The sequence below is a fragment of the Apteryx rowi genome, unplaced genomic scaffold (genome assembly GCF_003343035.1).
Source record: "Apteryx rowi isolate R43461 unplaced genomic scaffold, aptRow1 scaffold_73, whole genome shotgun sequence".
Classification (NCBI taxonomy): Eukaryota; Metazoa; Chordata; class Aves; order Apterygiformes; family Apterygidae; genus Apteryx; species Apteryx rowi.
In genome coordinates, this window is record NW_020451016.1 from 2,697,154 (window position 1) to 2,841,332 (window position 144,179).

At 40.4% G+C, this 144,179-nt stretch overlaps 1 protein-coding gene across 2 annotated transcripts; it reads right to left on the reverse strand.

Moving 5' to 3' along the window:
- Positions 1-3,834: 3,834 nt before the first annotated feature.
- TEAD1 (TEA domain transcription factor 1) lies at positions 3,835-103,993 on the reverse strand. 2 transcript variants are annotated; one of them, XM_026087741.1, is made up of 12 exons: positions 103,746-103,993; positions 47,355-47,419; positions 44,365-44,427; positions 35,414-35,425; positions 34,093-34,227; positions 33,853-33,899; positions 32,888-32,949; positions 30,740-30,864; positions 17,835-18,008; positions 7,288-7,428; positions 5,577-5,729; positions 3,835-4,524 (listed from the first exon to the last, which is right to left on the reverse strand). In XM_026087741.1, exons 1-12 carry the CDS (start codon positions 103,891-103,893, stop codon positions 4,411-4,413), a joined length of 1,239 nt encoding a protein of 412 aa, XP_025943526.1. In that variant the 5' UTR covers positions 103,894-103,993; the 3' UTR covers positions 3,835-4,410. The 2 variants fall into 2 exon arrangements, with proteins under 2 accessions (XP_025943526.1, XP_025943527.1); XM_026087742.1 differs by lacking the exon at positions 35,414-35,425 and having other exon boundaries at positions 103,746-103,908.
- Between the last annotated feature and the right edge of the window lie 40,186 nt (positions 103,994-144,179).

The following is a 144,179-nucleotide window of genomic DNA, read 5'->3' on the forward strand; positions in this document are numbered from 1 at the left end:
ACTGGCCGGTTACTTACATTCAACGTTAATGTACACCCTTCATTATTAAAAAAAGCCTAAACCGTGGAGTTTGTAATGGAAGAAGCTACTGCCAAACTTGATGAGCTGTAGCTGCAGCAGAAAGGGAAAGTGAGAAACAAGCATTATATCTGTGATTCCTTCAAAATAGTGGTGCAGCACCTATATAAATGATTTTGGAATTCAAGTAAGTAAAACTACATTTGTTAGTAGTAATTTTTAACAGCCCCAAATGGTACCATTATACTTATTTTAATATTTTAGTTAGACAGAAGTATAGTTTATCACAAATATTGACTAGAACAGTTGAAATGTTTCATATTAATTGAAAATACATGCTCTACTTGTGGGGCGAAATCGTCTTTGCCCTACCTCAATCTCATTGAGTTCAACGGGATTACTTGTGTGATAGAAGTACGTGAGATTTAGACCTTGAAGGAATAACAAAAATAATATTTTAGAGACAGGGAACTTGAATTATCACAATATTTACCACACAGTGTCACAATATTTCTCTATATAAAAAGTTAAACTTAGTTTTCATCAAATACTTTAAAAATCAAGTTAAAATCGTATTCACAACTATATAATCCCTCTGACAGCTTTTGGTTTTGCTGATATTTGTTCTTTCTAACATCTTTTTCTTAAAATCTTGCTCCTCTTCCCATCATTTTTAGTTGTAGTATTGAGTATGGCCCCCGTTCACAGAAGGTTTCAAATACAGACACATTTTTAAGAGGAGCTAACTTTCTTCTACCGAGGTATCACCTGGGAGAAAACCAAAACAAAACAACCCTGTGTTTTGAATAGTGCTGACCAGAGTTTCTCTAACAGCACCTTTATCTGCAATGCTCACACTTAACATTTCAGTACTTATTAAAAACACACAATTGCATTTACCCTAATTATCGTCTGTTCTCCGTTTTCACCTTAAATTTTATGCATCTGATTTTCAGCATGCATGACTTTGTAAACAAAACTTTATATAAACAAAAAAATCTTCACAGATAATGAAATATTATTAGAGGAGAACAATAAAGTCACATTTGTCCACTGTCTGAAAATCTGCAGTATATGGATCTCACATTATGCAGATGCACAAGCAGATGAAGAGAATATAAATGTGAATCATTTTCATTTTTATATCATAAACACATCAGTTGCTGGTTTGCAATGCTGTCAGAAATGGCAAACAGTAGATTATTCTCCAGCATTTTGCAGTTTCATCATTAGCAAAACTACATTGCTATAAATGGTGCTCTTTTGTGAATGGAGGCCTGTAGTTTCAACTTATTCCAATAAACCAAAGGCATTACGGTGATAACTAAGTATTTTTGGTCTCTCTACAAATTGTCATTATTATGGCAGCACTTTTCTAAGCTGGAATTTCAAACCAAAGGCACTTTCATGCTAGAGTGCAGAAGAGTCACAATTAGTTAATTATTTGGTCATGAAATTTAAAAAGGCAGCATTATTAATACAATTCACTTTTCACGGAAAACTATGAATCTGTAACCTTTCCTTTTGGTATAGACATTTAACTGCGTAGTAATGGGACTGACTTGTACTGAAGGTTGGTTTAGACCAAGCAGTCAAAGAGCTTTTCTATGGGAAAAATACATGTATTTTAAAAATGGAACCAATTAATAAAACAAGATATAAAATTTATGTTAAGAGGCTAAAGATACTTCTAATATAATGCTAAGGCACTGCATATTGTAATGCTTTGGCAGCTCTCAATTAAAAGGTTCCTAAAAAGTAACAGTAACAAGCTAAATTCTTCCAGCTTACAAAAGAGCTCACAGTTTACAGGCAGCCTGTTGGACTATACACCCCACACTGAACATTTGAAAGATTTAAGGCTTTTAAGAATTAACATATACAGGGTATGGATCATTTACAAAAGTGTAAAGAAAAGACGATGGAAGTAGTTTTCCTAATATTACATATGTGAACACCAATAAACATTGTGACTTTTTATACCCTATAGTTATGACATACGTAGTGTGCCAGATTCTGTTAAAAAAACTGTACCTGGTTTTGCAAATTGACCTACATTCTTTATATGCCTTAAAAAGTTTGCTTGTTATAAAAAAAAAAAAACACCAAAACCACAATTCAAACCCTAAATAAAAGACAACTTTAGAAAGAAATAAAACAAAAAAAAGTAGTTTTTGACTGGTAACACCAAGTGCTTAGAATAAAGGGCTACCGTTAGGCTGTTACAATGCAGTGCTTTTCCTGATGTGATTGTTAGTGTTAAAAATGAGTGTTAAAAGAGACCTTACCATGGACATATTTTTCTGTTTTTTGAGTTCACAGAATATAAACTGAAAGATCATCAGCCCTAATATCCACAAACAAATAACAGCTAGACATCACAGCAATCATCCACCTACTAGACTTAGATTGGAGGCAGGCTAAAGAATTTAAGTGGTCTCCCTTCCCCTTGTAGCTGTTTGTATCTTCCTCTAAATGTGAGTTCTTACCAGTGTTAAGCATTAACATGATCTGATGCAGCCATACAGCAACCCTCTACCTCTGCTAGGAAATATTCTAATCTAGATAATTCAACAATAGGCAATTCTAACACAGGGGACTATGTAGAAATACAGCATCCCAAAAATTAAGATGGACTTTTTTGACGTCTACAACACTGCCTGGGAGTGAATTCTAGACTTTAATTGCGCATGGGCGCATATTGGTAAAGGGCAATAAGGAGGGCATCCGCCAAATGTTAACTTCTTTGATTCACGACTGCAAGAGACCCTCCCAAGAACACTCTTTGTGGATATCTCATGACTGATCTTTAACGTGTCTTGGTTGGCCAAGTGGTCCGCAATCCTTTCAGACAAATGTTTTGCATGAGAACRCGCTGCTGGCTGAACACCTGTTTAGACAACTGGTGCTTGGGGAATTGACAGGCCAGTGCTGCGTGTACAGCGGAAGGAGAGAAGCTGAGTAACACTAACTGGCCTAGCCAGGAAGAATGAGAATACTTAGCTCACATATGCGTACCTCAGATTCACTCACACCCACATCCACATTTTGAGTCCTTACAGTATTAAAATATCTCCAGCTGTGCTTCAGTTCCTGGAGTCCTCCTGATTTATCAGAAGGATGAATACTACCACATCTGCATACAAAAAGACATCAGACCCCACGTGATACAAATATGTAGCCCTAGAAGGCCTTCGCCAGTACCAAGTGTGTCAGCTTTGCAAGAACTGGAGAGAACTCAGGCGAGGTGTAAGAGCACCATGAATAAAGAGGAAAAGGAGGAAAAAAACCTTCCACTTTCCAATTGTTTTTGCCTGATGTTGGGTGTGACTTTCTAGCATCTCAGAGATATTAGAGCCGTTGATCCTTTCAGAGGCATATGCATTCTTCTCTCGAACACGTTTGTGGTTTGCTTTCAGCTTACATGTTACAGTGCTGTCACAATGTCGGTTGTTGCCATTCATTTGTTAATTTCAGAGTTGCAAGTTTTTCACTCATTAGAAAACATAATTGTCCATATAAAATATAACTGCGCACACAAGACTACATATAATGCGAGTCTAAATCTTCAGTATTTACCTACTTATTGCAAAATGAACCATCTTTTTCATTAAATAATCAAATTTTCATATTAGTACAATACAATTTATATTCTTTTAAAATACACTAGCTATGTTAGGGATAAGGGATGATGTTTTCTTTCTCTGCAATATCTGTTTGAACGTTTAATGGATTAGAAGATTAGTTTTAGCATTGAGAAAAAAATACAAAATTTGCCTAATTTTAGGACCTGTCTGTTTCTATCAGGCATTTCTTAAGGCTATATTTTTCATTTGGTTTCAAACAGAAAAATGTTTCATTTTAAAAAATAATTTAGTGAATTACATTCATCCGTATCTTCCACCCTAATTAGTTACAAAGATAATTCTATAAAGATTATTAACTTTGTGTACTCATTTACAGTTATAGCTAAAGATTCATTTCAATTTCACTTGCATCGTAAAACAAGTATTTTATGTTGGGAAAAAAAACAAAATAAATTCTTATAAATGCTGTCAGTTTTTCCCCATGGCAAATGCTCTGTCATACATTTTTCTATCAGAATTAAAAATAGGCCTCCACAGACAGAGGCATTAGGTTCTTAAATACAGTCTTCCCAAAGAACTGTGGTTTACAAATTTGAAGAACACTTAGTTTTAGAAATAATTTTTACAACTGTACCAGAATTTCACAGCTACAATTATATATGAACACATTAAAAATGACTTCACTAAAACAGGATTTAGAAAAATGTGGGTGAAAGTTGGGCCAGAGGCACTGCCACTTAGTGTTGAGGTTTACAGTCTGTGTTTTGATAAAGAAGTGAAATGAAGTGTATATATAAATAACTGCTCAGTCTTTTACAAGCCTGTAGATATGATGCTGTGCTCCATGTTCACTGTTCGACACTTCAAATACACAAGCCATGCAGAGTAGGGTTTCTTGTGTATCCCTGTTTGTTACCACCTATTTGAGGGGAAGGAAAAGGTAGACAGCATATTACAAACTACCAGAGCAAAGCAAGAAATGACTGGTTTAATTTAGGCAATGTTTAGGTGTGGCTGTTTGAAATGATCTCTCTCTCTCATTCTCTCTCTCTGTGGCAATTTAAGGGCAACTGTGCCCTCCGTGACTGTGCACTCGCAGGGTGCGCTCTGTGGCTCGGCTCTGGGGCAGTAGCTCCCAGCTGGGCGCACTACGGTCTGTCCCACCCTGCTTGTTTGACCAGGAGCCATGGGAGCGTGGCCACAGGCACCGTGGGCCTCAAACTACACAAGAGTTGAGCCCTGCCTCAGCAAAGGGCAGCCAGTGCTGCCTTGTCACCTTGCGGTCGTGTGCCCCAGGGCAGCTGAGCTGCCTGCAGCCCCTTCCCACACGTACTGCAGTGCTCCCTGCTCCCTGCCCTACCACCTCCCTCTGCCTCCAAACCTTACGCCTGCCCGAATGCTATGGTGGCAGCAGCATCTTAAGGCTGTAAGCGTTTGGCTGGGTGCCACAGCAAAGCCAGAGTGAAAAAGCTGGATAGCTGGATGAAATTGGCTTAAACGCTACTGTGTGGACCATTCTTCATGCTTTAGATCACCTGCTGGGTGTATCGTCTCCATTACTGCATGCTTTCCCTGGCCCAAGAACTAATTAACACCACTGACGTTTGCAGTATTATAAGTGGCATTTCACTCAGAACTCATTAGATGATGGATTGGATGGTTCAAAGTTACTGCCTTAGGCTCGCTACACACACCAAATAGAGACTTGCATTAAAAAAAAAATAAGAGAAGTAAGCTGAATTTCTGGAAAGTAACACAGACATTTGTTTGTGTTCTCACCCAGCTTTATCCTTTTCATCCTTAGTTTCTATAGTGCGTAATTCCAAGAATATTACTGTGAAGTCACTGGTATGATATTTTTAGTAAGTAGTGTGACTAAGGGATTCAGAAACTGCTTCTAAATATTGTGAGTTAAGCAAGCCATGTAAAGCCTGAGCGTATTTTAGAAGTAGAAAATAAAAGATTCCATACCAATAAAATTGTAAAATTTTCCAACACACTGTTCATCATGTATTTCTCTGGTAAATGCTTCAGCTTGTGTATGAAGTTGATCATATATTCACACATTGGAGAGCGGTTTATTCTGTACACAAATCGGCCATTCTCAAACCTTGCATATTCAGTCTGAAAAAAAATATTTAGACTAAGACACTTTAGAATGATTTTAGGGAATGCTAAATCTGGCAGTTTTCTTTCTTTGCGTAGACAGAACAAAGAGAAAGCAGGTCTGAAGCCCTGACAGGTCTCCTTCTGTAGCCTTACTTAGGAACACGCCCCCCACTCACCCCTACCTACTAACTCCCTGCCTAACCTATACAGTGCCTTGCTAAAAATTCAAAAGCCTTTATTTGTCAAAAGGTATAATATCACTACTTGTTTTCTAGTTTGTGATTAAAAAACTGCGAAGGTGAGGATTATGCAAAGGTAAGTTCAAATCAAGTAACAATGAATTAAGTTGAAAAGTTAGTGATAAGATTAGTAGTTTCAAGGGAACTGGCTGCAGAGGAGACAGCAGAAATAAGCTTATATATTTGTGTGAGTGTGTGTGTGCATATATAAACGCAGCTATATATGCTATATTATTATAGGCAATTTATAAATTACAGAAAGATGAAAGACTACAGTTGGAAGAAACCTAGACTGGTGTAGACTGCAGTGGCTCACAAGGACTGAAGGAGGAGAAGGGTGTGATTTCCTGGACTTCTGCTGTCCAGATACCAATTGCTCAGATGATCTCCTCAGTAGCTTGTGGGATTTCTTGGCTTTATCTAAGCTTGGAATAATGAAAACGATGGAAAACTTTTTTATGGTCACAGTGCACAAGAACTATGTTTACTATAAGGAGGATATGCAAAGTGACCAAGACATCTACAAATACTTAATGTACAGCTGTAGGCTAAAAGTGCCTGTACAAAAACTGTGCTACAGATAACACATGTGGGTGTGGGGCTCATTACACAAAGGACAAGTGTAATAGCTGCAGTATCACATATTCCAGTTCATACACAGCACATTCCAATTCATACAGTTCTGGGCTAAGAGCAAAAAGGCTAAAAAAAAAAAAGGCCCTTGTATGTTAAAAAATACACATCTTTGTATCCAAAAGCTGCTGGCAACTGTGGAAAGTGTGCATTTCTGTGCATAAAATGAGTGTGGGGAGAAAAGAAACAGAGCACACCATCCATATCTTTCTTTAAAATGTTAAAAGAAGTTTAGATGATAGGGGGTAGTTTACCACCTTAGTATGGTTCCAGACAGGCTACATGGCTAGCCAAATGACTGGAAATGAAAGCAAAGCATTTTTGCTTCAGCACCGTTCTGCCAGGTGTTGGAGGAAGCTGCAGGCTCCCCGGAAGGTAGGTGCCTCTGCTAACAGGGGTTGCCAGCAGAAGCATGGAAGTGGGGCTCTAAAGCAACAGGTAGCCAGCATTTTACTGTCGGTAGGGTCACCAGACACACGGTGACTTAAAACTAACCCAAATGCTGCTGGGAAGGAAAATATTCCTTCAGGAAGGATTACAGGAGGGAAGGAAAAGACAGCTAAGAGCAAAGTAAAGAGATGAGAGCCTAAGTAAAATCAAAGGGAACCAGAGAATCACTATCCATTTCACAGTGCCACTGGTGCAGCAGAAGTGCCCAGTCCAGAGTTAACAGAGGGACTCGAACTGATCACAACACTCACCTCTACTTTTTCTACTACTTGCTTTCCAAATGAGCAGACTTTGGTGGAACAGGTGATTGTCATATTTTCTGAGCTCTCATACTGACTAGTGACTCCATAAAACGCTCCTGTATCATCTTGAATGTTGCAGTTTAAATCAGCCTGTTGGGAAAAGATAACAGATGTTGAAGATTGTATTTTTCATTTGACTGTCAGTGGGATAAGTTGTAATTAGCTCACCAGTCTTTTCAGAAATAACGCAGAGGAAGAGAGAGGGAGTTTTATAGTGGTAGCAATGGCAGTGGAAAAAGTCTCAAAGAAAATACCTGCATTAATGTTGCAGTAAAAATTTTAGGGAAGTGACAGTTTCTTCAAACTTGAAGCAACAAAAGGCAACACACTATTTGTCTTTGCTACATGTGGAGTTCCTGCCTGGCAGATAGATGATGAACTCACTGGAGGGAAGGGAATGATTATTTGCCTCCAGCATCGACTCCTCTAGAGGGAAGTTGCCCTGATACCTTGAATAGAACAGAGCCACCCTGCTCCTGAGGGGCCCATATTTCATTTTCTTCTTTTTCTTTCTGAAAACAATGAAATCATCACTACAAAGGAAGACAGCTGTGCGACACAGGAATCAATCACTGATAAAAGACTGTTAAGCCATATGGCCCTGATTCAGCAAAATAGTCTAACTTCACTAAGCTTATGACACAACTCACAGGCTTCACATTAGCTGTGTGCTTACTGAGCTGGGGCCTACTGGACCAGTAAAATATTTTGGAAAGTATTCCATTTTTTTGAATAGTTCTTCACAGTCTGAATCCAGCTGCCTTTGATACCTGGCACCACAGATTAAGATTTGCTGGACTGAGTGAGGTACAGTGCTACCTTTAATTATTTATATCCAAATCCAAGTCCTGAGCACAGCGTGATTTGTTTGGTAGCAAAGCAACAACACAGGTTGCAGGCTGAATTCTGCCTCCCCAGGCCTGCAGCAGCAGTGAAGCTTTTCTGCCACCGAGTTCCTTGTAATCATGAATCCATTTTCAAAAGCCCTCAATTAAAAGAGCTCTGATATGGATATAGCTGGTCTAATGGCTATCCACAGCTGGATTTTTTGACTTTGGCATTAACTCTGGCAAGATTTTCCTTTTTTTGTGGAAATAACGGATCAACTACTGTAATGTAATATCCAAGAATCATCTGAATTCTTTACTTTTAGATGAGCATTTTAACAGGGAAATGCATCTTAGCAGGTGTTTCATTTGCAATTCTAGCTCTGTTTGTTCTTATTGCTAATACAGAGATGTAACATAACAAGAAATTTTCACAAATATCTTTTTTACATGGAGACTTTTTTAAAGCCCAGTTTACAGGTATGCTTATTTAATAGCTATTGTGGAACATTTATAATCCTGATTTCACTGTATATCAGGTCATTTGTAACTACTATTTAATTTTTACCTAGGCAACAACTCATTAATTCTACTTAGTGTCTACAACCCATTTTTGTAGCACTATGTTTTCAGGCAATATGCTGAGAATAGCACACACTGAGCTAGTCTGTGGTATGGAGAAGTCATAGGTCTGATATTACTTCAGGCTGGCTTTGGTAAATTAATCAGTGGAAAAGTCTCCTGAGGCTTACACACAGTAACGCAAACAGTCCTGTAGTCGCATATTTTGCATAACAGAAAGAAATCCTATTGCTATTACACCTTGTTTCTTGCACGTTTTGCATGAGGTCAATAGTTAATGTTTAATGTACATTTAAAGCAGTGTGTTCACAGTGACCTGTAAGAAATCGTTCTGAGCTAATAGCAAATAAGCAATTTGCCATCACAGCCAGTTTGCAATTACATCTGAACTTGAAAAACAGTAGCAGCCATCAGCCATGCCACAGCTGCTCCAGCGGAATTTCTGAAGAATAGGTATTTCTGATAAAACAACTATATTGTTGTGAATGATAGTAATAATCTCTTTAAAATTGGTTATTTCTGCTGCTACCACAATTACAGTTTTATTGTCAAAGTATTTTCTCTTTCAGATAAGGGCAAAATAAATTAAGAAATCATTACTAAAATGCTCCTTACAATTTCATATTGTCAAAAGGGTCAGCTGCATAGACCTTTCACTTCAAGCTGCAAAAACAACAGTTTAGAGATTAAAAAAAAAAAAAAGGAATAATTTTGTATCTGCTGCTTTCTGATTTTGAAGCCCACTGAAAAAATTCAGTTGTCAATATGCGACACTTTTAATCCGGAAAATTAACACACGTGGCCATCTGGCGCCCTGTTGAGCACTCCTGCAGCTCTTCCAACTCTTGCTGAAATCAACGGGAGCCCTGTGTACACAAAAGACACAGGCTGGAGCCCTGATGTTTGAATGAGGAACACTTGAAATTATCACTCAACTGTCATGATTTGAGTACTCTTAAGAAATGTTGCAAAAAGCCCCTGCTGGCAAAACAGGTATGAATTATTTCTATTTGCTCTTTGATTTTTTTTGAGTCCGGGGTACAAAAAAGGTGTTTTCAATGAAGGAAACAGTTGTGGGTTTTTTTGTTTTTGTTTTTTTTTGCCTAAACAAGAATTTTTAGGGTCAACTAACTGCAAACTGCTGAGAGCTGAAGCTTTAAGACTCCTCCTAAAATTATAACATGGACATCATAAAAATCATAAACGTTGGCAACAGCAAATACTCTTAAATGAATGTGTGACCAACACCTCTCCTAATAGTGCAAGAATGTTGTCTGTTCTTCCACACCAAAATAAACTTTGTCCCTCAACCTGGGTTCAAATTCTTTCATTGAAGGCTGAGTACATGAACACCATGAAGAAGTGCGTATCTGTCACGTGGAGGAAGTTGTCTTAATCAGGAATTGAACAGATTTGTTCCATGTTGAAAACCCCTCTTAAGGAAAGAAAGAAAATCATTTATGGTAAAATACAAAATTTTGGGCAAATGATAAATGATGATGATGAAAGACTTGTAAAATATATTGCTATGGCTTACATAGTAAGGGATTCATTCAAACACAGCTGAAGGCAAAGCTGTATCTCTAGAACTAAAGTGGGTCACAGAATTTGGGGGCTTTTTTCTTCCTGAAAGATAATGACTCTACCAAAAAATGGGGCTGCGCTATAAATAGGCACTTCTGTGGCTACGAGAGTTGTAGCTGCAAATTTGAGCAGGAATAAGGTGATGTGTACCTCTGTATTCCGTTTTAGCAGGCCTGTTGCTACAATATTGACTCCAGTTTTTGTGTCTACACTTTAGAAGCGATGTTGGAAAATTGGAAGGGGTTCAGAAAAGAGTTACAAGAATGATTTCAGGTCTGGAAAACATCCTTTGTAGTGAATGACTAATGAAACTCCACCTACTTAGTTTTTCCAAGCGAAGTTTTTCCACGACTTTGTCATAGCCTGCAAGTTGCTACATGGAGAAGAGTCTTCTGATAGATTAAATCTCGCAGGAAAGGATGTAAAAGAAAGCTAAAGCTAGGCCAGAGCTAAAGGAGAAACAAGGTAGAAGCTGATAACTCTGATGATAATGAAATGCAGGAATAATTTTGAAACGTGGTAGAGTCCCCACCACTTGGGGTCTTTTTCAGCCAAGCTTAATATCTAACCAACAGGAATGCTCCAGTTCAAGTAGGCTTATTGTCTGTATGCAAGAGGTTCACTGCTTGTATTACACAAGAAGCAAGACTAGATAAATATAATAATTCCAAAATTGAAATCTATGAATTTATCTTACTAACCTTAGTTAACCCTCTACTTACAATTTTCTTTTTCGCTGAGCCCTTTGAAAAAATGACAACATCAAGCTTCTGGTGTGCTGTGCTTGCGGTCTCTCACACTAAGCAACTCTGTCTCATTATTTCCTTGATACTCTCCATCTGTCTGTATCTATCTGTTCTCTCTCATTTTAGATGTAGAGTGTTAAGCCTCACTGGGCTGGAAACCATTTTTCCTTCTGTGCATACAGCTTCTAGTACAACTATGCTCTGATCCATAGCTCCAGGAATGAAGGTTGGTAGGCACTACTGTAGCATATACAGATAAGTAACTTTTCAAATGATGACATGATCACATTTGATGCGCAACAGTCCATTTTCTCATTGAATTTTAAAATACAAGATCAGTACAATCTAGGAAAAAAACCCAAACCTATAAAACACAAATGGAATTACATTTTTTTTTATGTGTGGGGAGGGATTTCAGAAGTAAAACTCTAGCCTTGCTTCATTTCTAGGAGCTGAGCTATATATGAGCTGAATGCATTTGGAGAAGGGGGAGCCGCTCAGTTTTCTGGCACCCTTTCTCAGGTGATTAATTCATTAATACAGCATAGCTTGTCAATGTGTAGCACTGAAAATGTTCCATATCAAGAATATCAAGTGTTTGACATGATGCATGAAGAAGCCTCTGCCAGTGTGCCAGAGCGAGCACCAAAACCGAACAAAGCGGCGGGGGGGCACAAGTGCTCTCAGTCTCCATGTTAGAGGCAGCAGGGTACGGGTGGCAGGGGGACACACAGGGGAGCCTGCTTGTGTTGTAACAGCTTGGGTTAACAAAAAAGCAACACTAGCAAAAATTGCAAAGAAGGGCCTAAATTCTTCCTGCTACTTAGAAGGAAAACAGCACCTGTGGGAAACAGCGTGGGATTTGGGGAGGGCCAGGATAATTTACACTAGCACTCAGTAGTTAACATTAAGCACATAAGGTCATTTGTTAACAACATACAGGTTTTTAACTACTGCTGACTGCAGGGAGGTGTGTTACTCATCTGACCACATCATGCCTCCCCTCCTCCTCTCCAAAGAGTGATCAAAGAGCAGAGATTCCAAATTGTGAAGCAATTTTTTCCAACGGGAGCATCTGGATCGCTGGCACAGTGCACCGATCGTTACGCTGCAGCTTTGGAATTGCTTGCAGGGCTGCCACATGGTTAGGCCTGTGATGGACAGGCCAAGCTGCTCTGCCGGCCCAGCTGCTCTGCCCCTTGACTCATTAGCGATTCTGCAGCACTCATGCCCCAGCAGCAATTTGGGACTGCGGCCGCCTCAAGCACCGCACGAGTTCCCTGTGCTGACAGGGTTCAGGGGGCTGGGGGGACAGAGGGGAAGAAAATGGACGCCTGCTTTCGTCCATATCTAATTTGTTTTGCATACATTTGCATGCTGGCCATAGATCCATTCACATTACAGAGCCCGTTTGTGAATTGCAGATCATTTGCCAGTCAAAGCTGGCAGGCGTTTGCGTGTGCGTGCGTGCGTGTTGGGGGGGGGGGGAGGAAACCAAGATTCTATATTGTGTAATATAAATTACACATAAAAATAGAAAAAAAAAAAGGCAGTAGCCACAATTGTGCGTGTGCATGACTGAAGAGCACAAAGAATTGATGCACCTTTTAAGACTGCTGTAGGCACATGGGGATAAATTCAGAAAGGGGGGGGTGGGAGGAGACCACAGGCACAAGCCATTTCTGAACACTGATTACATGGGTAAATTGTTTGTTCCAGTGTATCACAAAGAGAAGGAGAATTATTTTTCATGCCACAGCTGTTTTGAATAAGAATAGGAATAAACTTAACCATCCTCCTCATGTTACTTACCACTAATTATGGCATATATTTACATCTATAAAACAGTGAAATTTGGGGGGACATAATTTAATGTCCCTTTATTGTGTAGATTCCTTTATTTCCATTCCACATTTGAATTTCAAAAATGTTTAGGACTTCAAAGCATCTTTAAACGCTTGCCCTAATTATAATACGCATTACTTTCTAAAACTCCTAGTTTGCATTGCAGATTCCTGCAAATGGAGGCATTCATTTTAAACATCAATTAATATCATCCACGCATCTTCAGATGAGTTTTGGTCTCTGTTTCAGAGTTGCACTGAGCTCTGACTAAGCTTTCATCAGTTTGAAGAATATTTCAAGCTATTGCAAACATTTAAAATTAAGCCAGTGGATCAGATCAGTAGAAAGCCAGAAAGCCCAATATTAGTTTATATCAACTGTTTTTTTCCTGTGTCACTAGTTAGTTAGAAAACATCCCTCCTCCTTTCAGATTTATTTGCTTCCCATGCCTGTTCCTGTAGCAGCAGCAGAAGTCAGAGTTCAGACTTGGCACAGAGCTTTTGTAGGTGCTGGATACATAATATACAGCTAAATTATTGACAGTTCTATGACGCCAGTACTAAGGATCCCAACAGAGGCTCGGAGCCCACTGTGCGAATACAGACTGTTATGTAAAGAAGTTATGCAAAAAGAGAATCCTTGTCTCAAAATTCACAATCAAAGATCAAGGCAAAACACGCGAGAGAAATAATTAGCTAAAACAGACAAATTTGGTCTAGACTGTGTTTGTTAGAGCCATGTCTGCACTGATGAATTAATGTTAAAGGTGATCTTTCTTACAGTAAAAATTGGTTGCTAGATTAACTAGTACTAGGCAGGAGTAAGTTTTAAAAATGGCAAAGACAGGGCTAGAAAAAGGAGATACAGTCACAATTTTGCCTTCCTAGAGCAGTTCCCTTGCCAGAGTCAAATGTATGTTATAATAAGGGTAGAGTCAAAATGAAGGTATTTATTTATTGGCAATGGGGCTGAGAGATACTGGATTCAGAAGGCAGGTAGAGTAAAGGAGACAGCTGTACCTTGCACTTCATGCAGGAGAAAAGAGAGCCAGAGGAGGCACAGATTGCTGGGAAAGCAGGGGTGGGAGGTGTGTGTGTGTGGGGGGGGGGGGGGGGGGGGTGGCAAGAAGAGACTTTTTCTTTTACACCTCCTGCACAGATAGGTAGGAAGAGGCCAGGAAGTGTGACATCCAGATGTGTCACCAGGATTGAGGCCAGAAGCTTATCTATACACAGCATCAGGCTGCATTTCACAGGAGATAAAATCCATATGAACCAATAAACGTCTGCAAAGCAAAACAACACATTGCTGTGTACTCAATACCTGTAATGCTTTGCAAAGTCAACTCCAGTTACCAAATGTCTTCTTGCAACATTTCAGACCCTGCCTTCCCCCTTTTTTTGTAATCAAATCTTACAACGTTATCACAGGGAAAACCAAGAGGAAGCGATTCTGCTGAGAAGCCTCAAGTAAACCTAAATGGGAAAGAGCAAGAGGAATATTCTCTCCAACTACCAGCGCTAAGCTGCTTGCTGCCCTAGTCATTCTCAGTGTGAATGCTCCTCTCTGGGCTTCCTGTTCCCCATCCTTCCTTTTAGCACTAGATTTAATGACTAAATGAAATATCCTTTTTGCCGCCTACAGGGACATGCCAACTTTTCTTTAAATCCTTTTACCGTCTTGCCATCACTTCTGGCATCAAATTCTCACCTTCACTTTCAGGGTGCCACATGCTGCAGCACCTGCCTGCATTTCTGCTGTGGTTTCCTTCTACTCCTCTTGTTCATAGCCGCTGGTTTTCTTTTGTTGATTCTCCTTGCAGTGCTTTCTCACCTGTACTCCTTTGCCCAACACAAATTGGTATTCCTCTTTTACTCATGTTACAATCCCATTGCAGCAAAACTTGGACTGTCACTGGACACTAACTGCTCAGGTATACTCAGTAGGTTATAGTGCTGAGCAAACTATTGGTGGTTACATGATAATGAAGAAGATAAGGTAGAAGACAACAGAAACAATGGAAAATGGGAAATAGCTAAACAAAGGGTGAGAGAGAATATTGTAAATAAGCAAGAATCATACTACATGGACAGAACCTGGGAAAAGTTGTTATTTTAGAGTAGGTGGAGATAGAGAATGTATACTGATTCAGAAGCAGAAACTGAATTTAAAAGAAAAGAACAAGACTACAAAATCTAGTCTGTTTTTACATGAATAAACCCAAAGTTTCTAAAGACGTCAAAAAGGCAGTCAACAACCTTTGCTAGCTTTACACTGGTAATGTATGACTGTTTTAGAACAGTTTCTAAAGGCTCTCCATAAAAATGGCAACAGTGCCTTTTTTTTTTTTTCTCTCTCTCTCTGAAGAAATGTCCTATTAGTGTGAAAAAAATTAAGTAAAGGACAGTGAGCTGTCAATTTAGGATCTAATTGTCATAACACAGCCATCTTCTGCTTTCCCTATATATATGTTTCTAGCTGGGGGGCAATGGTGTGAAGTTTATTCTTAGAGGCGCATTCATCATGACTCTTCTTACACACACAACATTGCCCCTGGCACCCTCCCTCTGCCTTTGCTCAACCTATGAGAGAGAAAATCTGCTAACCTACTACAAGGTCATGGCTCAGGAAGGCATTTTCACCACCATTTTTAATGTCTAATTCAGAAGGATGTTAGCACTATATGTTTTTTAATCTCTCAGTTATCGCAGACACAAAATTGCATTAAAAGACCATTAAGTCTGCAAGGCACAGTGAAGTTAGGAGATGTTGTATTTAAGTTGTTTACACAGCTTTATGCATCCTGAATGTGGAACGGCATTATGCTAGTCTTTTTAGTTACATGACTGCACACTCACCCATTGAACAGCTATTCAATATTTCTCTTTGTCTTCATCAGTGTGGTCCAGTCCTTGGCTCCTGTGCACTACTCAAAACCCGCGCTGAACATAGAATTACTATTTTTATAAAGGTTTTCTTCCTGGCCTTATCTTGACTTTTTACAAATGTCATTGAGTTTGTTTTCTCAATGACCACCTGAGGTGAAGGGATGGTTATCATACCCGTGTTACAGATGGGGAACTGAGATGAGAGGGTTAAAGGTGTGCACTGCTTGTAGGGGATCAATCAGAGAAGCCTGGTAATTAAGTTTTCAAAGTCATGAGTATAACACAGACCTTAATGTTCCAAAGAAGATCTCTACTGGCTTTAGATACATCTTTGATGCTACATCTTTCAGCACATCTGAAAATCAGTTTCCACATGCAGAAAAAGCAGAACATACACATACGTCAATGACCATCGCACTAATTGCTGCTGCTGTGTAGGCATTCTCTGTGTGAATTAAGAACAAGCGGGTAAAGTGATGTTCATTTTGCTAGTGGGTTTCACAAATACTTACTACGCAAGGTACATTGGTGAGATGAGGGTCCTAGAGTTCAAGCCTAAGGTTTACAAGGAAATGTACTTAGTGGTCACAGACCCTTACCTCTAAGCTGTATTCCTCCACAGCTAGATTTCTTCTGCCCTTATGCTTGTCCCAGTCCCACCTCTCGCGTACTCTCCCTACTGTGTGCCTTCATCCCTACGTTCCGCCACAGGCTCCTCATCCCAAATTCGCCCTCCCTCTTTCTGACTCTGTTCCTATCTGCCTTCTGTTTGCAGTTCTCTGCTACCTCCTGTTCCTGGCCTCTTTGCTCAGCCAGCCCTCACATGTTTGGTCTACAACTCCCATTCCCAGTTTTAAGCCCTAGGAATTTTCCAGTGGATTTCTTCTGCAGTCTAGCACTGCTCCTGCTCAGTGGTTTATCCCTTCTAAACACAAATTTGAAGAAAAGAGTCTCCTTCATTCTTTCTTCCCATATCTGGTGCTACAGAAGCTTTTGGTAAGACACAAAGTCTGGGATATGTAAAAGATGGAGAGTATTTTGGGCCAAGCGGGTAAACTTTAATTGAAAATGACAAACACCAGAAAACCTAATAATAAGCAGTAATTCCAGATCAACCTTTTCTGTAATTAGACCCTGAATATGCCCCTTTCATTGTGGCTTTGAAAGACAAGTATTGGAAAAACATTTAAAATATTCAGATGATAACTGTTGGGATGAAACCCAAATGCATGAGTAGAAAAAGCATCACTGTAAGCATAAGATCTAGCCAGGAGATTTGATGGTCCTTTCGGATGAACCTATAGTATCACCAACTTGAGGTTTTATAAATGCAACAAAGGAGACCCGATGTAGTAATGAAATTCATCAAAACTAGATCAACATATTTTTCAACATCTCAGCCTTCCACTCAAATTTTTTTTCACAACTCATATGAGCAGGTTTAACTTTTGGAGCACAGTCACATAGCTGGCTACCAAACAGGCAAGGGGAAAGCAGATGTGTTCCAGCAACCAAAACTGTTAAGGAAAATCCTGGAACCCTCCCAAGCTCGCAATCTTACTACAGACCACGCGGTTCAAATATAACTTGGTACCTGCTGTGTAAACGTGGGCTGATGTCAGGACTGATATTTGTATTATTTGCATTCAGCAAGGGTCGAACATTTGAAACACAAAAAAATACTTAAAATTCTCCATTTAAGCGACTTCTCCTGTTTTTCCTCAGACCGCTAGATGGCAGTTCACCATTTACAAACAAGGACTCCCATTACCTGTTTGCTCCTGACAAGCAGCTGTGTAAAAGGCAGCTCTGGCACGCGTCTGCCCTTGGATGTTGTCTGCAATACAGACTTGGCATGAAACTGTCAGCAAGAGTGGCTTTGGGCTAGCGTACTGCTTGAAGGATATACAGGTTTGCACTTTTAAACGACGCAAGAAGACATATCCATGAGTACGCTAAAGGATGCTAAATACTAAACATAGGCCTTACTGAAAGAGAGTTTCTACATCTCACATCTTACTCACCCAGAATTTTACGAGGAAGAAAGCGTTTTGTGGCCCCTTCCCAAACAATTCCTTTAGACCGCCCTTCTTTTCAGGAAATTTGTCATAAATCTGACGAATGTCCACCGATTCAAGCAATGGGTCACTGTAAGAATGGTTAGCATGTCCAATGTGTACGAAGAGGTGTTTATTGTACTGCAAGGAAAAAAAAACAGGAAAATCAGTGCTGTACAGAAAGAGCAGAAGTTTATTAAGCCATAGGTCTGTGTGTTCCTGCTGAGGGTAGCCTGCTTTGATGGATTAAACGACTCGCACATTACTCCTGGGACCATGATTATCTGTACCGTGAGTTTCACGAACAACTTCAGTGATTGTGGCATAGCCCCTTGTGAACAAGGGTCAACATCATAAAACCAGTGTTCCCACTGCAAACCACAAAATACGGTCATCTTCAAGAGATTAATTTACACTCAAAGACCCAGTGGCAGCAAGGTGCTGAAGAGCCCTTTGCAGAACATAAGAAGATCAATATGGTCAAGAGGAAAGCCTATTTCTGCCTCTTTAAACCATGCCTTTAAATGTCCCTTATCCTCAGAGTCTGAATTTCTGCCAGTGCCAAAGACCCTGCACCCATACACTTCCTGTTTAAAAAAAAACAACCCACTCTAGCATATATGCTAATGCCACTTAACTACAAGAGATGGAATGGATTTTCCTTTAATCCCTAGAATTGCAATAGCTAGAATTCATTTACTCTGTGTTGCTGTTACTATAGGAGTGTTCTTTACTGCATGTCCTCCAATGTTTTGACCCATGTAATATTAAAGAAACAAATTTTTACCAATTCCCTTGGGAGCTAGTTTCACTGATGACCATCTCTCTCTGCCAAAATGTGTTCAGCTTCAGTTTCTCTATTTCTTAACTTCATCCCATCACACCTAATTATAATCACTGGAATCACCTAAGCAATCCCTTTCCTTTCTGGGGTGAAATCCAAGGCCCAGGGAAGTCCATGGCAGCCCCCTACCAAGTTCAATGTGGTCTTTTATGGGCTGCCGTTTCTCCAAGACGAGAGCACCTTTCAGCACCTAAAATTACAATGTAAGGGCAAACTGCAGAGAACTTCCGCTAGTCAGTCAGCAGCTCACAGCATCATGTGGGCAGACAGAAGGAGCTTGATAGTGGCATGCTTAAACATTTGGGTTTTTAACGATGCAGATCACAAAACATTTTACTATCAATCATCTCAATTAAAGGAAAACTGATATGCAGTCAATGAACATAGAAAACCCAGTCATATTGAACAGATGCTGTATATAAGGGCAATTCCCAACTGGTAAGCACAAATAAAATATTTAAAACCCCAAAGCAGACCTTGTTTAAGCTATTTTGTTTACAATATACCTGCAGAATGAACAAATTGAAATGACAGATCTAAATTAATTGGACACCCACTCAGAGCCTTCCTTTGGTGTAAGTGGAGTCTTCCCTAACAGATGTCCAAAACTCTGGGGAAAAAAGAATGGACTGGCTAGATTTCTGTACTTAGGAAATTAAATTGAAATCTATTTAAAAACATCTAGCACAGTGAAATCTGAATTTAGGATCAGAGAACGCTCATCTGTGTACGTGGCCAAAAATGAGTGTATGTATGATGTTCTCTATTCTTCACAGTTTTTTTTTTTAATTCTTCTGAAAGAAGGAAAGTTTAACACTTTGATACAATGTTTGCGCAAAAAAGTCTTAAGCTCAATTCGTATAATATGTGAGCAGCAGTTACACAGTTTTTCCTTGGAGCCTTCTGAAAACCTTATCTAAGTGAACTGCATAGGCTTCCTAGCTTACTAGGAACTGCCAGGAGCCCAAGACAGTGATTCTCAGAAACCTGCTCATGTTAGGTCTTGCAGCTAGCCAGGAGTGAGATGCAGGGTGCCTGGGCTGAGTCACCTAACGGGGCCATAGACAGAAGCCTGTTTGCAGTCATGCAGACATCTCTATTTATCAAGGAGAATGATGAGAATTCCCCTCTTGGAGGTAAGCACTTAAAAAATTTAAAAAATTCTGAAAAATTAAATTGAAACCTTTTCCTTTCCCCAACACTCCCATATCCTGCCTAGAAGTGCCCAGCAGTTGTGTTGTCCCCAGGGACTGGTGATGCTCCAAAGCAGCGCTCTGCTCTTCCTGTGTCAGAGCAAGGGCTTCAGAAAACATCCCCCCCATTAGCTACCAGGTTATCATTTATTCTGGGGTTCTTTTCTCTCATTCTTTCCTGCTGGAGTTGTTTCAGTTCATACAAATAAATAACCACATTTTTATTGGAATAGAACTGACATCTCAGCTTCTCCTATGCCTAGGAAACATCTTCCCTCCAAAGGGGGTCTCTTCCCTGGGCCCAAAGGTCACTGCAGAGTGAAGGAGGAGGGAGAGCTGTATTTTAAGAGTTTGGTGAGAGCAAATTCCCAAGACAAATTCACGTGTTGCACCTTATTTCACAAACCAGGAAAATGTACAAATTSCTCAGAATTCAAACTTCAGTTAAATCGTGTTTTAGGAACATGGAGCAGATCAGGAAGTCTTTATGCTGCTTAAATATAAAAGTAAAGTTAAAGGCAGCTGTAAAGCTATTACAGTTGTCTGCAGAGCTTGCCAAAGTACCAGATGCTGCTGCAGCAAAATTTCCAACAGGGTACAGTAGGACAGATGGTATGACATCACCTGACAACATTCTTCGGACGGAAATGTTTATTTTGATATTGCAGCGTGTCATTATTTTCTCCTTATGTTGCTGTAATTCCTATACTAAGTAGAATCATTACTAATCTAATTAGATATGGCATATTTCTACAAACTAATAAATGATAATGTAATAAATATTGGGAGCAGGATAAATGGATACTGAAATGTTCCCATAGTTTTTATATAAACACGCTTCATGACAAAACTGTATGTATAGATAAAAGCAACAAAGCTAAGCTGCACRCCTATATTTTTGAGCTCATTATTGCCTGAAAAGCTTAAAAACATCCTCATTATAGTCAGAATTCACTGTTAATTTAGACTGAGTATTCCAGAGTCATTGAGATACATTAGGCACTGAGGAATTTACTCTTGCCACAGTATTTAAGGGATTTGCATCTGGCATGGGAGCAATAGCATGCTTTAGATGCTGTAAACCACCATAGGTCAAATCCTGTATTTTCTGAGAATAAAAACTACATTAAAATGTATGCAGAACATTCTCAGCTACTTGTTCTTCAGCATCTGCATTTATGTGACATGCCCTGGAGATGGCTGCCTCTTACTGAGCTCCTTTCCTTAAAAAATTCTAACTATCTGAAGAATGCAGTAAAGCCATGAAAAATGACTGTTGTCAAATAGTACCATGAGAAAAATTATAATCCACTTAGGAATTTAAAAGAACCAAGACAAATTGCCAATGGCAGGGGATGCTAGCATTTAAGCTGGAGCAGAACAAAGACAAATCACCTACATTTGTTTTATCAGCTAGCATATATATTCATAACAGCTCCTCACAAATTTTGTGCTGATATTCTAAGGCAGCTTATATTCATGGCCTTTCCGGTCCCTGACACGCAGGGTCGCAAACCGCTGCCATTCTCCCTGCTGCATCCCTGTGCTTCTCCACACCGATGAAGTTAACACCAGATCTCCAGCTTGGCAAACTATCCTGTACAAGACCAAGTTTTTTATTAGATGGCAGTGGCCAAGGTGCTGGTTGCCACGCGGCTAACTTTCCGGCACTCTTGGAGCCAGGGCACGGGCTGGGCTGAGCCGCGCTGGGCGCGAACGGGCCTGGTGGCCGAGCCGGAGGAGGTGCACCTGCAGCGGAGCCGCCGGCCCGCTCCCACCTTCCTCTGTGCCACACCTGCTCCGCACAGCATGGGCCGCTGCCCCGCTTGGCCTATTAAAAATACCTTGCTAGTGAGGCTACTTCCTGAGATCTGCAGGTTCCTGCAAATTTCAAGTATAACAAACGCGAGGGTGAGGCCATCTATATCTTTACTTGCAGCAACAAATCCCTATAAGAAAATGCCATCATCAGAAGCTGGCAACTTGAAATGATCGTTGTCTTGTGTGCCCCCAAAAATCCCACCATCCAAAGGAGAAGTACACTAAAAAGGCTCTGTTGCATGTCTGCTAACTGCCCTGAGACGGAGGGAGAGCCTCTGCGTTTGGACCGGATATTCTGTACCAGCATTCACCAGGGGCTAACACGCAGCTCAGATGGAAAGGGCAAGTGCAAGGCTAGGGCCAAACCTGAATTTTGCCTGAAACAAGGGAGAGAAAACAGCACTGCTCAAGTGCCTGGCTTCTGAAGACATGCACTGTGCAGTGATTCCCACTGTACCTCCCAGATCGGTCTAATCCATCATTTTAAAGTGTTAGGGTAGTGACTGCACTTCTGGAGGAAAAGGGAACCAAGTGGGATGGACTGATTAAAAAACAAGCACTAATATATCAGCTGTCTGTATGCAACTGCAACCTGTAACCTACCCAGCCTCAGCTCTGCTGTCTCACTATATCTTATAAATCTGACACTCTTTAATTTCCTGCTGATGTACAAAAATAACTTGCTCTGCCAACAATTTGTCTTATTTCTACCAAAATACTAGTAACTGAATATTTCATTCCAGTTGCTTTTGCCCTCCACTGAAACAGATCAGGAGTTATAACATGTTAATGCTATAACCGGAGTCTGTAGCAATTCCTGTTATTAAGGTTGTTTAACACTTCCACGTAAAAAGTTAATTCGACTTTTTTGTGCATGCGTGTTACCATACAACCGCTTAAGTCTCCCTGGTTTGTCAAGGACCTCTGCCCATTCATCTCCTGCCCGGATCTGCTCGGGGACTGAATCAGGAAGGAGCAGTAAAAGGAGACCTTCAGCCACTTCACGGCTGCAGAAACTGGGAGGTAGGTCAAGGAGGAGCAGAAGCTGCAGAAGAGGCATGGCAGTCTCTGGCTGAAGCAGATCAGTCTTGCCCAGTACTTCCCAGCCACTGCCATGGGAGTCCCAGTGTGAACCTGGGACTTGCCAGCTGGGCAAGCTTCTCTGCCAATGTTGTCATCATTATGTACTGCAACAGTGACGACGCATCCTTCAACTCTGCTCTGCCTGATTTGAGACCTTGGGTCCCAAATCCAGAAGTGCTGAATGCTCAGATGGGAAAATTATGCCTGAATATATGAAGCTCTCAATAATGCTAAGTATTTTGAAAAATCAGGCTTATAACAACTCAAAGGGGACCCTCAAAAATCAATGGCCCATTCATTTCTTTGCACCTGAATTTCTTGGTTTGTAAAATGTGAGTAATAATGCCCTTTCATTGAAAAAATGGATGCATTAATACATATGTGAAATGCAAGTGGGGGAAATTAATAATTCTGTTTGGAGGAGAGTTTAGACAGTGCACAGTAAACAGGGCATGGGGCCACACATTTCAACAGCAGAAGAAAACAAACTACTGAATAGCTGCTCATCAATCAAGGGCCATCTACATGCACTGAATGAAGCAGGAAAAAATAAATATGCAAGTATGTAATTAAGGACTGCATCACAGAGCAAACACATGAGGACACTTCCTAACTTCTTCTGAAAGCTTGACTTTGCAGCCCAACTGCTATTCTGGGCGATTTTGGGGTGGGGGTGGGGGTAGGGGGAGAAACAGGCAGGAGACTGTGGTGAAACAGGGACTGAATCCCCTGGAAGGACTTGCAGCAAGGCACCAACCACGACCTTGCAGGCCAAGGCCAAATTGAGAGCCGGGCCCGAGGGTGCCAGCCCCCCGTTCATGGCACGGGCAGGGCAGAGGGATGCTGGAGCGCGCGGGGGAAGGCGCAGTCATTGCCCACCGTGCTGCTGTGCTCTGCAGGCCCTGCCGTGCCCCCTCCTCCCAGGCCTGAGCCGGTGTCCTCGCCCCGGGCCCTCTCGGCAGGGAAGGGCAAAGCGCTCTGCAGCCTCAGGGGCGGCAGGGGGCCTCCCCCCTGCAGCCAGCCACCGCTTCCACCGCACCCTGAGCCGGGGCCCTCTCAACTGGCCCCCGCCAGCTACTTTACAGCTGTGCAGGGAAGCACCGCTAATCCCAGCAGCACTCCCCTGACAACTGTAATTTAACAGCAAGAAGAGCTACCTCTCCGAGCCAGGCTAGGTGGGGTAAGCAGGCAAACTGGTGGCCCCGCTAGCTGCCCAGGCTGGCTGTCTCACAGATCGCTCCTGCCACAGCGCCGCATCCGCCCCAGCACGGGCCTCCCTGCCCCTAACGCAGAGGGCTCCGCAGCCCGCTCCCGGCATTAGCCTTTGGCACCATGGGGTGCAACTGTGCTCGCTCCCTCGTTCCCTCCCTCCTGCTTTCATGTATTCCTTGCCAGACCTGCTGCCCTGCAGGAGCCAATGTAGCTAAAGCTCTTGTGGTTATTTTCATTTCCTGGGCTTTGCCGGGGGACCAGCTAAGACCTTGGCAGAGCTGTGCGCGTACAGCTCCCCAGCCACCTGCGGCTGGGAGGCCGGCAGAGGGAGCTAACAACACTACTTGGGGGTTGGATTTTTGTTTAGTCATGCAAAAATAGCACTTACTATTTTGCTGGGGATTTTTCAACAGCAGTGATGAATTTTGAGAAAAGGGAGAGAGCGTGTGTGAAGGCAACACCAAGCAAGCACGTGTGTGGCAAGATCCAGGCAGCCTTTGCAGCTGTTCGCAGCACTTAGTGTGGGCCAACTTCACGGAATAAATCATGCTCTGTTGCTCTACCCGCTGCACCACGTTTTCAGCCCGGGGCCCTCGCTCGAAGCACCAGTGCCCTGGCGCTTCAGCAGGGTTCAGAGCTGGCCCAGACGCCCGCTGCTCTCCCCAGGGCCCCGTGGGGATGGAGCGAGCGCAGAGGGCTGCTCTGATGCGCTGCTCTCAGGGCCGGAGCCTGAATCCATACTAAACCCCCTCAAAGTGGGTTCTTGGCAGTTTTAACTAGAGACACCTGGATATGAACATTTTTCAGAATCTAACATGCACTTCCCAGTGCCAGTGCAGAGCTCCCCAGGCACTGCAAACGACATGACTCCTACCTTTTGTTAAACTTTGTCTGATTTTAGATTAAAACGACCTAAAATCCCGAGTCTACCACGGCAAGACATATTCACCTAAATGTGGCTTTACTTCCTCTTCTTTTCACATAACAAATATGCTAAACAAGCACTTCTTTGTGACTAAAATGCTGAACTACTTTTTATACTGTTTATAGGGAATACAGAAAGGATAAACAATGCTTTTAACAATGCAAATTGTTCAAAGACGGAGTGGGTTTTTTTGAGAAGATCTCATTTATTTTTCATCACTTAGGTGGTTTGATTAACTTTGGTGAATTTTACTGCATTTGGCTAATGATGGCAGGCTGTTTTTATGGCCCTTTCGCAATTGCTTTCACTTTCTGGTTCTCAGGCACAATTCTCTCTGGGCTCACAAAGCCCTTTTACAACAACAATAAAACCTGAATTAAAACATAAAGAATATTTTATTTCTTCACCACTTTTTAAAATGCATTTTGAAATTTGGACCTAACACAATCTGACAGTTTGGATAGGTGGGTTAATACCAAAAATGCCTATCAATCAGGCACGTTCTTTATAGTGCTAAGACATTTTAGATGTAAAGCGGTCTGAAGTGCTTGCTGTTGAAATGAATGCAGCAGCAAGAGTGAGAAACCTTGAAGAGGGACAGAAGAAAGGGCTTTTTTTGTTGGGTGGTGATATTTTTTTCCTTGCTGGGAAGCAGGCTTGAATATATTTAGGAGAACTTGGAATTATTATCATTTCAATGTTAGAGCCTTTGAATTTTATAGCTATTTGTGTAACGGACAATTGTTTAGATCTCTTCTAATCTGCTTGCGTACTCAGTTTATATTTGTTGGGGAACATGGGATTATTTGGTTTAAGCATTTGCCCTGAACTTCCACAGAGCCACTACAGTGAAAATGGAAAGCCCCCCATTAAATAAATCCTCTCTTGAAAGCAACAGATTGGCAAATAAATTTGTTAATGTAGTGAGAATATAGTTACACAGGGTTGGCAGTAATTAAAGGTAACTAAAAAGAACTCTGGTGTTTGGATGTATGAGGGCAGATTCTGTGCACCATTTAGGAACTGTATTTGAGCACGAAGTGCCATACAAGGAATATAGAGCTTGACATTTGAAATTGCATTGATTTTCATGTAAAAGGAGGAGAAATTTTGCTCATCCTTAAATACAGAATCACTATTCCAAGATGTTGCAACTAACTTTGGCATCTTATGTCTTCCAGACTATCTTCTGCCATACAGAGTTACAGTGAAGCTTGCTTTTTGTTTCCTTTCTATAACTTTTTCTTTTGTAAATCTAACAATTTTGTGACTAGGCAAGGGAAAAAAAGTCAACAGCCCTCAACAAGTGACAGGACTCTACTGAGCACATTTCCGACCCACCAGAATGCCCACTCTAAATTAACATAACTGCCTGACATTGAGGGGCTTTTGTACTTTTAAACTCCAATTGCCATTGGAAGAACCCCAGAAATGCTTAATGCCCCACTCCTACAATGAATTCTCTGTAGGTGGACCTTTATGCCCATGCACAGCCCCATTCAAGTCGCTGGGAGTCAGCATGGGCAGACAGACCTAAATTTCTAATTGCTGTACAGGAATATAGACTGCAAGGGGCCTCCTAGGGTCATCGAGTCCTGGCCCCAGGTGCCACATCAAATAATCCTTTTTCAATAAACTTCCACGTTCCATTTTAAAGTAGAATTGCTTTATTTGCCCCCACTACTATGAGGCTTTCTAGCCTGGTTTTGTTTTTTGTGGGGGGAAGGGGGAGAGAAGGTTGCCTTTTTAAAAATAAATGTTGGAAATGCATTCCATCAAAATGATACTCGTGACATTTTCTGTGAAAAGTCAAAAGCATCATGAACATATATCTATCTCTTGCAGAAGATGTGTGCAAACTCTTACAAGATTCTTATTTAGAAGCTTATATGTATATTCATTTATAAGGTCAGCAAAGGCACAAAGGAGTACAGGATAAATTGCAACCACAGTACATGACTTAATATGCACATTGCACAGAACACTCATCTTGCCTTGCTTGCTGATTTTGGTATTTAAAAAGGAATTTAAAAAAATCCTTTCTATACCATGCAAACTGTATCTGCAATAAGATGTTGTGCTAACACAAAGAAAGATGTATAAAACCATAGGCAGAATTTGTGTTTTCTGAAACAGTGCTAAGTGAGGCTGGGGGTAGGCTGGTATCACTGAGGAGTGGATTTGGCGGCAGCTGGAAAAGTCRTTGAGGGAAGTCAGAGGTGGCCGAAGGGCAGGTGCCCCACTAGAGGCAGCACCTGCGCAGACAGCCGGGCTCCAAAGCCTCTGCCCACCCCTCAAGCAAAGACGCTTCCGTATTTAGCCATGGGAAGCAGCCACACAGTCTTGGGTTTATTTCTATGCCCTTGTTTAGGATCACACCCAAATAATCAAACTTACACAATTTGATCTAAACAATCAAATTGGAAAGAAAAAACATGGGGTATCCAGACGCCAGGAAATAACAAATGGTCACCAGCTCCTGTGTATTTACCACAGCTACAGAGTGAATTTGAAGAAGGTGCTATAGGGAACTGCCATCAGGGAGYGAGATCGGCACTCTGATTTAGCCCTGAACCGCCTGTAGCACGCACAACGTGTCCTACCTGCCTGGCTGAGTCCTGCCCGCTCCCCACCGCTTTCCTCTCTCCTCACTCTCCTCTCCCAGGCAGGAGAGGGGAAACGCCTGCCGTTTGGGGTGCAGCTGCCAGCTTTTAGCAGCGCAATCCCCTGGCTGTACCCCATCCCCGCCTCACACCTGGGATTGATACATGATAGGGAATTTACTTTTCTTTGTGCCTTATTTTTGCAACATTCCAGCATGTAAGTAACTAGGTTTTTAAAAAATAAGTATGGGTAGTTTCACACTCTTGCCTCTCTAGTAAACCTCTAGCATAAATGCATTGCACTTAAAAGGTGGGTTTTTCAGCAGCACATTTGCAAGCTAGGACAGGCTCCTGTGGGCCTCACTGTGCACCTCAGGAATTCCAGAAAATATTAGTTTATTCCAAAAAAGGCTTTACAGTATTTACATGGCTGTCCTGCGTAACCATGTTTCTATTCAGCTCTCCATTCTTTCTTTGCAACAGAAGTGGATGTGTTGCATTCCCCAGAGAGTCTGCACCTGCCTGAAAAATGAGAGCCCCAGCACGTCTCCTGAGCCTTAGGCCCACACATCGCATCTGAGTACAGCAGGCTCCAAGCCGAGCCACTGCACGTCAGAGGGGGAATACTCAGAACGTGGGACCTTAGCTGCCTTCAGTTGCCAAAGCAGCATCTTTTAGTCATTTTCAGTCAGTCAGCCATGTTGCAAATCTGCTCCCTTCCCTCAGCTAGTTTTATATCATGGATACCAGTGGTGTGACTGGCCATCACACACTATGTGGTGAAAGCACATGTGGTTTGAGAGATTTCACTTCGAAGGACAGACATAAAAGTTACTTAGCCACTGAACTGCTTCGTTCACTCTCTTTTGTATAAACGCATGCAGATACACAGAAGCCCTACGCTGTATAAACCCATGGGTTTTGCAGATGAGGTTGCATTATAAAAACCTATGCAAAAAGGATAACTAGGTGGTATAGTTAGGTGCTGGCAAAACAGTAAATCAAAATACACTTAACTGCCACTTCATTCACACACAACACAATAATGCTGAGCGTTACATGATCACATGCTGTTTTCCCGATAACCTCAAGGCACACATGTAACTTCCCTGTGTGCAGCAACCCGTATATGGCAGAGCCCATAAATCAGCAGGACACATTACATGGGGTCACTGAACCAGCGGCTCTAAAGCTGCGTATCTATAAGGCCGCCTGAGGAGAAAACTTGGGTGTTGCCTTTCTGGATCAGAAATACAAACTACTGTTTGGATGAACCTGTGGTTGGGGGTGGAGAAAGTATTCTAGCTGTGACTTAGTCTAGATGGCACTAAGATAGTGCTGGCAGGCCGGGGGAAGGGGGGTGGGAGTACTGCTTGTGCTTCTGCTGATAATGCCCATGATAGCGTGGCTGCTGCTTGCACCAGTGGTGTGCCACTGGGGAGCACAGGGAGGTCTGGGAGTGAGTCAGGGACGGTGCTGCCCGCTCAGGGGAAGAAAACACATGTATGAGTCATGCAYGATGTATAAGCGACCTGAGAAACTATTGTGCACATGCCCACTGCGCTAAGGACCAGAGACTATGGGGAAGCCCTTGCGCTATGGGTTCTGTAATCCTTACGGGGGTACTCCCTCGATACGGTAATTCTTACACAATAGGTGAAGCTAGAAAACTGTTAGAATAAACACAGAGTGGGAGTAGGACCACTGAACCTCAAGCAAGTCACTCAACTTATGTGTGACTGGGGTGGCAGTCTGCCTCAAAAACGTCCAGCCAGAGCCAGAGCCAGGACTGCAAAGGGAGACTCTGGAAATCAGGGTCCTGGGGATGTGACCAGCATGGCAGGTGGCTGCATGAAGCCCGTACAATATCAACAGCCATGTAATTAGTGAGATAAGCGTTGCCAAACACCTCTTCCCTCAAAGTTAATTCAACCTGGCAATATGCAACATTTAGCAACCCAACACATGGCCACATATTTAGTATACGAATAGCTGAGATATACTATATTTTCATTGTGATGTTTCTCTGCCAGAAGGATTCCTCTGTTGTAAGGTTTCTGGGCTATGTCTCTGATCTCCATTATGCAGGGTAAACACTCCCTGGATAACACCCCTGGCCAGAGCCCATAAATACTATGGTTTCCAATACTGAATTATAAATAGCATGTGATAGCTTTTCTCTGCTCCAAGCTACTGCATTTTACCAGAAATCTGAACAAGAAAGGCCTGTCTGTATCACCCATTCGTAACAGTATTTGCTTTCCAGAAATTATCTCAATAAAAATTCTCAGGTTCAAGCTGAAAGAAGCTTTTTTTGACTTTTTGTGACGCAGTAGAAACAGTACTACGCTGCTAACAAATGTCCAGGGTAAATACACGATGATTAATATCAAAGTTCAAGGCTAAATGGAGTAAATAAAATATTACAGCCAACTTCATAAGTTTCCCTGAAGGTACAATATCCAGACTGAAGTTTTTTTCAGTCTGAACAGAACCAAAACTCTCCCCCCCCCGCAAAAAAAAAAAAAAAAAAAAATCCAAACCTTGGATTGGAAGACGCAATGATTGGACATTTAGGTAACTAACCTCAACTTGTTCAAATTTATAATCACATTGGGAAAGGGGTGGGTTATCCTCAAGTTGTGTGCAATAAAAAGACACATTTGTTTAATTGTTTGTATCCTTCCCTACCACCACCAAAAAAAGAAAAGATACAGAGAAATGGTACGTGCTTGCATGTTTGGAAGGCATGAACCAAAATGGACTATCCCTGATACCTACAGCAAATCCCAAAGGTCAGAGTTTAAAACGGTGCCCAAGAACACGAATAATTTTTATGCAAGCCCTTACTGCTGTTTCTGTTATGAAACAAATTAAGTTTTAACTTAAAGAACTTCATTGAATCATTGTGAAAAATATGATGCAATTTGGTACTACTGCTAAACTAGGTCAACAGTGAGGGGATGTGGCATCGTGAACCATGCTTGCTTTCAGAGAGGCCAGCATTACTGCCTCTCACTTCAGCAAAAGGGAAAAAACAGAGCACAAAAGGAAGAAAATTACACTGAGCAGTAGTGAACATAGAAATACCACATGTATTCCATCCAAATTTAACCCTGGAAAGTATACGCAAGAGAGTGGGGAGCAATGGAAAAAGCAGAAAATTAGCGGACATGAAGGGTAACACTTACTGATTCGGGATCCCGCTGCTGTTCAAGGAAAGCTGAAAATTCCACCAGTCTGAGCTTGGTTGTGCCAATCGATCGACCCTGCCAAGCAGGGACTGAGGGAGCTGGAGCTGATGTAGGCTCAAATCCTAAAACAGAAGGAATTATTTTCATGAAGTTGTTGATAGTTTCTACATTTACATTTTCTAGATTAAATATAACTGGGAATCACTCATGTTGCCTTTGATCATTGATATTAGTTTTAGCAAATTATAAATTCAGAATGAGTTAAAATGGGAAAAACACAAAATAACATGTAGAAAAAAGGTCCCAACCCAGTAAGAAGGAATTTGGATGAGCTAAGAACAGTGCAAATAAAAGATCTACTTCTTTGCTTCCTTGTGGTCATAAGTCACTGCAGAATTTTTGTTTAAATTATATATTAGATTATAGAATTTTATAGAGACTTCACACAGACTTACAGCTGACCCTTTCTTGGAAACAGGCAGCAAGATACAGAGAAGATATTACTGCCTTGGGAGTCAAGAGAACGGGCTTCCATTTCTGGCTACTAATGTGCCACATGTTACAAGTAAATCACCTCTCTTTTTGCCTATTTCTTCTGCCACTCTCAATTCTTCTTTCATATTTAGAGTATAAGCTTTTCAAGGCAGGGACTGTCTCTTACTATGTATTTGCACATTGGGGCTTTGACTTCTTTTGGAGCTTTTAGGCATCATTGTATTACAGATAATAATAAATAATTACTGTAGAGAGCTGAATCATACCCTAAAGAGAAAAAAAAAAGCTTTTAAATTGATAATAAAGAGGGAATGACATGATCTAGAGAGAGAAGGGATGTTAACCACCAACTCTAATTCACCTCAAGAGAAAGAATAAACACTATCTCTTGCTCCCCATTGTGGAAAATTAGATGAGAAGGAAACAAAATAGTAAAGGAAGAGGAGAAAGACAGCAACTGGAAGGCAGTGACAGATCTCAGGAGAGAAGCAGGCACAAGTAAGGTAGGGGTGAGGCATCAGGGGTTAGAAAAGCAAGATAATCCTGAGTTGGGTTGAGCCCAAGTGAGAGGTCAAAGGAATTGTGTATTTTTATCTCATAATGGGAGTTCAGTACATGACTCCAAACCTCAAATTTAGGCAATGAAGGTTTGAGGCTTGTATGGAACAGGGAATTACAACAGTCAAAACTTGCCTGCCTAAACATGAACAGGAATTCTAATGAAGTAAAAACACACAAATGGTTTTTGACTGTTTTAGAAATCCTAATAATCATATTTTGAAAGAAATTATGGAAGAAAAAGGTGAAGATGATCAAGATGTCTTGACTTCAAAGAACAACATTAGGAAGATCAAGAAAAAAGAAAAAATCAGGGACACAGAGACATAGCCTTTGCTTTAGCATAACATAGCAGGAAGTTATAAAAAAAACCAACAAAAATGGTTAAGAGCCAGAAAACAGCAGGTTAAACAATCAGAAGCATGGTGTAGTTTGGTGATGGAGATGTTAAGTTAGTTGCCATCTACAAAGAAATAATGATCTTCCCTGAAATTAGCAATGAAACAAAGTTGGGAAAAGGAGTAGGGAAGTAGCCAAGGAAAAGGCTTGATCAATTCAAGCAAGAGAAGTCAGAATAAACATTAGGTATCTATCAAAGTGGTACTAGGCACAGCAGGGACCTTCAAGAGGGGAGAGTTATCAACAACCAGATTCACAGAGATGTTTTATACTTAAGACTAAACATAAATGCTTTTGGAACAGTTTCAGCCACCATTTAAAATAAACTGAGGCTTATTCTCATTAGAGATGGAAGCAAGATTTAGCTATTAAAATACAAACATGCATCCTATTATTCATTTTATTTTTTACAAGCTGTTTTCCTATGATATGAAACGGTGACTGGAGATCACATATCACAATTCTTCACACATATATTAGTGTTTCCTACCTAAAACTAAAAAGGAACCCCAGTGATTTTCCCTCATATATAATCAGATACTTTTACACTGCTTTTTGGTAGGGACAAGTTTTGGGTTGGATACAGGAGACATTAGATACAGAGTAGTGGCTCTGTCCACCTCAGGAATTAAAACATCACATTCAGTACACAATTCAAGTCTTTTTAAAGGAGACCATAAACTGAAGAATTACCTGAAATGGGAGCTGTGACCGATGGCTGTATAGGATAGGCCTGCTGAACGAATGGCTTTACACTGGAATAAATAGTTATACAAAAATCATATACCACGCCACTCATAGCTTATTCCATTAGAGTCACATAGTATAAGAAAATACATAGTTAATGACCATTACCCACAAATATATTGCCTCCTTACACCCCGTATTTAAAAGACAGGCAATAAAGAGATAACAGAGAGAAGGGGGCATGAGAATTGCACTAAACATCTTTAAGCCCGGAGCTTGCCAGCGGTCAGCTACGTACGAGGAAACCATTGCGGGACATGCCTTGACCCGCTTTACACAAGATTGCTCTGACTCCCTATTAATCCAAACAACAGTGAACTGCAGGGCCACAAAGACTCCCACTGACCTAAAGGGAATAAGGTGGGGAGAATTTGAAAAATAAGGCAGGGAGATGTTGCTGGACCRGAGACCACTGCAGGGCTAAAAATGCCTGAAGGAAGGGCAAAGACTTCCTTCCCCACATGGTGCTGTGGGTATCGAGGTGCCAAGGACTGGTGACCCTCGGTGAACACAAAGAGGCCTCAAGTGGTCTTCCTCTGCCCTGCAGGAAAAAAGTTCCCTTTTCCTCTAGTATCACTCATATATTTAAACAGGGCTTGTCCTGGAAACTTATTCACAGGCAAAACCTAATCAGACGCTTCCCTTGCATTATCGCTCCAYCTTACCATGGGAGAAAAAAGCGTGTTACCATTAGGTGTTCAGCATCAGATTTGAGGTCTGGGATCCCTTCTAACTTTTTGAACACGAGTTCACTTCGCTGTAAAGACTCTTTCTTTCCATACAGTTATCTTTTCCTTCTTTTTAGAAAGATTTGTAAATTTTTGCCTCAGSCAAAATTTATCCTCAGGCAGCAAACTCCACAAGCCAGCCCCACAGTGCATATAGAAGGACATTCTATTTTTCAGACTTACTCTTGCGAGGATCCAGGCTGCCCCGTTTGGATCATGCCCGGCCAAAACTGAAAGAGGAAAAACAAACAAACAGACCCACAATTGTTTTCTTTGTTGAAAGGTTTGGGATATTTCTGAACACGTAGGATTCCTCTTGCAAACACAAATGAAAGCATTAATCCATTCACTCAGCCTTAGTTTTCTACTGACCATTTTTAGAAAACACAGGGATTTTGGGGGGGGACTCAGCTAACAACTTACCCCAGGTGCCCCAGGAAACGTAGGACGGGGAATTCCTGGCAGGCCCAACTTGTTGTGAATAGCAGTAGCTGAGACTATCTGAGCTGATGACATTGCTGCCATGTGCTGGAGTGCTTTGTCCTTTGCTGTCTGATCCTTTAACATGACAATTACATGGAGTCTTAAAACATTTGGCACAACAAATGATGTTAAATAATTGCAGCTACAAGCACATAACTAAAAACTTAAAAAGCCACACAGAAAATGCAAAAATAGCAAACCATGCAGGAAAAAAATACAGCACAGAGGCTAACACTCAAACTACCTCAAGGCAAAACCTCCTCTCAGACATGCGTGGCAGACCTGAACTCTCAGTCTGCTCTCCCAGCTCGCAGGAGGCTCTGGGAGGGCAAACTGCTGCCCACTTATTTACATGGGCAAATTCTGCTGATTTTATATCAGGCTCAACTGAAAATGGTCTGCTGCTAAGGCTCTGCCTGCAGGACAGGGATCACTGAGATTTGAGCTCTATCATTTTGATCTAAGAGAAGTTTGCCTTTAATATTACACTTTAAAATGAGAACACAGAACTGCAACTGACTTGTGAACAATGACAGATTTTTCTTCATGCTTACAAGTTTAGAAACATTTCAAATTCTGTTTCACAACAAGTACTTTATAAGTTGGATCACAAAAACATAAATGACATTTTAAACTTCCAGTTGTGGTATTTTACTAATTTTTAGTGTTCCCAAAGAACACAATTAGCCATAAAATCTCTGCTGTTTTCAAGTATATAGAAACAAGTTTAAGAAAAGACGGTTTATGACTGATTACTTGTATTAACGCAGCACTTGAAGTCCTAGTCACTGCCAATTGTGTATGATCACAGAATAGAAAAAGAAAGTCTCTAATGCAACMGAATTAACTACGTGGATATTTTAGGTCAGATAAAATAAGTAAATAGTAGACTGTTACTATTTGGTCAAGAAGGGTTCCTCATCTCCAGTACTGTATGAGTAAGTGCTAATATTTAGGTACATGACTTAGAAGGAAGGAACACAAGCAATATTAGGCAAGGATTTTTTTTGTTTTTCTGGTTTTACTTTACAAGCAAAGTAGCAAGCATGCTGGCAAGAGATGCATGCTCTTATATATGGTATATGACTCTGCACATATGCTCCCCCTAAAGCTTGTATGTAGTAGTACTATAGGTGAGCAGTTTCTTCCTTTGAATAGCTCCTTTAGAAACAGCACAGGCTGAAAGTACAGAAAAAGCTAGCCAAAAATTCTGCCAAGCACAGCTAAGGTACATAATACTTGGTTTAGTTAAAATACTTACCATGCTTGTTACCTGGATACAACAACAAACAGTTTATTAAAATGCTTGTGTAGAATAGCAGATTTTTAGCAAAATATGAACAGAATAATAAGAAACAAAGGAAGAGCAGTTTGCTCAACATTAAATATCAGGTTTAAACAAATGCCTCATTTTCACCTAGGGACTGATTCATTAAAAGAAAGAAAAAAAAAGAAAAAGAAAACCAAAACACTGGGGAAAACAACCCCCATCTCCATGTGTGAAAGCTGCAGATATCAAATGAAGAGGATTGTTGCTGAACTTGTTTCCCCAAGCTTTAAAAGGAGCCTCTGCAGGCTTTGCTGGGAGCTGCAGCCGGGCATCCGCTCACTCAGGAGAGCAGCGGGTGGAGCAGGGGAGCAGCTGTTCCCAGCAGTGTCCCCCCTCCGCACCTTGCAGGATTCAAGGCAGAAATTCAGTCAGGTGCAGCGCTTCTAGTAGCAGCAGTAACATCTGCGGACTCATCTGCGCTTCCTCCTGTACAGCCCCCAGGGAAGGGGCCGCGCGCAACACGGCTCCTACAAAAGTCACGCTGCCAGGGAGAAAAGGGAGGTGGGGAGCAGTGCAGGACCGTGCTTTCTGCCCTTTCCAAAGCAAGGGACTACCTAAGTTCACCTGACAATACATCTGCACGGCAGCTTCTACCCTACCACTGCGCCATGGACAGAAGGGGGGGAACATGCTGTCCACTAGCATTTGGGTGAACAAAACTTGGTTGTTTTATCAAGTTGTAGCTTTCCCTTATAACTATGAACATTTTAATTGATAAGAGCTGGAAGTCAGCTCATGACTCTTCCTGCTGCTGGCACTGACACCTACAGGCTGACAAGGCAGGAAGGGGTGCTAGGAGGGGTCAAGGATGGGATGTTTTACTGGCTGCTTTCTGATGCCTGCAGCTGGCAGGGCTAAAATGTGCTACAGTGGGTGAAAACAAGTTGCTGTCTCCTGAGATCCATGCAGCTCTCCAGAAAGCCAACTTCTCCATCCTCCTGCACAGTAAAAAGGACTTGCTTGAGGAATCTCCTTATTTTCATGCGTTTTCATGATGAAGGTATCGTGAAAACGCATGAAAATAAGGAGATTCCTCAAGCAGTACCTGTGGTCTCTTTGGCTTTGGCACGCACTATGAAGATAGTGGCTCCACCAGGCCTTTCTGTCCCCTTTTCCTTATTTTTTGTTAGGCTAGCTGGCTTGGAAATGCCAAACCATACAAGTCTTGCACCCAGTCAGCTAAATCATAACAAAAACAAACATACAGGGGATCAGTATCCTGTGTGTGAAATGTGTGATTTGAGAGATGCCCTGTACATGTGCCTCTGGGTCCTAGTAACCTCCCCAACTATGTGAACTCTGCTTTTGGGATTACCTTGTTATTCTGCAGAACATTTTGCCGCATCACAGCCTCATCTCCAGCACCGCCTCGTCACTACAGCCAGCCAGCTGTGTCAGTGGCAGCACACAAAAACGCAGCTAATTCTTGTGCTCTCCTCAAGTTCCCAAACCCATACTGTTCTGCTGCTATAATGGGCTTATTATTTGGTGGATCTAAACTACAGAAGAATTTAAAAGTAAAGGCTTTGCTAGTGACATAAAAGTCCGTTTCTGGGAGCTGCTTGAGCCCAGGGCAAATTATATACCTACGATGTGGTTCATCTCGCCTCGCTTCAGCCATGTAAGTGGCTCCAGTCTAAGGAAGATGTCTAACCTCACACTATTGTCAGTGAAGAAGCACCTCCAGGAGACAATTTACCTCTTCCTAAATAGACATCTAAAGCAACTGGAAGGCATTACTTTCTGGAGGTTGCTATCTCTGCCCAAAGATTAGAATAGGAGCCTAGACACCCARCTTCTACCTGGCAACAGTTATGCCACGTAAATCCCACCCTGACAGATGAACTGAATAGAAATTTGTAAAGACTTACACTTCCTTCAAGACTTACGCTTCCTGTTTGTTCACAGGAGCAGGAACTTTGAAACTGTCTTGRAGGGTCTGCTGCCCTCCATTAGCAATAAGCCTGACACTGCTTAATTTCAGGAGCAGCAACAGGGATTGTTGGCAGGAGGTAACACCTGCCGTTTCATGAGACAAGAAGGGATGCCCCTTGCCTCTTGCCATTTGGTGCCTTTCGCCCCAGAACGTCCTGCGTTTTGTGGTGGCCATTCATTTCATCCTCTTGGACATTTTCAGGAGGATGGAGAGACAGCAAAAATGCATAGGATGACAGCTCAGAAATGCAGCCCTTGTGATACGGCTACAGTCTTGAGGAATTTCAAGGACTCCTATAAAGTTTCCCAGTAAGTCGCAAATCTGCCAGCTCCATTGCATGTTAGCAGGCTCTGGCTAACACACATCAAGGGGAAGTTCCACCTTTTGTAGGCTTAGGAACCTCTGCATAGTCAGAAGAATAGTCCCCCCCCCCCCAAAGTTACTGTAATTTCACATTCAAACACAAAAGAAATCAAATTCAAAATCAAATACAAACATATAAGAGGTCCTGACGTCCATTGGTACAAAGTGTTTTAGCTCCAWGAAAGTTTTGGAGAGCTGCAAGGTGGTGGCCTGTACTTCTATAATCAGGCAGACATGCCAGTCTTCAAAAAGAAATGGGAAAACCACACTTAAAAGTTGTTTATTTAAATTGAAATATGACCTTGTCTGTCACTTAAAAAAACAAATATATGTACTTTTTAAAGCTCGAATGGAGAGTGCATGTAACCAGGAGGGAATGAGGCTTTCCACCTATCACTGCAATGCAGCCACTTCTGGGATGAAACTTAGTAACTGATTAATAACACACAATGGTATTACATCACAGTTTAGGCAGCAAGAGAAGTAATATATCCAATTAAAACGGCAGGGGTAATTTAAACAGGCAGATTATAGTAATTACCCAGGTTGGAATTTGGCCAGGACAAATGGGTTAACACCCCTACTCTGAATGGGAATGTTGTGGGATTTTTAACAACTGCAAATAGTTAAGACTTTGATTTCCTATCTTGTCCAAGACGTAAAGGGTTTGATTTTGCACTCACTCATGCTGCTGTGTAAATCTGGAATAAATCCTTTCAGCTCAATGAGGTTTATACTGATGTAAGTAAAATAAAAATTTGGCCCAGAATATGCAGTGCTGCAGCGCACCACGCTGAGGTCCGGCAGAGGCCTGGGGGAACAGTATCTCCTACCGAATCATTAACTCCTGACGGAGCTTTAGGTATTTCTTGGATATGTCCCATCTGGCACTGACCTGGCTTGACCCTACTTAATTTATGAGCTCTGACAGGATTGCTGCCGCCCAGGAATGACACTGTAGTAAGTAACAGACTTCACTTTTAAACTGCTGTCTTCCTCTCTCCTTATAAAAGTCTTCTATGCTTTGCTACATAATTAGTAGTATTGCTGAGCCGGATTAAGAGTGCTATCAGTGGAAATGTGGACTAGTTCTACTGACTCTCTAAAATGTCATCATTGTAATGGAGATCGGGATCTGTTCCATGTTTTAGCTGACTATCTCTGACTGCAGTTGCAAACATTTGGTTTTCATAAGGGGTAAGCTCTAAGACTCTAATGCAAGGATGTAACTTTTAATGAATCAGGCCCTTGAGTTCTACTTTTCACCCGTTAGTTTTGGGATACAAAATACACAGTTAAATTAGATAAGAAAAATTCCCCAGTATCATCCAATTATAAATCGCAGTATCCATAAAAGCCCCATGTGAAACAAGACTTCTACATCACAAGCACAAGAGGATTTGTGCTTGACTTTCTTTTAATTCAACATAAACAGTAGAATAATTCAATGAATCAGTTCAAACTAGTTCTACAGCAAAAAAATAAAAACTGTTATCCTAAAATGGTAAATGAGGCTTTGAATACCATGTTATCTATGACTTTGGAAAAAAAAATCTAAGACAGTATGAAAGATTAAGTACAACAGAATACAATATTAATTCAAGAAACCCCAAAACCTGTACCAATATTTCAAATATGAAACTTTCTGGTAAGGAATAAAATATGACATAAGAGAGGAAACAACAATTTGCTCACAAAATTACAGTAACGCTAACATAAAATAGTTTCCCAATAAGCAATTTTGCAGATGTTATTTCTGCTCAGATCTTGTATTGATTCAAATAACCTTTGCAATAATTAGCTGTAGCTCAAAAAAGATAAACAAATCATGAAAATATACAATTGTTCTGGACAAAAGATAGAGAGCACTTCAGTGTTTCTAGCCCTGATCTCCAATTTGCTTATTATTAGAGAAGACAGGAGTAAATACAAAAGCTGGCTATTTCAGCCAGGCAATAGCTAATGCCAAGAAGAGAATGCGCATTCAAAGCTGTCCCAACTTGCTGCCTAATGAGTAGCAATTAATCCATCTTATTGTATTTCAAAATGCTGAAGACTCCATTCACATCAAAGGGAATTTTTCAAGGCTTTTATCATTGTTCATTTAAAAAGTATAGAGCTATCTTTAGCATTCTATAATTGACAACAATATTTTCTTTTTATCCCTCAATGCAGAATGTAGAATAATGGATTTTAAAACATGTAATACATGAACCGTAGGCATTTTAATGTTTCTTTTTGTGTCTGTCTAATTAATCTTGCACTATGAAAAAATATCTAAAATGAAAGTCTAAGATAGACGTATATGCTGCTGTGAAGACCTTTACTCTCTATTTAGGCACAACTTCCAATGCACCTTTTTTCCTGAATAAACAGAGGTAATTTTGGCTCCCTGTCAGTGCAAAGGTGGGAAATGCTGCAACCTGACGCTATGGACTGGTACATTTGAGGTGGAAAAACAACATCAGAAAGTAAAAATTCTGCTTTTCCTCCTCCAGTCTCTGAGTGAGAGGAAATGTCACAAAGAGGAACTGCCTCTCAGATCCATCTCTAAGGACTCCTTTATTCCAACCTCTCTTAGCTCTTTCATGAGATGAAATTTCTCCAACCTCAGAAAGATTTTAATAATCTCAGACAAGTAAGACAAAATCTCTAAAAACTGTTTTCCCGTAGTAAAAGAAATTAAAATGTTTAACATCCCTGGAAGGGCTGATGGGACATTCTGTATTGGTGGTCCTGAAATGTAGCAATAGCACAGGTAAAAATTCTCCTTCTTGCAGGCTAAGGATTCATCAATCCAAGTGACTGTTGGTATCTGTTATTGAAGAAAAGGAACTCTGCTGTACCAAAAAGACTTTACAGAAAGCAGGTAAGAATTCAGTCTATTAGGTAAGCTTCAGTAATACTGTATCCAGTGCCTTGGGTAAGGATAGCTCTGAAACCTGTCCATCCATTTGGATTTCTGCAGAAGATAAGCAAGAGAATGAATGCCTCAGATTCCTCAGCAGGTATGCCAAGTACTCTCCTTGTCATGAGCACGGTTCAGACAGAGGCTAGGCAGGAAGATCTCTGGGTTTGAAATAAACCCACAAGGTGTCTCAGGAACAAAAGTTATTTGTTATACCCTGCGTCAAGGTAAAGAGACCAGGAACGGAGGTCAATGGGACAGATCAGCCACATCCTGAAAGATCAATAAAAAATGATAATACAGAGACCACTACTAGCAGTGGACTGGATGTCAGCGGGGGGAGGAGTGCCTCCACGCCAAACCCCGCAAGCCTCAGGTCCCTGCCAGCCACCAGTTCAGCTACAGCAGCACTGCAACACAGCGAACGACCAGCTTCTCTGTAATAACCTACCACACATACATGCAGGAGGTGTGCTGAGGGAATACTTTTGTGGCAAGAGGAAGAAACACAGGAGATGAAGACTGCCTCAGGCCAGATCTGACTGAACTCATAATTATGGACTGGCAAGAAGGATCTTTGGATTTCTTCCATAGTGTGCTTTCGCCTCACACTGTAGTTAGGAAACTTGACATTGGAGGCATGTATTATTTTAAGTAGTAATTGGTCTCCTGAATGCCACCAATCACATGTTTTACAAAGTAATTGCAAGTACTAGCTCATTGTTAAAGCTGCAGGATTGGCCAAGAGTAAGAAGTAGTGCTGCGTAATGCAAGTACTAATGCAGCGAGCTAGCAATCCTTTGTTACTTCAAATACTCACAGTCAGTTTCCACCTGTTCCCTAATGCTAATCTGAAGAAACGAAGCTTGAAGTGATTATCCCTTCACAGCAAAATGCAGGCACCACCTGCTCAAGAAGAAGAAATAGAGTGCATAATCTTCCTGAAGAGATCAATGGGACTTTCCAGATTGCTGCTAAAGCGGTCCTCGCTGAAACAATGGGCGTTCCTGGATGACAAAATATATTCAGCTTGTCTTCATTTCAAATCAGTGATGTTTTTCTCAAGCAGTTTTCAAAGTATACTGGGAAATACAGATGTTTCAATACAGGAATAAGAAGAAAAGTACTGGCAATGCCGCTAACAAATTGTCTGGGGGAGTGAGATTCCTTCTCAGGTTCAAAACAAGCAGTTCCTCCCACTTGCAAGTGAGTAATTACAGCACCATGGTCAGTCAGATAAAGTAAAAGCTCCCTTCCTTATAGAGTTAGCATCCTTATGGCAACTTCTTTCATCAAAATTTCATCTCTTCCATTTGGGGAGAAAAAAGTCTGGGAGAGCAGCACCTGCTCTGGAAGGGATCTGTGCAAACAGCACACAAGTCAAGCTGTAGGATCTCATTCATTAAGACCAAGTATGACAAGAAGCCAACGAGTGATGGGGAGAGCCTTCTTGGCTCCCCTGCAAATTTTCAGGCCCTCCTGAGGCCCAGGGCCCTGCAGAAGGGGTGGGATTGTGTCACTGGGTCCCGAACAAAATTGAGGGCACACTTAATGACACCCCAGGGGCTGGGCAGATGCAGGGCTTGCCCATCAGCATCACTCAAGGTGGGGCTGGCTGGGGAACGGCTGGGCAACTTTTGCCGCTTGCAATCCCTGCAGAGAAGTGGGAGAGCAAGAGGGATTGTGCCACCTCGATCCCAGGGCTCGTGGCAAATTCAGAGGCTGGTAAACTTCCCTTTTTACAGAAGGGTTCTCCATCCTTGCGCTGAAGCAAATGTCTTCTGCAGAACAGCAGGGACACGCAGGCATGAGATTCTTCGCAAATCAGTAAATTCTCAGCACCACAACTGTGGCTGAATTTTCAGGCCTCCTCTGCTTTTTATGTAGCTCTGGTGGAGCTGCAACGTGCTGATGGATGTGAAGGGGCAACAAGTTCAGAAACCCTTACAAAATATTTTGCTGCCCTAATAGATTTCTCCTTCTTCAGGTAACTCCTTAAAATCAGAAAACCCTCTGGATCTCTATTTACTGCAAATATTACCTAGGCTAGAGGACTTAAATATTACTAGGGTTGAGCTAGCTTCTTCTTCTTTGGAAAGCTTCAATAAAAATCAGACAACAGGTGCAGTAATAAAGAATATTTTTTGTTTTAAAAAGTGTCTTCTTAGTTTTAAGTTATTTAGGGTATTCAGAAAGGGAAATGTTTTAGAATATTAAAGCCAATACTTTTGTTAGGCTCCTCAGTCTGTATTTTGGCATCTAAATATGTTTCCTGATTTTTGTGGCCCTGAGCACTCACCATTCCTATAAAATCCCTGAGATCTGCTGGTGTTGAGCACTTCTGAAAGTAAGGCCATCTATTTACATATTTAATTTTAGGCATCAAGGATTGACAATTTAAGCTTAAAATGCTACATATCTCTGTATTATTGCACCCTCGGTTAAAAAGCAGTATGTTTAAGTTGTCTTAGTTGTTCTTTATGAACCCCAACTGCTCAGCCACTGCAGCTAAAAAGCCAGCCACCAACAGCCATACAAGCTTGCCAGCATGCTGCCCACTGCGGACTAAAAACCAAATGCTTCTGTCAAGAAAGCCTGTTATAAAGCCAGTCTGTTATTTATATGTTGCAGTTCCAGGATTGTGGTAAGCATCCACAGAGCTCACCACTTAGTATTGTGAAATTACTTTCTGAAACATTTTGCTTTTCAGCTAGAACAAAAACGTGATTTATTCTCATCTGAGAAAAAAAAAATCAACAAAAAGAAAAAAAGGAGGGAAGTAAAAGATTTACAAGTTCCTTTGCTTTTTCTTTAAAAGAAAATCAGCAACAAAACGGTAAAGCTCCCTCTTCCACTTTTTGAGTAATGTAAAAGCAAAACAAAAAGAGTCCCAAGATCTCCACTGGAAAATGTGAAAAAGCAAGCAAACCAAGAAACCCCTATAAATGTTTCCAAGAGTTTCTTTTTAGCCTTAGAATATATTTTATGGAAACCAGGGAAAATGGGGACCTATACAATTCATCAAGTCAGATTAAGCAAACATACTTAATATTCCCTGGACAGGATTCTGACTGAGGCTCTCCAAAGATTAAATGTCAATATTTTACTTTAAAAAATAAATTTTCAGGGAATCTTGAAAATAGTATTTCACTTAAGGTGATATTAGATTGTACTCTAGAAACACCTTATAGTTAGAGCAATCTTGATAAACTGTGCTGTCTGGCACTTAGAATAAACAATCTATTTTAAGTATTTTTGATAGCATTTCAAAAGCACAGACAAAAAAACATTTTGGAACAGAAAAGAACTACCTCAATTACCCCTCTGGAAAAAGAAAAAGTGCCTATACAACTGCACAAAGCCCCTGTGTATTTAAATGCACTAACAGTCTAGCACTCAACTGTTAAAAAACCCTACTGGGTTAAAAAAATCAGGTTTAGGTGCTGAGTTGTTACAAAGAGTAGTTCACGTTGCATTTGGACAGTGTTAAAATAATCTTTTTAAGGTGGATGCTAGTGCAGAAATCAGAGATTAAACACAAAGAAATGTAAACAGCTACCACATGCAAGAAAACTAGGTTACAAGAATCACAGCACCAGGCATTCACCGATCACCATGGAAAACAGGAAGTGAAATGCATAGCAACCACAAGCCCAAAAGCAGAAAAGCGCATACCTTCAGCTTGGAATGAAAATCACGAGATTTCCTTCTGGCAAGAACCTGAATGTGACTAGACACCTGCAGGGTAGGGGAAGGGAGGAAACAAAGGAAAAGCCTGTAACCATGGAGATGAAAAGCCCCCTACAACTGGGCAAGCCAAACGTACCTTAATGGCGGCTTGAATTTCCCGAACTTTCTTTCTTGCTAAGACCTGTATGTGACTAGACACCTACATTGTTCAGATTTATAAAAAAAACAAACAAAAGAAAAACAAAAAGCAAATCAAATTTAAAATATCTATTTTTTAAAAAATAACTTTTTTTCTGAAGGGGGTAAGTTATTTGCATCTTCAGTAAGCTCTGCTGTTAAAGATACCACATTCCCAGCCAGATACCAAGCTCTTAGCCCCAAGGCTTAACAATACAGGTCATCACTGCAGTGACTTACTAAGGGGAAAAAAAGTTTCACCCACTAAATTACGCATTCGGCTACAAGAGAGAAGACCCTGTTGACAAGTGGGCGCAGACCGCGCGCTTCCTGTCACAGCCCCATCCACAGCCAAGCGCCGCTCCCGCACATGGGGCTCCGATGGGATTACTTGCCTGAGCGAGGGCAACACAGAGCTGCCCAGGGCTGCAGGGCATGCCGGGCCAGACCCTGATCATTTCTGCTACTTGACACTTCGCTCAACTCAGCATCACGAAATTTTATCCTTTATTTGTTGTGTTCTACAGCTCCAACAAGGAGCCTCAGGCTGTGTTTTGACCTCACCAAAATGCTCTAAACCCTGGAATGAACGATAAAATACTGGCACAATATAGGTCTCAGAAGAGGAACCTATGCTGGCTTTCTCTGTAATCTGAGTATCAAATTTGCCCATAAAACACTCATGTAGGTGGGGACCAGTACCTTGATGTCAACATGGGCAATGTCCAGGTTTGGCCCGTTATCATTACATATTACATTTCAGTACAAAATCTGTGTAAACCCAGCCCTGCACTGGACCAATATTATTAATCAAAATTGTTGCCTGTGCAGTGAAGGATCTGGGCCCGAGTCACTTCTTGTTTACTCCAGCATGTACCGAAATTCACAATATGGATGATGAGGCTTTAAATTGTGCAGTTCAGCATAGCACAGTACTGCGCAGCATCCTGCAGACCTTGACGTGAATGTTTAAAAACCACAGCGATAAAAACTGCTAAGGAGAGATCTCTCTTATTCTTACTTGACCTAGGGCATACTGTACCAGGTGCTGCACATATTCAAGTTAGTTACAATTCCTGTCTGGGAAATAAGACAAGCAAAAGAAAAGAGGAACCAAAGCTTTATTTCCTCCCTTTTTAAAGCCTATTCCATGACAGTAGTATCAAAACACCCTGTATTTTTAGTGGGAAGCATATAGTGATACATAAATGAACACAGTCTCTGAAGGCCATCTTCAGAGAATTCTTCGTGAAGCAGCTCAGGAACTAGCTTGCAGTAATTCAGAGTTATACTATTGCTTACTAAGCAGTTTTATAGTCAAACATGTAGACCAAGTTTTGACACGCTTTCAGTGGGATATTAGTGGTGTTAAAGGTTACACAAGGAGCACAATTGTAATGTTTAATTGCTCAGCAGAATTTCTAAAGTAATAAGAATCAAACTTTTCTAAACACTCAGTCAAAAGTGATTTACGAAACGTTATAGATGGATGCACAAGTACAGAGCCAGAACATCACCACATGTAAGTCATCACAGCCCTCTTGGTTTCACTGCATCTCTGCCAGTATACGCTGGCCAAGGATCTAGCCCGTACAGTCGGCATTTTGACTCCTGATGCAGTTTTAAGATCACCAGTGTAACCCCAAACCAACGGAGCTCATATAAGCATAAAAGGGCAGAACTTGGATCTTCTCTAGTTTTAGATTTYTTTGTCAATTGTTTGTTCCTTCTCTATGTGCTGCAGTTTCTCTCCCTTCTCATGGCTTTTTTTTCATCCCTTGTACATAGGTTTTCTTCCTAATAGACAAAGGACATCACCCAGGGCAAAATATCACCCAATTCGAAGTGCTTTAAACATGAGCACTGGCAGCAGGCCACCTGTTTGTGCTGACTCAGCACCACCTTCCTCCATGTTACCAAACATGTGTCACATGCAAGCCTTTGCCTTCCCTTCATCCCACGTGGAGATGGGGAGAACTGGGATTGAGCATGTAACGTTAGAGAAAGCAAGGGGGCTCTGTGCTTCACAAAGCAACTCGGAACAGCGCAACAGTTTAGTAACCACAACATAAACTACACCAAGACAGAGTGTGTCTTCTGTGGGACTGCTGATCACTGTGGATATTATAAATTAAGGGATTTAGTCATACGAGAGAAGTTAATGGTTATGCGATAATCATCTGAGAAAGACTTAAGACTAGTTAGAGGTTTATTCTGCCTCTTTGATGAATGAAATCTTACCATGGTCACAGACTAGGAGCCTGAAGGCTCTTATGGGGATTTTTTATTATTGTTATTTCATCCTGTAGCAAGTACTACCCATGAGCTGACAGCATGATTACAATCAGTCCTGCTAGATACTTGTTACTTATTTACCTCTCATATTCAAGGATCATAACCTTTATTATATAGGTAAATTGGCTGGACATGTAGAAGTTTCATTATTCACCACCTCAAAATTATCATTACATTATAGAGTTGTCCTTCTAGAAAGATAAGGCACAATGCTTTATTTTCTGCTTTGACTTCTGAAACATCTTTTTTTTTTTTTTTCCAAATAAGGGGGATGATAGCTTCATGTACACGTAGGTTAATAAAAAATGCATCTCAAACTGTCACTGAAATGATGCACAACACAAAAATCAGTTTTAAATATTTTCTAAAAAGCACATATTTAATCATAACAGTGAAGTCAATACATCATCTCATCAGAGCTGAAGCACAGACAGCCACTGCAGCCAAAAATGCCATGTTTTGTCATTCACTGACATGCATACTTCCCCATTGGGTTATTTTACCTGCTTCCTGGTCCGTGTCTTCCCTGTTCTAAGTTTGATGTATCTCGCTATCAATTCATTCCTACCTGAAACAAAGAAAAATTCATGATAAGGGGCGAGCAGCACCACATCCATAAGTACCATCAAAATATGACATTTAAAAATATGAGCTCTGTGCATATGAGACATTCTTTTTACACATACTCCACTTTACAAACTATTCATCAATATTTCTCATTATTCATCAATATTGCTCTTTCCTCTCCTTAACAGACATTGTATCTGCCACATAAACTGTGCACAGATGACTAAAGTATTCTCCAATTTAAATCCAGCAGCTGTGTTTGCTGGAGGAGGGGAGAACAGCAGCAAGGCAGGTCCCAAGCCAGCGGTTGTGGCCAAGGTCCTAAACGGCTGGAAGGAGGGTTCCCCGCGGCTGGAGGGAGGGCGACACTAGGTCTGGGTTTCTCCGCTTTTGCTTCTGACTCCACCAGACCAACATTTTCAATCCAGGTCCACATGGAGAGCCATTGGAAGGGTGGCTCATCTTGGGAAGATGGGGTGCTGTCCAAGCTGAACCTCCGACTGCCCAGAGGTTAACAGCTGCATGTCAGCTTTGCTCAGAGTTTGAATTTTACAAGGAGGACCACAAAATCTCTCCTCTTTACCAGGAAGCTCTCTGTCTTCCACAGCTTACTAATCACATCCTTAACTTCAGCACAAGAGTGGTCGCACTGCGATGCCTGAGCTCTCTGCTGCAGTGGGACTGATAAACACGGCGGTTTGTTATTTACTCTATTTCTCTTGGAAATGTGCAGTATTTTCAAGTTTCCAAAATGGCTATTTGACTCTTCTTCAGTCACACATTATGCTACTTAATACACACTAACATTTTCTCTCCAAATAATTTCCTTCCTAAATTTTGCTGATGTGGGAGATAAACAGGGCACCACATAAAACTGTTATTTTCACTGTATAGTATGTTTCTTCTCCATGAGTTGTAATAACTTAAATATACTTGTTCAACAAGTCTTAAGTTATGGACTTATTTGCATTCAGCACAAGGGAGAAGCAACCCATGTGTAAAAAATGAGAAAAATGATTCAGTAGCAGGGGAGGGGAGGTTAAGAAAATATCTTGTCACCCACCAAGTTATTTTAAAGTGGATGAGGGCATAGCTGGGGAGTGCAGAAAGCTATTACATCAGCCAGGGGCTCAAACTCCATCAGTTTGATGTTGTGGGGGAGAGACAGGGAAGTTTTAAAGGAGCATGCCTATTTTCTTGAGTGGAACATTGAACACAATTAGTTAAACTAGACTTTCAGTTTCCTTTTTCCTTCTGTCTTCCTCTCTGAACCTTATTTTACACCCTTAGCATAAAATGTCTCACTGCCAGCAGCAGAGTGCTCCTTTCTCTTGGATAGTTTGTTTGCTAAATGAGTACTAGAATATGAAATACCAATGTTCTTTGGAGTAGAGCTACAGTTTCTCTGATTCCCTTTTTGTTTTGGTCTGGACCTTATGCCAGGCTTCTCTGGAACAGGCAACTGTAATCATGATGTGAGGTTTATAACTATTGAACAGGTCTCTTCAGGGCAAACTTCAAGAGGTAAATTTTGTATGAACAAACAGTTTCACAAACAACCAACATTTCTGCACATAAATGAGGGGTTTCCACATGCAAAGGGAGCAGCTAGTTACCTAATTTCATGCAAAGACCTTGTCATTAGGCCAGACAGCAGTTTTGCAGTGTGCTGTTCCAAGAAGGTACTTGCAGTTTTCAGTGACCTACAAGTGCCTTCGTATTCATGGAGTGAAACTATTGCGATGTTCAGTTTCCGTATCTCTGTATTCTTAAATTTTCTTTATCATCATCCAAACAGTTCACTTGAAATAGAAAAAGTAGAAGAAAACTGGAGAGACTTTAAACATCGCTTCACCCATAACAACAAATCCTTCCAAAAGCAGGAACAGCCGCACTTCTAGGACCAACAACTCAGTACAGACAACTTGTATTATATAATAGCTACATTGCCTTTACTTAAATATTCAAGGATGAGACTGGTTTGGACTGATTCTGAGTGCTAATGTCCAATATGGAGAAGGAACTTTCCTTTCTGTGGCTGTCCTCCTATATCCTCATGCAATCATGGCAGCTACCTCACAGTGACAGGACTGCAAATTCACTTGCAGGTGCTAGGTGGGGCCAAAAATGGAGCTGCTACAACACCACACTACTCTTCATTAGCATTAAATGGAACATTTCCACAATGGAAAAATATCATACAATTTGGGGGAAAACACTGAGGGAGAGGCCACAGCAATGAGAAGAAAGAGGGAAAAGGCATACAACAGCAGCACGTCATATTAAAGGTGCTTTGGGTTTTCCAAAACCATTTGGCAGCGGCTTGTAGGGCTTGTATTTTATGCCTCTGCACTGTCTCTTTAGTGAGTATGAGGCTTGCAGAGAGTAAGGAGGTGCTTAAAAATAAAAAKAAAATCAGGAGGACACATTTCATTGCCTGCAGGCAGGGAGCCTTAATGTCGTGGCAATCAGGAATGCAAACACAGGAGCACGCTGGGATCCAGTAGGTTTCAGAGCTCACCATATAGACAGACCAGGGCTGAAACTGTGCTCATACGCTCACTGTATGGTAGGTGATATGAACATCTTCATTTTTTTAAATGCACATTGTGCTCGAATTAGAGAATGACCCTCCGTAGGAAGAACCTTCTTTACAGCTCTTTAAGTAGATGCAGAAATTAAAAAAACAGAACAGTCTCTGGTGTAAAAAAGGTTGTCAGGTTGTCCTTATCAGCAGCTGGTGACTCTGCAAGGTCAATGAATCCATATGGTGATGTAAAGAACACCTTGGCGTCTCTTGTGCCTTGGTCTGCACTGAAGATGTTTCTGATATATGGTCACAGCACAGGCCACTCCTGCCAGCCCATGCCCATTAAGGCAGTCCTCTGAGATCACAGCTGTAGCTGAGCAAGGAAGAGTTACATCTGTTCACAGTTTCACAGTTTTCTTCCCAGTCAAGAGAGCTAGAAAACTATTTTTAAAGGAAAGCTCAGATTCCCATGTAGCCACTTGACAGGAAAAGCAGCTTTATAAAAAACACCAAGCAACGAATGTCTAGTTTGTATTATTCAAAATACCAGCCAAGTGCTGTCGCCAGTTTAGTCCCAGTCCATACGTGAAGTGCTTTGGTGTGAATTAAGAGGGGATTTCTCCAGCCGCCATCTAGCCCGGCAGGGGTATGACTAACTAGATGGTGGTTCTGCAAAGTGCTCACTTTCACTTCAGGTGAAGCCCGGCTTGAGAAGAGTCACCACGGTGGGATAATTGAAGCTCACCGACAGGAAGGTGGAGCTCTATAAGGAACTATGCAGAGACCAAGGCAACAGCCTTACTTTTTCCTAACCACCATGTTTTCAACACAGTAAAGAAATATGCACCAGGTTTAACCAGAGCAAGTGATATGAGGCTCAGTAAATAGCCTCTGCCTATCCAGAATGATCTGAAAAGCCTTAATGTCTTTCTTAGACTACCAAAACGCCATAAACACAAACATAAGTATTGCCTAACGTGAACAAAATAGACCTCCCCAAGGTAATGTTTACAGACTTTATGATGCTCTTCTTTACCAGCTCTGACAGATACTAACAAAAACAACGTATCTCCAGATGACCAAGACAAAGAGAGAATTTTAAAGAAAGGAAGGCAGAATAATCCTAAAAAGACACTGTCCTCTTTTTGGGAATGAGAAGAACCTGAAACAAAAGGAAGCTCAAGGAACCTCTTACACTGCCCTTTAGAAATCTTAGGGTGAATAATGGCCATCAATGAACATATCTGTTTTCCTCTAAGAACAGCTCAGCCGTGGAAATATTTTCCACATACATGCCCTCACTCTTTTTCCCTGTCATATATACCTGGGAAATTGCCTGGCAGAAAAGAAGAGGTCAGGTTTATGAACTGTACATGTTCACCTCCTTCTTCTTGTCATCTGCTGTGACAGTCCCCGACTTTGAATGTTTTAGTTCAGGTATCAAAGAGAGAGTTTTGGGGAAGTGCCCAGTCAGATAAAACATCTTCGCAGCACAGGAATCCTTCTAGGGATCTTGAAAGGATCAGAATAGGACCACAGAAAATATTTTATATAGGCTTATTTTTGTCTGTTTCTTTTAAATTCAGGCTTTTATCTGTCATGCCCTTCTGTACTGTGAGTTAAATAGCAAAATATATTTCTCCCTTGACAGATGCTGTGGAAGATGCATTTTAAGCAAAGAAACATCTTTTTTAATCATGGCAGAAAGTAGCTAAAAGGGAGTTCAGGTAGAAAAAGGTACAGGGCTTTACCAGCGAGGCTTTACTTGGTACCTAAACCTTGGACTCTCTGGTCAGGGTGAAAAATCAGCCCTCCGCACCAGGCTTGTGCTCATGCTGCTGAATGCCCCGCAGCTGCAGGGCCAAACACCTCTGTCTGCTTTCCCAAGCTCAGTCCAGTACTGCTACCCCATCCCCAAGAAGTACCACCCTAAATAAACCAGCTCCAGCAAATGCTGCAGCAAGAAAGTTTCTCTCCAGGGCTCCCGGCCGGCACAGCATGCTGGTGTCTTTATTTAGAGTGTTAATAACACAAATTAAACCACTGCACTCAAAGTTCCCAGTAATAAGCACCATCCGAATGGGATAAAAATAGATAAGTATGGGAAATTAWATCATTCAATAATTTGAAAATAAGCAGCTAATTTTAAAAAGTTTTCATATTCAACAAAAAATCAAGTAATGACTAAGTAGAAAACCTATTTTTTTAAATAATGATATACTATGAATTTCTCCAAAGTCCACGAGACTGTGGCTTGAAAAGGTATTTCATATACTTAGCACAAGGTCTGGATACAGACCTGCTTGCTAAACTTCTCACAAAACAAACATTTTATCTACCAAGGCACATTCGTGCCCATATTCCACCACGGCAAAGCTTTTCAGCTGGTTTTGGTAAACTCAATTTCTAGTCCCCTCAGCTTGAAGCTGCCAAGACGAGCTGATTATCACAAAGTGCCGAGCGTTCGCCTGTAAGCCAAATTTGATAGCCAGGGGGAATTTTGTTTGATTAAGAGCCTGCCGATGAATTTGCAGCACCTTAGGCAAGCGCTCCCCCATGCTTTAGTGGGATGACCCATGCGAGCGCAGCGAGCAGCGCTTAGTCTCTTTGTCTTGCTATTCAGCGCGGCCAGCTCCAAATCCCACCCCGGCTCGTGGGGGTCTGTCCACGGGGGCCGTTGGCGGAGGAGAGGACGATTTTAACCTTTTCCTCCACCAGAGCATCATGGCAGGCGCTTTCCAGGCAGGCGGTTGTGCTCAGCCCGTCGAGGGGTAGCTGGCCCGTTGCGGGCTGCCTCCGGGAAGTTTTCTGCTCCATTTTGTCAGCAGAATATCAGGCTGGCCTAAAACTCGCCAGCGACGCTTTCTGAAGACACTTTAAAGCCAAATTAGCTAACAAAAAGCCTCTTGTAGATAAAAGAGCTCTGTAAGTCAACAACTGGCTAAGCAGTTTAAACCCCTAAGTAAGGCATCCTCTATTTAAACGTTATAGGCAAATCTAATTTAAGCTTTTAAAAATATTACGGGCAGGTGTTTAAGTCGCCGGCATGGTGCGTCCGGGGCGGGCGCGGGTGGGGGCTGGGCGCTTCCCGCGCGGGCAGCATTTTGTTCAGACAAGCTTTCTGCAGAAGGTCATGTGACACAGGCCAAATAAACAGCATCTGGGGATTTTCAATTACAGACCTTCACCCAGCATGCCTGCACTGTAATCTCTACCAGATGAGGCTCAGGCCTCACTATTTTCAATAATTCACACACTGTGTACACATAACATGACAATAAGGGCATTCATGCAACCGCCTGATTCGCACATCAAAGCTCCCAAATGGCCAGCTGTAAGCATGCTTACTGCTGAATAATTCATTCTTTTCACAGGCTTGAAAAAACGCTCAGCAGGAGTTGGCAAGCTTGTGTTCTTTCCTGTGTGGTATGCTAAGCTCAAATTTTGAAAGAGGTACAGCCCCACTAAAAAGAGTCAGAGATCCAACTATTTAAATGTGCATTTGCGAGCTTTCAGATGGTTGCTTAAAAAAAAGGGGTCAAAAAAAAAAAAGCCATAAACTAAACAAGCTATGTTTCCAAGTGGGTAGAGGAGATAAAATGAAATAGCCTACATGTTTTCTGGGGCAGGTGCTTAATAAATATAAAACTGTTTTCCAGAAGGTAAAATTTGCTTTACACATATTATTCCTCACTAAATACCTTAGATATACCAGAGGCATAATAGTTAACAAGTTCAGCAAACCTGAAATTTCCACATACTTAGCATAAATTTTCAACTGTGTGACAAGGAGCATTTTAGTTCAGACTAACTTGTATGAAAAAGGCAAATACAGAAACAACAAAGCTAATTCTGTAGGGCCTATTTAGCGTGCTTACAAATCCGGATCAAATGCTAATTTCTAGATGATATTTTAACAACTCCTATTTGCAGTGACATCTCTGAACATTTAGCATTTAGCTTGCAACCTGTGAGTGTTCCAGATTTTGAAAATATTTTGGCCTTACACAACTGAAGCATCATTAAAAAAAAAAAAAAAGTCTGCTTCATAATATCAAGTTTTCTTAACTGTCAATCAATGCCAGAACCAGCAGGATCAACTAGTCGTGACCTCTCCTTATAGCAAACACATGCTGCTTACCAGCTGTGGACTGTGTTTTTTACACCCTTTTCTCTATCATTCAGAATGGCTTCCTCCTAATCACAATAATCCCAAAAGTGCTAAAACATATCAATCGTCCTTTAAGCCCTGCCTACAAAAGGCCAGCCATCCTGCCTTTATGGGCTTGTCCAACAGCAGCTGATACTTCATTCAACTACAAATCCAATTTAGCAGTTACAAGAGGTTTAGCATCACTGGAAAAATATTGGTGTTGATCCTGCACTCTTTAAGTCAGCAAATATTCCTTTGCCATATTGTTTAGCTTTTTCTGCCATATTTACACTTCTGCTGGATTCCCCTGAATGACTTCAACAACAGCATTTAACCTCTGAACTGGTAATATTTACAGTTAATCAAACGGTGATTTTAAAAATGTTTACCACAATTACAGAAACATAAGCCTATTTGTATTCCAACTGTTAAGGATCTGAAAAAAAAAAAAGTCCAGCAACCCTAAAAACAAACACAGTTATTTCATTCAAAACCATAGTGCACACTTTATGTACTAGTTATGCAGGATGTTATTTATTATAGCCCTTTGGGCAAGTTCATGGCAATTTTTTCACTTGTGTATTTTTAATTGCCAAATGAGCCAATGCAAACATTCCCTTGATTCCCCCCCGCCCCCCACACACTCTTTTTCTTTTTTAATTACCAGCACTATAAATATATGTAATGCTTTAAGAGGAGGGAATTGGACAGATGGACAGAATCGGAAAATCGGTGAGATCACTCAGGTTCGGTAGCATCAGGCAGAGGGTAACTCCCGCTGCCCGACGCAGAAGAACCAGGAGCTGCTTTTTCACTTGCGTTGTAGCAGTGACACCCAGGCTCGCACCCACCTGGCGCCGGCACCTGCCTGCGGGGCTGCTTGCTGGTGCGCTGGGTCCTGTGGCGCAGGGCAACACACACGCACGTGCACACACACATGATTACAATAAGCCACTTAAGTATTATTATACACATATTAACTGCTTGCAAAGTGTACTGTAACTGGGTTGCCCAAGAGGACAGGGAAAAAGAAAAGATCCAAGAAACAAAATAACCGAAATAATCCTTTTGGATGCTAATGAGCGAACAATTACAATGACGCAGTGAAGTTATATCATAATGATACTCCCAAGGAAAAGAACTTGTAGTGCATGGTATTAAAAAACAACAACAACAAAGTGATCCCAGATTGAAGCAATACCACAACTTAATTCATACAGCAAAAGGGAAATGACCTAATAGTAGCAGGGAATGATAAATGTTAAAGTCTTAACCTTTTGGTTTTTATCCCAGCCTCAGTTTTAAAGAAAACAACAAAAGACCCATATACACATCTGGTTCAAAAATCTTCAGTGACACTAATGCAATGCATTGGATTCTGCTTGGCAGGTCTTCACACTGGGAAATATTCCATATAAGCATTGTTTATTAATTTTATTCTTCCRAGTTTTTAAAAATACAGACAGAACATATTTCAAAGAGAGAGAAGAATGATCCAGAGAGGCTTCAGCCTCTCTGAATATCAATTCATTAATTAATATTTTGTCAGTGTCAGTTGTCTCAACAAAAGAAGGTTTTATAATTTACTCTAAGCCCCGTTTAATTAAAATTTAAATGTTACAAAAATACATGGAAATTTTTTGCTGCCTTGTAATTACACAGTTTTCTGCTTACTATAAACTGTATTTTATTGCAACCAAAAATGCATTTTAAAACAAACAGCAATTTTCAGGCTTCAGAATATACAAAGAAATCACCATACGAAAAAAAATCCCCAAACTTGACCTTTGCCATCTATCTGGATCAGCTACAGATGTTTAGTGGATTATATAAAAACCTAGATGTCCTTAATCTGACTCCCTTTTTTTTCCTGCTAGGAGAGGAAGTCGTAGTAAGCTAGTTGCAAAGAATGTTTGTGACTTTCCTGTGCATATGTGATTACTATGTTATTTTCCAAAGTAGTTCCAATTTCTCAGTGACGTGAATGGTTCAGAAACAAGAAGACTTTTGCCCAACACTATTGACAAAAAGTCTGATTTGGACAGAAATCCTTCAAATACACAGACAATAGGCTGGCTGACCTGTCATGCATGATGGATGAGTTAAGGGGATTAAAACCACGATTTGCATCATAAAAGATAAAAATTAGCAAAATAGAATTTCTCAGTAGGTGGCTTCATTTCTGTTTGTTCTCCTAGGAAAAATGAAGTCCATTCTTAAAGGAATTAGGATTGTTTAAGTGATAGCCATTTGCATAGGTGGAATTTTGGATGCCGGTTTGCTTTTTATTATTTACTCTATAAGAAAACCGTTTTAACTACTAATACAAGTTTCTTTTTCCCCCTCATATTTAATATTAAAATATTATTTTACACAACTAGTGTTTTAAAACACCTTTACACTGTATGTATATCTTAGTGTTTACATGTTTATAAACTGCATGTGCCAAAAAAAAGTTTTGAATTCAGAAAGAAGTAGAAATGATCAAAAAAAACCCCAAAGTTACTTTAAATTGTGTATTGATGCTTCACTGGGGTTCTAAATATGAGCCTGTTCCTCAAGAACTGTAAAAGGCGGATCCTTGAAATATTGCGTGCGCGTTTCTTTTGACTAGATTTATATTGCACAGAGAGATGGTACTTAAAAGACTCAGAAATTATGGCACAAAATACCATAATGAAAGACTCGCTTTACAGAGTGGCATTATATTGTTCCTACAATATCACTTTGGAAGAAATCTTTATGACCAAGTCAGAACATACAACAATGAAAATACATGTGGAAGCTCTAGAAACATCCACTCAGAGTCTCCCCTCACTCCTGCAGAGAAGAATTAAGATTTGCGTGTTAAACAAAAGTATGTAGTTGTAAAAATAATGGAGTTCCCTCTCTCTGAAAGGCTCATGTATCCAATTCACACCTTCCAGAAAATCCAGTAAATTTTTAAAAACATGTCAGTGTACTGTCAAATCTGTTTTTGAACTTCTCTCCCCTTTTAATAGTGGACTGCAGTCCATGATATATTCCCCATTGCACTATAGTAGTATTAATAGAGAACAAAGCTGAGGCATTAAGGAGGTAAATTTCTTCCACTGATGCCATTACAAACTGGAAAAGCTGTGACATGATTTCTCAACACAGCATTTACTATAATGAGATTTTAAGACAGCAGGTCACTTCTCCTGCTCAGTGATTGGGATTCTGGCCAAATTCAGAGGTTCYCTAGGGCAGGTCAATTTTAGGCCCCAAAGCTGAGGACTGGAGTCCCATCATACGGCACCCAGGGCGGGTGGGAATTCATCTGCATAGGAGAGATGACGATGCTAGCTGCCTTCATTTTCAGCACCACAGACTCTGCACTGGCATTTCCTGCAGCTCTGCAAAAATTGTTTATTTAGCTTATGAATTATTTGGTGCCTGTGTCCCATGCAGTTAAGATGCTTTCACAGCAGGTGCAAAGAGGTATTTAAATTTGCATTATATCCAGGATATTTGGAATCAGTTTGTCTTAGATGACAGGTTCTGACAGCGGATAGGCCAAGTGGAGAAACATTTGACCAACATATGAAAGAGCTTGGGATACATCCAACACTAACCTTGGTATCCAAGTTATTTCACAAGCACAAAGTAACATTTTGTGGAGATTTTACAGCTAACAATGTAGTTCTAGCTACAGTACAATAAATATTTTGCTCCAATTTATGAACCCACAAGAGAGACCCACAACATACTTGAGCTTGAGGGTAACTCATTTCTTGCAAACCCAGACTCAAAACTTAAAATTGTGAATAATTTAACTCTTTTTAGCCTAAAGAAAGAACAGCTGGGCTTGTCTGCACTCCCAGGTATGATATGAACCTGTCCAGATTACTTCTCCATTCCTGCCTCCTTCCTGATCTTAAAAGGGTCAATTTGACATTTGAGCTCAAATGAGCAGAAGCACAATATCCCTATACTTTTGAAGGATTCCCAGGACATCAGCCCCAAGGGAGAAGAAGAAACCTTAATGTCATTATTAACTCAGGTATCAAAACATGACAAGCTGTTACAGAACTGAAGATGCCGCTGCTTATTTTGAAACATAGCCATGAGACACAGCAATGAAGAGTTGAGTAATCAAATAATAACACATCATAATACATGTTGTTTAAATTTGAAAATGTTCCTCGTAATCTACTCATCAGACTGAAAAATGCCTGCCTGGCCCTTCCTCCCTCTCCTTCTCCCTGGACTCCAAGGCCTCCAGCAACTGAAGCAGTCCAGGGTATGTTCCAAGAAGTGTAAATAGTGCATTGCTGATTTTATTATCATGGAAAATACCCATTTGTGCCTTTCAAAATTTGCAGGTATACTCTGGAGAATCAGAAGGAAATTTTGCCTAGTGCATCCCCAAAATGCATTAGAATGCAGGCAAATACAGTTTTATCTGCAAAATGAAGAAGATAGTAAGTCATTATTTACAATAAAAGAAAGGTGCTAGTTAAATGAGTATAACAATCCTTCTAGGTTGTGATTTTTCTCCCAATCTCATGCAGTGAAAAAGTTACACAAAACATCAGTCCCACTTCCTACCTGGTATGTGTCCCCTCCACTTGCCTTCTCTTCAGCACAGAGATCACACTAAACAGCTCCAGCAGCCAGTGACTTACAGTCCTGACAGCAACAACTGACATTTCAAGAGGAGCCGAAGGATTTCACTTCAGAGCTCAGATGTGCCTCACTGGGGGCTGTGGGCCCGCGGTTGGCATTAGGACAAGGACAGGAGAGGGGATGTCCCAGTGCTGTAACCATATTTGAGATCGCTAGGACCACGACACTTACATCGGCAGCAACTGTGAGCGTGACAACCTCATTCAGCAATGAAGGAAAGCTAAATACACAGAGATCTGGAACTGCATTCAACGGTTATTTATGCCACTTACAGATTTCCACCCCTATCAAGCTCTTAGTTTGCTCATGTGACCTTATTGTCTGTTTTGTCTAATCTGCTGATATGGTAACCTGTAGTCTCTGGCACATAAAATGATGTTTTTTTCCTTGAACGATGGCTCTTTATGCGTTTTTTCGCTCTCCCCCCCACCCCCTTCAGGGTGATCTCTCCTTTTCTCAAAATCAGTTATTTACCTTAAAGAGTGAGGATAAACAATACTGATCCTTCTACTTCCTCAGTTGTTTCTAGGATAACTCTCCATCCCGTATTAGTCCAGCTTTAGAGATCACTGCTCTTCCACCCAGCACCATACCCTGCCTGCCTGCCCTAATGGATGCCCAGGCTGTCCCACAGCTTGGGGGTGTCCTGCTCCCCCTTCGCTCTGAAAACTTGCACAGCTCAGAGGGCAATCTGGCACTTAGATCCCAGACTGTTCATTTCACCTGCTTCAAGTCTTTGGGCCCAGACTTTGTAAAGCAAGGAATGTGCATTTTAAACACAACTGGGTGCAATGCTTTTATTTTGCAGGCACTATTTCCTAATGAGCAAAGCTCTGGACAAGGCTCCTGCATCTTACTCTTACTTGGCCAGTGGTCTGCTGAGTGAATCTTGACATACAGAAAACTGTAGTGCAAAGCGAGGAAGGGATACTGAGCTTCACCAGTGAGCAGCTGAGACTGACAAATGAAAAAGGTTATTAAGTGTTAAATAATGTATAGTTAGTTTGTATAATGTATACTTATAGTATAGCTGTTGAAAGTCATAAGCAAATGGTCCACAGGTCAGTCAAAGAAATTCCACCTACTACTGGGCAGAATTATGGTAATATATGCATGAAGAGATTAAATTAGCACTGCAGAGACTTTGCAAGAGTGCTTGCAAAGAGTAACATCCCTTTCATCTTTTGCGAGGTGCATATGAATATATCAGTACTCACCCCTCCAGACACTAAATTGAGCCATAGACTGATTTTCCATAGGAGATAAGAACGAGATGTAAAAATATACTTAGTTACCTCAGAGGCTCACAAATGTTTATACGAAGCTATTAAAAAGCTGAGACATATTCATTTAAAAGAAAATGAAAGGTTGTTTCTGGTACTGCTGATGCAGTTATGCGTTTTCTGTGGGGGGAAATTTATAGCCACATTATTGCTGTCAAGGAGGGCAGTGAGCCACAAGGATTTCCAGATGCCATGTGTGAAGTTTCTCATTTCCCCAACTATATTAAAGTACATTAGCACCCAAATGCAAACAAACTTTAAAAAGTATCTATCATTAAAACACGTGTGGTCCCGCTGCCTAGGCTTAAGAGATTCAGTCTTTTCCTTTCTTTTCTTTTTAAGCCACATAGGAGACTGTATTGCAGCACTCCCCAGGGGCCTAATACTGATCTTACTGATGTCAACAGTAATACTTCAGGATGTGTCCCTATTGCATGCTGCACAGCGTTAGTGAAAAAAAATCGTTCTGCCGAACAGTAACACTTCACTTTTGGAAAGTCAGTCAAAGGAATGGAAGAATTACTACCACAACATTTCTCCAAACAGCTATAAATGGGAAAACAGAAATTTAAAAGGAACACAGAAGATTACATAAATAAATAAATAAATAAATATTCTCATGTACCTGTCAATACAACTTGCTGCCCCAGAACACAGCAGTTAAGGACCTGCCCCACTGTATGAACATCACTGAACAGCAGAGACCATTTCCTGCACAGGAGACTGACCTTACATATAGCAGTGAATTAGAAGAGATAGCAGACCCATGACAAAGGGACATTCAAAGGCAAAGACCACCTTCATGACAGTTTTTACAAGCATGAAGCACAAAGCCTCAGGCATGAGGCTTTCAAGTGGGAATAGGTGCCAAAGGATGCCTTGCAATTAATGACCTTTCCAACTCTTACTAGGAGAATAGTAGGAGAAAAAAAGCTAGAAAATCTTATGCAAGAGAGTGAGATTTTGTTCCAAAATGGATTTGTTGTTAAAAAAGGAAACAAAATTTACATGAAGATCCAGGACAATGATGCAGAAAGACAGAGGTGTAAGCATCAGAAAGCTGATGCTGTATTTTCCCCACTGATTTTTATTTACATACAGTGAAAGTCACAGTCTCAAAGCAGGTGTTTTGGTAAATGATGTTAACCTGAATGTCTTGCTGAAGATGAAAGCTAAATGGGAGATGTTGAGTCCAAAGCAAAGCTCTCCCTTCTGTCTCAAATCTGTAAGAACAGCAGCAACAAGATCTTGAGTGGGAGCAAGAAAAACAGATTTGCTTAAAAAGCACAACGAAACAGAAAATCTATTAAGGAAACAGGGAAATGCTGGCATCTCTCCTTGCAACTGGAGAACTTAGTCCCCAATTTTATCAAGTAAAACTTTGGGAGAGCCAGAAAGTTGCACCCATTTGTGCCGCATGCATAGCAGAACGAAGGCTGGGGAGAGTTTCATGGGAACCACAGCAGTGGCCACAGAAATTATTACATGCTGGTTTTATCATGTAAGCTTTTGTCCATCATCTCAAGAAATAGTTTCTGTGTCTTCATATCTTTCTCATGGTCCTCTCATAGAGGGTATATGCAACATAAGCCTCAGATATCAAAAGGACACTCTTAGAAGCATTATAGCATTTGGATGAAAACTAAATCCCTAAAACTGTGTTTTCTTAGTCACATCAGACACATGGCTTGCAGTTATGCTACAGGATTTTCTAAATGAAACACAGATCCGAATAACAAATACAGCCCCTCAGAACCTCTCCTGATCCATATTAATACTTCAGAAGAGAAGGAACTGCATCTCTGATACAGCAACAGCTGCAGACTCACGGTGCAGAGCACGCAGGTTTGATGAAACAGATAACAACCAATGCAAACTTAAGACAAATCAATATGGCCAAACACCTTTTCAAATCTAGATAGGGCAAATCATTGCCTTGTTGTATCATCGTTATTGAAACTGAACAGCCTGAGTCTTCACAGCAGCTTCTTCTAGCTACAGAAACTCATCCAGAGTGCCTACCGCACCTGTCAGTACTTGATACTCCCGTCTTGTTAAAAACAGAGTTAATACATTGAAAACAAAAGTGTGTCATTACAGTGCTTTGAAAACAATCACTCTGGTTTCTCCTTCATCTTTTGATTTCCATTGAATTAATTAAAGGTATCAACTAAAATGCAAGCCAATTTATAAAAGTTTTTAAAATTCAGTAATTCAGATCTTTCCATTCCAGTATTTATTTTCTGTTGTAACATCTGCCACTATGATAGGATTTTGTTTGCATCTTTTCCCATTCTAATCTGATCAAAGGACTCCTTTTTATTCTCCAGATAAAAAAGTTACAATGTCAGACATTTCTACGTGCATAAGTAAAGTCTTTCAAGGGTGACTACGAGCTAAATAGCCTCAGTAGCTCAAAAACTTAATTCACGTACTTTTATTTCTGAATTATTTGCACTGAAAATACTTTGACTCATGTGCCTGAGAAAGTGAATCTCCAGAGATACTTCTCAGTCAGTTCTCAGTTCGTCCTCTGTACCTTCCCAAGTAAGACTTACAAGGGATCCTCCCTGTCTATTAAGAGAGATATCTAAATAGTCAGATATTCACATGAGAGAGAATTTAGTCTTACTTATCTATGTTCACTGGCCAGGCACTTTGTGATATATGTATATACACTGTGCTAGAACGGCGCAGGAGAATGCCGTTACAGGATCGAGGTCTCTCACTCAAAAATGCTTCTGCTGGGTCATCACATTTCCCGAAAAGAGGAAGACCCCCATCCTCCGCCGACCTTCCCCCCAGCTAATGTTATCCCTCACACGAAGAACTGTCCTTGCATTGCTGCCAATGGCAGGTTCAAACGTGTTCCTGCAAGCAGCAGACTCACTGAAGCTGGGTTTCCTGCAGTCCTGGGTCCTGACAATGAGCTTTTGCATATCCCAATGCCTCCTATGGGCTACATCCAGCCTTTCTCTCAGCAAGGTATTAATAGGTCCTCCCTTCCTTCTACCCACTTTCAGGCTTTCAAAAAACTTAACAACACTTTTCCATAAAACCATCACATCTGTCTCCAGTTTGGTTAACAGTGAGCAAAGGATTTACGGAAGTTGCTGGGGATAACTGAAAGAAACAGAGCATTACTGTCTGCAACTTCTTTTCTTTAGGGAGCTAAGGTCAAATATACTGACACTTTCTATGAAGGGTGCTGCTAACCAACGTTGGTCTAATAAATAAATAAAAAAAGAAGAGTTCCTCTACCTAAAAATCTTGCATCTCAACTGTGTAACCATATCTTTTCCTCTCTCTGTATAGACCTCTCTTTTTCCACAGAGACTTGTGGACTGCTCTGGAGCTGTTGAGAAATGAAAGTTCAAGAGAGAGAGTCCTGTTTCACCGCTGTATTCACATTTGAATTTAAAATCCCGCTGCTTATGACATTTGAACATGATGGCAAACTGTGGGTGAAGAAAACTTGTCTCGGCTAAGTTTGTCATCTAGATTCTCTATTCTTGTAGTAAAAAGCAGCAAAGATCACACGAAAAGAACAATAAAACCCAAAATGGATGAAGAGATATTCTCTCTTGTAAACTTGTAGTTTCATGGCTGTGTTTGAGCGGAGGAGATAAGATTCTACATTAAAACTCGTTATGTTGGAGACATTAGTGGACAAAAATAGTCAATTCAATCCCAGTTCCTGCATCTGGTCTTTTATATAGCTGATGGTTCAAGTACTCAGTATATGCATCTTACTATACTTGGGTTTAAAATACTTTAGGATTAAGTAGGTATGATTAATATTTTACCATGTCAAAATGCTTATGGATGAAGAGGTTGAAATAGTGAAATCATTGGCCTTATAACTTTAAATAAGTATTTATCTGGCTTTAGGAATGAGTAGATTGTATCAACTAAGCTATATTAACTCTTAATATTGTATTTGAATTTGGGAAGCTTAAACCAAATGCAAATTATATAATTTAGGATTCTACTTAGTCCCTATACTTAAGCCCCTTGAGGTCAGTCCTGTTCCTCAGGAATTGAGAGGTTACATAGAAGTCATCCTCAATAGCATTTTAAGGTGTGTAAATAATAAAGAATTTGATTTGAAATAGAAAGGTTTTCTTAGTTGCTGTCATTAAGTAAGATGAACTTCAAAAAAAAAAAGCAAAACAAAAACCAACCCTGTTTTCTTACAGATAAATTTCATTTCTTTTTCCTAAACTGGAGGAAGCAAAACCATCTAGCATTGACTGTCGGGGACAGAGAATATCTCAGTAAAAATCATTGGCCTGAAAGTTCAGCATTGCTGTTTACAATATAAAATCCAATACATCCAAAACCAGATTACATTAAATTTGACCTAACCAGTGGGCAGGGCTCTTTATCCAAAAATAATATCCTTTTGAAAAAAAAAAGTATTTTGAAGGATCATATGTTAAAGTGCCATACAGACATATAAGACCTCTTGTATTCCCAGGAAGATTACTCTAAATCAACCAAAGGACATTATATTCTTACATCCAGTAAGGCAGAAATACCTACTGAGCCATGTAGGAACAGATCTCAAGTACAAACACTCAACACTTTTTTCAGTGACAAAGAAAATACATTGTTTGATCTAAGAAGAGCCTCATCCAACTGTAGTTTAGTCTGTAATCCATTCACAAGAAATGGACACATTTCCAAAAGACTTTCTTTGGACAAGATTTTCCTTTTTTTCTTCATCACCCTACCCAACCTGCAGCACAAATGCAGGATTCAGTTCCAAAACAAATACCAGCATGCTGAAGGCATCTGGAAGAGCAGTAAATTACTAGTAGATTGGAAAGATTGATCTATGAAGAAGTTGCAATGAAGTGGAGACATTGCAATCAGCATGTACATGGTGTAAAGACCGAGTTTCCCACCAATCTCTGAATGCCCTCAATTCCCACTGGCAAACTGGAATCAGTGGGAGTTCAGGACATTCAACAACTCATAAAAATTAAAGCAGGGCAACAACTGATTTTATTGTTTGTTTCTGGCAGTACCCTCTAAGAACTAGTCACTGCAGGAATGTATGATCTATGGTGTGACAACTTCCCAATTCAGAAAGATTTAAAAAGAAGGGATAGGGTAGTGAAAAGGGGGGTAACAAGTGCATAAAGTGATCAAAGATGATGATGGCTGGCATTCTCTGTTACTGCAGTAATCTCTGTATTACATGTAGAGGCTATTCCCTAGGCAGTTCAACCTACTTGTATTGACATTCTCATTTCCTGTAAGTCATGGCAAAAGTGCTTCTTCTGTGCTTCAGAAGGCTGTAATCTAGAGGATGGTGGATCTTGTATGTGGAGAGGTTTGTGGGCCAGCTCCGACAGTACATTACATTTACAGGGGGAGCATGCAACAGGACCTACCCCCTGCCTGTGGGAAGGAAAGGGGCTGATAATGGAGGCGAGGAGAACATCACAGAAGGAGCGGGGGCTGCTGTGCGGGAGGAGGTAAGTGCTCTGCAGAGTCTTCATTGTGGAGGAAGACATTTGAGTTGCAAAAAGACAGAAAGGAAGGGAAAAGAGATTTTTTTTAACCTGACACATAAGAATATACACAAAGTGGGATGACTTTAACAAAGAAAAGTTTGAATATTAGGCAAGAAAATCCCTAAAGAATTAAATTAAGCTCCAAAGAAAGCCCATGCTGAGGCACTAAAAATTAAATTGGGCAATGCATTAGAAAATATACTGAGGGGAGTAACCTTCCATTAGCAGGAGGATGAGACTTAACGATCCAATTCCCTTTTTTCCCAGTTGATGTATGTTTATTATTTTTTTCCTGTATGACCTGAAAACCTATGCCCATAAGAGAGCCCCAAGTGATGAGCACAACATAAACCATGCAATCAGCTTGTAACTCAAATATCCCTCAGGTAGCCCAAACTCAAAAATTCCACTGCACCAAGCACTGTTACTCACTTCAACTCTTTAGTTACACTCCTCTGAATCTGCTAGTTTAAGAGCCACACCCAGAAGGTCCTCCTTGCCTTACTGTTTTTCTGTAAGCAAAACAGGGAGTAAGAAAAGGAGGAGGTGATAAATTATTAGATGCTGCTTCTTCAAGAAAGGCTGGGGCCAGGCAGTGTTGTATTGACAGCATGTTTCTTGTTTATCTCGCTTTTCCTACCAAATTACACTTTTTATTCAGTCTATGCCTGCTGTTTTGCATTCTGAATACTCCAAAATACTTCAACATGTCATCTCCTTTTTCTCTTTGAGGAAAAAAAAAATTAATAAGGTACCTACTATAAATGCAAGAAGCTGTCCCACCTTTAACTTCCTTCGAGTGCTTAATATCAGGCTTAAAATTGTACCATGTAAGCACCAGCCGCCCTTCCATCTACTTTACTTTACACATTAAACCACGACTCAAAAAGAGTCCATTAAGGCATCTAAATGTGACTTACCACATGTGTTAATTGGGGGGGGAGGGGGAAGAAAACACAACCCTTGAATGTGGACATTTATGTATTCCCATTATTCAGACCCTCTTGATGCCACAAGCTCCCACTTCTACAGTTTATAAATGTTTGATTTAAAATATAGCCATTTTATCATTTGTACCACATTTACCTCATCTTACCACTATTCTGACTGGATGAGAAGCTAATGTAGCCTACACTGTCTGGTCAATTATTGCATGGACACCAGGGACCAATTAATGCCATCCATAAAAGCCTGAATCATTCTGTCAATTAACTAGAACTAACTATGTCATCAGATATATTACTGGTGAGCAAGTCTATTTGGTTGCAATATGTCTTGAAGGAGAGCAGTATCAAATGAATCACAATTGACTTGGACAACTGCTAGCATAATTTCAGAAGATGAAAAGACAAATGTGGTAGTTATTAGTGGTCCCCTGAGGAATTACGGCCAAGCAATTGTAATGTGCTAAGACTGTACTAGCAGGTGCCCACAGCACAAATCAGGCAGAGGGTTAAATCAATATTTTCAATTTCTTAGAATCAATCTAGTGTTTGAACAAGATGGAAACTTGTTAGCAATTGGCAGAATGTGTAAATGAAAAGTCAAACTTCTTATTATTTGTTAAAAAGGAATCAGTGTTCTGCATCATGCCCTTGGCACAAGGTAATGCTTTCATGATCCAGTTGCTTGGGCATTCACTAAAAATCTAGCAGTTCTTAAATTTTAATAGAGTGCAAAAGGTTACTTTAATACATGCTGAACGTTCAAGATCTTTAGAAATGATTGAAGTGTCAATAGGAAAGTTTTTGAGCTGTGACAACAGCATAGTTATTAATGATTAGTTCAAGAAGCAGAAAAAACCTTGATCGCTTTAGGAAAGTCTCTCACCAGGAATGCAGCTTGACATCTTTCGTACAACTTCACTTTTATTCTGTTTCATATGGAAGAATCTTAGAATCATTAAGTGATTCCTTACCAATTAAACATTAAAGAAAAAAAAGCGACCTTACAAATTGATTCCATTTAGTACTGCTGTGTTTAAAACCACATGTAGTAGGGCTCAAAGAGTTGGCATCACATTCTGTAGTTCTAACATAAAGGTATCAAACTCTGACTTTACATTTTATTATTGTTTCATAAAATGAAGTCTTCAACTACCCTGATAATCAGGTGAGATTTAGAGTAACACACTTAAATATGAGTTAGGGAAACATATTCTTAAAAAGACACCTTAGAAAAGGCACAGCTGAATCTCTGAGATGTGGAAGCATAAAATTTTAAACTTAGCATTGGCAAGTGACATTATTTTATCTGGAAAAAACAGGTGATGACAGGGAAAGCTATTTCCATGATGTACACTCAACTCTTTAAGCCTATTATTTCAAACAGATCAGAAATATGTGCCTTCATTTTTCAGGTTATAAAACTAGAAGTGTTTTATTAGGAGAACGAAAAGAAAATCTGATGGTTAATTTAAAGAGAGGAAATGTTACAAAATACAGTTTTGAAACATGTATGCCTAAAGAAAGTACCTATGATTCAAACATATTCATCAATACACATCTCTGTATGTTTGGGTGGTAAAAGGAATTCTTTGTATTGTCTTCAGGATTTTGGACTTTAACTCACGGGCAACCTTCACAGACAAGTGAAGACATAAATGTAGTTCCCCTTTCACAACTTATCAGAGATAGAAATATTATTTTTAATGATCTTTGTTGGCTGTTCTTTAATTGTGAAGATAACAATAAGATAATGTTATTAATTGTGATAATGGAAAAACGCTACCTCTGATTGGAGTGCCTTTCATCCAAAGGATCTCAGAGCATTCTCAACACCAGAGCAGGGAAATGATCTCTTACTCAGCATATGGTCAGCCTGTGAATTCCCTGCTACAGAAAGTTATTAGTGACACCTCTATGGCTGCTGTTTTTAAATAGTAGTTGCAGCCTGCACTGACACAGGTGAAAATAATAAAGAGCACTTGAACTTCAAGAAACCACAAACCCTTTAAAGCTTTACATTAGTTGCTGCAGATAAAGTAGGAATTATTTCTTCTTCCTCAGCCTTTTCTCTGGAAAACCAGGGTGCTGAGTCAAAAGAAATAAAAAATTCACCAAAACTGATTTCACTGTTTCAGATTTGGCCCAGGGAGTCTATTATCAATGTCTAATTCAATGCAGCTCTGCCCAATGTACACAGTACATTTTTCAAGAAGACCTTATTCTCTGTATACATCTAGCAAAATATGAGGGGTGCTCCACACCATAGAGCATTGGATCCAAAGTACACAGATATGCTATCAGTGTAAGACAGGTATGATAAAACTTTGAGAATGCAAAACACTGCAATACTTCTTACTAAACTGGTCCCTATTAATTAAAAAATAAGAGAAAGAACTCATTATAGTAATGATATTTTTATTCTTTGAAAAATAACGCAGGGAAGATAAGCCCTCTAATTTAAGGTATGCAGCCAATGGATTTTCTCTTGCCTAATGCTTCTCTCTATGCATTGCGTATCAGTAACTGCGTTTTTGGCTCCTTTTACACACCCCCAGGTAGTGACTTTACAGAGCATTCAGCATGTATTGGATGCAAGGGAACACAAAGAACCTATACCTTTAAGAAGTACGGCTAACAAGCACGATCATTTGAAACCAAGGTTCAGTAAATAGGAGACAATAAAATATGGAGTAACTTGAAACCAGCCCACGCACTGCCCAAGAGAAATCTACAGCTTGTCTCACTCCCAGACACACCCTTGCAGCTCTGCTGGAAAGCTGTGCCCTGTTCACAAGACAAGAAGCTAATTGATTCAATCGTCTTCTGTATGCACAACTGTAAAATAAAGTGCCTAAAGAACAGTATGAACATACAGCTCAGCTGACTACATTAAAAGACTCTGCTGCCGAACAATGCGCTGGTCACAGAACAAGTGCGGCAATTGTTCACGCCAGACGCCATCGTACAAAGAATGCATAATTTAAGTACAAGTAAGTCCAGCAGTAGGATATATTGGCAGTGGAATAGCGAACCAGCTTTAAGTTCAATTATTGTTAACATTGTCTCAACCATCTATGCAGTTACAGAGATAGTATGGAAGGAGGCTGGTCTATCGTCCCCCATCAGCTAACATATCTTCCAAAACGCCTGCTCTTCCTGTGCCCAGGAACAGCTTTTGATCCTTACAAAGGGACATTTTTGTTCCATCTCGAAATTAGATTCTGTAACTTCCCCCGTAACAGTCTCTAAGCAGGGGTTTACACAGTCTGCCAACAACAGGAGAAAACAAAGTAAACACTTTTAGACTAAAGCTAATATACTACTGCCTGGTGCCTTTCCTCTGGCTAATTTATTTCACAGCTTGATTTATTTCACAGACCTTCTGGTTCTGACCCAGTAAAACCCACCAGGCTGGAGGGAAACTCTGATGAAGGATCTACAGGAAAGTTTCCAGCAGCCAAAGAGGAGAGCCATCTACTACATAATTTTATGACTGTAACTTCTTGATGACCCAGATCAACTGTAGCAACACTTTTATTTCCTTTTCAGTCAGTCTTGCAAACTGATTTGTTTTGAGCTCCTCTGATATCAACATGATCCATCTTGATCTTGCTACAACAACAGCATATTAAGGCGCTTATAGAATAATGAGCCCATGGGAGAGAAAATACAGGAAGAAGGATTTCTTTCCAAAACAGGAGTGTGAGAAGCACACCAGTTCTCAACTATGTCTTGAGAGAGGGTGACGAGATCACCCCCTCAGCTCTGCATGTGAACTGAAAGATCAACTCACTTAATCACTACAACCAGCAGATAGGTCTCTTTATGAACACACAAAAGAATATTTGCAAAGAAAATAATCTAAAGGTAAGATTTTTGATTCTGTTGCTACACACATTCTATTATTTGTCATTTATTATTATTATTAGTGGGGTTTCTATCATGCCACCAGTATATTTATGCCAGGTAAAAGCATAAACTCCAGTAAAAAGACTTAAATCTTTTTTTCCAGAATTATGTGCTTTGAAAAGCAGAACCACAACTCTATACACTCTTTGCGCAGCTAAGATTTCTCCCCCATTGTACTGTAGAGAACAGTATTTTACCATGTTCTGTCAATGTTTTGTTTGCATATGGTGTTGCTATTAGCCAAAATGGTGGGCCACAACAATTCTGACTGATCATCACTCCAGAAAGGACACCAGCACCATGAAAATCATCGTAACTAAATACAATCACTTTGTAATGAATTTTATGCCATACATTTATTTAGGATAGTTGTAAAAACATATCTCTAATTATTTACAATTCAAATCTAGCATTCAAGGCTAAAATGGGACCTAGTGCATGCTAAACTCTGCTTAAACAACAGAAAGTGTTTTGAGGTAAACACCTATGCAGAATTAAAATCAATTAAGATTTTATTAAGACTTATATTCCTGCACAATTGATCCTGAACCCCGCATATTTTTGTTCAAGCAGATGTGCTGAACAAACACACTCCGTATACAAATGCTGGTTAATACTTATTTTATCCACAAGRCAGTGTCACATTTAAAATATGTTTTGCAAATTTTTCCATGATGCTGACAAAGATATTGAATTGTTGCATCACGTTGGTGATGTTCTGTAAGACAGATGTATGTGGGCTACATGATGTAGGCTTAGCATAATAAATGTTACATTTCTATATTAGATCAGAGTAAATCAGTTAAATCCATTACAAATCTATCTGTCTAAGGCAGTGATGCTGTCTCTCAAGACTCATTCATAGAAATATGTCTAACCACTTTCAGACTCTTGCAGACTCTATGTTTACACAGAAGAAGTGACTTCTTTAAACTGAATTTTGCATAAATTAAATCCCTGGGAAAAATCCATAATAATAGGTGCAATATCATTCACTGAAGAACATGGCTTTTCAAATTTAATTATAAATCCTAAATGTATTTAGCTAATCGGATCAATTGCAAGTCACTAGCAAAGCACATTCTAATTTTCAAGACAGATGAAATTTTGCCACCTCTCAGCTGCTGTGAGAGCCAGTGTTGGGTGCAAAGTAAGATAAACTAGACAAGTATGTCTTCCAAACCCCACATTACAGCAAATTTTTATGATTGTATTTTGCAGAGATGTTCCCTGCAGATCTTTGATTTGCTAAGGCTGGTCTTATCATGCTGAGTCTCGGCTGCACAGCAGCCGACCGTCCGAGGAGGCGACAGCTCCTTTCAGACCAGTCCCACGGTCTGTCCCGCACCAGGAATGCAGCAGGCCAGTCCTCAAAAGCCTATTTATGAAGCTGTGGGGGCAAAAGTGAACTTCTGCATAAAGAAACATAGGTGAAATCTCAAAAAATAGCTCCTGCTCTGGACCATAATTGCTCAGCTTACTGTAACAGAACTGTAGTGGAGACTTAAGGAACATGTTTCCTGAGACACTCCAACAACATAACTTAGCCACCATTTTCTTTTCTCTGCTGAGCTGTACACTGTAGTGTCCATCCTGCTCTGCGTGATGTCCACCGTGCAACTCTTCATGATGGGAGGGCGGTTGGTGATGGGACTCTGCATCACCAGCCTGCTCTGGCTTCCTTTCTCTTTGCTGTATCAACCAATTCTCTTTTTTTGCAATGGTGAGGCTTAAAGTACTGCAATACAATCATACTTGTAATGCTCTGGCCAGGTAACATATCAGCAGACCATGCAGTACAAGGCATCTCTCCTCCTAGCCTCTGGTAATTCTGTCTTCATGGCCCATGCTACCATTCGCATGAATGGAACTGACAGTATTGTGGGCCAAAAAGTCAAAATTGAGCCCAAAGAAGTGGTTTGTAAATGCTAAGATCAATACTGCAGCCAGTCTACTGTAACTAAAAAGCAAAAATTAGCATATAGAGTAATTGCCAGCTTGTTTCATGGTCGTATTTCCTTTTATTGAAAACATCTTAAAAGCTCCTGATGACGCAGCAGTTGCAAAATGAATTGCTCTCATACCATAATATTTATGCAATACATAATCACAGCACACTCTCAAGTTGACACAAAAGTGTTTTTATCAGGAATTAGTAGCACATTATAATTACATAGCTACAATATTATTATTTGCAATATTTACAGTATTTTAAGGTTTCAATTTCATGGTACTGGCCATTTAAAAACATAGTCCTCAAAGAGTTTGCTTAGTATAGAAAACCAGAGACAACAGGTATATGCAGTGGGCAGGCAAAAGGCACAGCAGAGAGAAATAAGAATAGCCTGACAGCTGTGCCTGTTAATATAACCAATATTTTCCTCTTTTTAAATAAATTTTGGCACATGTAGGGGCAGGCAAATCAAAGCAATTCAAGCATTGCCAGAGCCCTGTTGACATCTATACTGTGTGCTGCTTCTCTTTGGAAAATGAATTTCCTCTAAAACACTCCTCAGACTGCAAGGATAGAGAATGTGCCCCAGCATCACCCTGTCTAATCTCTAACAAACAGAAGAGGTCTGGGCTGGAAGAAACGCAGTGAGAAGCACGAGGATCCTGAGGAAAGGCAAAATAGCTGGAGGATCAGGAGTGAAACAACAAAGGGAACACAGGATTATAAAAGAGAAACAAGCTGAAGAGCAGTAAATTCACAGGGGTGCAAGCCGGCTAGGACTGGGTCTGAGTCAAGGCCCAGCTATGCCAGCATCTTGCCCCGAGAGCAGAAGCAGGCATACGTGGGGACAACTCGCCAGGGTACTCCCATCTTCAAATAACTTGCAGCTGAACAGTTTCCTGAGCCAAAAGTGATGTCTCTGGGTATAACGTGGGATTTTTCTCCTGTCCATTTGCTTTTTGACCCTGCGTAATCATTTAGCATCCACTGTACCTTACAAGGATTTCCTTAGCTGAACTAGATCTTGCATGGGGAGTCATCTCCTTTTGTTTGTTTTGACCCTCTCACCTCAGAGTTTAAATCACTACACAAGAAGCAGTGAACAGCTGGTCCTCATTCACCTTCTCTGTGCGACTCACTTCTACAGACTTCTACCATATCCCCCTTGAGTCACCTCTTTGGACTGAAGAGGTACAGTCTACTTACAGTCTTACTCATTCCTTGTACTAAAGCTGTATGTAGAGAAGGTCTTTGATCCTCCTTATTATCCTCTTTGAACCTTTTCCAGGTCAGCTCTTTTCCTTTTTGAAATGGATGGAACAGAACTGCGTGTAGTATTTAAGGCCGCACTGGTTTCAAGACAGAGCAATCTTCCTCAGTCTTTCAGCACTGAGGAAAAGCTTGACTTCTTGGAAAAAAAATCTAAGAGTCATTTTGTGCAGTGCTGCTACAAAGATTCTCATTTCTATCTAATAAAATTTAGGCTAAAAATCAAATAGTCACTTGCCAATTTTATTTCCTCCCATTTTTTTGCTTACTTGCAAATATGGGAACATTTGCATGGATTGGATTTTTTTAGTTTTTGAATGCACAGTCCTCTCAAAAATATCTTTTGATGTCTTACAGACCTCTGAACATCCACAGACCACAGGCTGAGTAACACTGCTGTTCAGTGTTTTAACAAACAGCCAAACAGGAGCTGTGGGGACAAAACAAGTTTGACTCAAACTGTCCTGTACAGTACGACTAAGTGCCCAGGAATTTTCTGTATATATTCAAAACCACTTAGACATAATCTGATGATCATTTCCCATGCTATAAATTCACACACATATGCTCAAATGTGGTTCACTGTTTTGGACCTGAAGCACTAGAGAGATTAAAGCATGCTCGTAAGGATGCGTCTCAATATGGAGGTAAAGCTATGAACCACAGGAGCCCCTAGAACACAGCACGCAGAATATGGCCAAAACCCTGTAAGACAGGGCACGCTTGTATATTTAGGGCAAACTCTAACAAACACCAACTGATTTCACACGGTAACCAAACTATGTGAAATACTTAATGACTCATTAAGAACCTGGAGTAGCTTTAAGAAATGGTCAGTAAAGTCAATTAAAGCAAGAACAGAGTGACCAGGTTACATGATCAGCAATTGTGTGTAAACAAAACGTTATAAACCTGAGTGATAACTTGAGTGAGGTGCCTCATAATGGAAGGCTGGCAACTACTGTTGCAAAGGATCATTCACGAAGATGGAATCACTGGACGAAAGACAACGCCAATATTCCTTAAGGGTTTACTCATTTCATTGCTACTAACTAGTTCTGCCTAACTTTGTAGATCAGACATAGGATAAATCCTATTTGAAAGAATATTCTATACCAGCTGAAAAGTTCACATTTGCTTGAATTTATTGCTAACTGACATCACAATTGCAGCAATTCATAAATTTCCACACTGGTGAACAAGCCATGACCTACGGGGAAAATGTTATGCTGACCTCACTGCAACATCAGTACTAAAACCTAGAAGACACATAGAGTTATCAGTAATTTAGCAAAGGCATTTAGATGGATTCAAGAGAAAGATATAGAATTCACTACAGCCCATGAAGGGCAGAAATCTAGTATGCTATGCAAAGGTAAATGCTAGAGTTGTAGAAAACAATACAATTGAGTCCATATGTTGTGGAAAAGCAAATGGTCTAACAACTCCTTGGAAGAAAGAGTGAAGAGAATAAATATGATACTTAAAATTTACATACCTAAACATTATAAATATTTATTTTGGGAGATCTAGACTTGTCAGTAGCTCTAGGGAAGCCACAAAGAAAAAGTTATACTGAGAGAGAATCTGGTGAAAGAAAACAATCCAAACAAAATCCGCAAAACTCTAAGATGGAGGAACATGGAAACATTTTAGCATTTGATATCATGTAGTCCCATGGAAACGTAAGTATTGCTATCCTGGCTCAATCAGTAGTTCACTCAGTTTAATGTTACGTTTCTGTTATGTAATGCCAGTTATCAGTTTTAGATGTTCCAAATAAGGTTCAACAAACATGACAGAATAACTTGCCTACAGGAGAAGCTTATTCCTAGTTTGTAACCAGAAGAATGTAAGTTTATATTCCTTATAAAATGTTTACTTCCTCTAGCATAGTTACTTGCTCTTATTATCCACATAAATACCTAATCTTCCTTCACATCTCACATGCTACAGTGGTGTAGTACTTAAGAAAGATCCCTATTTCCCAGGATCACCACTGCACCTTCTTCAAAGAAAATCTGCTTCCTTCCACTCTATGGTTTGCAGCTAAGTCCAGAAAAGTCCCTCCCACCAGATACTTATGTGTGACTTGTTTTCATTAACAATCCAGCTATTTCATTTTGCAGTTCCATTTTGCACCTACAGATCTAGTCTTACCAACTTGGTGGTATTCAGAACTAATTCCTGCAATTTTTTTTTGTATTACTTACTTTACATACTAAAATCAGTGGGATTACTCCTGCAGAGTTATTCTGTCCTGTCTGTCCCAGAGGCATGAGAACAGAAAATAGGTGAAGGTGCTCAGTTGCGCTTGAACTCCCTTTAGACCATCTCCAGAGTACTGCATGGAGTAGAAAGGGCTGTCAAGCCTCGCCACCCCAGGGAGCCACGTGGTATTGCAACTAGGGATGCTTTACTCTGAGCACACTCTCACTACAATCAATCCATAAATAGGGATGATATTTCAAATCAATGAGAACACAGACACATCCCATACCGAATTAGCCATCCCAAATGACAATTAATTAAATGCCACCACCAGAATTGCCTTTAGGGACTGGGGGACAGAGTTATCCTCATGTGCTACTATGCAACACTGAGGATGGCGAGAGGTGAATCACGGCCAGGCTGCTCCCAGCAAGCCAAGCCAGAGGTGCAAAGGGCAAGAGCCGCCAGCCCACGCTCCCTGTGGTCAGCTAGGAGAAAGGGGCCTTCTCCTGTCCCCATGGGCATGTGCCCTGGGGCCTTGCCGCAGAACTGAGCATCCCCTTGACCTTCCAGAAAGATCTAATGCACGTTTAATTGTTAGCATGTGCCATGAGAGAGCGCCATATTGAGGTCTCCCCTGCCCTTTCTTGCTTTGTTATACTTGTAATACTTAATGTTCCATAATTGATTGTATGCAATCTGTACCAGCTGTAGCTACAAGGTACTGCGGATTCAGTTTGGATATAGAGGCAGTAAAATTAGAAGTGCTCAGGCCATCAGTGCAGTTCTGTGAACAATATGTTTGGCAGGACAGAAACAAAGAATTAGTGCACTGAACACTAACCTTTCAGGAAAAAGACAGGTCTGTTCTGAGCATTAATTCTGAAAGGAATGAGGCTGTGGTTTCAGTTCAGCCTTTAATAATCTTCATCATAAAAGCAGCACAGATAATATCCCATAATCAGTGATTTCTGATCAGGAGAGTCCAATAAGCAATTTTCCAGTATGTACTGGAACTAAGCTACTGCTGTAATCTGAAGCAAACAAACAAACAAAAAGCTCCAGTCTATGTATATCAACAGAAAACACCAGCAAAACAATTTAAATATTTAGGCTGTGATATCTGAAATAGGGAGGAGGATCTAGCCACATCTTCCATTAAAATTAGCAGCCCAAATCCTCAGTTCTGCTTTGGAGCACTCACATTTAGAGTTTTCTTCATGTGGACAAAATATCATCTTTTATTGTTGCTTAGCAATGGTGACTCCCTCACCACTGGTCTTGGTCCAGAAAAGTAAAAGTATTCCAATTGACCACAAATTAATTTTTTAATCTGTTTTGTTGGAAAAACTGTTGCAAAAAACAATCTGAATTAAAATCTGTTCAGTAGGAAAGTTCAATTTTATACCCTCTCTTTAAAATTAGAATATATGGTTATTATTAATTTCTGAATCACACCATGTGCTCTTTTCTACACTAATTGCTAACCAAAGTCAACAGCAGTACTGTCACCCATTTTAATGGGTTAGGATCACGCCACAAGACACAAAATAAAGACACTTCTTGCTTCAAAATGCTTAGGAACAAAACAAGAAAAACACAAGAGACACACTGGGAAACTCAGAGGGATGAATGACTAGGAATTTAATTCCTCATTTATTACTAATATTATTGTTGACTTGCTTGTCAATGTAATGTAGCACTTGCATTAAGGGATCTGTGTCAGAGTGACCCACAAATGATGATTTCTATCTGCCACCAGGATAGGCAAACAGAAGAAACTATATTTGGTGGTATGCAGTGGCTATTTCCTTGTCTTTTAGGGGATTTAAAGCTCTTACGCAGTTACAGGCTTGTTTAATTTTTAATAATTACAGCAGGCTGAACTGTAATTCAGAGAAGACAGAGGCAGGATAAGGGGCCTTGGCTATCGATAGCGCAATCACAGCACAAAGGAAAAMGTAGAAGCTGCAGAGTTGGTTTTTCTCCCCTCCTCACCAGGTGGGAAGGATGCAAGAGCTTCCTCCTGCCTCTCATGCAATTCCAGGCAGCACAGCTCTGGGCTCTGCAGGTAAAGGCAGCTCCTCCTCTGCTCCTCAGCAGAGCAGAACAAAGGCGAGGATTTCCTCGGCCACAGCTTTCCCTCGCAGCTTGGGTGACTGGTCTTTATTCCTCCTGCAGGTCTGATGAGAGCTCACTATGCGGCTTCTGCACGGCTGCTCTAAGTATTGTCGCTACCTGGGTACCTGGCCCCAAACTCACAGTGCACCCAAAACGCCTGCAGGGCCGTAGGAAGCGCGCCCTGCCACGAGCAGCTCTCCCTTGTGGGCATTTGTCTTTGCTGTGTGGCACTGACAGGCCCTCAAGGTCTCCAGATTAGCACAGCCCGCGCTTTGGTGCTCTGGCGGCGTAGCCACGTCAGTTGGGATGGAGGCTGGGGGAGAGCGGGGAAACCTCAACCTGGCAGAGTGAAACTGGGCCCTAACTAGATAGCGGATCCAAATATCAGGCTAAAATTGGATTGGTATCACTTATTAATGAAATTTGTAACTCTTTACTACAAGTACGTGAACAGTCATTGACACAGGCATCCAGGTAGAATAGAGATTAAAATAAGCAGAACACAATTAAAAATATTTGAGTGGCAACTAAACAACTGCTGCTTTGAATCATGGGTGACATTTATATCTGTGCAAGTGGGTGTAAAATTCTTCTGTTCTTATGGCAAAGCAGTAGGGAAGCAAGCTCGTGGCATACACTACAATGGCAATCACTTTATCCCATCTCCCATCCCTGGCCTCCAGTATGACTCTGAAAGCCAATACTAGCAATAAATCAAGAGCTCTCCACTCTTCACATCAGGCTTTTCTTTTTTTTTTTCTTTTTCTTTTTTTAAAACAGGATCATACAGAAGTCCTCGCATATCTATAGCAAACACTGGAAGGTGAACTGGGCAGCAGATAATATCCAGGGCCTTGTCAAGCTGATGCAAACTAACTGTGTTTCTTGCCATCCTTTCCTTAACAGGGCTGCTGCTATTCTCCAGCTCCATCTATGACTATTTAGACTGCAGGTCTCCAGACCAGGGACCACCTACAGTGTCTGCTTCTACAGTCTCCAGAACAAGGGTTCCATTTTTGCTGGTTTTCTCTAGGCTAGACCATAATAAATATGATTATTTTAACAAGAACATACATTAATAATTGTTAATGCATTGCTTGAATTTTCCTTTGAAATGCAATCTGTGCTCTCCTCCCTCTTTAGCAGTTTAATCGCTGGCTGAACTTTTGTTAACTGCAAGTGCCATAGGTAAGATTTCTTCCATTATCAGCGCTTTTAATCTTTGGGTAATTTAAAGCAAATACATTTTTCACAGTGGTTGCAAATGAGCCCAACTGTTTTTTTTTGTTGTTGTTGTTTTTTGACTTTGCTGAACTTGAAGGTATTTTCTCACAGCAACCTGTCCTGGCAGCAGTAGAATAGACATGACATAACGCTGGCTGTTAATGGCTACCTAGCCCTGACTGTCAACTCCCCCTTCACTTTTGATGAGTAAATCCCCATTTTGATGAGAGATCTTAGGACCTCTCATGTCTACCAAACGCGTTTTGCCCCCAGGCTGGGCCGAAGTCACAGCTCTGTGAAGAGCTGCTGTACGAGACAACCAGCTCATTTTAAAACTCAGAAGTGGGGGCCTGAACCTGTTTAAATGCACTGCATTGTTTGCTCTTTAATAGACATCCTCACGTTCCGAGGGCTGTGGGAGGCCACACCGTTATCAGCTTTCCAGCACGTAGCGGCCAGCCACGCGCCTGCCTGGGGGGAGCGGGGGCTGCGGAGTAGCTGGGGAACAGCTGCCTCCCTCCGAGCCACTGCCTTTCCTGGCATGGGTCAGCGAGCCAGAAAAATCTGTGCAAATGTTATGAACTCTCCTGGCATGCTAGGGAAAAGAGAGTCAACCAACACCATCACAGCCCTGAAAATAACTTTGCTTCCAGCGCTGCTGGTTGGTGTCACAGAGCTGGCTGCGTTTTGTTCACGCTCTTCCATAGTGACTGGACTTGCATTTCACAAGGCCCAGTCATGCCATTATGTGCCAGCGATCAGCTGTAGCTCAAGGAAAAAAAAAATCATTTCAGCTCACTGATTTGTTTTTCTATGATTATTTATATCACTGTTACATATGACAGAGGGACCTGGGGGCCCCATGATGGACCAAAACCCCACTGTGCTAAGCACTGCACAAATACAGAGCAAAGAGATGATCCTTTCGCCAAAGAGCTTACATCTAAGCATAAAATAGAAAAATCTCATTATTGACAGATTAATGACAATCTGTCAGAGTAACCATTCCCATTAGGAGTGTCTTGTGCGGAAAAGTAGTACAGAGACCCTTATAATTAGTTAAGAATAGCTAATCTGATGCAAAAATTGTATGGTTAAAATTAAGGACTAACATCCATGGTGATACATGAAAAATAGCGAGTGTGATATGAGTATACAGATACATTTAAAATAGAACATGCAGACAGATAATTCCCAGGGAAGATACCAGTGGATGAATTGCTTTTGTGAACTTCACAAAAACATGCAACATTTATGTCCTTAAGACTAGTCTTTTCAAATAACATCTGTGGATTTTCCTCTTTGAAATCTAGTTTACTGAGCTAATTTTGTTTAATAATAATGCTAGAAAAATAAATCATTGCACCACTATGGCACCTTTCTCCTCCTTTTTTTTTCTCTCCATATTAGCATTACTTTACATATCTTTGTGAAAAGAAGATATTCCTCAAACTATGTTCTTCTTTTACTCAGTCTTCTACAATTCGGTTATTAAATGTTAGCTAAACACAATGCTAAACTTCCTGAGTCACATAGCTTTTATAATTACAAGTCAGTATGGAAAAGGTCATAAGTATTTGTTCTGCATGTACAAATTGCATCCATACACACAGCTCGCCACAGCCTAAGGACAATTTCACACTACTCTAGTTCAGCCTCAGTTGCCATCTGAGATGGAGAAGCTTTTTGATATTCAATACAATATTAGACATTGCCGGCAGTTACATGATATCTAAGTATATGTCAAGAAATACAACCAGAAGGGGTTTGAAGAAAAATGATGTTGCATCCTCATGTGGTGTCAACAGGCACCGTCCCGTGGATACCAGGGAGAATCACGCTGATTTACACTATGGGAGCACCTGGCTCTTTTCCACGAATGAGGACTTACCAGGCAGGATACAGCCCAGGACTTTATTTCACGTGGGCACCTGATTTTCTCATCACTATTACTGGATAATTTTAACATGTGTTAGTACCTGGCCTCTCCCACCCTCAGAAAGGAAAGATACTGACCTCGACTTCAATCTTTCAGAAATTATTCAGACCTAAGCTACCTTGACCATAAAAAGTTCAGATCCCCAGCTCGCACCTGAAGTGCTACTCTGGTACTGGAGTACTATAAATGTCTAATTTGAATATTAGGACTTCTGAATTATCTCAGATTTATTGTGAGCAGTCTTGACATTTTCTCCATTCACACAATTACCAGGACGCATGCAATGTTTAGATCTAATCCTACAGCCCTTACAATAAAAAACAACCACCATGCAAAACTCAGTTTCAATACTGCATTAAGCCTTTCACTACAGATTTGTGAAAGGTATCTAAAAGCAAATTACAAAGCAACAAGCAAAATCTTTCATACAGCAATACAGGAGATGCATGTTTTCAGTAGTTTAATAAAAACAAGACAACCATTCCAGAGAGCCTGCTGATTAATAGGATGAAATAAGTGTGCTAAATATGAAAAGAAAAATCTTACAATTAATTGAAACCATATGACAAGAACACATATGGTGGAATTTCACTTCTCCTCCAAAAATTAAGATTTGTTAAAAGTTTGAAATGACAGCCATAGCTGTTTAAAGAAATCTATTTATGGTATATGCCCCACTAAATGAAATTTCCAAACATGAAGAGGAAACTGTTCCAGATTTCATACAGTTAATGTATTATACCAGAAAATGCCTATTTTTGATGTTGTTCATTGACACACACTGATATACATTATGTCATTTCGACAAATGGCAGCTTTGTCTGTAGCTAATAACTACAAGGCGTGGGTAAGAAACAGCTAAAGCATAAAACCCTAAGGACAAGGCTTCATTGTGAGCATTAAATAATTATTACAACGCAAAATTAGTCAGAGTAATATCTCTGTTTTACTTCAAGCGTTGTGATGTCTGATCCAAAGCTGACTTTACTGTCAACTCTAGTTATGATGGCATTTCACACTGTATTTTTTTGATATACCTAAAGGGACAAATTCCATTTTATGTTTTTAATCAATCAGTTTCATTTATTAAATCTAGTTTCTGACAATAATTAGTTTTAGATTTTAAACTTGTCCTAGTTTTATTTGCAAGTCTTTCTGAAGTGCATCAGATTTCTTGTCACGCAAAAAGCTCTTTACCCTAAGAAATTGACTATATAGAGGAAAAGCGCTGGAGCTCCTGTCTGCGTTCCTCCAAAAGTGTCTAATAAATGTTATTAACAATTTTGAAATTAATAATTTAGAGAGGAAAATAAGGCTCTTTTAGCTACCATTATAATTTTTACACAATAGTAGACGCAACAGAGGGTCTTAACAGCTGGTGGAAGACTCTCAAATAATGCTCATTATTTAAGTTCAGTCAGCTTCTATATTTGCCAAAAGAAACCTACTATATGAATTTTCCTTAGTAAAGAAACTATGGAAATGATTCACAAAATGCTGCATTAAACTGAATGTTAACATTAAGGAACCTATTACATACCTGTCTGATTATTATTTATATTGAGTAGCCTTACATTCCAAATCCAAGAGCAGAAACACTGTGATAGATAAATAGATAAATAAATAAATACACTGCAGAAGGTCCACAATTGGCAAATTGCCTCCTCCTTCTGCCATGGCTATGCAAAAATAAAAATTAAAAAAAAATCCTGTYGGGGCCTGTCATATGTGACGCCCTGCCCAAAGCCTATACTGCCGTACTGAAGGGACTTCCCCTCCTACAGAACAGGTCTTTTCCTTTAGGAGAGGAAACACTTTTTTCCTGGAGTGTATGCAGATCCAAACTGACGACAGCTGAAATATATGTCATTCTAATGGGTTCTGTCATAACTGGGCAAAATACAGCAATGTTAGAAAGCATGTATCAAAGATATGACAGGCCTTTCAAATTACACTGCCTTTCAACCCACTGCTTAATAAAAATGTGCAAAGTGATAGAACACTCGTCAACATCACGAGCTGCGATAGACTTATTTTCTTTGGGAGCAGCTATTCAAAAATAACTTGACTGAAGTTCAGAGTCATAATTATAGGAACTACAGTTGAGGGACTTTAGAAAAAAAATGCAACAAAGTAATCATATAAACCTATTATCTTTAAACAAACGTTTCAGCTCTAATAAAGTCACTTGCTTTCCTTTACTGAGATGACCTAAAATTCCTTTATTCGTTTCAAGCCTTCTGCTGCTCACAGGAAACAAAAGTCTTGTTTGAGCAAGGACTGCAGTACCGAGTCCCGGTGCCCTCCCTGCACTATTGCCATTTGAAAGACAATTCAGCTGTATAAACCCGGATTGTACACTTTGGAGCTTTCTACTTGGTGTTTCTTACACACTACTTTAGTACACATAACAGTAAAGAATATATCATTATAAGTAATAAAAAACTCCATATGAGGACAGCACTTCATGCCCTTGGAAGTCAAGAGAAGCTTTTGCGTTGGTTTGAGCAGCTGCTGGAGCAACCACAGAAGCCCACATCCTACTGAACACGCTGACGAGCTTCCACCACTCTCAGTGACAAAAACAAGCCCCTACCTTCTTTCGCCTTTCCAAGCATATGCCAAAACTTCACTCAATTTTTACACATAGAGAAGAAACCCCGTTCGAATTCAGTAGATTTTGATGGAACAAGGATGTCACGAGCAGCATTTAACTTTGAGAGGCTGCAGTTCAGCAAAGCATTTGAGTACATGCCTGGCTTGATTTCCTGGGGAGGGTTGGGCTGGCTCTTTGGAACGCAAAGTGCCCTCAGTTAAATCCCTATATGCAGCTGGCATGTGTAAAACTCCAGGGACTGAGGCAGCACAGTAACTGGCTGTGAGTGTCTCTGTTGGGCAGGTCCCTTTTATTTGTTACCTGTTTATGGATTTAGAGGTCTAAATTTAGGCAATCAGTTTTGAACATTTTGCCCTCTGGGCTTGTACCTGGCTTTATTACAACTTTTTACTGTGACTTAAAGTGTTAAGAAATACAGTGCATGAAAATACAGCTTTTTATGGTTTTTTTTTTTCCATATGTAAAGGACTCCACTGCTTACAAACACACTTACTTTTCATTACCCAGTAAACTCTGAGTACTATCGACATTTTTCCTTCTCTCTGCTTAGTACCTACCTAGAGTCAAGAATACTAACACCGAATTTCCATTGTTTAAGCTCCAAATGCTTTACATTTCTCTTGCACCCATTTCATTTTCTATTTTCTATTTACAGCATAGAACTAAAGCCAAAATCCAAATTTATCTCAATTTCTGAAGTTTCTCTCTCCAATTCCCCATTTCCTGATTTTGCTCCTCTATTCAGCCATGGATTCTTTCAATTCGTTCCTATGTGCCACAGCTGACAAGAGCAGCTGTTCCTGTTTAACCTAGCCTGACTACTTTGCTAAAACTCTGCTATCCAACTCAAGAAGTCTTTGTCCTTGCTCCTCAATGGATGCAGACAAGAGATGTGACCTGTCAGCTGCCACTGAGCCTGCTGCACTCAGCTGCAATACACACCACCGGTGGTTAACTTGCTGAAGTTGCAGCGAGCACTGATGTTCCCAGCCACAGCTGGCGTGGATGTCCAGCTAGCAACCTCCAGGGCACCAGGCAGCCCAAAGACACTTGGCACAGAGAGGGTGTGAGCAGCCCTGCTTGAGATGCCTTGATTCAGCATACTCCTCCCACAGCTTCCATTTGTGGGCACTTGACAGATTTTATAGCAACACTCACCTGACATAACCTTAGGGGCGCTGAGAGCTGGCAAGCAAGGGATATAGGCCTGTGGTGGTGGAATATAAAAGCAACAGGCCTTGAGGTTAAAACAGAAGTAATAAGGTGCAAGTTGGGTCACTTTCATCTAGCTTGTCATTTTTATGTAGCTTGCATATGGATTTAAGGGCTTAGATTGAAGCTTCCAGGTTTGAGCATTTTGACTTCTGTTTTTACGTTCAACAACATCACAGATTTTTACTGTGACCTGAAGCATTAAGTTGCTCCCCTTGTATTCTGCAGACGCTCTGAACGTCGAACAGGTTACAATGCTCGGTTCTGTACAGGCATATTGCAAAGCTGAGGTCACAAGTATCTGCGAAGAGCTTTGGAAGCTGAACAGAATAATGTTGTTCTGAAAGGGCAAAATCTACCCTTTGAATGCCTTATGGGAAGCTAGCACAAAGCCTAAAATCCCACTGATGACTCAGAAATCTGTGAAGCTGTCCACGCTGGAAAATGGAACTCAGGCACTTAAAGAGATACTGGTAATACGAGTTTAAACTGGACTGGTCCTAAATGGTATACGTGCTTGCTCTGTTTCTGCATGTAGGTTTGAGTTTCACTCTAAGCGAGGCCTTAGCATCAGTGCAGGGAACCCAGATGGAAGCAACTATGTCTCTCCTCCTGGGCTTTAATGATTAATTTCTCTCCCCAGATAGCAGCTCCTCATGTCCCTAGCTCACATTTACAGACCTGGGAATTCTCTTTCTGTCTCACCACACTGCCTGCATTTCAGCCTCCCCTCTCAATCTTTCTGACCCATCATAGACTTTGGTATCTTGGATTATGAATCAAGAGGGAAATACTGTAAATAAACTCACTGGTCACATGTCTTTTCCTCCCGATTTCTCCCAGAGCTCCTAATAAAACCCATTATGTTAAAACACACACACACACAAAATGGTCAGATGCATACAGCCACACACAGAAACCTATTTATTATAAACCGTGGGTTTATATTAAAGTAGTGTAACAGAGCTCTAAATACAAATTTTAAATTATATTTTAAGGAATTCTGCCTGTGGCAAGAAATGTATTTAGGCCTACATTTTCAAAAAGTTACTGATATTCTATGGGTTCTTCAGGGGTATTCATACTAAAACATGGATGTACACAGGTGTTTAAGCCCAGCTGCCTGAAGGGAGCTCAGACAGAGCAGCAGCTATGCAGACAATGGGATCACTTGGCAAATTGTGTAAAGCAGGCCGGGTTTCTCATGCAGCATCCTGACACATTCAACCCTAATTTGGAGGGAATACCATAAAAAATAATCTGTGGCCTCAGTTCAACCTTCCACGGCCACACAGTTTTGCCAGAAAGTGGTCTTTTACTTACATGCAGAACATGAAATAAAATAACTCAACTGCCAAGTTTTAGTACAATGTGAAATCCTGGCTTGTGATATCCCAAAATGGAACAGTAAGACTATATGCAAGAAAATCCTTGCAGCACTCTCCCAACTGCAAAGGCCATGGGCCAGATTTTTCATGATGCAGTTTCCCAGAGGAGCTGATTTTCAGGCCAAAATCTCACCTCATCTGTGCTGTTCAAACTCCAGTGGAGCTGCACTGGTGAATCTGGCCTTTTATGTGTAACCTGGTATAACATTTTTTGTCCAGAGAATTTTGTTCTGTATTTTAGCATCATTCTTCTTAACAACCTGCAAAACCATTTTCTTTGAAGAAAGCGCTTATTAGGCTTTATATGTACGACCTTAGGTTATCTTTTATAGCTTAATCTAAACAAGTTTAGAAATCAAGTTTTGCCTGTGGTAGCCAGCCCATCAATTCTTTTGATTGCCCAGTACAACTTCCAGTTCTCACAAGCAATTTGACAATTGCGGAGTATTTCATACTGCATGCTATGAAGTCTAGTGCTGTAAAAATAATGAGACCTGAAATTACATACTGTATTGTAAGTCTACTCATTTAATCGTGAATTTTCAGGTAATTTAGATGTTTCAATAACAGAAATACTATAGGCCAACACGTCATATTACTCTTATCACAAAAATGCCACATGCCTGTTTTCTAGCTTGCATACATTCTCACTCCCATGAACTCTCCAGAACTTCCCTAATTCACAGGCAGCATAAGCAAAACCCATTAGTTTTAATAGATGGTTTCATAAATAGCAGAGTCCTCCACCCACTTAATAGCACTCTCCAGGCATTTGCTAAGGTTTGTAACTCATTAATAGGGGATATATGAATGTTCCTTGATGGTGAAGACAGAGGAAAATCTGGGTTGACTTTGCCCACTAAGCACAGGGTTGGATTCTGCTCTCAGCGAGCGCTGTGCCATGCACGAGAGCGGAGAGGTGCTCTGCATTTTCCCCTCGGCTCCCACAGCAGAGAGGCCCCTCACCTGGCCGTTTGGGAGACAAATGCTGGCACAGGCTAGGCAGTCACTGCCCGCAGCTGCCCACATCAGTCTTTTGCCAGAGGTTACCAGCGCTTTCGCTAGCTCCTGAACAGTGGACTGGATGCACCACTTCTTTGCACGTCTTCTATTGACAAAATAACTTCTAGAGGGCAAAGGTGGGCCACGTGGTGGGAGGGGGCAGCGATTCCAGAGATGACTGGAGCATGAATCACCACAGCTTGCGAGGCAAACCCCAGTCACGTGAAGAGCCAGGGAGGAGGTCCCTAACCCAAGCAGTGGGGCTTTGGACATCTGCAGCATGTGCATGGAGATCTGTGCTCTCAGCTTCAGTGCCAAGGATGGCGGTGCCAGCACCCAACTCACCTGTGCCCCAGCACCACGCCGATGGGAGGGCAGCTTGGGGGCTCAGCCTCGCGCCGCCACCACGCAGGGTGGCTTGCCACCAGCACCTGCAGCCACGATTTCGCTCCCACTTTCTAGTCCTCTGGCTACTGGTCTAAATTACCTCATTGCCCCAGTGGTGGGAACTGCTATGGACTGCCCATACATTGTTCAACATCCACCCTACGCAACTGTTTGCATGACCCAAGTTTAGCAACCTGTAACGATATTTTAAATCCCTCTTATTGTTTTATTTAAAGTTGTTTTTACTTCTTAATGTTTCTGTTTCTGCACTTAATCTGCAGCTTGGAGTCAGTGTACTTCGAAGCTTTACAGTATGCTATAGCATGGGGCTAACCTGCAGTATCTTCTTAAATTACATGGATGCTTTAATTCAAAGAAAAATGAGCAGGTACAGAAAAGCCAGTCTGAAAGCAGATTGTAAACAATTCAACAAGTTCAATTCACTTCCAATTCTAATCTGTTTTTTTTTTTTAAATAGATTTAATGAATCTATCAGGTCGATACCAAGCAATGGGGTAAGTGAGTAGTCAGCTTTGTTTTTAATCTTTACAATTAAAAACAAAAAACAAAAACAAAAAATAGACAACTAATGAGAAACATTAAAATGTAAAAATGCAACAGCTTCTAAACATATGGGAGCTTTCAGCTGAGCAAGAATTTTCCCTGGAAAAGATTTAGGTGTGCTCACAACTTTCAATCAAAGATTTCTCTATTTCTAAAACAAACAAACAAACAAAAAAACCCACCTTTGTTGAGGATGGTAATGGTTATCATGTAATAGGTGAATCTGAACAACTTTAGAGACTGGCTTTACTAGAATATATTACTGATGTCTTACTTTCAAAAATGAATGACTTGAAAAAACCAGCATACAGAATGTTTCACTCCTGTAAACCCTGTGGAGTTAATGCAGCTCTGGGAAAGTGAGTTAAATTCTTTCTCCAAGTTGCACATCAACAGAAACAAGACTGTTAAAAGGATACAGTTACTTTGAAACCCAGTCTTAAAATGTTAAAAATAATTTCTGTACCTGAACACGCTTGATAGTTTATATGGCCACATAAATTATTTTTTCTGTTTTCAAAAGTTTCTCTCTTCCCAACTAATTGACAGAAGCTGAACATCTACTTCAGTGGAGCTCTGCCAGTTCATACAAGCTGAGGATGTGGCCCATATTTTTAAAGAGGGAGGTTCTTTCCACTGTTTTGCCATCTGCCAAGCTCTACTTTAAGCTAATTAAATAATGTCAAGTTCTAGCAGGTGTTTTCAGGCCATTAGAGTTTTCCATTTCTGGATCCCTACAGATACCTAGAAAGTCTGGCTTCAGGAGAACTGAGCCATAGATTCAAAGGTGCTGACAACACTACATGTCTTTTTAAAAGTCGGAAAATATCCTGACAGTTTGGTCACTCTCTGTGGTTTCCATTCAAAGCAAGTTTGTGTAAGACCTGTGAATGTGACCAAACAATCTTAAACATTTGGAATTACTTGGGGATTGCCTTCAAGTATCTGATTGTTTCCACTAAGTCAGTTACCAAGTCAAACAGCATTGGAAACAAACTCGTGTAATGACCCACCATAGACTGAACGGTGTAGACAGCTTGCTACTGATAAACAGTGAGGCTATTTATCATTTTGAATTGTTCTACTCTTCAGCAGCTCTCATGTTGCCAGCTTTGCCTACCCTTTTGCCTCCACCAGTTACTCTACTCACTCCTTCATCCCACCCGTGAATCCCTCAACTTTCTCAACACTCTTCAGCTGCGAGGCCTGAAGGGAGCTGCAGTTCCCCGTGCATTTGAGATGATCAGGCCAGACTGCCCGCTGGGGAAAAAGGAAATCATTTTATTTATATTCTAGAGTTACAAATATAACAAATGTTGAATGTCTTGAAGCTACCTAAATGTACAGCTATTCTATGCAACCATGGATTTTCTATAATTTTAGCATTTTCTTTCCCTCTCTGCTTTCACATGATTAACCCACTTATGCTACTGGTCTTAAAACAGGCTGTAAACAGCCGGAGCCAAGATTGTCTCGTCTTGTGTGCACAAGACCTACTACAATGGAACCTTTATCCTGACTACAGACTTTCAGTACTGCTATAATTCAAATACTAGTAATAATGATAGTGAATGTGAAATAGTATGAGCGAGACATGAACAGAGACATTAACATGAACAGAGAATAATCCTCTGTCAACCAAAAGCTCTATAGGAATACCAGTAATATTGTCAGGGTTTGCACGCATACTGCTTTTTATCCTGAAAGAGCCCAAAACACCTTCTCAAAGGTATGGAAAGATTGCTTCAAACACATCATATCAAATGAAGCCTGTTTATCAATATGCAGCAGCCCCACATGCCATTTGGGGCTAAAAAGGAGGATGACCTTTGTTGGCTGAAACTGTCAGCGGAAAAGGGAAGACAGCATAGCGAGAACCTGGAACAGCTTAATAACAGTTGACTCCCACTCTGTATATATTAAAATAAGCTCTACCCCAGTCTAAATCAGCCTCTCATCCACTTGAATGAGCAAAAAGTCCATAAAAAAAAAAAAAGTAGTACACACACACATATATATATATATATACACACATGTACTACCCTTCTCACATGGCCTCTCATGCCAGGAGCACTCAGATTTCAGGCTAGATATAAATGTTAAATCAGAATTCCATTAAGTTTTAACTATTACTTAAATGACACACACTCATATTTTCAAGTAAGCCTCTATATAGGCGTATATATGTGGACACAGCTCTGTATAAACTTCAAATTTGATCGTCAGTATAGGCTGACATACTTAAAGTCATATTAGCACAAATTCATGCCTATCATTACTGAGTCATATGAATACATGACAACATATTTTAACACTATTTCAATAGCTAATACAAATAAGCCTAAATCTCCCTAGTACTTTGATTTATATGACCAGGTTAGTTCTTCTACTTTCCTTCCTAATTAATCATATGGAAACAACACTCATGGATTTCCCTTGTAATTATGTTAATGCAAAGGAAAACAAATAAGGCTGCAATGTTCAATGTAGCTGACTAATACAAAGCTCAGCCGCCTTAATGCATAAGCTAAAGCTTTCTGAAATGGCGCTACTTTAAAGGGAGGCAAGTTTCCACGCAGAACTGGAGGGAAGGTCTGCAATGAGGAAGCCCGTGGGCTTGGGGGCATGTTACCAGCAAGGCAACACTGAGTGGGCTACACTGCAAAATGTTGCAGAAAAAGCCTGTCAGTGAAACTGTATTTTAAAATGCGCAGTATTTCTGTCAAGTCACATGCTTTAAAACTGGATGTAACTCATTGCAAACTTCAACTTTTGTTTCCACAGAACTTTTTAAATGTTTTTGCTTTCACACACAGGGCCCTGTTCAGCATCTTGCTGCCATGGTGTTTTTCTATCTTGACAATTCACTTCCGTGAGCAGGCATGCGGCCAACTCAAATGAGACTCAACGCAGTGAAAAGCCCTTCAGGTAAACAGTGTGATAAGCTAAACTGCAAAAACGAGACAGTGTTTTTGGACTATGAGGCAGTTGCTATGGAGACAGTTGCTAATTAACTGCATTCAGCCAAGAGAACAAAGGGTTTAAGGGCAGACAGGACTCTGTATCTTAGAGTGAGCAATGCATAACGCCTTATGCAATCTGCACCTCTATCATATCTGGAATACCTGAGCCTTTGCTTAGGTTGCAAAATACCTCAAGAAATGACAGAGTGGTTTATTCATTTAAATCTGAATTAATTTTCCGTTAATTAATGATCTATCAGTATTTAAAAAAAACAAACAAAATCCATACATAGAAGTCACGGGTATCATGAATTAATGCATCAAGTCAGGATTATATTAAACTTTTTAATGATTTCGGTTGAGAGTTACTGCTTTTGCAGCTAATAAAAATGCCATTGAAAAAAACACTTTTAAGACAATATAACATCCCCAATCTATTATTCTCTCTTGTGTCTTAAACTGATTAGCTTACAATGCTCAGAATAATTAATTCTCCAGTTCCTTCCTAAATGAGGCTTGCAGAAATAGATGTGGGGCCTACAGTATGTATTTACATTAAAATGGGTTATTCTGAGAAGTTGTTGATCGACATTATCTTGAAGGGTTTATACTTTGGGATAGCTACTCTGAAAAGTTGTTGATCTGCATTATTATAAAGGGCTTATATTTTGGGATAGACATGAATTATGATTCTTTATTATTTCTATGATATGCTCTGTAGGCCTACAGTACCTTACAGAGAAAAGGTAAAATTTTCAAAAGTAACATAACGTACAGATCCATAATTGTGCAGTTCTAGCTTGAAGAGTTACTGTGTGGTAACTGAGGGAACTGAGCAGGGGCACGCTAGCCTTGCGCTCACCTAAGGGACAGGGTGTTAGCTCAGACCCAACCGAGCAGCCTCACGGACTGAGCTAGAACAGGTCCCCCCTCGCTTTTCATCATTAGCCGTCAGCTACAGGTTACCGCCCTCGTAGCTGACACTGTGAGTGCCCTTGGTCCACCTCAGGGCAAAGTAAAACGGATTAGCTTCACTCGCCTACAGAGACACTGGGCCATTTTGTGCCTTAGACGCACCAAACTGTGCGGCCAACAGCGCTCCTAGCCCCAGCTGCACCCCGACCTGAGCTGGCCCCAGAGCCAGCAGCCCTGGCAGCAGCATGGTGCTGGGAGGCGCTTGAAGAGGACTTAAAACGTTGACCTGTTTCCTAAGTGAAAGCTGAGAAAAGAAAGAGAGAGCCAGCTGCTTATTAGAAAGTCCCTTCCATTAAAGCTGAAAAGCCAATGGATAAAATACATCTGTGCTAACATGAGATTTCTTAAGGTTTGGATAAATAAGGCAACATTTTTCCTTCTTAAGTTATTAAATATATAATTTAAATAAAATCAAAAAGGGGATTTTTTGATGATTTAGATACTGCTAGGATTTAAAGAATCACAATCATTTTGAAGTTAACTCCCTGTCAAGGGGAATGGGATGAGTTCACACTCATATGAGGCTATTACTTCAGCAAAGCTTGTTGCACACTGAACAAGCAAGTAGTGTATTAATTTACTACATGAGGGCCTAAGCTTTTTTTTTTTTTTTTTTTTGACATTTTAAATTACGGGGCATCTGCAAACAGATACTAAATCTGAATTGCACATGGATTTTCCACACCAGCCAATTCATATTGCCCCTAGACATCCCTTCGAGCATTACTCACTCACCTACATTACTGTAGTTCATATTTCTTTTACAGAACCAGAGGTCTGCAAGATTCTTAAACTCTTGCCTAGAAAGTAGAAATTATTACTTATGTGGCAAACTAAGTTTTAAATATAAGGGACCCAATTCTGCCTTCAGTTACACTGCCATAAATCTTTAACAACTCCATTAGATTTATAATAGTGTAGCTGAGGAGGAAATTGAGCCCAGGATATTTTCTAAATCAGTAATTAAATAGCAGAATTTTACCTTGGCACAGAGTAAAGACCTCTTAGATTACGTCTCTGGATAGACTACATACCTTTCTGTTCCTTGAAAAATGATGTTATGAACAAGTTAAATCATCTTATTTTCACCAGCCTCTATATTATTCTAYGAAAGGTACACATTTCACATCATCTCATGGAGGATCAACATAGGGCTAAATATTGCCTCACTTTCCCATCCACTTTCCCTCTCTCTCTTCTCCATATAGAATTTAGAGTCTTTACAGCTGTCCATTATTTCTATGCAGTATATAGCACTACAAGTACCTTTTCTTATTCGGTTTCAAGAAACTACTACAAATGTCTATAATAAGGGAATTGGCTAAATGCCATTTTATTATTAGAGGTGCAAAGCATCCTGCAGTCAAGTTATGGAGAGATTGTACTTTTAAGAGGATGCAGCCTGTTCTTCCAGTGCACAGGACGTGGTATAGGAACCATGGTTTTGCCACAGTTGCCCTAGGCTCCCCAAGGATCACTGGATAAACTGTGAAAGAGGCCCCTTAATCATGAAAACATAGATGGCACTGGGAGGGGAGGAAAGGGTTCAAATCCCAGCTCTTCTCTAAAACTCCTGATGACACTGCACAAATTATTTAATCTCTCTATACCCTTTTTCTTCATTGGGGTGAAGGCAGCTTGTAAAGCTTCTCATTTCATAATTTTAATAGAAGTGTTTTTCATTGCTTTTTACCTAATTTCATCTCTGCTCAGTGTTTCCAGCTCAAAAGTATCTTTCCTTTTATTTCCCTTATAACTCCCACTCTGCTACCTCCACAGGCCAGAGTCCACCCAGCGCACACTAGCTCCTGTGAATTTCCCGCTCGCAGAGGTCAGTGGGAGGCTGTAACTCAGGACAACCGCTATCAAATGTGGGCTGAAAGAGATCAAAAGAGTCTTCCAGGCAGACAGGCCAGGCTAAAGGGTTTTCTGAACTGTCCCATCCGCTAACGACACTTCTCCGGCAAGCCTGTTGTATAGCCCCAATAAGTCTTCTATCACTGCCTTGCAGATTGGAAAAGTCTGAGCGTGGCTCCTCCCTGGGCTGTCCCTTACATAATTCTCCTCAGCACTTTCACAAGCTTTGGCGACTAGACGTCCTATGGCTAAAAAATACACCATGCAGTCTAAATACATAACACACAGTATATGCCTACGTAACTCATCTCTCTAAATAACTACTAGGAACATGAATCAGAATATTTCTTTACAGGTACCTCTCACCATGGGTTGCCTTTGGTCACCCAAACAAAGGCGGCCAGGTTCCAGCCAGGTGGTAGCCAATTCATTGTGTAGCACTTGCCGAGGTCATTTAAATACATTTTAATTGGCCAGGAAGGAGACAAATTTTATTCACACACACACACATATGCACACATGTATGTGTGTACATATATATGTATCTATTGGTAAGCATGTATTTCTCCATTAGTTGTACTAAAAAATTTATTGTCAACAGACTATCCAAGGAAGAACAGAACAAATGAAAATGCAATTCTTGTTCAAAAGAGAATTAAATGGTAAAGTTGCCAAATCACATAAAGACATCTGTTAAAATGATTCAAAAACCTATTTTTACTGTGGAAAATTATTTTACTACTATCTACAGTTGTCGACGATATCCATAAACAACAGTAAGCCTGCTGTCCCCTGTCAAACAGAATTGGAACCATTCAGATTAGTATTTTTCTCCCGTATAGCTAGGATAGGAGAGTTACCTATTAGTTCAGAGGTAAAACTGTGATGCAGAATCCAAATGGCTAGAGATGCTTTTTTCAATCAGTGTTCTCTACTCACTGGCATTGCTAGTATGAAATAAAAGACAATTTAAGTTACGTTTTCTATTTAGGTAATGTTTTTCTTTTCCATGCTAACCAAATACCAGCTGACATTAAGATATAAGTAAGCAAAAGTGAAACAGCTACAGGCAAATAAGCTTGAAATGTTCCAGCTTTGCTGCAATGATTAGGCATACTTAAAAAGCATTTGGTTCCTTATCTGCAAATTTAGTATAAACCAGCTCACCTGCTTCCACACAGATTACTAGAATATGCTTTCTAACACCTACAGTCATATATTCTATGCTGCTCTTTCCAGAACTATCAGACATCAAGCCTATGATACGTTTGCAAAGGGTGGCATATAAACCAAGATTCAGCCCAAGCCAATTCCATCATCGTTTATTTGGGGCCCCATCTATTCTTTCCAAAGAGTGCAGCCAAACAAGGATCAGGATCTTCTTCTGATCTGTTTTGGTGGCTCGTACACATAGTAACCTCTGGCAAGCAGAGTCCCCTTAAAAAGGTAGGCCAGCTTTCGTGCTAACTTAAATTCTGTGCAGAGTTCCTAAATTCTAGAAGATTGTGTGGGTGCAAGAGAGACTGATATCTGGATTTCTCTTTTTTTGCTCTTGATGAGCTAGAAGCATAATCATTGCAAGGAGATCCCAATAAAAGGATAAAATCTGCCTGAATCCAGGGAAATTCTCAGGAGGCTTGACCTAGTTGGAGATGGCTGTTGTGGAAAGGCTCTAATTAAACAGTTGCGATAGTGACACTGAGTTGTCACACTAGAGAATGCAAGCGTGGACCATGATTTCTATTTAGAGTGCATACTGGAGTCCTCTGTAGGTAAAATTCTAATGGTATTTGATTGACATCCCTAGCAACTCCCTTGGGGCACAATACTCTCTCAGACTTTCAATTTTCCTGTGAATTTGGGACACGCTGTTGTGCCTTTTGCAATGGGTCTGAGCCAAGCTGTGCCACTTCCCTTTGTTTAAAAGAGCATTCATGACATAGAATTAGCACATCTATGTTCATCTCTCTCCCCCTTTTCCCTAATTCATGTTATTTTTGCTTGCAAAAACACGTCCTTTGTTCAGCCAATGCAAAAATTTGCGTATGCTTATAACAAAAACAACAATAATAAAAGCTTCAAAGGAAGCATCTTATGCTAGCCAACTCATTACTTCTACTGAAAGTCTGTAAACTGTTAATCCAATAACACGTCCAATTTCTTAAACTATATGGTCAGACTAAAATCATGTGGAAACCAAGACTCTGAAGGGTTTCTCTCTGATGTCGCAGACTAAGTGTTCCACATCAAACTGTTTGTAGGATAGGAAAATATTCATACAATGATATGGCTACAGCTTTTCAAGGGCATCACAAAGAAGTCATGTGTGCGTCTCTGAGGAAATCCCTGTAAGACACAGTTAAGATACGTATTAATTTTGAGTAACATAGCCCTCAGGGAATCATGCAAGAATCATGTCACAGTCACAGCATTTGCTCTCTAACGATTAGCCCAGCCTCACTCTTGGGAGGCATGGGGTGSGATATAAGCCCACTTCTCTAGGAGACTGCACAACCCCAGATGACCAAAGATGCTGTAAAAAGCCTTTGTGTTTCCACTGTCYCTTGATCCTGGTAGTGTTATTTGTGATCTCACCTTCACTAAGCAAATCCACAGGCAGGAGGGAAAACATTGGATGAAATCTCCTGCCCACATGGTGGAAGTGGTGGCTTTCACCACTCACCTCCCAGTCCCAGCACACATCACTTGAACAGCTGCTGGGAGTCAGTAATTCCAGCAGCTCCTGGTTACTGGTGCAAGCCATATTGGTGGTGGAGGGGCTAATTTTTGACCAATTTTTTCCTGGTACCTCATCTTTTAAGGTGCTGTATGTGCTGTCCAAGTTTCTATCCATCTAAAACAATAGTTTCTACATTTCTCTATTTCTTCTGCTTCCATAAGGATGCCTAGGGCACTGGTGTCTAACGTGAATACAACTCACTTTCCACGTCCTCATATGAACCTTACTGAGGATATGGTCAGTGGGATTCTGCTATGATCATGTGAGATATTTCAGCTGGTATTTGAAGCTGGTAAAACAGGAGACACTTCTACCATAACCTCATATTGGTCTCATTAAAATGAATACAAACAAAACAGCCCATCACAACCCCTAAGAGAGAGGGGGCCTTATTTGACTGACTCAGTTGTCCCAGGTTGTCTGAACCAGAAAGACATCACCTGATTTGCTTCTGATGGATCCTAGTTCTTCAAGGAATCAGACTGAATAAATGAGTATTTTTTGTTTTCTACATGCAGGCTTTTCAACTCTTCTGAACTCTCAGTACTGAGCAACCAACTCTAACACACTAGATCAGTCCGATCAAGGCTGTTTCAACTACCTCCTGCTGTGACAACCCTATTTCTTAAGGCTGCAGACTGTGTCTTTGCAACTACAGCATCACAAGCTCAACTTGTGAAATCAGCGCTGGAAGGAAAATGAACTCATATAAATCATACTAAACGATCTCCTAAATGTATCATGGATGTTCCAGTGAGGTTGCTTCACTTTGGTGCTCTCATTCTAGTATGTGTCATTTCTAAACATGGGTTTTACTAAAGGAACAATGTCATAAAGGAAAAACATCCTCTTACTCTATTTAGTATGGTCATTTGAACAGAAACAGCCACTAAACAACTCTTAAGTGGTCAAATGCCTGATTTGAACCTGTTCCTGTGGCTTCCACTTAGTTCCAGGCAAAACCTAGTGGTTCTAGTAGTCCTCTATACAAGGGTAGCTACTAAAACACTGGAAAATTTGCATAGCAGCCAGGCAGTTTACTTGACATTGCTTCCCATAAACAGGCTATAAAGAACTTTGTAAGTCCTCCTCTACATGGATGACTGAAGAGAAGATACTTGGTATAGAGAGGACAAAAAAAAAAGGACAGTGCTACAAAGCACTTCCAAAGCACTTGCTCTTTTTGGTGCAAAATTTCCTAGTATACCTTATTCTGATTTCCTTTGGAACACATCATTCTCCTGGCCCAACATAGCCAAAAGGAGTACTTGATCACTGTGCCACGCATGACCTTGCRCAACATTACTCACATTTTTAGATGTGGTGCTTCCCACAGCCTGCTCTTGCCTGGCTGCTCCCCAGGTAGGAGCTGATACCCTTATCACACAGGGCTCTTACAGTCCCACTTAAGTTTTCCCTTGAGGATGGCTGCTTGCAGCAGAGGGAAAAACAGATTCTCCATTTTTCAAGAATCTATCACTTTGTCCCAAACTGTTAATAATTTGCTCTTGAAAGCCCAAACAGAAAAATGAAATCCTGTTCTCCCATATTCTAGAAATACTAGACTACACATTAGCCTGACATCCTTCATTTCTAATGACAGCCGTGTCCATTGCTCAGCTCACATGTGCAGACCGCCTTCTTGCAAGCATAGCATGATGATGTTGCAAGAACATCACCAGATTGCAAAAATGTTTATAGGCAGATATGTTCAGAATCTGAGTAATTTAAGCAGTAACTTTTCAGACAGATGTTGTATCTTTGGACCTTCATTTTCTCCACCCTGATCAGATTGCTCAGCACAGGCTTGCCACCTGCCTTCATGCATGCACAGCATGATGAGGTAACACAGCGCACAATCTCAGCATTGCAAGAATGTTTCTAGACAGATTTGTTTACAATCTAAGTAACCTCAATAGTAACTTCCATAATAGGTGTTCTAGCTCTGGTGCATTTTGTGTATGTTGCTGTGAGACCAAAAAAAAAAAAAAAAAAAAAAAAAAAACAAAAAAACCCGTATCTTTGTACGATGATTGCAATAACAGATGAATAAACATGCAACCTGATACTTCACATCTGGTATTTCATCACTCCAAATACCTTATTTCCATTCAAATATATTTAATACTGTGGAAACTATAAGGTACTGATGTCTTTACAGACGAAGTAACTTGCACAGAACTTTTAAAATTAAAAGCAATAGTAAAAATAATTTATAACATGTTACCTTATTCTTCATAAAGCTAGTTAGTTTCCTAATAGAAACCCAGAAAGACACCTAATAGTACTAGTGAACTACAGATTCACATAAGCCCTACAGACACAATTCTTTTTTTGCTGATGTACCAGTTCAAAGTTCAATTTTAATATTCAATTTATAGAAGGTGCTTTGGAAATGAAGACTACTTTTACTCATCGTGCAAAAATTCTATCATTTGAGCAGAATTTTTTTTTTTAATGAAAGTATCATTTTTCCTTTACTATCGCAGTAACTTAGGCCAAGAGATTTTATGCATGACCTAACAAATGATTATAACCACTCTGAAGGGCCACTGTGTACCTTCTCATTTTAAATACTGCCTATTTATTTTTGTAACACAACTAAATGGGCTATGAAACTTTCTTTTTAAATAATCACTAATACCTTTTTAAGTAGTTTTGTTTTGTAGTTGTGAATTAATGCAAATCATGATGACTAATTTGATTCACAATTGAAGAACTGTTTACAGGTCTCCAAAAAATTAAGATCAAACTATTTCCCTGTTTTAAAGGCAAAAGCCATCTTTGCTACCTTGAGGCTAAGTAAGCAATACTGATTGCAACAAGTCCGCAGGCATTATTACACTTACTAGCAAGTTTAAGTTACTTTAGCACAGCTCTGGGGACAATGTCAAAGTTACCTCTTGGAATAGATTTAGTATAAATTTCAAAAAAGGTGAAAACACACACAGTGGGCCAAATCCATTCCTGTGGTAACTCCAGCGATTTCATTGTTACACCAGGGCTAAAAGTAGGGCTGCATTTAGCTTTCATTCTTCTAATCTTTTCCAAAATACTCTTCCAGGAGCAAAGACAAGCACAGGCAAATATCCTGCCAATAAGTGAGTTCACAGGAATTGCTACAAGTAACTAAACTGTCAGCAGTAAAAGACCAACAATTTGAACTAAGTACAAATACAGGACAGCCAATGCCCTCTAATGGGCTAGAGTTTTACTATGTGCTGGATAGACAGAGAAATTCATCACAATTGATCTCTGTGAGGAGAAATAAATTATAGGGTGCCTCACTTCATATTGGTGCATTATATCTGCATTTTATCAATATTTCTTTTGATACAGTAAGACATGAAAAGAAATTATTACTGATCTTGCTGGATCTAAGAGTGGATTCTCTCTTCCTTGAGCTTTGCTCAATTGCTTCCTCAAAGGAGCAGAGCATCAGTTCCTCTACTCTGGTTCAAGCTTTTATATTTATTTATTTTATTTTTACTGCTTGTCAATACTGCAGTAGTAAGCAATCCCAAAACTGTAAGACCATCACAACCACACATGCACATGTGTACCTAAAGGGGTAAAAACAAAATACTAGGTACTGCTTTCCTGCAGAAACCTTATCACTAGTAATTTGGCTTTACTGCAAACTCCCTTTCTCTCAAGAATTCCCAGACCAAGATTCCTGGAATTTGACCCTTCCTAGACAAAAGAAGCATCTTTGTTTTTTACCCAATCATTTCCTATAAATTTAAAAACACAGATTTCATTAAGTCTTTGTTTTGGTGGTGGGGGGGGGTTGTTGTTTTTTGTTTGTTTGTTTTGCTTGTTTGTGCTTTATTTTTTACAGGCTTTTTTTCAGGAGCCATAGCCCTGTACTGGTGTCAGGCCCAGCAGAGGCCAGCAACCCCTGCAGCCTCACATGGGACACAACTTTGCCCCAYGGCCGCACTTTGCCCATGGGCCATCAGCAACCCGGGGAGGGCCAGGTGCCCAAGGCCACATGCAGCCAGGACATCCCCTGCGCCCTCCCCACGCACAGCCCAGCCATCTCTCCATCCAAAGGCTTCTTTCCTTCTCACCTGGTGCAGTAAGTCACTTTTCTGGGAAGGCAAGGGAAGGAGACGAGGCACCCCCCCACCCTCCCCAGTCCTGCACGGGAAAGCACAGATGCAGGGGAACAGCTGAGGTGTTTTGGTGTGCCCTGGGGGGGACGGACATCCCCAGCACTGCCAGGGTGGCTCTGCCACAGCCCTGCGGCACCGCCTGACCTGCGCCACAGTCCCTCCCTGCCCCACAAATGCCTTGGAGATTTTAAGGAGCCCCATCCTGCTTGGGCAATCCTCAAAGTCCCACCAAGAGAAAAGTCAGGGAAGCCAAACACAGCCAACTTTGGAGATGTCACTTCAAAGGACCATTTTAGATCGCCACAAAGAAATTCTGGTTTCTGCCTAAATGAACGTTACAAAGCTCTCATTAAATCAAGGGCAGAGGCTTAAAATGTTTCTTCAAGCAAAATCTCTGCCCTTCTCAAAGTCTCTCTCAAAAAATAAAAAAGTACCATTGCTTAACTTAATCCACCCAGAGTGATCATTATATTTGCTCCTGTAAAGATCATATTTGTTCTAGTGCCTATATCTAAAGCTAATCTCAGTCAGAAAATGAAATGCTGCTCTCTTGACCTTTTGTCTTACATGGCTCATGAATTACTGACACATTACAATATCCCCCTGCACTGTGGAAGCCTACAGATATTGCAATGTCTCTCTTGTAAGTGAAATAAACTTGGTATGCCACTAAAAGGCATTAAATTATTTTCATTATGCCACACAGAATCTAAAACACTTACACTGTTTTGATTTCAAAATCCTTGGAGAACAATTATGCTCTCAGGGCCATAAGACTCTATTATAAAGTCCTCAGAAACCTAGCATGGTTTCAATAAATCCTCAAACACTACAAAGCAGTTACTCAGCTTGAAGAATGAAAACATGAGTTCATCCACTATAAAGTCAGGATGTAAATTCTACTAATATAGTATTCTGCACTTCCTAACACATTTTTTCTTCATAGTCAAGGCAACACTAAGTCAAGCTTTCAGCATAAAAGACACAACTCATTCTTGATTAAAAATTACCAATATTTGTTTTAGGATAAGCATGAATATGATATACACATATATGCTTATGGTATTATTAGCTAGCATTATTAATTGGGAATTGATTTGTGTAGACAGTTTTTACATATATATTTTAATAAATGTTAATATTCAGGATTAGAGAACTGTTTAAACCAGTGATTATCAAAATGAAAACCTTTCATGGATAAATATGTTAATTTCTTTAATTTACACAATGTCACAAATAATGCTTTAAAATATCACAAATCAGATTTCAGGGATGATTTACTGTGGGTGTAGGGATCCTGATTAAAAAAATTGCAGCCAAACATTATTTTGGCTACTGAGGCTGTTCAAGCATAAGTATAGCTCTCAACCATAAATATACAATAAACTTGTTTGCATATACATACTTATGTCCTCCTAGAAAGAGCATAACCTTCTAATTGAACAATTTTTCTCCCTTTTCCAAAGGAAAACAACAACAGCAATGACCCACAATCAAAAGAGACAGAAACTGGCGGAAAGCAGAGGACAAGAGAAATTATATTCCCCAGCGCAGGAAGGGGGGGGGGGAGCAAAGCAGGAAACCAGGGCCTAGAAACTTTCTGCCAGCGGCAGCTGAGATGCTTCACCACAACTCCCTCTTTCCAGACATCATGTTTCGTTTGGCTGCGGGGGTCACATGACAGCTGGGAGCGCAGGCTGGACGCTTCGTTTCTGCCCGGCTGCGACAGAGCCAGGCTGCACGCAGCTCCCCCCCGCCAGCGCCGGGAGGAGAAACAGCCCCGTTTCCATTACCTCATGCGGGGGCGCGGGGGGGCACAGCTGGTGGCAGCTGCGGCACCATCTGCTCGCAGGGGCTGCGCCTGCCTGCCCCCTCCCGCCGCGGGGTCCGGCTCGTCCTGGGCGCCGCGCTGCGGCTGCGGGGCTGCCCCCGCGCTGGCTCCCCCGGGCCGCGGGAGCAAGGCCACCCCGTGTAGGCTGCCGCTCGCCTTTGGCTGCGGGAGCACCAGCCCGCCGGCCTGCGGCAACGCAGGCGGCAGCGACGACCTGCCGCCCGCCAAGCGGGACCACCGGAGTCAGCAGGGTTCACATGAGAGTGTCGAGCAGGAAGAAGAAAAAGCAACAGGCCTTGGGAGTGAGAGAGGGAGGATAAGTTAGAAAGACAAAAACTAAAATGCGCTGGGATAATATAAACTAGTGTCTGTGTTCCTAGACGGAGCGTGTATTTACGAGATGCTGACAGCACGTCACCTAATTTATAGCCGTTTGCACCGAGAAAAGGAAAGGGAAGGAAAAAAGAAAACCCACACCCCTAACTTGCATCTTTCATCGAGAGACTCCCAAACATGACAAGAACTTTATCACTTTGCAATTTCAGATTACGTATCTTGTCACATGGTCGCTCAGATGGTATTCCCATCCTCTCATTCTCATTCCTCTCTTATACCATTTATTGAAAAATAAATAAAAATCCTTAATGTACTTCTTATATTGAAGGAGCAACACATTTAAACCCTTCTTTTAAGCATTCACATTCAGCCACATAATAGCATTCATTAAAGATACAATTCTGCACCTGCACATTGCACCCTAATGCCAGTTGTGAAGGGACTGGTCCAGACCATCCCACACGATGCATCTGCCCAGCAGAGCTCCCTCAACTTCAAAGAATTCTGCAAGGTTTGTTCCGTTATTATCAAAATCAGAGCCAGAAATTTTGTCTAAAAACAAACTGGGCTTATGGCTTTCACTGGGACAATTATTTCCAAAGGCTAAATGTGCACCACTTACCATACATTTTGCCTTCATCTGATAAGATGATTTTCCTCCTGCCACATGGTGGATAGATAGCTAGAGCCTCCTGAAAGCTCTGTTCAATGTCAGGGCTCCAGACACCTTCTGCGTCATTGTCAATAGGTTTATCTGCAGAATCACTCATTCTTTCAATATCTTCGGCAGGGCTCTCGCTGCCGCTCCAGCTGCTGGGCTCAATGGTGATGGCTGGGGTCTCCAAGCCTAAGCCTGGAGTCTTAAAGGAAATAAACCTACAAAACAAACAAACAACCCCAAAAGACATTAAAGACATGATGTAAACATCTCTGGCTATTTCTGATTCTAAATTAACTTAACAGCAGCTGACCAGTAATGGGAATAATGCAGCCATGGGAAACATCCAGGAAAAATAAAAGATTAATAACAGTTCTACCCCCAATCAGTGGAGGTGGGAGGATAAGGTAGTCAGAATGGGACTTTTCCACTTATTTTCTGGGTGCAACTACATGAATCCATATAGCATCAGGTTCTTTTTCACAGATAGTCAAAGTGGGTCTTAAGACTGGGGAAAGCTCTGCAACACATGACAATTCTTATCTGGCTTAAGACTGGCACCTTTAAAATAACAAGCCAGATCCTCAGGTGGGGGACAAATCAACATATTTCCACTGACTGGAATGGAAATACACCAATTTACACCATCAGTGACCACCAGAGCCTAAAACCACTTAAGCCTAAAAACAAAAGCAAAAACTATTGTTCACATTCATACAGATGTCAGTGGAGCAAATGGAATTACACTAGTGATGACACAGCTCAATGTGATTAACTGCAAAAGCCTGTAATTTTCAGATCTTACAAATAAATAACACAATCAGAATCTGAGATACACACAAACTGAAATCTTTAAAATGATAATACCAAAGGGATTATGAAAAAGATACATATTTTGTCTGTTTTAAAAGGTCTCTGTCACAGAACTATAGCAGAACAAAAATTACAAGCTTCAAGTTGCCGAATCAATTTAATAAGAAATAATTTAATATAGCTGCACCTGCTTACACCACCAGAGCTACAGATCTGTCAGTGTTCCTGTTATATTTTTGAGGGAAATACAACTCTGCTATAAAGATTTGCTCCAGGCCAAAAAGCTGCCATACCAGACCAAATTCATCTCTAGTGTAATTCTTTGGGAAGTCAGCGAAATAATACCAGGAACAGATTTGGTTCAACATGTCTAGGCACAATGCAGTTTTATTTTGAGAAAAGAAGGAGTTTGGTGACTCTAACTGATCTAAATGGATGGGAGTGTTCAAACATGCATGCACGAGTCACACACTTAAAAATTCAGTTAGTCGACTAAACGCTCAAAACTCCCATATACTATAACCTATTTATTCTATGGGGTGAGATGGGAGTAGGTTCCTTCCACATGCAGAAGAGGAGGACTGAGCCATCTTCGCAGATGACTGTCCTAATTCTGATACACCTTTCGGGGGGTCCCAGTACGTTTTAAAATAACAGGTGAAAAGTGGCAGAATGGCATTCATCCCACGGAAACAGAAGGGAAGTCACCGCAGTCAGAGGCTGTAACAGCTCTGTTGCAACACCTTTTTGTGCTGCAGAACTCCCTGAAAGAGGAAATATTTATAGTAGCCTTCATCTGAGCTAACCAATCCCCAGAGATAACCAAAACCTGGTAATTCAGTCTATCAGAGGCTACAGATGGAGTATTATGGGTAGCTATGGAGTATTTCCAGAAGCCTGGATCGGTATATGTGAAATGAAGTCTCAAAAACTTCATTTTCCTTACTTGCATGTCTTTTCTTACAAGGAGGCATCTCTTAATTTCACTTTAGTCCTAACATTTCAGCACAACTTCAGAAAATATTAGTGCCTACCCACTGGTGATCTCAAGGCTATTCAGTGTCTTGAACACCTTTTAATAACTGATAATAAGGCAGCAGATGGATTCATAGGGCACCACATGCCAAGGATAAGTGAGTGGGAAGTCTGGTCAAATACACCACTTATTGTCCAAGCAATCCAAAAGGTACCACAATTTTTAAAAAGTCTCATCACAAAGAGGGAGAGGTAAACAATTGTAAAATACCAAAACACAATTTTTCATAATTTCCAGAAGGATGATGGGCTTGATTCAACCCTCACCAGATTTGAACCTTGGGCTCAAGAGTTAACAAGAACATACACCCAACAATACCGGGAAAGAACTAAAAGAAAATAATCATTTCCACTTAAGCCTTCAAATACACGGGGAATTTTAGGTAAACGAGAGGTAATTAAATGTTGACTGGGATAATTAGCAGGGTTTCAGTTTTACTGCCACAGCACAGGGAAAAAGGACTACTGGAGATTTTATTGGTCTCACATGATCAAGATCACAGTTTAACATTTCATTGGAAGACAGCACAGAGCAGTATTGTTTACTGGGACAGTTCTTCAAAGGTGCCTCAGAGAGGAAATCATTCTCCTCCCAGATCACAGGCACCACTTCCTGCAACGTACAGCTGAGCCACAGGGATCTCTCTTTCCAGCCCAACCATGCTCTGCTTACAAAATCTGCCAGGGTCATAGCCCCAAGTCTTATTATCATCCTATAAACCAACCCTTATTATTACATTAGACTGAAATAATAATTACAGTGCACACAAGAGGAAAACAGAGAGGCTCTAAAATAATTAATGTTACTTGGTATTCACTTTGGATCTTGCATTGTGTTTACTGGTGAATTTTCACTAACGTGCTCTCTCCCTTCCCATTCCTTTCTACCTATTTGAATATCATTTTGAGGCTGTAGCAGCCACTATACCAGCCTCTAAAATGTAAGATAAGTATATACTTCTTCCAAAATGTCTGTGTGATAGGAGAGGGGAGCAACCTGCTAGAAAAAAAACTCTCATACTAAAGGGAGCTTTTAGTGGATTCCATTTTTGTGAATGCTGAGACTGCAGATCAAGCCAGAGGACTGAGGAGCAAAAAACAAAACAAAAACAAACAAACAAAAAAAACCAACAAAAAAAAACTTGTATTACAACCACTAAATGGCTCCCTCTTATTTCAGGAATATAATGAGCTACTCAGTTAATCACTTCCAGCTCAGCTCTATGTATCAAAAGGTAATTCCACTTCGTCCTTAGTTTGAATTCTAAGGACCCAACTGTGATGAAATATTTCAGAGCTGTTATGCCCGAGATTGACATAATTATCAAAAATACTACAAGCTGTCAATGGATGAGCTATGCTGCACATTTCTAATGGACTATAAATCTCACGTGAAAAATTTGGACTTCCAGCCCAATTTAAATTTAAAAAATGCCCTCCCTATATTTGCAAACTTCAAATCTGAAAATACCAACTTGTAGTGGAAGAAGAGTTAATTTCCTGAAGGCAATTAAAAAAAAAAATAGAAAGAATAAAGAAAATCCACTTGCACACATCAAGTTGAAGGGTTCCACATCTGCTTTTTATCATGTTCATTCTTATAGAACCAATTTCATCCTTGTACGTTCTGTTAATAAAATTAAAATTCCTCAATACTGCCCAGAAAAAACAACAAAAACAGATTTTAGCTGACCTCTTTGTACCTTCTAAGATGGTTTAAAACACACTACTGCAGTTTAAGAGATCTCTTTACAGAGTTTTCCTTTTAACACCAATCTCTCCCTCTTACATATTTCAAGACAGCTCCTTCTATGCACGTGTTCTTTTAGTTGCAAACCTGACCATATCTTTCTTGCAGTTGCTTTCTATGCTCTCCTGTTGAGTAAATTCTTAGTGTGGTTAGTGTTCTCATATATCCATGAAGACACTTTTCCTATGCACAACAGAGATATGTTCCTCCCTCAAACAGGACATTTTCCGTTTAGCAGTGGAGAAACTGTTAGGGACAATACTAAGTTTTATAAATAAGTTTTATAGACAACATCCATCCAAAACAGCTTAATGAGATACAAGAAATTACTTATTTTCATTATGCTTGCTTGGTTAAAAAGTTACTTTAAAAACTTAGAGAAACAAGGATAGCTTTTGTCAGAGCTGATCAAAACCAATGAATTTAATCAAAACCAAATGGCAGTCTGGAACATCTTATCAAGAGAATTATTTCTTTGTCTGAATAAAACATTCTCTTATGCCTTTACTTTGTGAGCAAGGCAAACCTGAACTTGCCCAGAAAGTTGCTGCTCACAAACCAACAACTGAGATCAATAGGTCTTCACAGGCATGTAGGACAAGTGCAGATTTAAGGCCCAGATATGTTTCATATCCTTCAATAGTTGTACTATGAACTAACATGCAAACATTGTCTTTCAAGAATCTTCAGATCTGAATCTTATTTTAAAACATCCTGCAAAAACTGAACTTTTTTTCTGTTTGTTCAAATGATTTACTTTCTTGAATTTCAGTGTACAGGTGCTAAATGGTGCTTTCACTGAGATATCACATATGTATATTATATATATATAACATCCAAACTAGAAAAGGTCTAATACTCTGCAAGTACTGGTACAGGAACACTAGAAAGATTTAAAACATACACTGTTTCTGAGAGATGTCTGACAAAAAATGATCATGTTTGTCCAGTCTTCTAAATTCTGCCAACTTGAAGGAGATCAAATTCAAATATTTTTGAGATAACCTGCAACGGCACCTTCAAGAATTTTCAGGTTAGAAAGCACCAGTGTAGTTATACACGATGATCTTCTGGTTATGAATGGCTGCAGAAGTCTACCAAATAATTCTTGCAACTAGCCCAATACTCTTGGTATTAAACAGATCTTTTAGAAAGTTCTTAATGCTTGAGGTAAAAGACTTTAAGGGTTGAAGTGGTTAATTATGCTTTTAAGAATATGTCTTATTTTTAGTTTGTGAACAACTTCATCTTAACTTCAGCTCTGGAAAAACAATGGGACCAGGAATCCAACAAGCTTTTTATAAACATCAAGACAATAATGAGCAGATGAGTGAAAACCAGCTAATTCTAAATTTGCAGATGTCAACTTTTCTCTCAAGGCTTGAAAAGTTACAGGCCCATGGGATTTTCCTTCTGCTTTGTTCAGTGATATAAATCCACAGCTGGAGCACCAACACTTCAGGAAAAAAGTGTTGGAGAGAATCCAGAGGAAGAAAGTTACCAGATCTAGAAAACATGACCTACCAGGAAAGGAATTGGGTTTGTTTAAATTTAGAGAAGATTGATATGAGGTGATAACCAATTTCAAATAAGGAAAAGGTAACAGCAAAGAAGCAGAGAAGAAACTCTCTGCTGTTTCTACCAGGGATAGGACAAGTAGTAAAGAATTTAAGTTGCAGCAAGAAAAACGTAGGTTAGGCACTYGGAAGAACGTTCTGTCCCTAAATAGAATTGATTAGTCTGAGATGCTAGGGAACTGCACTGCTAACTGCTTGTTAGGAGCTGGTGACACAAACGTTTCTCAGGAATTATGTGGTTATATGTAACCCTGTTTGAGGCAGAGGAATGGACTAGGGGATGTCATGAAAGTCGGCAGCCAAATAGCAATGAGAATGTAAAATGTCCCTACAGAGGACATTTAGGAGCATATACTTCACTAGACATGGGATAATGCAGATGCCCAAGGCACTTCATAGACATCCCAGTGACGAGCCAGCTTCAGCTGGCGCTTACAGTCAATCACATGGCAAAAACCCACAGGAAACCAGGCTTCTTAAAATCAGCCTTCTTACATCTGATGCTTGTGGAGCTTTATGTTTCCCCCTTCTTGATTTTTTTTCCTCACATGACTGCTGGCTAGTTTGATGCCCAAACATCCCTGGCAGAAGCCGTGTGTGAAGCAGGTCATTAAGATGGGCAGAAGGAGAAGAGAGAGCAAACTTCGAGGGCTGAGAAGAAGAGGCTTCCTCTCCTTCTGCTACCCTCTGTGGGAATTTTGAGAGATCAGGCTACCCCAATCCCTGGTGACTGGCTGCCTCGCTCTCCTTCTTCCTGAGCGCCATGGAGCCGTCTGAGTGCCCAAATTACATCCAGATTTCTCAAGCTCTCTCTGTACCAATTAAAGTAAATACGAATGAGTGGAAAGTTTGAATTTTCCTAAAATTTTATGTTTTTCCTAATAGGAGTCAGTTTAACCCACAAAAACAAAAACAGTACTGCTATCGCTATCAGTACAGAATTCATCTGTAGTCTCCATGATGGGTCAATTTATTACTGAATGAGGAAACCAGCTGGAGAAAAGTCATGACATGCCCAATGGCATACAGAGAACTGCTTCTGACTCTCACTAAGCAGCAGCATCAGGAAAATGCTAGATAAGAGCCTTCTCTTAACAATCTAAAGCAGTGTATGGCATTGTTAAGTACTGAAAGGGGGGCTTTTGTTAAACATTCCAATTTTTCCAATAAAAAACAAGCTAAAGTTTCTATATTGCCAGTAAACATATCTCTGCAATATTTAAGCAACTCACAAGCAATATGCTCAAGCTTTTTTTTTTTTTTTTGGGGGGGGGGGGGGAAGTTACCATTATTTAAAAACAGATTCATACTGCAGATTTTGTAGCTGCAGTATGCAAATATTTATGGATTTTCTTCAGTTCTTTGAGGAGCTCAAATAGCATTACTTTCAGCAAAATACTATATATTTCAGTGAGAAATATTTAAGTAATTTTATATATAATTTAGTTTTATGAGGAAGGGATATAACACAGTACTAAGAATAAAAATGTAAATCATTTACAGAGCTTCCAATGGTGAAATCATTAGCTTAAAATGGCTTTACTGCATTTTTGTTACAAGTTCCACTTATCAGCAATTATTCCCTCTAAGAAGATAGAGCACCAGGAGAGAGAAGATGACCGTTTCTAGGATAAAGTATTCCTTTAAAACTCAGCCAGACTAATTCAGCCATTCATTTTTGCCATTGAAATGAAATAAAGAGAGTTTTTCTTTGAATGCATGAACACTTCAGGGAGAAATTCTGACGCTGTGCTTTTTTGGCCATCAAATAGTTGCATACAATGATGCTTCCATATACTTCCTATCATACACATTAATCTTAGCAGAACAGAACTAGTCTAAGTTACCATTTCTCACTATGAATTCAAACTGTGCGCTGACTGCAAGCTGCTTACTTCAGATTTCTCTTCGAGATCTGTGGAGGAATTACATGATCGGTTCATCTACAGCTACAGAGCATCCATGAAAAGCAGCAGAGTGTTTTTTTCTGAACTGAGTGCATTATTCAGTGGGTGAACTGAGGCATTCCTTTCTTCCCTTCAGCTACAGCACTTAAACTATGCATAAAGGTAGAGGGAAGACAGACAATGGCATGCCAGTGTGCAAGATATCAAAAAAACATCTTAACATTGATCAAGTGATACTTTCCTTCAAATGTAATACTTTACTCCACCCACTTAAAAATATTTTTTTTCCATGAAGATACACATGAACTATGAGGAAACTTACTGAACAAAACATTAGTTAGATCTGCAACAGTAAACAGTATATAGGTCTAAATATGAAGCTAGGATTATATGAACTATTTCTAAAAAGAAACAATACATTTTCCTTGAATTGCTCTTTTTTTACTTATAGAAACAGATTACTCAGCAAAGAGTAGGTCTATATTAATACATGGGAATTTTCCCCTCTGCAAACAACTTTCCTCTCTCTGCACTCTTTATGCAACTGAGAAGAATATTTCATAACACCGAGGGCCTATATATTTTTGCCCTCAAAGCTGTAATTTTAAATAAGTAATTATAATTGTAAGGATGCTGAGTCATTGACTCCAAGCCACTTTTCTTTTCCTTTAGTTTTAATTACACACAGATTAATACAATTATTTCAAATGACTCTTCTTTTCAGCGAGGAACCAAATGGATTGATTGTGACTGCCTCACAAGCTATGGCATCATCAGAGTTTTGTTGGCTCACCAGAACTCCTTCTGCAAACAGTGACAGCTTCAAACCATCCAAAAATTCTAGCTAGTGCCCAACAGACTGGTGTGCAAAGTGCTTTGTAGAGGCTACGTATTACTCATGGTCCATGATCGGCACCAATTACCACCTTATCACCAGATAGGTGAATCTTAACGTACCAGTCGTGAATCCCTTTGTCATTAAGGTCACAGCTGTCTGAGAAACAATTCCTTCCTCATGTGATGCTGAAGTAGCCACATTTGTCCTAGGTGCTAGCACTCATTTACTCCCAGCTGGTTTCAATTATAAGGGTGTTCCTGGGATTCAACCCAGCTCAAATACTGCATTGTGGCAGTAACTAACAAAGATGATTCTAAATTTGACTTGGCACTCAGTGGCATGAAGAATACACAACATCATGTTTGACTTGCTTTTGCTAATTACCAACATGCAGCAAAGGAAAGGATAAAATATTTACCAGCTCTCAGGAGAAACCATTCTTCCTGCAACTGCAGAAGGTGACTGCACAACAACCCAGCTGCTGCTCACTGCAGCGGGAGCAGAACATGTACCTAGCACTATCTGAAAGGATCGTTTATGGGTGGCAATGACAACTTCTATTACCAGCATAACACCATAACATGCTTATCCCAGCTGTATTCCAGCCGTGACTCTTCTATGGCAAGACCTGCTATATTGTGAAGTGAGGATTACTAATATTTCACCCTTTCACTAATTAACCAGCTTTTAGGAAGGTGCACTGTAATGAGAGGGGTCTGCCCTGATCCAGGGGGGTTACAATCCTAGGACAGGTGAAGTGGCTTGGGCCTGCTGGAAGACAATTCTTTAGCACCAGTAATACCAGTCCCCAAACCAACTTGCTGCTGCTCTGTAAAAAAAAACAACACTCCCCAGACACAAGACCTGTAAATAGAGGCCACAGGATAGGTCCCTGAGGATGAAGCCTGCAGGCACAGCTTTGCTTGGGTATGCATGTGGCGCCTGCATTTGTCAGTTCACTATAATTTGTCTTGCTGCCAACACTAAATACACGCAAACAGAAAATAAAAACTAGAATATGCATCCATTAGGACAATGGGCTTTTTAGCAACAAGACTGGAGAAAAGGCTACAAAAATAGATGCAATTCTTGCTTAAGTTTAACAACTGTGTATCTCTCAAATGCCTTAAGATCTGTCACCTAAGGGAGGCGCAGCAGGGATTCAGTCTTCACAGAGGCACCATGCCTACCAAGCAACTCCACAAATTCTGAATTATGTTCCAGCAGCCCCAGGAAAATAGGCACTGGCATTCCTTCAGCTCAGACAGGTGTTCATCTCTCCCAGCCCCTCCATACTATCACTTTGGAGTCTGGACCTGGATACAGACACAAGTGACCTGAATGCCTTTTTTTGAAGCTAGCCATCTTGGGTATTTAATAGTGTTTTTGCCACTATTTCAGTCTCATCTACTTGGGAGTATGTGAATTATGTAAACGCAGTCAACGGTTTTCATATGGGCAAACAGACAATCTCTTCTTTGTATTTTGCTGCAACTGCCTTCCCACAGCACCCCTGAGCATGACTAGGTAATTTTTACCCCAAAAGCCAAACTGGAACTATTAATACCACATACCAAGTATTATAAATATTAGAATTAGGTAAGTCTTGATCTCTGGTGTGTTATTAGTTTCCTGCCGGGACCGCATATGATCCATCGCTCATACCTATGACAGACCTGGCAACAAGTTGCTCTGTCTAGACATAGCCCTGAAACCAATTTTTCGCCCAACTCCCTAAGCATCCCCAATTTTCTGGTGGTCCCCATGTCACATACACTTTTGAAAACCACCACCAATCCTTCAGACTCATAACTTTGTTATTTTATTCCTGTCAAATGACTAATTGGTTTTCTACTACAATCTTAAACTTCTCTCTTTTTTTCTTTTTAAACTTGTTTTCAGGATGAAAAATTATTTTCCACAATGGCTGCAAAAACATGAGTGTTCGCTCTTACAGCTTTGAGTGAGGTGGGAAAAGGGACAGAAAACCACCTGCTTGAACAACTTTATATAAGTTCAGTTAGGAAAGGGAAACCAATGCTATTTGAAGGGTGGTCCAACGTCTGACTAGTTCATATGTAACATAAAACTTTTGTCTATATAAAAAACATTTTATGTAATGATTTAAGTATTCTGTTAAAAAGGTACAAAAAAGGCACAGTGAAGTAAAAGGTCCATTCATTTACTCAGGTGCATTTGTTTAAACAAGAAATAGCCACAAGATTAACCCTTTCCCTATACCAAGCTGAAGAAGGGCCCTTATTTTATTAAGCAGAAGAATGGCAAGTTTTGCAGCTAATAACTACAACATCCAGTGGGCCAAATATACCCCTGAAATTCAGCAGCTAGCACCTTTTATCCCTAAAGTCTACCTGCTCTCTGCTTCAGAGATGTCATTCAACCACTCCTTTATGTAAGTGCAACATACATACACAACACGCACACACGCGTATTTTCTCAAGACATATACATTGAAAGAGTGAAATTTTAGTTCAAAGTCATTTTACAAATTAAGAAACTCTGCCAACATCCTCTATAACCTCTACAACTCTTTAAAGCAGCTACCTGTATCTGACTTTTAGAGGACAGGACATTGCAAATGCCTCATGCTCACCTGAACAAGCTGATCTGATACCAGGCAGAACCAAGAGAAAATGGTTTTATCCTTCTTCAGTGTCACTACTTGAGCTACAGCCCTGGGCTCTGATCCAGCCAGCACAGAGCCATTTTGTAGATACGAATAATCAGACCAAGTTTCACAAAGCTCCCACATCTCCAGGAGCAATTGTTTTGGCTGGAATAAGCCCCTGCCTATGAGCCCTGGAGAAGCCAGGAAGTAGAGGAGTGACAGTACCAGGAGGCTCGTTTTGGGGAAGGCTGTGGTTTTCTGGTGATAGGACACAGAATCACAAGACAAAAACCGAAGGGGTGAAACCACAGCACCACAGCCTTCATCAGGGCTGGGGTTTAACCCCAGGTTTCTAGCCTTGTTCTCACTGACTCTAAATAAAAAGAGAGAAACCAGCACGTGAGATCAGATAGGAGCTGGGGTCCATGTTGACTAGTCACAACATGTCTAGTGGCTTGTCCTCGTCACAAGCCAATACTAGAAACCTCACCTAATGTTTTTGTGTATAGAGAAAAATCAAAGTAACAATTTTGTTTCCAGGTGCAGTAGCTGTCAGATATAAACACATTAACTGGTTTTGTTTTCCAACCGCTAGTAATAGTGTTATAGGCAAATTACCTGCCAAGTTAAAWTTTAAGTCTGCATTGTTTATCTATGTAGTACAAAGGAAACTTCTTATGTAAGGAAATAAGCACTACTAATACAGTGCTTCTATGCTCCAACTTCTTTCTTCCATTTCACACTTCCCTCCAACACCTACTCTTCCACAGGTGGTGAAAGCATTGGTATCAGCTTTACTTAGCCAGTATGACTGTCTTGTACTGATAATGACAAATCTATAGCCTGCATTTTGTCCATAATGAAAAATTTATTTCTGACATCTCAAACTGTATTCTCCTGAAAAGCATGAATGCTTTTATGCATCAGGACTTGCATCTTCTACAAGGGAGCAGAAAATACTCTCTTGCTGAGAGACTAGAACAATCCCACACTGTGGCAATCTTTAATTGCTAAACACTAAGTAAAACCTACAATGACCAACTATGGCATTTTCAAAACCCAATATAATAGTTATGTAGCTGCTCTGCACTTCTCTTGTAGTTATTGCCTGTTGAGGAAGCAATTTCTGCCTTAAGCTCTGACTTATGTTACCTGTCTATTTCAACTCCTTGTTCACTGTAGTTTAATCCTGCTTCAGGAGGTGTCAATTTTCCACAAAAATAACTTTGCTGGCAACCGTTAAGATTGTGAATTTACTGGACACTGACAAGAGTTAAAGAAGAGATGGCATAGTCCAGATGACAGAAAACAAAACGGATATAAAAACCCTAACAACAAGCCCAAGTCTAGCAACTAAAGCTCATAATTCTACTGGACTCTGAAGATCATGAATTCAACAGAAATACCAATTTTACAGCCCACTGTCATATCTCCCACAGCACTCCTTCCTCCCCTCTGCTCACCATTCGTAGGCAATCATCACCTGCCTCTCCCTCTGCCTGAAGATCAGCTTACATGCCCCAAAACCTCGCTTTTTATTTTCAACTTCACCAGCAGACCCACATGCCTTTCCCCACAGGCTGTCCTAATACAGGCTGCATTCCTGCTGGCAAGGCTGGGGCAGCAGTACCAGGATTCCTCTGGCCTCACCAGGTGTGTGAAAGCAAATTTATGCCCAAACTTAGAAGACCCCTGTGACTGCTCCCCATCTGAGTCACCTCTCAGCATAGCCACTACAGCTGGTGCTATTTCTTGGAAAGTGAGTGTCATACTGACCCTACCCAGCAAGGTGGTCTGTGCTGGGAATTTTCACTTCTGTCTGCTCATTCACAGCTGGTACTAATGTCCATCCCTGTCACATGTGGAAGGGGGGAGGGAAATAAGAGAGGACAGGATTTTCAGAAGACATTGCAGAAAGGAGGAAGTCCAAAACAATGAAAGAACCTGCAGAGCATAAAAGAGGGACTCAGAAATGAAACGCATGGAATGCCCTTCACTTGGGACCTTTCACCTCCTGTTGTGCTGTCACTGGGGGATGTAAACTGTCTACTGTAACTAATTTCAGGGTATGTTTTCTTGAGAAGACTCCAATTAAGTTCAAGAAGACCTGAAGCAGTTGTGTCAGCTATACATTAGACATACTGCTCCTGAAATGGCCCAAGCACTGCAGCATCCAGCTCGGTTTCTCTGACCAACATGGGCAGAAATACTTTCCCAGGAACAATGTTATTTGTTAGATTGCAAGGTCTCTGAAAGAGAACAGGGTACAGTTTTGCAATGTTTCAATACACTTTTACCATTCTAATTGGGATCTTTAGGAGTTAATTTTGCAATAAATATGACAATATAGTTCATTCTACAGATTCCCTGGGGGAAGGAGTGTACCCAGTCAATTCCAGTAATGGTTTTCTATGAAAAACAAAAGTATCATTGCCCACAGTGGTCAAGAACACCTTGCTAAAACTGATATTTTCCCTGTCTGGTATAAATACAGTGCTTCTAGCACAACATTTTCTAGTATCTAAAGGCTAGACACTATCAAAATCTGTATCCGAAGTTAATATTTATTACATGCACTCAGTTCTATAAGGAAATATTTTGACAAGCTAAGAAAAAGACAAATATATTCTAATTATTGATACTTTTAAATTACAATACATCACATTTGCTTTTTTAAATTACCTCTGTTTTTCATAGCGTTGGCTATAAACAAAAGTTCCGTTAACTCAACGGACGCTTTCATTATTGGGAAAACTGAACACTTGCAGCATTGCTTCTCCAGTATGTTTCAAATTAGAGGCTAAGGGTGGTTTCATGTTGATAGCTGAGATTTTAAACATTACAATTTAATTCACTACCACAAAACACCATTAAAAACCCACATTTTTGAAATTCAAGTTTCTCAAGCTTTTATGTCCTTGAACTGTAGAACTCTAAGCTAGAAGAATTTCTGGACTTACACAGTAAGCAGATGTCAAAATGGTATATCTCAGGGAGATCTGACTATCCATCTTGAAATATCTAGTGGTGTTTCCAGTGAATCTAACACTTTAACAAAAAGATCAGAGTCCTCTTGATGCTTCTCCTACTTAAGACATTGACTTTCTATGTGATTATTTACATCCTTCTATGCTTTACTTTGCCCATTTGCAATATCCCCTTCTAGAACCGCTGAGAAGCTCAGTCAGGCTGTGATCCAGTGCCTTCAAAACCAAGCAGGCCTTTTTCTACTTACTGCCAATAAAATGCTTGGAAAACCTAGGAAAATGTAGTTAATTTCAGTATTTTTTTTATTATTATTAAATGAGGGAGAGGGTGACCCAGGGGAAAAAAGAATGACCCACAAAGTGAATGGGCCAGGAAATGACCCAGAAAAAAGAAAGTATTTTGGCTTTCTTCTTCAGACTAGTAGTTGGTTTCCTTAAATGACATTTTTTAAATTTTATTTGAAAATATAAAAATAAAAATTTGTGATGAACATTACGATAGAAACAAGTTTGGCTCTTGGTAGAGAAACATTATGACTTAGATCCAAGGACATTTATTTTTCACATTTGAATTACTTTTTAAACAGCATTTCCCGGCTCAATATCACTGCAAAACAGAGATGGGATAGCAGATAAGCATATGAGGTTTTAGATCAAGAAGAATGTTATACATTTGTAGTCAGAGCTCAAAAGTGGTTTTCTTTCTTTTATGCATGGAAGATGTTGTATTACATGCTGTGTTTTACTAATCCATTTTTCTTTTTAAAATGGAATGTAATTAGTATTTTCTGACACTACAGTTGCAATTCAATAGTTGGATTTACTAACCACGTGGATTTACAGTAACAAACTCTTCCATTTTCTTTCCCTAACTCACCTTTCTGCCATACTGATTTATTTCTGTTTCACAGCTGTACCTGCCAAATCATTCTTGCTCTCACTTTGCATTTTTCCACCTCTTCCTGCAGCTGATCCAGACTAAAACACAATTTTTCTGGAAACGTGAAATTAAAGAATTCTCACAGCAAGAATACAATGCCCAGAAAGGAAGGGAACAATTTACCTAAGGGAAAAACTTATCTGAATGGTAGAGGCTCAAATTTAGAAAAGTTAAGAATTTCTCAGTTTAACTTCCATCATCTGTAATCATTACACAATGCCAATAACCCACCATGTAGAGATTCTCTCACAGATTTTACTGACTTAATCCACCTGTATTATTTATAGCAGTAATCACGTAAGCTAAGGTTAACCTAAGTTAGTAACTACTAACCTAAGTAATTGCTTTAGTTACATAAATATAGTCACAAGCCCCAAATACCCTACTCTAAAAATTGGTATTGCTGCTGCTAAACTAGCACCAGAGAACCTTACTAGCACAAATATTATTCAAAATATGAACCTACCCAAATAAATAATCAAAACCAGATCAAAACAAAGCAACGAACAAATGAATGCTGAGGATTGACTAAATCAAATTAGCAAGTAAAATGTGGAAAAAATCAAGTGAGACCACTGTCAGCTCCAGCCTTTATGTGGCTGCTTCATGGCGGTACGGATGTAAAGACGATGCAGCGTGCAGGTACATGGCATTCTTGAATTTGGAAGGCTTGTTCAGCCCAGCTCCGAGTCCTGTGAATAGCTTCCTCCTCATAGGATTACACAGGGATTCAAAAAGGCAGAGAAGAGAATGAAACTGTAGCTCCGTATTTACGTATTAATTACTGAGAAGTTACTTAACCTTGGGACATATCCTAATGTAATAAGCTAGGGCATTCTTAAATCTCTCGGAGAGGGAGCTGGAGGCAAACTGTCTGGCTTGTCTTTACTTCTGGGTAGCCCTGCCTCTGTGTTTTTCTTTATAGGTACCCTAGACAATACACATCACAGGCAGGCTCTGACAGACCAGGAGAATGTGCAAATTCCAATTACAGGGACTCTGGAAGTGCAGTCCAGCTGCCAACCACGCAGAGATTTGCAGTGATAACAATTATACTTAAAAGCATCACTACACGTTTGAATGCTTTTACACATTCTCCTTTTACTCTCTATTTATTATTAATGGCATCTCAACTAATATCAAGACCCCAGTGCGTTTGGCACTGTAGGCATAGAGGGACAGCAAGTTCTTGCTCTGAGGAGTTTACAGTCTAATTCTAAATGTCAGCAGACGGAAGGTGAACATTATGAGCTCTTCTGTTTTTCATCAGGAAATTTAACTCAAACAGGTAACAACTTTTAACCAGAAAGAAACAACTACACATAAATCATGTACCACAGGCTAGGCTACACGTATATCCTAGTCAAACTTATACACTGCAGTGACAGCAGCCACTGGTGAGATAAGATAACCAGGTCCCAAAAGATTCAGGGCTTTACAGGTAATCAACTGTATAGACATTTTGCAGGAAGCAAACGGGCAATTTGGATCTGCTCAGATAAGTCACTTACATTCATGCTTACATTTAAGCATGTATTTAAATCCATGCCTATTCACCAGAGTACTTAATATGTAAGCCCAGTACAAGAATCTGAAGGCATTTTGCACTTTCTTACATTTTTAGATGTCATTCAAAGACAACCATAAATAGGCTGTCTACGTAACCTCATATTAATCCAGCTGGGAAGTGATAAAGTCACAGGTGACTTACAGATCTCCCTGAAGAAGGATTTTGAAGCCATAATTGATAAAGTTTGTCTACCTGAGGGCTATACTGGCCATCTGCCAGGAAGCTGTGGCCTTATCTAATTTTCACACATTGAAACGTCCTTCCTGTGGAGGCACAGTCCGTAGATCCCGGCCCCTGTTTTGTGACGGTAAGACAGCTGCAGACTGCCATTCAAGGGCCCCCCTCATGAGCTGTCATGTAGCAAAATACTGGTGGCTGGGCTGGGGATAACAGGTTGGGGTGGGGTGGGGGGGACGTCTGCTGTGGAAAATCCAAACTTCAGGGAACAGGCTGCTACAACACAGAGAGGCCCTTGTGGCTGTAGCTGCAAAAGAGGGCCTAGATCAAACAGGACCAACAGTAACTTCAAGCCACCAGTGCTCCCTTTTATCTCCTAGACTGCCATTCAATCTCGCTTCCTCGATAGTGAACACAAATCTCTCATCTCACTGAGATGACTGGAGCAAGATGTCTGCATTCAGCCTTCTAGGAAGCCGTATGTCAGTACTGAAGATCACCACAGGCTTCCAAGCTTTGCTTTAGATGTAAAAGAGTAAATGTCAAGCTGAGACTTCATCTGCTGTATTTCCTACTGCTTTACAAGAAAACTTGGACCTTGACTCTGCAAACTGTCCTGTAGGACCAGAGGCTCACTGAGGCCTTCTTGGGGTCCTGGAAGAGCCTCTTATGCAGAACCATGTGAAGAATCAGGGCCTCTGCTTGCCCTTGTTTGTGAAGAGTGCAAGAGATGCTGGGGGCCACATGTTCTACTGAAGCAAACTGGTGTCACAGGGAACTCATTGCCCCTCAAGGTCAAGAACTAAATTTGTCAATGTGAGATACAGAATCACAGGTGCCACTTCCAGCATTTTACAGAAAAGGGGTGTGTAAAGTTCAGATTACCACAAGCACATGCAGCTGTTCTAGGAAGCTTGAAGTACCTAGCAACCTGCCTACCACCCACTTAGGTCCACGTAGAAGAAGAGTTATTTATTGCACCAAACTGTGAGAATGACTGTATCCGCTAAGAACCCTGGACTTAAGAATCATTTTGTTCTCACTAGTAAATTCACAAACAACTCATAGACAAGAGCAATGGTCTGTCTGGCTCCCTAATTTCCAAGGCCTCCCCAGACTACCTTTGCCCACTTTCCACAGCCAAGACACCTAAGGCTACTCCAACTCTTACCTACGCAATGAGAGCGCTGTATGTCATGTATTGCCAGGAGAGACCTCTCTTGCCTGGAGCCTTACAGTGCTTGTACACCACAACACATCTACGCTGGCTACAGATACAGCAGGGACCAAATCCTTTCTTGTTTTCACTTTCTGAGATTCTCAGCCAAATTTGTGAAGGCTCACACAGGAAGGTCTGCAAATCACTCCAGAAGTACTTGTCCACCTATGCCTTGCGTCTTACACCGAAGATGCAAGTGGAGAAGGTGGTGTTCACGCACTCTAAGTACTCCATCTTCCTGCAAGGTGCATAAATAGTAGGTGTTTACAGACACTCAGGCCTTGAAATCCAGACTGGGAAGCAAACTATTGTTCTGGGATAACAACACAAACAGGGGATACAGTTTCCAGCACAAAAGGGTCAGAAAACCATGTTGCTATTGAAAAAAATCTCTCAGATATTTAGTCAAAAAGATTAAAAACTGGCTGACAGTGGAATTGGACAATTAATCCTTTAAGATTCAATTTAGTCAAAAATAGCCTCTGTGCCTGATGTCCTACAGAAATTCTCCAACCTTTAGTCTGCAGCCACAAAAACATAATTACAACTCAGTGGAAAAGCATACTGTATTTCAGACTTCCCCCTCCTCCAAAGCAAAGTCCTTAATAGAAGGCCTGTCATTTCAATCAGACTTGCAAGAATGACGTACAGGGACTGCAGAAACACTAAGTGTCTCTGACTATCTAAAAAAAGGCACAGTCCTCCCTCAGAGAAACCACCATGATCAGCCAAAGAAGAACTTTGATGACGAGACAGCTGAACTTCAAGATTACACTCCCTCCTAGATGCCAGGCAGAGGGGATGAATCTTATATCCTTGAAAGGCAGAATAATAATTTGGATTATAGCTCCCTCCTCCTAGGTAACATCAGGGTTAGACAGCAGATGCAGAAAACAAAAGCAGAAGATCTGAGAATGGCTTGAGGATTTACTACAGTAAATTTACTCAAGCTATCCTTCAAATGCTTTCAGATATTTTAGCAGGTCAAAGGAGAGGGCAGTGTGTACACGGGAGGTGGTAACACCAAACTAAAAGGTGGTTGAGCAGCAAACCAGCAACAAAGGATGAAATTTCAAAGACAAGAAGAGTGTTTTCTAGCTCCCACACTGCATTTGCGAACTCTATTTTCTAAGTGTTTCCTGCCTCTGCTGTAACACTCAAGACAGCTCACCTCAGTGCAGCTCATCTCTAGGGCTATGTAAAACTTCACTTCAGAAACTGTGAGCTAAGAGGGATTTTGCACCACAACCATAAAGCAGAGCTGCATTCTGGGACCTGGTGATGCAGAATAAGGAAGCCACAAGTGGCTTCTTGTTGCCCTGCACCCTCCACTACATCTGTTAGGAGCTGGCAGAAAACCTCCCCCGGGGCTTTCTCAGGCTTTCAGCATACTCCAAGTAGGGGAAGGGCAGCCTGGCTTGCAACAGCACATGCCTGGCCTGCTCTCTCTTCTTATTTAGATAATGYAGCTTACAAATGACTGTCTGTGGCGAGTCAGGGCTAGCTGAGCATAAACTGGATAACGGAAAAATTTGGACCCTGGGTTTCTGCTCCTAGGCTTTATGGGTCGGGCAGAGTCAGTCCCGAACACTTCTATCAGTTTCAGGGTGAAATCTACAGACAATACAACGCTTTTGAAAGTCAGCATAAGACACAGACGAGACCCCATACAAATAGCTTTAGTATCAGACACATCATACCTCCACTTAGCCCAGGAAATAGCTATCTAGTCACACAGAGTTGGCAATGTATAAAGGTTTTGCTTAATATGTGGACTGATTTCACAGGAATATTAATGAACAATGGAAAAACAAATATATTCACACATTCACACACCAGAGCACAGCTGGAAAAGATGTTTGGTTTAACACCGCAAAGTGAAGAAAATGTCAAATCTTGTCAGTGACTGCATATTCACTGTGGAGCACAGAATATTTAATTTCTGCATCCTATTCCAATAAAGTTGCTCTGATTTTCAGAGAGCTTGGCTTTTACAATTGGACCGGCATGATTATGAATGATTTGCATGAGGGACTTTCCGAGGCACACTTTATAAGCTCACTAAGACTTCTGAAATCATGTCCGTCTTTTCTGTCTCAAATTAAAACATGAAGATTTCGTTCCCAGGGACCTGGAACTATGTGCACAGCATTTTGTTATTAAGTGAAAAACTTTTCTATAAAAAACATTCCAAAATCTGAGCAGCTAGGCCTCATTCACTCTATCTTGCCTTTCTCATCTATTAGTGTCTTTCTCCCACAATTTTAATATCATAATTTCTGCAAACAACTATTCTTAGGGCAAAAAATAGGAAATGTTCTTTCCAGGCATTTAGCACTGAATCTTTATCTGTGTCTATGAGCCCACTGAGAGTTTCACATAAATTCCAATTGCTTTTCCACTCCACTCTTTTTTCCATTCTTGAAGATGGTTGTTGCACAAAGTACTGTATGATTCTATTTTATTTTATGTTTACTTTTTCTGCTATATTAATTATCCTTTTGTATCTGGTACTCTTTTCCTTTGAAGGATTTACTTTCCTGTGGGGGAGGGAGAAGGAGAAATCAAGTTTTGAATATGCAAGTAAATATTTCATCTAGACAACGGCAAGAATAGTCCACTAACCTGCACCAAGAGATGGCAATCAGAAGTAAAAAGAACAGTATGTGGATAATAAAAACTGTCTTTTGCTAGACACATCAGGAGGCCACTGCGACCTCAGACCTGTGGCCACAGAAGCCAAAATCAGTTGAAACCGGCAGAGAATGTTGCAGATTCTGTTTAAGATTTGCACCGAGTTCCCCAGATTAGAACCTATGCTCTTATTTTCTTTCTTGATTGATGTTTTAATGTTTAACTTAATTTTGCTTTTTGCTCTTTTTAAATGAACACTAACTAATGATTTCATTACAATCCTAAGGATGGCTTTGTTTCATGTGCAAAGCAAACATTCAGTGAAGGGGGTGATTAAAACAAAACAAGTAAATGTTTTACAGAGATAGCAAAGAAGCAAAAGCACAACAAAGCAAGTGGTTATTTAAACGCTGAGAATCTAGATGCTCACTTGACCCATCCCCCCATCTTCTTTTTTGTTCTTTTTGTTTCGAATTTTATGCAAAATCACAAATAAATATATTGCATGTGAAGCAATGCTTTCAGCCCCCAAAACAGGTTCGCAGTGCCCAATTTTTCAAGATGTTGCTAGTAGTGAGTAGGCTACACATGGTTTACTCAAAGTGCCTCCAGGAACTATGGCAGAGCATACAACCCACCGAGACCTGGGATAGATTTTCACCAGCAGAGATATGATGTTTCTGCAAGATATTGGAAGAATACATTGGTTCTTTTCTCATGCTGCTGGCAACAGGAATAACACCTGAAAAAGTGTTTCAGAGGAGTAAAAATGGCGTAATGGGGATGAATCTGTATCTCAGACTCTCAGTAACTGCTGAAACAGCAGAGCATACTTTTACCTTGAGAGTTCACTCARTGATTCACCAGAAAGTAATGGAAATTAAGGTGGGTCTAACCTAATGCTTAGGACCTGTGTCTGATATGGTCATAATATCAAGCCATCAGAGCAAGGGAAGATTTCTAATCCACTTTGTAGAGGAGTAGGAAGTCATCACTCAAGGTGCAAAGCAATGGGAAAACAGAGTTGTTTGGATAAATTCTTCACTGCACAGTAACTCAAGCTCTTGTGCACTTTTTAGCCTTGACCACTTCTGGGTGGATTAATGCCTGAGCTGTGCTTTTTTTAAACTCACACTGAGAAAGGGAGAGGCAAGCAAGATGCTGATAGTTGCTCCCTGGCTGCCCCGGATACCCTGCCAACGGAGGGGCAAGCTCTCCGACAGCTGGAGCTGGTGCCCCCACAGCATGCCCTGTCAACGGAGGGGCAAGTTCCTTGACACCTGGAGCAGCGCCGCAGGAAGCGGCYGGAGCTGGTGCCCCCGTGGCACTGCACAGTCCCGGAGGAGTTGCCTCCAGCACCGGATCTGGGCCCCTTCATGGCTATGCTGGTCTGCTCAAAAGAGGGGGATGTTTTGGCAATGAAGAACACCAGGGAGCAGCATACATCTCCGGAGCCCGGTACAGAAACACAGGCAGGGGGCACGGGGGGGCAGTAGGGTTTAGCTGAGGAAACCCTCACCCGCACACGGGGCCCCGCTCTGAGCTCGGGCCCAGGTACTGACTCCCCAGGCCATCTGCGCACTGAAGATAGGCCCATTGTACGGGAGCAGCGACCCAGGCGTGATCTTTCTCTGTAAGAAAACTACCCTCGAGATAAAAGGGATTTTTTTTTTCCCTAAATGATGAAAGTGATTATGAGGAGCGAGACCTTACAAAGCTATTTATTGCACTTTTAAATCTAAGGGGTTTTCCTCTCTCCTCAAAAAAGTTTCCAAAAAATCCTCACTGTTCCTATCTGAAAGTGATAGTTTATGGAGAGGAGAGAAAACACAGGGCAGGCAGTAAATTAGCCTACTAACTGATCCAAAGTCCATTACCGAATGTTTTTCATTATAAGTATGGTTTCACTAATTTCTGCAATGCATTGTAGGCTATTTCTGGAAACTTTAAAAATGCACGATGCTTCTGCATTTTAATGCTTAACAGTATAGTTATTTCAGTGTATTAAACAAAAAAAGGGGGAATCTGCTTAACTGCAGCTAGCTTTCACGTCACAAAAGGACTAAGCCAGTGCAAGAGCAGCCAGGCAGGAACCCTATTTAAAGTCCAACACGAAGAAAACCTTTCCAACCTCTTACACCAATTAGGATAATCTGGGTCTTTTGATGTTAAAATCCCCAAGAATCATATGGAAATCATAAAAAGCACAGTATTTAAAACAGATTTAGAACGCAGATAAAATCATTTTCCTTCTTAATATTTCCACCAGAGCTGGGGGCACCATCAGCTAACAAATTCTTTGTAAAGCTTGTGTCACTTGTAACTCTAGCATTGCAGTGTTTGCTTTTGGCCAAAGGAGCTGGAGGAGACTGTCTCTGAAAGCAGCCACTTGTAAAACAACAGAGCACCTGGACTGCCGAGCAGGGCAGCCACGCTGGGAGCGGGGCCCTGCAGACACTGGAGCAAGCCAGCCCTGGGCTGCGCACAAGCTACTCATGGCTGAGCAGAAGACTGAGCAAAACTAAGCGGTACCATGAGCTGGCCAGCTTCTGAGGTTAAAGCCCTCACACACTTCAGTGGGCCTTGGACGGACCTTCTGCTCATTGGATAATTGTCATCCTCTGTGAATACAAATCTCCCATAAACAGAAGATACAGACATTAAAATAACATGCTTAAAATCTATGCAATGAGTTATTCATAAGTGAAAAGCACTTGAGCCTCACACTTCTTCCTTATATTTGACTGTTTCTGAAACATTCAAATTGCACTCTTAAGTTTCCAGCTTCCAAGGAAAATCATGGCAAGAATTCTGTTTGCCTTGATAGTTCAACAAAGGCCAAGGGCAGGAAAATGAGGGCTGGGCTGTGCTGCAGGATACAGAATTGCAAGGAAAAGCTGGAGAGCCATTTCATATTCCTTAAATAAATCCCTGATCAACAATATTTTCTATAGAATCTGACACAGAAAAAAATCTCTGCCAAAAGCATATATATGCAGAGAAGGACATTTTATAATGTCCTTCCAGGCCATAATATAGTATTTTGTGTAATGGGAGAGCTTAAACACACCTTCCTGTGCACTGAAAAGCATCAATTTAGCCTCCCTATGGAACTAGTTACACACTCCTAGTACATGCGCCTGCGATGCTGCACAACACAGTTCCCTAGAGGGAAGAAGATGAAGAGGAGAGGAGATGAAGAGGAGAAAAGAAATCAGGGGAGGGGAGCACTACTCCAGAACTTTGCATTGACATTTGAATAAATTGAAAAGTAAGCAAAACTGTTCGTGTTTATACAAGCAACTTCACTGTACTGTAACAGAGGACAAGGGTACGAAACTATGTCCTTATAAAGTAACGCTCATCTTTTACTTATCTAACAAAGAGAAACACAGGAGAGGATCAGAGGCTGTTGAAGAAAAAATATCCAAGTGTTAAGGCCAGTAAAATGGAAAACAAGTTTAGCAAAGATAGGAGTGTTTGCAGATAGAACAGACAAAAACTTAAACATTGCTTATTATTCTATTAAAAAGAAACACTATTATTGTTAATGGTATGCACACCTCTGTGAGAGCCTAATATTTAAATTGTCAGTTTGACAACTGATAAAAATGATATTAAATAAGGATTAGTGTTACAGATCTAGCACAGCTATAAAAAGAAAATTGGTAATAGTCCTACACATGAATGTGAAATCAGTCTTTCCACCTAATCATCCTGATTTTCAGTTATGTCTTATAAAATACAGATTTTGAAGTTCCTTTTTCATCTTACAGTACTACTAGAACAATAATTAATGTTAATTACAACCTCCATAATTTCAAAGGGCCTGAACTGCTCGTTATTCCTAGTATTTGTATGAAACAAGTGTTGTGCAGTTCCTGACACAAATATTATTCCTTATTAGTTTTGCAGCTGAATAATATTCAGCCTGTAACAGAATCCTCTTAGGACTGAAAAGTACTCTTGTGCATACGGATACACGCACAAAAACAACAACTAAAAGCTAAAAGCAAACTTGCCGAGAACTTCTGGGTCAGCTTTTGACATCACCCACAGGAATGAAATCAGACACCAACCAATCAGGCACCATGAGGCTGGCAGTACAAAATAAACAAAAGCTGGGCCCAGGGCTCTACAATGAGAGAAGGAAGTGGAAGAGACTATTGTTCCAAAAGCTTTTAAATGATGTTGCTTTATTTATTTCTTTTGACAATGCCTGAACTGAATCTTTGAAAAGGGAAAGGACCCTCCCCCACAGGATCTGCAAAACAGAGTTGGGGGGTTCTTTTTTGCTTTTGCAGTTTGTTCTTTTTAACAACGTTTTGCAAAACCTTTAAGGAGAATAGCACTATCACTGCGCGGCATGTGGGAAGGCAGCATTCTTCCCTGAATTTCCAGAGAGGTTCAGCACCGACAGTTGGTGCCAGATTTTCTGAAAAGCTAAGCAGGCTGGGTGCTAAGCTCTTTTCAAAATCTGACCCTTATTTAGGTGCCTTCCAGGAAGCTGAGGTCTTTAGAAATCTGGCACCAAGTGCAGGTACTGAACGCTTTGGAAATCTGATCCTAGAACTGTGTCATGAAACCAAGTATCTGCATGTTCTCTCCAGACAAAAAGAGTCAGCTCTTTTTTGCTTTTTGCATTGCACATTGCTGAACCTGCACAAGCTAAAATTCCTACATGAAACCTTCCTTAGTCACATGAGCAGTTGCAGCCGCAAGTATGATGGACAAGACCGTGCCCTGTGCGGCACCATAGCCAATGCTGACATACAGCCCGATGATTCACTTCTTGGACACCCTAACCTGTCTTTGAACTCCAAAGATTTAGGATTAGGCCCAGAGTTCACTAAAAGCACACATGGTGTGTTTTTTCAAAGTTCAGCTCAGCTAAACAAAGCTAGCTGAATGACTTCAGTCCTCCCAGTGTTTCCCAAAGTGGGAAAAAAAGTAACATGTCTACAGTTTGGACTGCACCTTGCTGCCTTCTTTTCCATTTCTAACCATGCCGCACAGTCAAGTGCCTAGGGACAAGTAAATGCATTCCAGAAGTAAGAGATAAACCCATGGATCCTGGAAGTGTGCAGGTAAAGAATATTAGTCATTCTTACATCTTTAATAAAATAGACCTTTTTCTACTCTTGCCAAAAAAATTAGTCCTAAGGTGCACACAAATAATTACATATTGTGGAACAGTAAATTATTACAAATGCCATAGAATTCAAGAAGCCCCAAGTCAGGGCCAGATTTTCAAATGTTTTGCAGATGTTTACAGTTTGCTGCAAAACTTTTGACAAGTTACCCACACAATACAGCATTTACTGAACGATTTTGGCACGTGGTAATTCATTTTCTTTGTGCAGGTGTTGCATTCCAGAAATATTTTGTCTTCTTATAGAACACTGCTGGAATTCCACTTTAAAAAAATCATCATAAAAGAAACCAGATCCTCTCATCTGGGAGAGGAAAAAAAGAAGTTCCCCAAACTTGGTTCATTTGCCCTTTTCTTTTCCAGTTAAAAGAATACTCCCTTACAGGTAAAAATCTATTCTAAGTATTTCACAGATGTCATGTATAGCCGCAAAACTCACAAACTGCAAAACGCAGTCCTTTACAGGATGAAGCCCCAAGTTGTCTCTGATAAAGGTATTGGGGAATCAAGTCCCACCTGGCATTTCAGTGGTAAAACTCGACTTTCTGGCTGATCGGAGCAGTATCAATGGTGGAAGCGCTGCTGGCCTGGCTCCGTAGCCTGCGGCGCGCCAACCCCGGTGAGGACACCTTGCTTGGTCCAGCAGAGCCTGGCAGGGCTGGGCTGGGTGTGGGGCAGGGCAGGACACCCGCACCCCATGTGGGGAGCTGCCACTCTCACAGGGGATAGCAAGCACATCGCCCAGGCCCACGGCACCCTCTCCCCAGAGAGGCCACAGACCACCCGCTGCCGCTCATGGGCAGGACGAGTCCCACCGCTCCGCCACAAAGGCAGGCTCTGCCTCCCCTACGCACCATCCCACTCTAGGCTTTTATTTCAGGCTGCGTGGCATGGGAAACAGAATACAAAATGGGGGCTGACAGCACTTCGGATCTTTCCCTGACTATTAAGTTGTGCAGAGATGAAGCAGAATGTAAACCTTGGGATTTAACAGCTCTCCCTTTTAAGCATATGGAAATTTAACATTAAGCCTAAGAATTTCCAGGAACAGATATGAATCCAGATATAATATCACTTTGTAGATATGGAAAAAAACAACCAGCTATCTTCAGCATCCTAGACATGCAAGCCACTAAGTTGTTCTTTCAAGGTAAGAAATCAAATATGAAAATACCAAAGGACTGTTAACCTTTAGAGACACATTTTAAGAGCTAACATGACTGAACCCAGATGAATCTGAATTAAATTGAATCAACCTCCCACTCCTTAGCTACACTTATCAGAAGAGAGAAAACTACAATTAGGAAAGAAACAGAAGGAAATTCAGACATCTTAAACTGAGCAAGCTCCCATCTCTGCTATGCAACATCCCTGGTGATACTAAATATTGCAGTTCCCAAGTGTTATACTACAGACTTGCCATCTTAACAGGTCTTTTATGAGTAATCAGTGAAAAAGAACACTTAAATAATGTTTCGGAGTGCATATTATCTAGATTTGACTGTTGTTCTCTCATTCAGAGCAAAATGAATCCAAATTTACAATTTAAATAGTTTGCCTGAAATACTGAAATCACCCTTCTCATTCTGTGAATGGAAGTGTTAACATCTATGTGGTAGCTATGACCCACTAATTCATGTGATCCAGTATAGTCACTAAGAATATATAATCCTTTAATCTTTCGTTCTGTGACTCCTCCTACAACTCTCTGGTGCTAATTTAAGAATACAGACCATGATGCTTCAAATGAGCAAAACATTAAAGTAAGATTGACTGGCACAGTCACAATCTGTTGACAAAAATTATATACAAGTTAGTTGGCTATGATGGTACATATATCAACAAGGATCTTAATTTTTAAGTGACAGATGAGGAGTGTTTCAGCATGGCCATAAAGGCCTATATTAAAAAGATAGTTTAGATATTTATTATTAAAATACAAATGCTTCCATTAAGTGCATTTTGGGGCTTTTTAAATAAAATCCTTCTAAGTTACAGCCTATACTACATTTTATCTTGTTCTAAAGTTTAAAATTATTATGTGACTTTACATTATAGTCAAGTTGTATGGATGTCACTATTCAATCTGTTAATGTTTTGGAGAAAGCTAAACCATTGAAAGGATAGCTATCACTGCCTAAGCATTTAAAACAGTTTGTTGAAGCTTTACCCTGTTTTTTTTCAACAGTATCTTTTTCTGCAGGTACAGCAATGAGGTTTTCTTCATTTTCAGCTAGTTCTGTTTATGATTAGTTAATGGAAATTTAGGAAAATAATTAGGAATTCAGGAAGCAGGAAAGTTGATTTTTCTCTTTCCATCTGTGATAAAATTGGGATGTCTAATAATAAACTCAAGTAGTTCAAAAAACTTGAAGTACACGGAGTCCAGAAACAATCAGTACAACTCATTAGCTATAGGTATTATTTTTGTGTAAAAATCAGTTTTAAAAGCATAAAATGCTTCAGTATAATTTTTCCCTTATATGCCAGTACATCAAACATAGTTAAACTACTAAAACAGTTTTAAAATGTTGCTTTTGTGTATTTTAATTGAATTCAGACAACCAAATTTTGCTACATATGAATCACAAGAGATGAAAAAAATCTATTATTTCTATTAAGAAATGCGATTYATCATTTTCTATCATAATAAAAATGTAAAAATTTAGAATGTGAATAAATATATGGTAAAATGTACACAATTGTGTCTCCCTAAACAGATGTGTACAAAACCCAGCTCTGGTTAGCAAATGATATTAACCAGTAAAACTGAGCCTTTGTTTAGGAAAATAACTGGAAAGCAAAAATGCAAAACAAGATTACACTTAATTATTTAAATCAAAGTGCTCTGCTTTTGATTTAAATTGTGATTAAAATCAAGGATTTAAATTAATCCACTCTGGATTGCATAAACCTCACCTTAATAAGGGGGAGCCATAGTTTCATTACCCAAGAAGTCATTCAGGAAAAGAATTGTAACACAGAGTAAAGAAGGAATGAGGGAGTTCATTAATAGGTATCCCTCTACTGCTCCAGTTTCTTCCAGCAAGAGGGAGACAGCAAAAGTGTGAGTGGGAGAGTGTTTGTTTACAGGAGTGTGCATGCATAAAAACACTGACAGGAACTATGAGGTAAAATGATGATAATTTTTCATTAAAAGCAGTATTTCACTCTTCAGACTTAAATAGATTAGTCATACATTCTAATTATCCTTATTTATTTTATTACTATTTTATTACACTATTTTATTACTACTACGTTCCTAGAATAGCCCATGCTTCTACTTTTTCTCCAGGAATTGGGAGCATATTCTCTGTTTACCTGATATTGGCATTAGCTAGCGTCTCATTTGAATGGAAAGCAATACTAAATTTTACACTGAAATGCACTTGGCTTTTTACTCAGCTACTCACACTCAGCTCCTACCAAATCCTGGGCTCCAGAATTGTTCCTATCTAAGCAGAACCTCTAGTTAAGCAAGGAGACGAACAGTATGAACCAAGTGGTGCAACTTATTGCCAAAGGAGACTTGCACCAACTTAACTAGAAATCCAGTGCTTTGCCAACAGTTGCAGATGTTTAAAATACCAATATAATGAAAATGTGGCATAAACTAAGGTACTTGACAACACAACCTACAGCATATTTTCTCCAAAGGCACTTTGATAGCTTATATGACAATGTTCTCTCAACTAGTGTTAATTATTTTTAGCTGAGGTCCATTTCCATTTACAATTAAAATAAAACAGCACAGGTAAGCCTTTCTTCTTTCTGCTTCACAGCTTGATTATGAAGGATATGAACTATTCTGGCTGAGCTCACTTCTATTAGGAACTACTTTTCTTTTATGATTTTACAAGAAAGTGTTTTACAATCCAGAGAGGATGAGTCATCAGAAAATCCTTGTCTAGTTGCCAAAAACCTGCCCCTCTTCATTATGAGCATAAAGATAAAAGCTCTTACACTACATTAGTTGGCATACGCCTACACAGACAGTACAAATAAATTAATTGTGCCTAGCCTCAAACATCCAGAGAGGTGTAGTAGGAGCTAAGTCCATCTTGTTTCATTAACAAATTAAACTGTAATAGAACATCAACAGTTCTCATACGTACATCAACTTGGATCTTATACAGAAAGGTTTTGCAGGTACCATGCTTTCTTACATAAATATATTGTAATTCTTCTAACGTTTACATTACTTTGCATATGCTACATAAACACCAACAAAAATAGTATTTGCTGGAGAAAAATTATAAATGTTGGAGTAAACCTGTTGGCCATCCTACAAACTGTTTAGAAACTTTATAGGTCTCTGGAACCCAAGACTGGGGTAGCAACAGGTTTACTAAAAAGTGAATTTTTAGCATGACAGTATTTCACACATGCAAAGTTTCCAAATTGTTTTGCATGTGACAAGTTAGGAAAGTATATTCAGGTTCATATGAAAACTGCACTACTTGCAAACATCAAGGCTATTTTATAAAAATATATACACACGTATTTTACAACTGAGCTGATGAGAATACAGATCAAAAGAAAGTCACTGTATAAAGTACTGTACATGGATCAGGGGCCAGAATTACTGGAAGTAATGAACATTCACCATCAAACTCATGGTACAGACAAACTGTTTTCCTTCTGGAATGCTCACAATCTTTAGCATGAGAAAGTTATACACAACCAACTTGAAAAACAAGTTTAACTCTACTTAGCCACAAGCTAAGATTACATCCTCAAACACACCTTTCTAAGATTTCTTATGAGAGGTTTGTTTGTGCAATCCAGTTAAGGGCAATTTGTTAAAATTGCTCTGTGATTTTCTTTATCCTTTTACTGCATAATTTAAGCAACCTGCATTTTATAAGTTCAAAGAATTTTTTTSTAATTACATATTTCTGTCTGTTTTTATTGCCTGAAAAATAAAAACAGTTGTGGAGAAAGAAGATAGACAAAAAGAAAGGAAGAGAGAAAGAGTGAGTTCAATCTGTCATGGAAAGCAGCTTCTTAACAAATGAGAATAAAGAGCAAGTTAATATAAAATACCAGGACTCAAAATGATCTGCAGTCTATCTGTGTTACTGCTGCTTTTCTTGTCTAGCCTCTAACCCCAAGGCTGGGAGAAACCAGAGCAAAAAGCAAGGCACTTCCAAAAGCTAAATACAGCCAATACCCAAGAGCTAGCAGCTCCCACCTGTCAGAAGTCTCAACAATTCCCTTAAGGTCAGAATTTCACCCTCCATTTTTTGGACAAACGAGAGGTCATGCAGTTATTTAAGATCCCCTCCTAGATGCAGCAGGGCATTACTGTGGCTTTGATGTTCTGGCTAACTTTCAGCTAGGGCTTCATTCCAGCTTCATTGCTCCTTAAGTTTCACTTCATATCTTAAATTGGAGACAGTATTTTTCCTCTTTTCCTAACTCACTAAAGCACACTGCTGCTATCAGTTCAGTAGCTGTTACCTGGTATTCCAAATGTGGACATAACCTCAGTGGCTTCCAAACAAGCTTCAAAATACATTTGAAATGGCCAGCATTTGTCCTGAGGGTAGAGTGATACGACCAAGAGATGTGAATGTGCCTCTTGCAGAAAAATGTAGCTCACTACTCCCATTGCAAGCATTCTTTTCAGAGACTAATTTTAATAAGCTTTGAGGCTGGTGCAGACAGACTGGCCTGAACGTGTGACATCACCTGATTAATGTACACAGTGAAGGTTTAGCAGCTCAGGCAATGGGCAGCTAGCCCTCAGGAGAACAGCAGCCCAGTATCAGATAATGCAATGCTAACTCACTTCCCTACACAGTGCTTCAATCAATAAACAACTTTCTCACAAGCTTGCTATATTAACCACTGAGCTGTATTGCCCCTTCTATAAGCCTCAAAGCACCCTGCCAGTCCGCAGACTAAGGGTGAAACCCTCGTGGCCATGACGGGAGCACCAGTGCTCCGGCCAGGCTGGGCCGCAGCAGCCACGTGGCAGCAGTAAATGCACCAGCAACAGGGAGGTGACCACGCGCTCTGGGATCTCTATGTCTGTATTCATCAGGCAGAGGCTGTATGCTGCCTGCTCCACAGCAAATGCAGAGGGACCTGGCCAAATTCCCCTTCAGAGCTCCCTCGGCAAATAGGTACAATCAGGCTCGCAGTCTTCAAAAATTAGGCCACTACGGTTCTTTTTATTTTTCTTTACAAAACTGTGCCTCATTATTTGCAGAATGATGCGAGTGCTTAATTAGTGCTATGGGTTAGTCACTCTGCCTGGAGAATTTCTCTCTCTTTCATGAATAAAGGAAATCCAGCTTTCCGTTATCCAGCTACCGGCATTATGCTCTAATGAAGCACCATCTTCGGCTGAAGTCAACCACAGCCATCACACAGATATGTAATGTCTGATGTGTTACTGCAGATATCCTTTCTTTTATGGGGTTAATACTTGCCCTTGGGGATAATTGTACAGGACTATAGATGAGAGATTTCCATAAAAGGCAGTAAGAGTCACCCAGCTAAAACCACACATAACTCAAGCTAGTTTACCCTTTGCATTATTTAAATGTCTCCCTTTAATGTGAATGCATCAATTTAAAGGAACAGTGCTGCCAGTGCTCTGGGCAGGTACCTCTTCTCTGGTGACCAAATGTGTCTGTTCAGAATCTAAATTTGCATGCATTTCAAAAATATATGTATTCCTAGACCTCCTGGTTGTCAGAAAACAAAGTCATAAATCAAAGTTTTCCATTGTCGTCAGTGAACTTGAATGTCAGATTTACGGCACCCCTTTAGCTGGAGTTAGCCRAGCAGTGGGTGTAAAACAGGTATGGAATTTTGCCCTCTACCTGAACCAGATGTTGATACTGAAATCCAGACATTGACATTTCAAACTGTTGACTGCTGATGATTCTCCTGACTACAGATGAGCACCTGGCCACTTTGAGAATGGAAACAGAGATGGAGGTGGAAATGTTGGCCCACTCAGCCCATTCCATTGCACTTCCCTCTTGCTGGAATATTGACTCTGATTCATGCTGCCCTCACAAGTGGTTCTGTTAAATCAAGGATTTACAGCAGTACAAAACTCAGGTAGGTAAACAGAGAGTAAATCACATTACTCATGTCTTTTCCAAATCATTAACAGCTTGGCCTTGCATTTTAAGTGGACAATATAATCTTTTTAAGTTTATTTCTTCCCATTCTAGAGTTTAGTTATCACGAAGAACACTAGCAAGGTTAAAGTTACAGAAATTAATGCAATTTATTTACATTAATAGGGAGAGAGCCTTTTTTATCGCTATTTTGTTTTAATGTTAAAAGGAAAAGCAATAAAGAGTGAGGTAGAAATAGTTTCATTTGATTGTTAAGTGCATTACATGCTCATTTCTCTAGCTACACGTGTAAACTTGTTTTCTGGTCAAGGGGAATTTCTGTTGGCAGGGAAAAAATAATTCCACCATCCACTCAGTCCCCGAGTATCTTGTTTTTATAAGGCACAAAGGTTTTTTCAGTCAGGTTACCTAGGAGTGAAAGTTATGTTTCATAATCCTTAATTCTATTGCCCATTATACACCATCTGGTGACAGTCAAAGATAATCTGATTTTTCTCTTTTAAAAACATCACATAGCCATATCATATGGTGTATGCAATATGATAAATTACTTATTTAAATACAGTGCTTCTGTTTTGTTCAAAAATCTATGATCACTCTTGGTTAACCTGAAAGCAGTTTTGAGCATGTTTGTTATTTCAAATGTTTGAGTTCCTAGTTGAGGTTATTATTTATTTCCAGATACATCTAAAATAGTATGACTGAACAGCTAACATCTAACCTAACTAACCTTTAGGAACCTCTTCTTGAAATTCAAAGCTTCGCATCTACAGTGAAACAAATATCATGACACAGCAATTTCATATATCAAAAGCAGTGATGTCTTATTACAAGTGTCTTTATATGAAAGAGCCTGATAGGATTTAATTATAGACTACTCATTCAGTGTGATGCACAAGTTCTCAAGTATTTGAAGTAGATTCTGGGAGTCTACCCATAAAGAGCTCCATGAAAGATAACGGTCCATCAATATATCTGCAGGTTTGCAGCAGATTTGCTTTTGTCACTTTATTTTCAGTCTCCAAAAGTAATCAAAATAGTTAGTGGGTTGCCAAAAATTGTAACCTTGCAAGATAAATCAAAAAAGAGAATCAATCATGCTGGGCAAAAGAAAGCTCTTGCTCAATTAAGCTGGTGAAGGAAATAGGCCTTTCACGTTGCTCAACTCCTTTGCCAAACTATTTCAGTGGCCCTTACGCTCTTCAACGCCAAACCTTCAGACGACCATCTCATCTCTTTCTGATGCACAAGGCACACCCAAAACATTTTCAAGAGGGGTGGGAAGTAGTAAAAGAAGATTTCTGTGATTTGCAGTCAGGTTCTTCTGGGAAGATTACATATTTCTAGAAGACTATAATGTACATGTACATTCATATGCCTCTGATATCACATAATCAACGTTCACATCTAGATAGCTATTTTTCCATCCATATTTTGATTACTGCCTGGAATAATTAACCCTTTTCAGGACAGTTAACATAAAAGAAATGAATATTTAACTCTCACCTGAATCTTCATCATCAATTCAAAATACTCTCCATTTTTCTTGTAGACTAGTTTAAAATCAGTCTAACAGGCCATTGCATCCTTTTACACTGGCAGGTTTCATTCCCATCAGAGCCTCTGGGCAAGCCAAAGCGCATCCTACAATAATCTCATTTAGTGATACATCTGCATCACTCACCAGTTTCCAGGGACTCAGGCCTCACTTGGGGAGAGGGAGAGACAGAGAGAGAGAGACAGAGAGAGAGAGAAGCACCCCAGTGGCAGGCAACTCCCTGTAGAGTTTCCCGTTGGGCAACGGCTCCCAAACAACCCGACCACTCTGCCACCAGACCTAGCACCACAGAGGGGCAAGGGAACATTTCCCCAACCTGGTGAGTGCAAAGATGGTGAATGAGCCCCAGGTGCAAGGGCACAGGTGTTGCATTATGCTCTTTTCTCTCCACATGCATCTGTGGAGCGCTGAAAGCACAAGGCCTCATCCCCAAAGTGTGGAGGGTTTGCTCTGTCCCCTCTGTCCCCTAAACCTGAGTGTCCCTTCTTGTTCTCTCTGACCAGGTCATCCAGCTTCCTATGCCTATCAGGTATGTTCCACTACTGGAATGGATTTGAATAACGCATTTAAATATCTGGCAAGCATTTTCTTCAATGAAGACATGTCATGAACTAGGCAATCATATTTTCAACTGTGCTGCCTGCCAGAAAAGTGCACAAACTTCCAATAGCAAAGAAATGAGGTCATTTTGGTGAACTGCCAAAATCAGCACATTTCCTCTTTTGGTTCTGCACACTGCGCCTCCACACTCCACGATGTGCGACAAATTGAGAGGGAGGTGCACTCTATCAGGAAAAAAAAAAACAAACAAAAAAACCAGTGGATATTATTAAAAAAGGGAGGAGTGAAACAGAAGAAAAAAATCATGAAGTATCCTGAAGTCCCATGACCTCCTCCTGAAGATATATTTAATTGGAGTCTAGTATAATCTTTATAAGAAGACACCAATACCTTATTTTGATCTTGCAGAAGTGTAAGACCTCATCCCACCTGGCCAGAAGTTCCTGTGGGACTTGAGCAAGACTCTTAACTTCCCTTGCCGGAGATCCTATCTTCTGTCTCTGTCTTATTCATCCACTCTTCTGCCTGGCTTGTGCATTTAAAAAGGAAGTTTTCCTGAGCTGGGAATCTCTCTTTAAAATAGACCATAGCAGAGCCTGGAACAGTGGATTCTGGATGCTCATTTGGGCCTCTAAAGCTAGTGCAGCACAAACAAAAATGACAGTAGTAATAGTAGCAGTAGTAGTAGTAATAATAATAATAATAATAGTAGTAGTAGTAATAATAATTGTAATTACCTCCCAGTCTTTATTTTCAAGTTAAGGTCTGCCAAAACTGTTAGGAAAAGTTTCTCATTGTGGCAACTACTATATTTATGTGCTTATTTTAAAAGCTGTTCATCTGAATAATTTGAATTTCTTTTATTAAGATTATTTTCTCACTTTCCATTGAGAAGCCTTCTGAGATACTGACTCACATTCAGCCTTGTAGGGAAAAGTGCCAGGCATTTGTTTTTCTTATGTCTCCAATAGTCATTTGACTTCTGCATTAAACTCAACAAAGCCAACATTGAATAGGAACAGACCTAATTTAAATATTAAGTACATTCCAAATTTTACTGTGATCTTAAAAAATCTTTCATGTAGGGCAGTGGAAATATGCTAGGGAAAACAAAAAACTGTATGTAATCATCTCCCCCACCCCTTTTATGTTTGTCTCTCTCTAAAAAAATTAGGTGAACTCCTCAAATCTTCCAAGTGAGCTAGTTTCACTTTAGGTTTGCTAGAGAAAAGTTACCAAGGCATCATTCCAAGCCTTCCACTTTTGGAATAAGTATCATTTCCTTTTGGGGCAATTTTATGAGGAACACAGCAAGAATCTCACATACAATGGCAATTCAATTGTAGATTTAACTATACAGCAGCTTCCACTACTTCACTACAAACAACAGTTCACTCTAAAATTCTCCTAGAAGTTTACAGAAAGGACAGTGTATTTATCTTGCTTTTGTTACAGTCATGCAGAGACACACAAACATGGCTTTAGATTCTTACCTTTCGCATCATACAGAACCATACCCAATTCTGTAGAATGGTTTAGACCTTAAATTTGCCTGCTCTTTTTCTAATTACATGCCCTTGTCTATTTGACAACTACAGCCAAAGAGCCAGCTTACTTTCCTTGGGAGGGTCAGACTGGCAGACGAGCTATAGCAAGGAGAGGAAACATGTATAAGTATGAAAAAGTTCTCATAAGCTCTCAGAGGAAAAGGCTGTAGCTTACAGTAAAAGAGAATACTGCGTTTCTCTGCCAAACTTTACCATAGAGATGATGCATTTACAAAAATGACATTGATACCCACTAAATATCAATAGTACTACATCTGCAGGAGGCATATTCTGAAGTATCCTTCCTACATTCCCCATTTTGAGTTAGTTCTGCAGGTTTCTATTGATTGAAGTTAGCAATAGCTAACTGTATCACCACTTCACTTAACTCAAAATACTACAGGAATTGTAGGAGTTGCTAAATGAAAAGCTTTACCACTGTCTGACCAGTCCCATGGCTGATCCTGCAGGGAAGGCCTCCAAGAGCCATGCAGGCCAGGCTGCCATAGACCACTCACAGGCAGACTTCATTCACCAGATCCTCACTGGTGGCATTGATGGCCTGGCCTCCTGCCAGTCACAAACACTATTTGCTGAGCAGTTGGAAGGCTAATTACTTCAGGTTCATCCTTCCTCCTCTGGGCTCATTCCCTGTCATTCTTCAGTTTTGTAAAGCTGGTACAGTCAAGCCAGAGAGCTGATAAAAGTACAGTCTGGGTAGGGTTTCAACTGCTTGTTTCACTGAAAGCTTCAGCTCCCACCATTCCAGCCAAGTTTCATGGTTTTCTCTACCTTTCCAGGCAGCAATTAGGATGAGCTTTCTGATGTCCCATCCCTGGTCCAAGCATTATTGTCAGAAAAGCACCAGACAGCAAGGACCTGCATAAGGTCGCTTGCTGTCCTCAGTGCCAGCAGGCACTGCAGGGCCCAGGGAGAGGCAAAGCAGTGAATGCACTCCTGCGTGGTTGTAACTCAGTCTTCAAAAGTATTTCCTTAGTTATTTTGGATTATTCATTCATTCCATGCTTTGGAGTGAGAAAAAAGTTTCCCTCAAAATGGAAGAAGTTAATACAGTGACAGCTGCTTCCCTGATGTTAACAATGTGGCTGTAATGAAACACATCTCACCAGAGACTGCTGTCCCCACCACTTACTTCTGCTGTGAAAGTGCTTAAGTGGAGTCCTCTTCTGGAGTGGCCACAGTCTAACCCACCACCCCCTTCCCATTTTCACAGGGATCCAGGCGGGGCAAGTAGCACCCTCACAGGTCGAACCCTTCACTATAAATACCTCTCAGCTCATTATCAAGGTGCTCTTTGGGAAGGGCTCTCAGTTTTTGACTCATTCCCCCTTTTGCTTGCCTCAGGACATCTGCCAAACTGCTGGTCAAGCATTGCATGTGATCTTTCCTCCACTAAGGAGAGCACAGTCTGCTGCAGATACATTTGCAGGCAGCCCTGTGTTTACATTCAGCGTCTAACCGCTAGGGTGAATGTCCAGCCAAATACCTGTACTCGATTTTACAAATGCAAAGAGAAAGCAATGCTGCTGGTAGGTTATTCTCAGAAAGAGGTCCTCGACTCTGTAACTTGCCATATACTTAGAGATCCAGAACTGTTGCACATGATAAAAGCAGTCTATTAGCAGTTTGTCATAAAACATGCTCAGAGATTGTATGTCCTAAATAATGTATATGATTGTTTAGCCTGTTTGGGGACTGTTATTGTAATGGGAAATCTAAATCACTGTTGTTACACCTCTAAGTAAGCATTTTTTAAACTGTTGTTTAAATTAAAAGGAAAAAAAGACAAGTTAAGTCCTCAGAAGAATATCCCTAAAAGCTGTGATCATTCTGTGAGTAGCCTTAAATACTGATTTGGTATTTCTTCTAGTCCTGGGGTACAACAGTTTCAGCATGTTACTTCAGAGGAGCATCAACTTTTCTGCAAAGACTGTCACCTATGCATCAGTTTCACTGCCTAAAAATGGTTCTTTACATAAATTTTCATAATAAAACACTCTGAACTATTACCCAATTATTGCTTCCAACATTAAGTAACAAGGTATTATTAATTCAATTTTACAGAAGGGAAGAAATCATGAAATCTGAAATGCTTATTCTGTGTTTGCGTAGGCTTTTTCATATTAATTAATTATGAGACTTAATTACACTGAATCTCACCACTCCAAGCCTATTACGGAAAATTGTGTAAAGCAAGGAAGCAGGGAAATCTCCATCTCGGAGACAATCATTTATACTGACAGCACTTTATATGCAGGTATATCAAAAGGACTTCACAAATATTAACTCACACACCCAATGCTGTGGATTGGACAAAATCATTCCTGCTTTTTCCCAAACTTCCCCTACATTAGTAATCTGAGCAATGAACAATTCCCCCAACTTCCTCACATGACTCTGCCCCAGAAACTGAACATAAATCTCTCTGTCTCCTGATTTGTGCTTTACTTGCATGATCGCCTTTCTTCCCAGAAGTAGTAAAAACAACTCATGCATATTAAAATCACCAGATTACAAGAGCTCTAATCCAATGACTTTCAAAAGAAGTTGGTAAGAATTAGTAGACATATATTGGAAAATATTTTTAAACTTTCTATTTATCCTAAATCTACAGCATTTTATTAACTTAATTATGTTTAGTCCAAAAGGGGAATGGTAAACATTCTAAAACTTGACTTAAAAGGTTTTGTTTCACTGAAGCATCCATGAACACTTCCACATCCTATGTTGAAATGTTAATTCATAATTTCCCAAAGCACTTAGCCTCAGGGAATCACAACAGATTTTAATGCCTTCAACAGCAATAGCATTCCATGGGGAACCATTCTCCTTTTCCAAGCCGTCATCCTTACAAAGATGAACTAAGCCAAGGCAGACTGGCCTTTTTATATTAATATCAACTGATCATCCCACAAAATGGGCACATTTAAAATCAGGGGAGAAACAAAAGCACTATCTATCTTTGGAAGTCTGTCTAAAGAGAGCTATGAGTTCAAGTAAATCTATGGGATTAAAACGGGGGTGGGGGGGGAGGCTTGATCTTGACAAATATTAATCTGAATTTTCCTTAATTTCCATGCTCTGGTTGCCAGTGAGTGGAGGCTGCTCTAAAAGACTCTTTGTGAATATAGGTATAAATGTAAGTGGAAGAGACTCCATTTGTTTATGACTTTGACTTCTATGGAGCCAGGATTTCCCCCCAGTCTTCACAGTTATGACATTTTGTGTTCAGTCTGGTCTACTCCAGCAGAATATTCAGTCTGTGCTCCTCGCAACTATGTCTTGTTGGCATCACACCATAACAAGTGCACTACGAGAGTTTCAAGCACAGGAGTCTACCACACAGTATATTTTAAATTCTCTCCAGTTATCTAAGTCAGCGTTATTGGACTGCAGCAGAATTGAGTACAATGGGATCTGGCAGGCTTCATTCACAGGACTGTAGTTGTAAAAAGGGGAAAACAAACATTAACGTTATGGCTGCTTCATACAATTTTTCTAAATACTTTAAGTAAAACAGAAATACCTTCCCAAATCTGAAAAACCAAAGAGTTTGCTGATGGCATTAAATCAGACGCCTTTTGAATACATGTTCTTCCTTATGCAGCAAGGCTCTGTCCTCTTCTTTGATGGGTAATAAACGATATTTCCTTTATGCCATGAAAGGGTAACTACAGAATACAACTGGCAGAGGTAAGCTAGGCATTCATGAGAGTGACGGGTGCTCAGATCTGCACCTGAATTTCCATAGCTAATGACTCCATTCCCCACCCACCCAAGTAAACTCCTATTTTCCCCTATTCAGCCAAGGAAGACTCCATCCTCCGTCTGTGTTTAGGCACAGAGGGTAGATGGCCAGGATTTCCTTATGGAAGATTTAAGAGGCACACAGCTCTCTCCTCTGAGTACACAGGCAACTAAGAAGCTTTCTTTAGGAAGACTGCCTTAGCAAGCACCAAAAATCTGGACATAAATTAAGTATCAAACTCAGACCCCATCCGACAAGCTTCCTAACAAACAGCCTTCCTTGAACATGCAAACTGTAAATTGCAAGCATAAAATTAAAGCATGAGCTTACATCTAATATAGTATTGTTAAACCAAATATCATCACAAATCTGCTGTTAATGACAAAGTCATGTATTTTCTATGCTTTTAATACTAGCCCCTGAGCTTAATTACTATATTTAGTGTCTAGGGCAGCAGCACTTCCTACTCAGCATCCATCACCAGTCCAGCAGTTAATTGCATACCACTGACCTTCATATAAAACACCATGGAAATTTTATTACTGCACAACTCAACTGCATTCCATACAACACTGCCCCATAACTATGTCTTTTTATAAAAAAGCAAGTGCTTACAAAAGGGATATTTGAGC

What these genes read in the sequence shown, in the direction of transcription:
- TEAD1 (XM_026087741.1), bottom strand. Translation starts at nt 103,893, where the DNA reads ATGAGTGATTCTGCAGATAAACCTATTGACAATGACGCAGAAGGTGTC. An exon ending in TCTTCCTCGTAAAATTCTGG is followed by an intron (nt 7,429 to 17,834) that starts GTGAGTAAGATG and finishes TTTTCCCAACAG; the next exon opens with GCTGATTTAAACTGCAACAT. An exon ending in AAAATTTTACAATTTTATTG is followed by an intron (nt 4,525 to 5,576) that starts GTATGGAATCTT and finishes CCCCTCAAATAG; the next exon opens with GTGGTAACAAACAGGGATAC.